Consider the following 144179-nt stretch of genomic DNA (forward strand, 5'->3'; position numbering starts at 1 on the left):
AACATGCTCTTCGGAGGTCATTTTAACCTCCGCCCCCACCCCCCACAACGGGTGGGAGAGGGTCTGGAAGGGGGGGATGGGTAAAAAAATTTAAAAATCGGGAAACCTGACCCCAACCCGCCACCAACGCGCCTGCTTCTGGTTTAACCGTAGTGGGTTTGGGGGGAGGCCGAGTAACCCACTCTGGAGAGGCGGGTCCGACATTATAATATGTTAATGAGGTTCCCAGGACTTGGGAAACCCGGAAGCTGAAACTGGATCCAACAGGGTAAGTACTTTCCCAGCACTGCTTGTGGACCAGGAGGAGCAGGAGTGCCTCACCCCCTCCCCCACCCCCCTCTGACCCCCTCAAATAAATCTTCTGCCTCGATCGGATGACTCCTCCCCCTCCAAACCCGCGATCCCGAGCCTGTCGCCCCTCCTTCCCGATTGCTGGTCCGACCCCTCCCCCTCCCCACCCCCCCCAACCAACTCGCGATCTTTCCCGGTTGCCAGGGACCGCCCCCAACGGTCCCTAGCTGCGGTTTTCTACCGTAGGCTTTCCCACCCTGCAGCCGGCTAGACTGTCAATCTAGCCGGCTGCCAGACGGGAAAGGGTGTAAAAAAATGATGATGAGGTCTTGCCGTTAAATTCGGCAGGACTTCCACCTTCCAGGGATTTCGGGAATCCCCCCCACAAAACACACTCCCCCGCTCCCTCCCCGCCTCCCCGTAAATATCGGGGCCATCGTTACCCAATTGGATTAATCTTGACTGTTAGTGGAACAGCCTTTTTTCCCCATCTCCCATGTCTTCATAACTAATAAATGAATTTTCAAAGAATATTAAAAAAACACAAATGCCCCTATGATTTTTCTCCGGGTTTGCTCACAGCAGTTTCCTGGAGATTCATTTTCAATTCCTGGAGACTCCAGGGCAATCCTGGAGGGTTGGTGACCCTAATTGTACCATCCACAGGATACATTGCAGCAACTCGCTAAGGCTTCTTCGACAGCACCTCCCAAACCCGCGACCTCTACCACCTAGAAGGACAAGGGCAGCAGGAACATGGGAACAACACCACCTGCACGTTCCCCTCCAAGTCACACACCATCCCGACTTGGAAATATATCGCCGTTCCTTCATCGTCGCTGGGTCAAAATCCTGGAACTCCCTACCTAACAGCACTGTGGGAGAACCTTCACCACACGGACTGCAGCGGTTCAAGAAGGCGGCTCACCACCACCTTCTCAAGGGCAATTAGGGATGGGCAATAAATGCCGGCCTCGCCAGCGACGCCCATATCCCATGAACGAATAAATAAAAAAAACTGACCGCCCCCCCCCAACCCGCCTCCAAATATGTAGTAAAATAAAGTTTAAAAAAAATCAAAAAACATAGCACTGACAGTCAAAGTAAAAAAAAAGAGGGTGGCAACAGGATGGTGAAGGGTAGGTTTCTTAATCCTTCGAAGTTTAAATTTTACTATTGTATATGTGTGGATAAGGGCAGGTGGGAGTGACAAGCGGGAGAATTGCTCCAGATGGACTGACAGTATTTGCAGTTCGTTTGTAGTCTGTTGGAAAACTGTGAAGACAAAATTCTGATCAGATCTCCCCACGGGCAGAATTGTATTGGGGCAGGCCGTAAATCCATCAATCTCAAAGGAAGGATATTGTCTCAGAGTGCAGGGGCGGGGGTCGTTATCATAGTTGAAGTCGGCCGCTAGCATTTCAAAATAATTTTTATTCATCCTCAGGGTGTGGGCGAGGCTGGCAAGGCCGGCATTTATCGCCCATCCCTTGGTGGCCTGATAAAGGCGATTGTGGGCCTTCTTGTACTCCTAGTAGGGGTTTGATACAACTGAGAAATTTGCCATGCCACTTCAGAGGGCAGTTAATAGTTAACCACCTCTTTTGAAGACTTGAGTCACATGTAGGACAATAAGGAGAAATAAGGAAAAATGTGCCGGGTTATGGGGAAAGGAGGGAGGAGTGGGACGAATTGGGTATCTCTTTCAAAGATCCGGTATAGTCTCAATGGGCCAAATGGCCTCCTTCTGTGCTGTACGATTCCATGATAGATTCCAGTATCTTCCTCATAAATGATGCATTGTTTCCCAGACAAATGAGCAACTTATCTAAGGTGCAATCAGACATTGACAATGGACTTACAATTGAGTCATTCAGAATACAGGGAACTCCTGTTCATTACATCGATGGAGCATCCTATGATAAATAGAGCAAGTTTCCATACTTACCAGATGTTGTGCAATTTCCTGCCCGCATCCCCTCAAGTTTACATAAAAGTCCTGGAGGCAAATGCTGGCTTTCTGAGCACATCTGAGCAATAACAAATCACTTGCCCTAGCCATTAGCAATTTAAATCAGTGGAGCAACTAATCTAGGGGGCAGGAGATGCAGTCTGCTTCTTTTATTAAAAATAATGGGACAATATCCCAAACTTGTATCAGGGATATAATTTGTAATAAAATAACCTCATCTCACGATAGATAGAAAGTGCAGAATAGATAAAAGGTGCAGATATTGAGGTGTTATGTGATTTGTCAACTTCTTAGTAGGAAGTACTCACGGGGGCAATGTTAACTGGACCCCCCAGCCGTCAGGAAACTGATGGAATCGGATGCAATGTTGGTTTTAAACCCCGCCTGATTTTATTCTCCATTGAAGTCATCGGAGAGCAATATCGGGGCAGGGTGTAAAACCAGCGTTCCACCCGATCCCATGGGTTTCCCGCCCGGTGAGTTAGGGTTAAAATTACCCCCTGTGCCCATAGCACTGACACCTGCTGCTGCATAACAGAACCCAGTATTGGCTCCAAGCTCTAGAATTCCCTCCATAAACCTCTCTGTCTCTCTACCTCTCTCTCCTCCTTTGACCACGCTCCTGTGACCAAGCTTCCTGTCCTAACATCTCCTCACGTGGCTCGGTGTCAAATTTTGTTTGATAATCGCTCCTGTGAAGCACCTTGGGACGTTTCACTACGTTAAAGATGCTATATAAATGCAAATTGTTGTTAAAAGACATGGAGATAGGAACATAGGAATATTGGAACAGGAGTAGGCCATTCAGCCCCTCGTGCCTGCTCCGCCATTTGATAACAGCATGGCTGATCTGTGATCTAACTCCATATCCTTTGGCCCATATCCCTTAATACCTTTAAATGGATTAAATAAGCATGCTGCATTTTTAAAAAAAATGAGCTGCATTCTAGCTCTAAATTTGAATCTTTTAAGAAGCCAGTTTTATCTGAGCTTATATTCTGCCTACATCAGTCATTCCCACTCGTGATTAAATTGTGTTTGAATGTTGCAGCTCCTCCATTCTTAAATCAATGTAAAACCAACTGCCCTAATCCTAATTTATTGTAAGACAATGTCCAATTAAATCATGGCCTTAATTAAATTAAGGCTGTGCGCTGGACATATTTTACCTGCAGTGTTCTTTTTGTGGTCGATGTTAATTGTCACATGTCCTTGCCTTAAGATTTAGTTAAACATTTAACATTTTGTTTTGACTGTTGGTGAATTTTGTTCCCAAATCTATGAAATATTTGTGTGTCAAAAGTCATTGGGATAGAAATTCTGCTGATTTCTATTTTTAGTGTACTGGTTAGCTCATTTGTGTAAAAATTCTTTTACCCACTTTCAAACATACAGTGAAACCTGTAGATTTGGACACCGGCATTTCGCAGGTGTCCTTATTTTCAAAATGGGCATTGCACGTACTGTAAAGATTTTCCCAACAATCTTGAAGAACCAGCTGAGATTATGATCAGCACCTAATCAGCTACAACAATGCTAAGAACCTAAGAATGGAAGCAGATATAACAACAAAACTGATGTGCCAAGTACAGTGTGCCCGTCTTCTAGGTCTGTGTGTGATCGGGTCCATACACATCTTCTGAGTCCGCGTGTGGTCGGGCGTGCGCGCATCTTCTGGCATGCGTCGTTAACAAGATTGCTTTTGGAAATAGGGACAGCGGCTGCAGGAGTGATTCAAACCTCGATGCTGGCATGGACCAAAAGTAATCCAGTAACAATCCATCGGTCGTTCACTATCTTCAGACTCAGCTCCAGAACGTTCTTTGAACATTTTAAAGAGTCACGTCAGGCTGAGTGCCGTGTTTTAAGTTGTAAAAGGTGCATTGAAGGCTGTCCGTAGTTTGTAATTTGTGAGTGTCCGTGGTTTCAGAGTGCCTCTTGTATATTTTACCATGTAAGCTATTTGGGTCTCTCAATAACTGTCCGTTTTTGGTAGGTGTCCGTTTTTTGGGAGTGTCCAGTTCATACAGGTTTCACTGTAATCCTAAACTATATTATTTTAAACAGAATAAAATGCTTTGCAGAGCGATCATGTCTCTGCGTTTAAGAAAAGACAATCAAATAGCAGCGAGCTAGAATTAATCTGCAATCACGAAGATACCAAAAGATACGTTGCATGTTGGCTGCTGTTTGAGAATTAGCAAGATTTTGAAGCAAATAACACTCACAGGAATATTACATTAGCACAGTGCAAAAATAGCACCAAGTGGAATTTTAACCCTTCAAGTTTACATATAGTTGGAGTAAAAAGAAAACCGCAAAGGTTGCAAATCTGAATGAAAAGACAAACAAGAGGCTGGAAATAGACAGCGGTTTGCTCAGCACCTGAAAAGAGAGATAGACATCTTGGGTATAAACCATCTTCAGAACGCCAATTTCCTTCAAGATGTTGTTTGCCTTGCTGTCATTTCCTGTTGTTTACATATCACCGATGCAGTTAACATAAGAACATAAGAATATAAGAAATAGGAGCAGGAGTAGGCCAATCGGCCCCTCGAGCCTGCTCCGCCATTCAATAAGATCATGGCTGATCTGATCCTAACCTCAAATCTAAATTCATGTCCAATTTCCTGCCTGCTCCCTGTAACCCCTAATTCCCTTTACTTCTAGGAAACTGTCTATTTCTGTTTTAAATTTATTTAATGATGTAGCTTCCACAGCTTCCTGGGGCAGCAAATTCCACAGACCTACTACCCTCTGAGTGAAGAAGTTTCTCCTCATCTCAGTTTTGAAAGAGCAGCCCCTTATTCTAAGATTATGCCCCCTCGTTCTAGTTTCACCCATCCTTGGGAACATCCTTACCGCATCCACCCGATCAAGCCCCTTCACAATCTTATATGTTTCAATAAGATCGCCTCTCATTCTTCTGAACTCCAATGAGTAGAGTCCCAATCTACTCAACCTCTCCTCATATGTCCGCCCCCTCATCCCCGGGATTAACCGAGTGAACCTTCTTTGTACTGCACAGTTAACCTGTGCAGCCTTGGGACAAGCATTCAAAGCTTGAATACATGTCCCATTAAAATAATATCCCATTAAAGGATGTTTGTACTGATGCTGAAGCCATCGGAACTCACAACTACAAGTGACCGCAACACATTCGCTTCCAGTCTGTAAAATGTAGACATCCCCATAATGCAGGTAAATGAGTTTTAGAGCCTGGTGAGGGAGCTAGCAACAATGTGCAACAATGGGCCAATTAGGCCTCCTTTCACCTCAAAATAATTGATAAATGTTACGAAGCATCTTTTAGCCTCGTCAGGATTTTCGTTTAATTCTAGTTAGCTGGTATTTGATGGTGCTTTTAAACATGATGCTTCTACAAAGCGTTATCTTTTTGTTTTGCGTAGTACATTTCAACAGTCAGTGCTCAGCAGAATCACCAAAACTGGCAAGGTGATGTATGTGATATAATAATGTGTAGCATAATGAGTTGCTGAGGGCAGCACCCATCCATTTGGGTTCTGTAGCTACTTTTGGCGTTGAGAACTGGGACTGAGTCCAACTGCACAGATGTGTCGGATTGAAAGTCTTTTGATGGCTGTTAAGCATGCTGGGTGAAAAAAAAAAATCTAAATGGCCTCCACTTCCTAGTACATAAGGGCACAGCACAATTTGTACTCAAGTACAGGGCAATGGGTATTCATTCGTCGATTGGAATCACATCATGTGGTTTGAAGAGTCACGCTGATAGTGGTGTGAGAATCTGAGCCAAGGTATAAAGTTTGTTTGATCAGGTCAAGTGAAACCCAAGGTTGTGGGTGGATGTTTTTTTTTCTTGTGATATATTGTGGACCTGGATGATTAGCATAACGATCCATATTTTTTATGCCCCATCGAGGGAAGTATAATAATGGTATTCATTTTTAACCTGGAATTTGTTCAGAAAGAATATGAACGTTTTGTGCAACTGTGCTTGCTTTTATGTTTATCAAGGGGAAAATTGGAAGGCTTAGGCAAGACGTGGGTTGGAAGGAGTGGAGTGGGTATTACAGAAAGGCTATAAAGTATGGGGGATGTTATGGGAGTGGGGAGTGAGTGCTTTTGCTGGACTGATTATCAGAGCACAACCAACTTTGAGAGAACTCTTAACAATGTGCTTTATTTTATCAGCACACCTTGAATATTTTCTTACTTGTGGCCAAATACAAACATAGAATTTAACTCACTCGTGCACTTGATTTTGATCACTGAAGCTGTTTGGATTCCAGTGGTAGAAACACTTGACACGGTCTAGGTTCCTTCCTTGTTTGGTGCGCTGGGTCTCATCTCTGGCATGGTGGCACATCTGCCTGCCACAGAGATACGCCCAACCCTGGAAGATCTTCCAGCCGGAGGGGTCATTCCCGTATTAAAAAAGGTTTTTAAACTGACCTTTTTGGCTTGTGTAATCCATTGCTGTGAGTGATTGCACAGGCTCAGTCAATCATAAAAATTGCTAGGCTTCCACCTTTGCCATCACAATGCTAGAACATCAGGGACTAACAGCTGTCCCTGTTGTCCAGCATTGCAAAGATACAAGTTCAGGGAAATATGTAAGCACACAGGAAGAGGAGTCGGCCATTCAGCCCCTCAAGCCTGTTCTGCCATTCAATTATACAGGTCATGGCTGATCTGTATCTTAACTCCATCTACCCGCCTTGGTTCTATATCCCTTAACACCCATACCTAACAAAAATCTACCAATCTCAATTTTGCAATTATCAATTGACCCCCAGCCTCAACAGTTTTTTGGGGGGAAGAGAGTTCCAGATTTCCACTAGCCTTTGTGTGAAGAAGTATAGCATTTTCCTAATTTGCATCTGGTTATAATACGTCCACCAATATACTGGGCAACCATATTGTACGTCACTGGGTGCAGGGAGTGGGAAATGAGGAGGATCAATACAGGAGGTGGGGGCATGGTGAGGGGTATCTCTAAACAACTTTCCAAGGTGGGGGGACGAGCGGGGGAAGAGGGCAGCGTGTGAGAAATAGATAATCGAGTCCCGATGGAGTAGTTGAGACGAATAGCATAGATGCCTTTAAGGGGAAGCTAGATAAGTACATGAGGGAGAAAGGAATAGAAGGATATGCAGATAGGCTGAGACAAAGTAGGGTGGGAGGGGAGTCAAGTGGAGCATAAACACCGGCATGGACGAATTGGGCTGAATGGCCTGTTTCTGTGCTGTAAATTCTATGTAATTTCTATGTAATAGGATCATGATTGGAAAATGACCTCCTGCCTGAAACAAGCATGGGCTCCGAGATGCCCCTCTCTGGGCTTTTTCCAAAAAGGCCGCGGCCGGAGTTCCCGCTCAAACGGAGCGGTAAAGTGACCCGATGCCAGTGTCAGGTAGCTACCACCACGGCAATGCCAGGTGGAGGCACTTAAAAATCAGCCCACCCTCGCGTTATAGTCCAGTTGCACAAGGAAACACTAGTGTGTCAACCCCATGAATCAGGATACATATAAACCATCGTGCACATGAAAGAGAGAGGTGTAATGATACCTTAATGCTCGAGAATGATTTTATAGTTTGATTTTCTGAGCATTGGCCCATGGTGAAGTACGTGGCACGCCCTGAATCCAGATCGGAAAGTTGCAGGTGCATCACACAAAGGAAGGGTTCGCCAATTCTTTTTATGAAGCTTTTAATACTTAGATACTGAAGTATTGTGATTTCCTCTGCAGGTGCACAATGTTTGTTAATGTTTGGTCTTGTAAGATTAATGAAATAGGCTACAGCACGGCCTCAGCTCTGCCCCCGCCTCAGCACATCTGCTGCTGAAACCCTCATCCATGCCCTTGTTACCTTCAGACTCGACTATTCCAATGCTCTCCCGGACGGCCTCCCATCTTCCACCCTCTATAAACTTGAGCTCATCCAAAACTCTGCTGTCCATATCCTAACTCGCACCAAGTCCCATTCACCCATCACCCCCTGTGCTCGTTGACCTACATTGGCTCCCAGTCTACGATGGCCTCAATTTTAAAATTCTCATCCTTATTTTCAAATCCCTCCATGGCCTCGCCCCTCCCTATTCCTGTAACCTCCTCCAGACCTACAACCCTCCGAGATCTCTGCGCTCCTCCAATTCTTGCCTCTTGTGCATCCCCGATTTTAATCGCTCCACCATTGACGGCTGTGCCTTCATCTGCCTAGGCCCTAAGCTCTGGAATTCCCTCTCTAAACCTCTCCGCCTCTCTCTCCTCCTTTAAGACACTCCTTAAAACCTACCTCTTTGACCAAGCTTTTGGTCACCTGTGTTAATACCTTCTAATGTGGACTCGGTATCAAATTTTGTCTGATATCGCTCCTGTGAAGCGCTTTGCGACGTTTTACTACGTTAAAGGCGGTATATAAATGCAAGTTGCTGTTGTTGTTGATGCTGCAACTAAGACTCACAAAGCTATTGCTGTAACCCTGAGACTGGGTCTTATATTATTTGTTCTATTTTTATGGATGGTTCTGAGGCTGGAGTCAAGGGACGATCTATAATCCATCATTTTGCAGAGAGGCCCCAGTAGCTATTTATATTGGGATACAACGAAAAGAGGCAGGCGGTCATTCTCGTTCCTCCCTTTCTAGTAATCCAGCTCTATCACTCAGACCGCTATTGGCAGTGGAAGCACTGATACTGTGAATGTGAGAAGGAAAAAAGAAAGACTTGCATTTATATAGCGTCTTTCACGCACTTAGGCTGAACCAAAGTGTTTTACAGCCCGTGAAGCACTGTTTGAAGTGTAATCACTGTTGTAATGTAGGAAACGCGGCAGCCAATTTGCTCACAGCAAGGTCCCACAAACAGCACTGAGATAATGACCAGATCGTCTGTCTTAGTGATGTTGGTTGAGGGATAAATATTGGCCCAGGACACTGGGGGGATCTCCTCCTGCACTTCTTCGAAATAGTGCCGTGGGATCTTTTACGTCCACCTGAGAGGGCAGAAGGGGCCTAAATGTACTACCAAAATCATGGGGTGGGGGGCGTAATCTTAACCCCCAAGAATGGATGGGTTGGAGGCATGTGGGAAGTTAAAATAATAACTTTTTGGAGCGGGACTGCATCCCGGCTCCAACTCGCCCACTTCTGGATTTAACCCAGGCAGGTTTGTCTGCGTGGGCACAGCAGACACCAGGAAGTCACGCCCCCACTTAAAGCCGGCAGGCCAATACTTAAAGGGGCAGTGTACCTCATTGAAATACTTGAGGTACTTAATAATTTTTGTATTGGAAAATTAAAATGAATTTTACCTTTCCTGTTCGGGTTTCCCATCGCTTGAGATTCATGTTAGGGAAAGCAGGTGGGAAGGGTCGGATCCACGAGGTGAGTGCCTTTATTGCACTGCTGGTGGGCCTGGAGGAGCAGGAGTGCTTCATCCAGGCCCAACAAGCCGGCGCGGACACGATGGGCCGAAGGGCCTCTATCCGTGCTGTATAACTCTATGACTCTAAGCTAACCTGGCTGACAGGAACCACTGCAATCGGTCACCCCTGCCACCACATCCCCCCCACCCATGGTAGACCCCCACTTATCTCTGACTCTTCACCTGACCTCCAGCGTCCTTTGATTTCCAGGTCCCCGCCCTCCGCTCTCCTCCCCGGCCCTGCGATCTTCTCCGCGGCCCATCTGATGTCTTCCCCAGCCCATGATCCCTCCCTCCCTCCTTCCCTCCGATCCCCGGCTGTGGCCTGCTACAGCTGGCCTTCTCATCCGACAACCAGACAGCCTGTCAATCAGGCTGGCTATCGGGCATGAAACCCTGAAGTGAAATTTGTTGACTTCATTTGTGACCCGCCAACTTACCTTCCAGGTTTCGCACCCGAAAATCATCCCCCCCCCCAGCTCTCTTCCTGGCTCGAAGTCAAAATTCTGCTCATGGAATCATAAGAACATGGGAACAGGAGTAGGCCATTCAGCCCCTCAAGCCTGTTCTGCCAATCAATTAGATCATGGCTGATCTGTATCTTAATTCCATCTACCCGTCTTGGTTCCATAACCCTTAATAACCCTTGCCTAACAAAAATCCATCAATCTCAGTTTGAAATTTTCAATTGACCCCCAGCCTCACCAGCTTTTTGGGGGAGAGAGTTCCAGATTTCCACTACCCTTTGTGTGAAGAAGTGCTTCCTGACATCACCCCTGAACGGCCTAGCTCCAATTTTAAGGTTACTCCCCCTTGTTCTGGACTCCCCCCACCAGAGGAAATAGTTTCTCTCTATCTAACCTATCAAATCCTTTAATCATCTTAAACACTTCAATTAGATCACCCCTTAATCTTTTATATTCAAGGGAATACAAGCCTCATCTATGCAACCTGTCCTCATAATTTAACCCTTTCAGTGAATTTTATAGCACAAAGGGAGGTCGTTTGGCCCATTGAGCCCGTGCTAGCCCCTGAAAGAGCTAGCCACTCGACCCCACTCCCATGCCTTTCCCCACGCCTTTTAAAATTTTTCTTTGCAATATAATAATCTGCTTCGGTTTCAAGATCTATTACGGATTCTGTATCCACCACTGATGGGGCAATTTACATCTTAAAAACTCCTCACGTTAAAAAAAATGTTTCTTAACCTTTCCTTTTATTCTTTTGGTGATGATCTTAAATTCATGCCCTCCAGTTAGTGTCTCACTGATCAGTGGAAATAGTTTTTCCTCAGTTACCTTATCAAAACCCCACATAATTTTGAACGTCTCTCTCAGATCCCCTCTTAATCATTTCTGAAAATAGCCCGAGTTCTTATTGCGTTACCTCAGGACGAAAGCCTTTCATTTCTGCTACCATCGTAGCAAACCTCTTGTGTACCCTTTCTAAGGCCTTAACATCCTTCCAAAATTAGGGCACCCAAAACTGGACACAACGGGGGGGATTTTAACCCTGCCGTGACGGGCGGGAGAGGGTCAGGGGGTGGAGGGGAGGTAGTTAAATCAGTAAATATGTGAAACCCGACCCCAACCTGCCACGGTCGCGTCTACTTCCGATTTAACCGGCAGGTTTGGAGGCTCCTGAGTAACCCGCTCTGGAGAGGCGGGTCCATCATTATAATATGTTAATGAGGCTCCGTTCCTCAGCTATTCGGAGACATTTGAATTTAACGGCTGCGGGCCGGGTATCCCAGGGCTCGGGAAACTCGGCAATTAAAGGGAAGCGGGAGCAGCCGGATCCAGCTGGTAAGTGCTTTTCCAGCACTGCTTGTGGGCCAGGAGGAGCAGGATGCATCCCCACCCGACCCCTCAAGCAAATCTTCTGCCGCGATCTGCCGACCCCCCCGATGATCTGCCGACCCCCCCCCCACAATCTGCCAACCCCCCCCCATGATCTGCCGACCCCCCAATGATCTGCCGACCCCCCCGTGATCTGCCGACCCCCCAATGATCTGCCGACCCCCCCCACAATCTGCTGACCCCCCCATGATCCGCTGACCCCCCCCACGATCTGCCGAACCCCCACGATCCGCTGACCTCCCCACGATCTGCCGACCCCCCCACAATCTGCCAACCCCCCCCCCACGATCTGCCGACCCCCCCCACGATCCGCTGACCCCCCCCACGATCTGCCGACCCCCCCCACGATCTGCCGACCCCTCCACGATCTGCCTACTCCCCCATGATCTGCCAAACCCCCCACGATCTGCCGACCTCCCCATGATCTGCCGACCCTCCCACGATCTGCCGACCTCCCCACGATCCCCTGACCCCACCATGATCTGCCGACCCCCCCACGATCTGCCGACCCCCCCACGATCCGCCGACCCCCCCACGATCTGCCAACTCCCCCAGGATCTGCCGACCTCCCCACGATCCGCTGACCCCACCACGATCCGCCGACCCCCCCACGATCCGCCGACCTCCCCACGATCCGCCGACCCCCCCACGATCTGCCGACCCCCCTACGATCCGCCGACCCCCCCACGAACCGCCGACCCCCCCACGATCTGCTGAACCCCCCCACAATCTGCCGACTCCCCCGCGATCCGCCGACCCCCCCGCGACCCGCCGACCCCCCACGACCCGCCGATCCCCCCGCGATCCGCCGACCCCCCCGCGATCCGCCGACCCCACCACGATCTGCCGACCTCCCCACGATCCGCTGACCCCACCATGATCTGCCGACCCCCCCACGATCTGCCGAACCCCCACGATCTGCCGAACCCCCACGATCTGCCGACCCCCCCCCCACGATCTGCCGACCCCCCCCCACGATCTGCCGAACCCCCACGATCTGCCGACCCCCCCACGATCTGCCGACCCCCCCCCCCACGATCTGCCGACCCCCCCCCACGATCTGCCGAACCCCCACGATCTGCCGACCCCTCCCCCGCACCAAGCCCCCGATCTTTTCTCGATTGTCAAGGACCGTCTCCAAGGGTCCCTGGCTGCGGCCTTGTACCACAGGCTTTCCTGCCCGGCAGTCAGCCAGCCTCTCAATCTAGCCGGCCGCTGGGCGGGAAACGCAGTAAAAAAAATGAAAATGAGGTCCTGTTGTTAAACTCGGCAGCACCTCCGCGTTCCCGACATTTCTGGGATATCCCGGCCGCAAACAAGCTCCTCTGCCTTCTCCCATTAAATATCGGGGCCAATATATCTTTTGTACAATATGCCCCTGTTTATAAAACATAATCTCACATGGATTTTTTTTAACACTTGATCAACTTGTTCTTCCACTTTCAAAGATTTGTGTATCTGAAGCCTTACATCTCGCCTTCAACCCCTTTTAAAGTTTTACTGTTTCGTCTATTTTTCCTCTCTAAGTGTATTACCTCACATTATTCTGCTTTAAATTGTACCCAATCTCAATCTGCCCAATCTACTAACCTATCAATGTCCTCCTGAAACCTCTTGCAGCCCTCTCCATAGTTAACCATGTTCCGTGAGGGGGTAATTTTAATCTAACTCTCTGGGCAGGAATCCCATGGGATCGGGTGGAACGCTAGTTTTACACCCTGTCCAATATTGCTCTCCATTGACTTCAATGGAGAGTAGAATGGGACGGGGTGTAAAACCAGCGTTGCACCCGATCCCATCAGCTTCCCAACGGGCAGGTTAGGTTAAAGTTGCCCCCACTATTTCTGTGCTGTCTGCAAATTTTGACATTGTGTCTCTAACACCCAAGTCCAAATCGTTATATATACTCAGAAAAAAACAATGACCTTAACACTGACCCCTGGGAACACCATTATCGACATCCCTCCAGTTCAAAAAAAATCCATTAACGCCTTATGTACTTTAGCCAAGTTCTTATCAATGTTACCACATTTTCTCTAATACTGTGAGCTTTCATTTATTTATTTGTTCACGGGATGTGGGCGTCGCTGGCAAGGCCGGCATTTATTGCCCATCCCTAGTGAGATTTTTACAACTGAGTGGCTTGCTCGGCCATTTCAGAGGGCAATTAAGAATCAACCACATTGCTGTGGGTCTGGAGTCACATATAGGCCAGACTGGGTAAGGACAGCAGGTTTCCTTCCCTAAAGGACATTAGTGAACCAGATGGGTTTTTACAACAATCCGGTAGTTTCATGGCTATCATTACTGATACTAGTATTTTAATTCCAGATTTTTATTTAATTAATTGAATTTAAATTCGCCAGCCGCCATGGCAGGATTTGAACTTGTGACTCTGGATTTTAGTCCAGGCCTCTGGATTACTAGCCCAGTAACATAACCACTACACTACCGTACCCTACAAGTCTTTATGGTACCTTATCAAACACCTTTTGAAAATCCGTAAACGCAACCTCCACTGCAGTCCCTTTAATCAATAAACGCAGTTATTTCCTGAAAAAACTCTATTGAATGCATCAGACATGACTTGCCTTTTATAAATCCGTGCTGGCTTTCCTTAATTGACACATGTCTTTCAAGGGAGTACTAATTTTATCCCATTTTGCGGCCTCTAGAAGCTTACCCACTACAAATGTTAGGTCAGCTGGTCCATCATTATCCCATTTCCACCATTCGCCTTTCTTGAACACAACTGTTATATTAGTGAACCTCTAGCCTTTTGGCACAACACATCTCCAAGGAGATTTGAAAGATTGTGATCTGAGCCTCTGCTATTTCCTCTGCAGGTTACATGCTATCAATGCCCTGTGCCTCTTTCACTTTGTGCCAGCCATGTCTCAGTGGGTAGCACTCACACGTTTTGAGCCCATAATCCAGGCTGACATTCCAGTGCAGTGCTGAGGGAGTGCTGCACTGTCAGAGGTACTTTCTTTCAAATGAGATCTTAAACCGAGGCCCTGCCTGCTCTCTCAGGTGAAGATCCCATGGCACTAACTTGAAAAAGAGCAGACGAGTTCTTCCCGGTGCCCTGGCCAATATTTATCACTCAATCAACATAATTAAAACAGATTATCTGGTTATTATCGCATTGCTGTCTGTGGGACCTTGCTGTGTGCAAATTGGCTGCCACATTTCCTACATTACAACAGTTACTACACTTCAATGGCTGAAAAACCTTTTGGGATGTCCTGAGGTCGTGAAAGGTGCTATATAAATGCAAGTCCTATCTTTCACTTTGAGTTTTGCCAACTCTTGCAAGGCCATTCCCTTACCCGTATATATCCTAGTTAATTGCTGCATGTCCCCCTTTTTGTACCCTTTCTTTTCCACTTTCTTTCACCCTCCATTCTTTCACCCATCGTCAGAAGATTGCCTTTTGTGTTTCCAATTGGTCTTACTCTTTCGTTAACTATTCTTTTCCTTTTTATGTATTTATGGAATCCTTTACTATTCTCCTTTATGTTCTCGTTCAGACTTTCTTTTCATACCTGCTTAGCCTTTCCAATCTTCCTCGCTCCCCATCTATATTTCCTGGGCTCAACTCGATTTTCTTTTTGTGTAGTTGGCCCTAGATGCCAATTAAAATTCTGTAATTGTTAGGGATTTCCCAGGGCGGGGTGCCACTGCTGCTGTCTTGCCAGGTCGGCTGTTTCTCACTGAGTGAGGCTCAGCATTCTGACTCAAGTGTAGCTGATTTGTTTCATGTGCAGCCCAAGGTACAGAGGTGGCAGGTGACAGGTGCACTATCACATCAGTGCACCCGAATAAGGTGTGAGCAGTTGGGCTGGGAGTAAGAGTAGTTGTAGACTGGATGTTAGGCCGTCCTTCTTTTCCCGGAGAGTAGCGACCTCTGGAATACATTGCTGGCTGGTGTGGTGGGTGCGGACGCTCTGCGCGCCTTCAAGAAGGAGCTGGACTGGTTACTCACTGGGAGATCGCACCATATAAGAACATAAGAACATAAGAAACAGGAGCAGGAGTAGGCCAATCGGCCCCTCGAGCCTGCTCCGCCATTCAATAAGATCATGGCTGATCTGATCCTAACCTCAAATCAAAATTCATGTCCAATTTCCTGCCCGCTCCCCGTAACCCCTAATTCCCTTTACTTCTAGGAAACTGTCGATTTCTGTTTTAAATTTATTTAATGATGTAGCTTCCACAGCTTCCTGGGGCAGCAAATTCCACAGACCTACTACCCTCTGAGTGAAGAAGTTTCTCCTCATCTCAGTTTTGAAAGAGCAGCCCCTTATTCTAAGATTATGCCCCCTAGTTCTAGTTTCACCCATCCTTGGGAACATCCTTACCACATCGACCCGATCAAGCCCCTTCACAATCTTATATGTTTCAATAAGATCGCCTCTCATTCTTCTGAACTCCAATGAGTAGAGTCCCAATCTACTCAACCTCTCCTCATATGTCCACCCCCATCATCCCCGGGATTAACCGAGTGAACCTTCTTTGTACTGCCTCGAGAGCAAGTATGTCTTTTCTTAAGTATGGAGACCAAAACTGTATGCAGTATTCCAGGTGCGGTCTCACCAATACCTTATATAACTGCAGCAATACCTCCCTGTTTTTATATTCTATCCCCCGAGCAATAAAAGCCAACATTCCGTTGGCCTTCTTGATCACCTGCTGCACCTGCATACTAACTTTTTGATTTTCTTGCACTAGGCCCCCCAGATCCCTTTGTACTGCAGTACTTTCCAGTTTCTCGCCATATAGAAGGTAAGTGTCCATGTAGATAATACTTGGTCCATCTGATCTCCTGGACTGGTTTTGATTGCCCGAGGGGGTCGGAGAGGAATTTTCCAGAGTACTTTTTCCCTTGTTGGCCCTGGGTTTTTTTCTCTGTGATTTTGCCTCTCCCAGGAGATTACATGGCAGCGGGGGGGGGGGGGTGGGGAGGGACCGGGCCGGAGTGGGGGTGGGGTGGGAAGTGTTTAGTCATGTTAGTCCAGCAATCATGGTGGGCGGGGCAGACTTGATAGACCAGCTGGTCTTTTCCATCAATTTCATATGCTCGTATGTTCGTACACTAGGCCAAGATAGTCAATAAGAAATCCGATAAGGAATTCAGGAAAAACTTCTTTACTCAGAGAGTGGTTAGAATGTGGAACTCACTACCACAAGGAGTAAATGAGGCGAAAAGCATAGATGCATTTAAGGAGAAGCTAGATAAGTAAAGGGGGGAGAAAGGAATATGTTGATAGGGTGAGACGAAGTAAGGTGGGAGGAGGCTCGTGTGGAGCATAAACACCAGAATAGACCTTTAGGGCCGAATGGCCTGTTTCGGTGCTGTAAATACTATGTAATTAAGGAGCAGAAGAAAGGCTAAGTATTTAAGAATTCTAATTCCCTCCTGAAATACGAGGATATATTTTATTCCTACTTTGTAAAATAAAAACATTCAATTGACAAATTGGTACTTTTTCCCGTAATTATTGTTATATTGGAAGTAGGAACTGCAGGGTCTATATTTAACCCTGGATTCAGTGGGTTTCGTCCAACATAAACTTCCAGATGAAACCAAAGGAAGAGCTGACTTTTTTTATATCCTTAATGACAAGGAATATGGCCAGAACGTATCTTATCAAAGGAGCTGCGTTTATTTACATGGTGTAGCTGTCCAGCAAGGATGTTGAAAACATTGAGTGATTTTGTTCCTAATTCAGCCTATTTATGTCACAAATAATAACTGCCCCAGGGCCAGTATGCTGTTAGTGCACTAGGTTGTCCAGGGGGAAAAGTAGGAAGTGGAACAAAAATGGAGAATTGCATTTAAGTCAATCGTTTTTTCATGACTGTCAGTGATTTGTAAAGAGCACAAGGTACTGCAGGGCTGTGGCCTTTATTTGCTTTTCGTAAGTTCGAGGCTGTATTACTGTTTTGGGCCTCTCTGCGGAGCTGAGCCCCGTTCTGTTTCAGCCAGTCACAGAGATTGATTAAAGTGTGGAAGTGTGTGTAAACAGAACTGCAGGAATTATATGAAAGATGGACGACAAATCAGGTCACCTGTCTTCCCGCGTTGGATGTGATTAATCTTCTGGAGGTGTAGCTGGATTTAATTGGAGATTCCTGCCCTGGTGCAGATGGATTTTATAAGGGCCTGTGACTACTAGATGGATCGGGCTTTTCACACATTAGGGGCTGTTCCTAGGCCATTTTTTGACCTTCAAGCTCATTCTCAACCGTCATGTTTCCTTATGTGATTTAATTATGTCCCTCAGCTCACTAGCTTTTAGTAGATGTGCAGTTCCCTGCCAACAAGCACAACTTGCATTTATACTGCACTCCTCTCACAGAAGAGAGTCTCCGAGTGCTTCGCTAGGCAAGAAAATGCCAAGCAGAAGAAAATTTGCATTTATACAGTGGGAGGTACAGTTTCCACTTTGGGCACAATCGGGAAATTGCGTCCAAAATGCATTTAGGATACAGTTCAAGTTTCCGCTAAAATGAATTTGCATCATCACAAAGGTAAAATCGTCCATGAACCAGTGTAACCAGGCAGCGTAATAGAACAGAATCATTTCTTTTTTTTTCTTTGCATTAAAAAGTATTCCTTGATGTAATTTTTTTTTATTCGTTCATGGGATGTGGGCGTCGCTGGCGAGGCCGGCATTTATTGCCCATCCCTAATTGCCCTTGAGAAGGTGGTGGTGAGCTGCCTTCTTGAACCGCTGCAGTCCGTGTGGTGACGGTTCTCCCACAGTGCTGTTAGGAAGGGAGTTCCAGGATTTTGACCCAGCGACGATGAAGGAACGGCGATATATTTCCAAGTCAGGATGGTGTGTGACTTGGAGGGGAACGTGCAGGTGGTGTTGTTCCCATGTACCTGCTGCTCTTGTCCTTCTAGGTGGTAGAGGTCGCGGGTTTGGGAGGTGCTGTCGAAGAAGCCTTGGCGAGTTGCTGCAGTGCATCCTGTGGATGGTACACACTGCAGCCACTGTGCGCCGGTGGTGAAGGGAGTGAATGTTTAGGGTGGTTGATGGGGTGCCAATCAAGCGGGCTGCTTTATCTTGGATGGTGTCGAGCTTCTTGAGTATTGTTGGAGCTGCACTCATCCAAGCAAGTGGAGAGTATTCCATCACACTCCTGACTTGTGCCTTGTAGATGGTGGAAAGGCTTTGGGGAGTCAGGAGGTGAGTCACTCGCCGCAGAATACCCAGCCTCTGACCTGCTCTCGTAGCCACAGTATTTACGTGGCTGGTCCAGTTAAGTTTCTGGTCAGTGGTGACCCCCAGGATGTTGATGGTGGGGGATTCGGCGATGGTAATGCCGTTGAATGTCAAGGGGAGGTGGTTAGACATCCTTGATGTATTTCGGAGTTGTAACCTGCCGCAATTTTATTAATACAGCTGAAAACGGGTTTATCACCAAAAATGTGAATAACCAGATTTAAAATTGCTGAAAATTACTTAAAAAAAATCTATACCGAACCATTTAATAGTTTCATTGGCGCACACTAGTCAGTTTCTTAGTAAATTAAATATTTTTTCATTTGAAAAAACTTGTAAAAGGTGCCTGGGCGCCTCAGAAACGTAATTTGTAGAGCCTTCCCGAACCAGCACAATCGGTGGAATCTCGCAATGTCGACCTGGGGGCGGGGCCAGTTTTGTGGGTGGAGCCTGATCCGGGCGGATCGAACCTTAAACCAGCATAAAAGATTGCGGAAAACAAGAACGCAAGTGGTTTTGGACGTAACTCACTCACATTTAAAATTGCCTGATCTTTTGCCCTGGTTCGGCCGATTCCGTTCAGATTGTGCTGATATTACTGGCGTAGACAAACAGAGACTTGATCCCGTGCCTCTAGTGTAGAAAAGCACGCCAAGGTGCCTTCACAGAGGTGTAAGGAGAAACTGCATGAGTATCCAAAGAAGGAGCTATTAGGAGGGGTGACTGAAAGCCTAGTCAAAGAGATAGAGCTTAAGAGGGGTCTTAAGAGAAGAGAGGTAGGTGGGAGGTGGAGCTGGAAATAGGGATTCCTGAGCGTGGGGTCTAGGCAGCTGAAGATAGGACGACCAATGGTGAAACAAAGGGAGGGGGGATGCATGAGGCCAGAATCAGAGCAACTGATTGTTCAGGGTTGTGATGGAAAAGGTTATAGACATGAGTGGGGGTGAGGACATGGAGGGATTTAAACACAAGGGTGAGAATTTTAAATCTGAGATGTTGGGGAACCAAGTGAGGACAGGGATGATGGACAAACGGGATAAATGCAAGGTTTTGGATGAGCTGAAATTCACAGAGGGTGGTGGATAGGAGGGACGGCTGAGGAAACATTGGAATAGTTGAATCTAAGAATGTAAGAAATAGGAGCAGGAGTAGGCCAAACGGCCCCTTGAGACTGCTCCGCCATTCAGTAAGATCATGGCTGATCTTCAACCTCAACTCCACTTTCCCACCCTATCCCCATCTCCCTTGATTCCCTTAGAGTTCAAAAATCTATCGATCTCAGTCTTGAGGGTTCAGCGGCAGGTGGGCTGAGGTAATGGGTGTTAATTGTATCCATATAATTTATATCAATTAATGTTAATTGTATTCAGGTGGTGCGTATCAATTGGGGACTCTCTTGTGTCCATTTATATGAAAGCTTATCTGGGGTGTAGAGTGGGTAATGTGGATCTCTGTGAATAAAGGCTTGGAAGCAACTGAAGATCAGGCTCTAGTATTATATCCTTCACCACCAGGCTATCCAGTTTATCACAATGGGGAAGGTTCTGGTCTCCATATTATAAAAATGATATCGAGGCATGGGAAAAGGTGAAAAAAAGATTCACAAGGATGATACCAGAACTGAGAGGATATCCTTAGTAGGAAAGACTGAACAAGCTGGGACTCTTTTCTCTAGAAAAGAGAAGGCTGAGGGGGTGACCTGATAGAGGTCTTTAAGATAATGATAGGGTTTGATAGGGTAGATGTAGAGAAAATGTTTCCACTTGTGGGGGAGTCCAAAACTAGAGGTCATAAATATAAGATAGTCACTAATAAATCCAAAAGGCAATTCAGGAGAAACTTCTTTACCCAGAGAGTGGTCAGAATGTGGAACTCGCTACCACAAGGAGTAGTTGAGCAAATAGCATGGATGCATTTAAGGGGAAGCTAGATAAGCACATGAGGGAGAAAGGTATAGAAGGGAACGCTGATAGGGTTAAATGAAGTAGGGAGGGAGGAGGCTCATGTGGAGCATAAACGTTGGCAGAGACCAGTTAGGTTGAATGGCCTGTTTCTGTGCTGTAGTTTCGATGTAACTCGATGTTGATATGCAGTTCTGCATATTTTCAGAATTGCATGAGTCATTCAGAACACATTTGTTACACCAATACCCAGATGTCTTCCATCATGTGTGAAATTCTTAACAGTGTGGCAATAATCTAACTGCAAGTTTTCACTGAGAAGTTTAACCTAATCCTAAACCCTTCCTTATTGACACTAAAATTCTGTAATGGAGCCCGATTCCACAATATTATTGCTGCCTCTCACCAACATACTTTGTTGTGCCTGTTCTGCTGTTTTATGGCCCTGCTCTCCTCCGTTTATTTACATGGTGTAACTGTCCAGCAAAGATGTTGAAAACATTGAGTAATTTTGTTTCTAATACAGCCTATTTACTTCACAAATAATAACTGCCTCAGGGTAATACATTGTTAGTGCACCAGGTTGTACAGGAGGGAAAGTAGGAAATGGAACAAAAAGGGAGAATTGCATTTAAGTCAATAGATTTTTCATGACTGACGGTGAGCTGTAAAGACCACAAAGTACTGCAGGCCTGTGGCTTTTATTTCCTTTTCGTAAGTTCGAGGCTGCTTTCGAGGTGTCCTCTTCTTCCTCTCACCCCTTCCCCCCTCCCCCCCCCAACTCTCACCCACACCCCCTCTCCCACCGTCAGTCCAGCGCTCAGCTAGTCAGTTCAGACCCTGTCCATGTTTTGTACCCTTCACCTCACCCTCTTCTGTACAGTGCTTCAGAATGACTTTACTGATAGAGAAAGCTGAATTCCTTCCGTACGATTGCATCAGAAATGATCTCAGGCTCTGACTAAATCTCAGAAACTGAAATCCACTGAGATTATCTCCAATTTGGGACATGGATCCAGTAATAACACTGTGGAAACTCTAAGTGGTATGACAAGTCTGCAGTGCCCTGCACAGCAGTCTCTCAATTGATTTAGAACAAGATGTGCTTTTTGTTTGATAAACTGCTTTGTGAGTATTTATAATGACAGCATTTCGACATCCTGGAACAGATTAGATAGGTTCTGAGAAGAAGCCTTAATTCTGACAGTTGATTTGGCCAAATTTACGATAATATGGCATTCGGAACTAGATTGTGTATCCAAGAATTCCAACACGGAAATGGGGAGAAAGAAAACAATTTCAGTGAGCTCGCCAGAATATCCTTAATACTGCTTAACGGACAACCATTTCTTGCATCATCCGATACATGCAACCCTGTGGAACAGAAATGAAAACAATTCAGGAATCATTTATGCATTTAACTGCCTTATATACTTTGTCAGGACTACTTTTATAGAAAGGACACAGGCCTGCAAATTCCAAGGGCCCCGCTCTGCTGGTGTGAAGCTGGGCACTCCGTCCCAAGTTCATTTGTGACTATTGGCGTAGAGGAGACCTTCTTTTCAACCCCACATCTAACTGGGGTTTTAACAGTCCTGTGCATTATCTTCCTCCATCTCTCCTCAAATATGCCTTCACCTTTACAGATCCTTCTCTGTAAACATCAACACACCGCTCCCATTCAAACCATGCGAAAGCAACTTCTGAACCTTGTAAGGGACGGCTCGCACAACTATTAGTGTAACCGTAATTATAATGATATTAAGGGGAACTGATAGAGAGAAACTATTTCTGCTGGTTGGGGAGTCTAGTACTGGGGGACACAGCCTAAAAATTAGAGCCAGGACTTTCAGGAGTGACATTAGGAAACACTTCTACACACAAAGGGTGATAGAAGTTTGGAACTCTCTTCCGCAAACGGCTGTTGATGCGAGCTCAATTGTTAATTTTAAATCTGAGATTGATAGATTTTTGTTAGCCAAAGGTATTAAGGGATATGGGGCTAAGGCGGGTATATGGAGTTAGGTCACAGATCAGCCATGAACTCATTGAATGGCGGAACAGGCTCGAGGGGCTAAATGGCCTCCTCCTGTTCCTATGCTCCTATGTTTCTATGTGTATGTATGTGCCTAGTGATCCTTACCACTGTATTTCATACCAGTGTGTGGACGGTGCACTCTTAACCCTAATCTAGTGCTCCTCTTCAGCCCTAATTGATGTGTATGTGGTGGCTCGGTTACTGTGTGTCAATCAAGATGAACCCACTCTACTTCTTACGCCACCCTGGCCCCTTCCTGCTTTTTGCCTCGTGGGCACGTAGCCGAGGGTGCAAGGGGGTGGGCACCTCTGTGGCCCCATCCTAAAAGACAGCGCCATCATTTTCTCAATTTGCTCTTGGGATGCGGACGATGGTTCCAGACAGACTGGACAGAGACGCGTCTGAGGTGGTCATGATGGTCCCAGTGGGGATGGTGGAGATATTTGATTCCATTCCAAACGTGGTGATTTTTTTGGAATGTCTCCCTGTTCCTGGCAGCCTGGGAATGGGGCAGATCCAAATTCCAGAGAATCTAAGGAATGCTTTCTCCGGCTCTCTCGCTAACCTCAGTGTTTGCATTTCAGATTCAGATTCAGATAATCCTGAGCCTTAGAGCTTCGCATCTAAAATCCAAATGATCGCCTTCGTAGCTTTAGTACAATAGGATCCATTTTGCTACGCGGTTTCACATCTGTACAGCAGTCTGGGCTGCTAAAGTCAAAAGAAATATTTCCTTTGGGTCCTTTATTGCCTTCATATTCACATTTACCAACAGGTATGAGCAGATGTACAAAGTATACTGAAACCCTTAAATAGTTTCTATACTATTTCACTGTCTGGAAAAATAATGGTCTGTTAATGACGCACACTGTTATTAATGCGCAAATCGATCAGCAAGTTCAGGGGATTAAGGAAAGACCGTGAGTTGCCAATCTCCAGAACGTGCTGGTCGATTCACACCACTCTGCCGTTTGCTTCACACAAACAACATCTCACCCTTAGCCTTCCCGTGATTTTTAAGAATTTGCTGGATTTGCACATTAATTGCCCAATTAAACTCACCGCAGAACGTTAGGGCTGGAACTTAACAGCCTAAACGCCTTTTTAACGAAATGGTAATTGTTCCTGCAACGCCAATCAACCTCTCTGGCCCAGAAAGGGAACAATTGAAACTGCTGAGTCTCATTCCTTCAAGTAGTAAATTGTTGTTCGAGTATTTAAAAATATCAAATGAAAATGTTGTTATCTCTTATTCTTACATTTCCTTTCTGTCTCTTTTTTTTTCTCTCTCTCTCTTAATCCAATCTTTCTTTCCCACTCTTTATTTCTCTTTCTGTACCTGATTTGATTCTAATTCACCCTATTCCCTTCTCTATCATTCCTCTGTTTCTTTCTCAATCTTTAAATCTCGTTTGTTAGGAGATACACTGTTGGTCCTGTAGTTAACTAAGGTCCCAGATGCCCCGTTCCCCTCACTGCACCGTTTATCAACTGACAGAGCAAAAAACAATTTGAGCTGAAGGGGGCGGGAAGATGTCTATCTTATGGGGCACGTCGCGAGATGCCCCACTTCAGGAAAATCCATCTCAATGATTTCTCAGGGAATCAGCAGCAAACAGGTACCACTTTCACCCATACTTATATAAAAAAAACGTTGCATTTTAAAAAATTTTTTACATAAACAAACAGAATGGCCCGAAATTTATGGGGAGGCAGGAAGGGAGTGAGGGAGCACGTTTGCTGGAGATTGAGAGGCCTTCCGGCTGCTGCGAGGGAAAGCCTGCGGTAGAAGGCCGCAGCCAGGGGACCGTTGAGGACCGGCAACCGCGAGGGAGGGAGGGATCGCGGGGCAGAAGGTGGTGGGGGGGGGGGCAGTCGGACCGGCAATCGAGAGGGAGGGAGCGATTGTGGATTGGTCGGCAAATCATGGAGCAGAAGGCTCGGAATCGCGGGTTTGGAGGGGGGGGAAGGTGGGGTTCAGGCCTATCGCGGCAGCGAGGAGCGGCCGGGATCTGCAGGAGGTTTGCTTGAGGGGGGCCGGCGGGGGTGGGGATGCACCCCTGCTCCTCCTGGCCCACAAGCAGTGCCGGATAAAGCACTTTCCTGTTGGATCCGGCTGCTCCCGTCTCCCTTTCGCTGCCGGGTTACCCAAGCCCCTTCAAAGCCTGGCTGGCCAGCGTTAAATTTAAATCAGGCTCTCAGTTTCGTGAATTTTAATTTTTAACCCCCTCCACCCCCCCCCCCGGGGAGGGGGTGGGTTTATTATCGACCCCTATCAACATCGCGACAGGGCGTTAAAGGAGGATGTTGAAGACGGCACCTCTGACAGTGCAGCGCTCCCTCAGTACTGCCACATTTCCGGTGAAGTTACGGTATCAGAGTGGGAACGGCTCTGAGAAAATTCCTGGGCCCTGCAACTATTTGTTTTCACAAGTCAGAGGCATATAAATCAGAAACATTCTTGAAGTGCCAATGCTCGGAACTGCCATCAGCTCCTTTGAAGAAGGCGGTCAGCTTTTGTAGGTTGGCACGTAGGCGTAAACATCGGGAGAGTTTGAATTCTCTCCTGCCCACTCCCTAAAAGTTTGCCTTTCCAACTACTAGAAGGTAGCTCTGTGCAGACATGCGGGCAGGATTGAGCAGGACTTTCTCCCAGGCAGGAGAGGAAAACAACACAAACCAGCAGCGAGAGACAAAACGTGGATTCTGGGATTGTGGAATAAAAAGCAGAGAATATTAGGAACACTCATCAGGTCAGGCAGCGTCTGCGAAGAGAACAGGCCCTTCATCAGAACTGTAAGAGATTACGGATGAGCAGCATTTAAAAAAGAAATAGAAGAAAGGGAAGGGGATAAAAAAAACACAAGCGTCTGCACGCATGAAAGAATCGAGGGGGGGGAGGATCGGCCATCGCGGCAGGGTCAAAGTGGGGGGAGAGGTCGGGGCTGGAGGGAGAGAGAGGTCATTGAGGCAGCGGGGAGCGCTCCTGCTCCTCCTGGCTCGCAGGGAGTGCTGGAAAAAGTGACTTAGCTTGTGGAACTGGCAGCTCCCATCTCCCTTTTCACTGCCGGGTTTCCTGACCCCTGGGAAACCCGCTCAGCAACTGTAATATTTAAATAGGGCTCCTAATTGCACGGTGGGGGGGGAGGCCTATTTAAATATGTTAATGAAGTGCCCCCCTCTTCAAGACAGGACACTCGGACGCCGCCGTAAAATAGGCGATGGCCACGTGCGCGGTGTGTTCCCCGTGCTTAACTCTTTAATCACTCTCCCCCTCCCCGCCCCACAACGACCCTCTCCCGCCCTTTGTGGGGGGGGTAGGGATCGGTTAATATCGAGACCAAAGGGTCCTGACAAAGGGTCAGTGTTTGAAACGTTAACTTGTCTATTTCTCCCCCACGGATACTGACCGACTCGCCATGTGCTTGCAGTTTTTTTTCCCTTTCTTGCGAATGACGTTGTGTCTGCTTTACCCCAAACCTCAGCTGCCAGCCTCAGAGGAGTGGCCGCAATTTAAAATGCACTGTAAATTGCAAAGGAAAGCACACTCCCGCACTGTTAGAATATGTTTAGGAACAATTGATGACATTTCCTAGTGCTTGAGGCTGTAGGAATTAAATGGATGTGTAAGTCATAAGAAACTTCGCGCTAATTAAAGGCTTGCAAATAATCAATCTTACGGAAACTTTTTGTTTTGATCTTGAGAGTAAAATGCCAGAGGTTTGAATTTTGATATCAGTTTATCACTCTATTTTCCCCCTGACTGTCTTGTAATCTCCAGATACCGCAGTGTATTTGCATGTAGGGCAATTACACAACATCTCTCTTAACACATAACCATTTGCTTTGCAGATTTGTTTTCGACCTGTAAGGAATACAGATATGAGGAAACTGTCACTAAAGGTCACACACGATCGCTGTAAATGATGTTGTTCCCCTCCCCTCCCAAAGGGATCGAACTCAAGTTTGTAGCTTGACAAATTCTTTCAGGTTTGATGACAGCAGGGCGATACTTGAAAGCAATACTCCAAGGGAAAAAAGTCATATTATTCAAACAAGAGCACAGGAACAGTGTGGTGACAGTGTTCGTCCCAACACCTGGGACAGTGGCTAAAGAATCAAGAAACACAATGCAGCACGTTGCCTAGCAACTCCAGTTGTGAAGTGCAATTTCGGGGAAGTATCCGAGCTCTGTCAATAAAAGGTGATTTTTTTTTTAAGTTTAAGTTCGAAACTTAATCAGATCAGATCAGCCATAATCTCATTAAATGGCGGAGCAGGCTCGAGGGGCCGAATGGCCTACTCCTGCTCCTATCTCTTATGGTCTCTTAAACAAATCAGACTCCTAGGGGGAGGCTAGAGAAGCACATGAGGGAGAAAGGAATAGAGGGATAAGCTGATAATGTGAGATGAAGAGGGGTGGGAGGAGGCTCGTGTGGAGCATAAACACCGGCATAATATAAGATAATTACCAATAAATCCAATAGGCAAATTCAGGAGAAACTTCTTTACCCAGAGAGTGGTTAGAATGTGGAACTTGCTATCACAAGGAGTGGTTGAGGGGAAGCTAGATAAACACATGAGGGAGAAAGGAATAGAAGGATATGCTGATAGAGTTAAATGAAGAGGGGTGGGAGGATGCTCGTGTGAAGCATAAACACCGGCATGGACCAGTTGGGCCGAATGGCCTGTTTCTGTGCTGCAAGTTGTATCTAATTTTATGTAAAATGCTGTATTACTTTGTCAGAATGTACACCTTGAATTAAGTATATTAAAGTGTCACGGTCACAATTTTTATCTTCTTGAGATTTGTTCTTCATGAATTTTGTAACTGAAAACAATGTTTCAGTTATATCCCTAGGATGCATCCCATCCGGACCAGGTGATTTATCTACTTTAAATACAGCCAGCCTTTCTAGTACCTCCTCTTTATCAATTTTTAGCCCATCCAGTTTCTCAACTATCTCCTCTTTTACTGTGACTCTAGCAGCATCTTCTTCCTTGGTAAAGACAGATGCAAAGTACTCATTTAGTACCTCAGCCATGCCCTCTGCCTCCATGCGTAGATCTTTTTTGGTCCCTAATCGGCCCCACCCCTCCTCTTACTACCTGTTTACTATTTATATGCCTATAGAAAACTTTTGGATTCCCTTTTATGTTCACCGCCAGTCTATTCTCATACTCTCTCTTTGTCCCTCTTATTTCCTTTTTCACTTCTCCTCTGTACTTTCTATATTCAGCCTGATTCTCACTTGTATTATCAACCTGACATCTGTCATATGCCCCGTTTTCTGCTTCATCTTACTCTCTATCTCTTTCATCATCCAGGCTCGGGCTTTAGTTGCCCTACCTTTCCCCCTTGTGGAAACGTACCTGGACTGTCCCCGACCCATCTCCACTTTAAAGGCCGCCCATTATTCAATTGCAGTTTTACCAGCCAATCTTTAATTCCAATTTACCCAGGTCAGATCCGTTCTCAACCCTCCAAAATTGGCCCTACTCCAATTAAGTTTTGATAAGGTAACAGAGAGGGTAGATGAGAGCAACGCGGTTGATGTTGTGTATATGGACTTTCAAAAGGCGTTTGATAAAATGCCACAAAATAGGCTTGTCAGCAAAATTGAAGCCCATGGAATAAAAGAGGTAGTGGCAGCATGGATACAAAATTAGCTAAGTGACAGGAAACAGAGAGTAGTGGTGAACGGTTGTTTTTCGGACTGGAGGGAGGTGTACAGTGGTGTTCCCCAGGGGTCGGTGCTGGGACCACTGATTCTTTTGATATCAATTAATGACTTGGACTTGGGTGTACAGGGCACAATTTCAAAATTTGCAGATGACACAAAACTTGGAAGTGTAGTAAACAGTGAGGAGGATAGTGATAGACTTCAAGAGGATGTAGACAGGCTGGTGGAATGGGCGGACACATGGCAGATGAAATTTAACACAGAGAAGTGCGAAGTGATACATTTTGGCAGGGAGAACGAGGAGAGGCAATACAAACTAAATGGTACAATTTTAAAGAGTGTGCAGGAACAGAGAGACCTGGGGGTGTACATACACAAATCTTTGAAGGTGGTAGGGCAGCTTAAAAAAACACACAGCATCTTGGGCTTTATAAATAGAGGCATAGAGTACAAAAGCGAGGAAGTTATATTGAACCTTTATAAACACTGGTTTGGCCACAACTGGAATATTGTGTCCAATTCTGGGCACCGCACATTAGGAAGGATGTGAAGACCTTAGAGAGGGTGAAGAAAAGATTTACTAGAATGGTTCCAGGGATGAGGGACTTCAGTTACGTGGATAGACTGGAGAAGCTGGGGTTGATCTCCTTAGAGCAGAGAAGGTTGAGAGGAGATTTGATAGAAGTGTTCAAAATCATGAAGGGTTTAGATAAAGTAAATAAAGAGAAACTGTTCCCATTGGCAGAAGGGTCACAAACCAGAGGACACAGATTTAAAGTGATTGGCAAAAGAACGGGAGGCAACGTGAGGAAAAACATTTTTAACGCAGATAGTAGTTATGATCTGGAATGCGCTGCCTGAAAGGGTGGTGGAAGCAGATTCAATCATGACTTTCAAAAAGAAATTAGACAAATACGTGAAGGGAAAAAACTTTCAGGGCTACGGGGAAAGAGCGGGGGAATGGGACTAACTGGATTGCTCTTCCAGAGAGCTGGCATGGGCTCGGTGGGCCGAATTGCCTCATTCTGTCCTGCAGCCATCCTATGATTCTACGATATGCCCTTATGAACACAGCATATTTGGGGCATAAAAAGTGAACAGAATATTCTAGAACTTAGTTTCCAACAGGGCTCAGCTGCACACTCTATCCAGCACTCGCAGAGGTTTGATATCTATCACAGTTTGAAAATGTCTTTGGAGGTTTTGAAACAGCTAAAGGTCCTTCACATTGGTTTTTGGGCACCTCCCTTCGAGCAAAACCCTGCCTTTATCTTTGTCTGGTTCACGTCACTGAGCGTCTGCACTGCATGTGGCAGAAGGGTAACCTCAAAGTTACTTTAGACAACAATGGGCATTGAGGAGTGCTTGCTTTCATTTCACTGAGTAAATGTCAATGTTGGTCAACAGGCAATGAATTATTTTCTTCAGTATCATCGTAAATTCATTTTCAAACTCTTTGCGTCTGCCATCCGCTTCCTGATTGCGCCTGCTGCGCGTTATCAGGAACCGGTCGGCCAAGATTCTCCCATTTCAATGTTTTTTGCCTATTTTGTTGCTAAAGTTTAGCTGAAGCAAACTCCAAGGAAACTCATCACAGGCATTACAGAAACCTTAAACTTACTGACGATCAGGAGGGGGCGATCGGGAGGGAGGGTAGCGGTGACCCATAGGGTGGTTAGCGGTGACCGGGATGGCGAAGGGTGGGTAGTGGTCGCTGGCGATCAGGCAGGGTAGCGACTGGGATTGGGGGGGGTGGTGGGTGGTGTGGCTGGTGGTGGCAATTGGGGAGGCACCAAGGTCACGATAGTGTGTTGGGGGGGGGTGAGGGGTTGATGTCCCGATTGGCTGGGGGGTGGGGGTGAGGGGAGCAGCGGTGGTCGGCAGCAGCCCGCGTGGTTCAAATGTGGATCTGGGAGGAGTATACCTTAAACACTTACATTGCGGGCAAGTACCGGCAGTGGGCCCTTTAAGGACTGCCTGTTAGGCCGCATGTAGTCCTTGTTTTTCCTGAATGCAGCCGGCCCAGTGCCTCAGCGCAACCCAATATTGCAGAGGGGGGCCTCAAACAGGCGTTAGGCCCCTTATTGGAGCATGGAAGGGTGCCTAATGCCTGTTTCACCTAACATAGAGTCATAGAGTCATAGAGTTATACAGCACGGATGGAGGCCCTTCGGCCCATCGTGTCCGCGCCGGCCATCAGCCCTGTCTACTCTAATCCCATATTCCAGCATTGGGTCCGTAGCCTTGTATGCTATGGCATTTCAATTGCTCATCCAAATGCTTCTTGAATGTTGTGAGGGTTCCTGCCTCCACAACCCTTTCAGGCAGTGAGTTCCAGACTCCAACCACCCTCTGGGTGAAAAAGTTCTTTCTCAAATCCCCTCTAAACCTCCCGCCTTTTACCTTGAATCTATGTCCCCTTGTTATAGAACCCTCAACGAAGGGAAAAAGCTCCTTAGTATCCATCCTATCTGTGCCCCTCATAATTTTGTACACCTCAATCATGTCCCCCCTCAGCCTCCTCTGTTCCAAGGAAAACAAACCCAATCTTCCCAGTCTCTCTTCATAGCTGAAGCGCTCCAGCCCTGGTAACATCCTGGTGAATCTCCTCTGCACCCTCTCCAAAGCGATCACATCCTTGCACGTCCAGCGCCATATTGCAGGCTCAGGCACCAACCAATTTCTGGGCCTATGTGTCTTTCACTAAGCTTGAGGGGTAAGGGACACTACGTGATGGGGAACTTATTAAAGGTCAGAATGCGATTATTAACCCTTATCCATTATTTCCCACACACCCGGCATCAAATATAGCCATAGAATAAATTCTATTTTGCATGGAAAGAATTATGAATGTTATTTTACACAAATGCCCAAGATAACTTTATGCGATTGAAACAAAACCTATAAAGCTGTTCCTCTGGTGAACGAGTTTATTTTCAGGTATTTGCGTAAAAGACACCCTCTATGGATTTTTAGTGACGAGTTTAATAACCTTTTGTACCACGACACAGCACAGTATTGTAATGACATGCTAGAAGTCAATTGGGCCCCGAAGTCGCTGACCCTCTATAGTCTAAGGTTCATCAGCCTCATTAACTCTGCAGAAGAGATTTAATCCACAGAAACCAAAGATACTATATTGAATGGCTTTTGCAGCACTAAAGTATAATGTTTTTTGGCACCACTACTAAATTAGCAACTGCCCAGAATTCGATTTAAAAAAGATTTATTTAAATATTAGTGAGGAGTAAATAGCCTGTCCTGGTTAAAGTGGTTTTTGACTCTATCTGAAATGATTAAACTAAAGCTGACTCAGACCTGATGAAGGTACTAAATTCTTCATGCAACATGGATTGTTTCTTTAATTAGGAGGTAGAAAAAGAAGATCTTGCATTTATATAGCGCCTTTCACTAACTCAGGACGTCCCAAAGCGCTTTACAGACCATGAAGCATTTTCGAAGTGTAGCCATTGTTGTAATGTAGGAAACGCGGCAGCCATTTTGTGCACAGCAAGGTCCCGAAAACAGCAATGTGATAGTGACCGGATAATCTGTTTTAGGTGTTGGTTGAGGGGTTAACATTGCTGGGGAAAACTCACCCTCCTCTTCTTTGAAATAATGCCGTGGGATCTTTTACATCCACCTGAGAGGGCAGACAGGGCCTTGGTTTAACGTCTCATCTGAAAGACAGATGAGAATAAGAAGTTTTAATACAGAATTGGTTGTCACTGGGTAAAGCACTTAATGAGAAAATGCCACTCACCCAATAAATCGGTTACTTTCACTGACCACATAAAATCTACAGCACGATGGACTTTATCTCATTTCACCTCCTTTCTTTTCCTCTTCCGCTCATCTCTCACACTTCCTTTCATCTCTTCCCTCTCAGGTATTATGCCCCCGAATCCCTACTTCAACCCATCACTACTCCTCAGCCCATCTTCTCTTCTGCCATCAAACCTGCCTTGAATCCCTCTTGAGCCAGTTCCTGGTTACCTTCGGTGCTGCTCTCGGCATTCTCCGGCAAGCCTATCATGGCATCATCACTGCCTCCTCAAAAGCAGTAACCACGGCCGTCACATCCTCCACTATTGCCCACATTCCCACCCAGAGCAATCATTGGGAGCTAGCCTCATTAATCTCGTTCCTGTCCCACCCCACCCCACCACCACCCCCTGGATTCTGCTGTTGAATCAACAATCACCTCCTCTCTCCGCATTTCCCTCCATATGATCGCTCACTCGCAAACAAGGTCCTGTCAGTGACTGAAACATAGCTTATGGTTTTCTACATTCATTCTCCGGATGTGGGCGTCGCTGGCAAGGCCCATCCCTAGTTGCCCTCAAGAAGGTGGTGGTGAGCCTTCTTCTTGAACCTCTGCAGTCCGTGTGGTGAAGATGCTCCCACAATGTTGTTAGGTCAGGAGTTTTCCAGGATTTTGACTCAGAAATGATGAAAGAGTGGTGTCTAAATCAGGACGATGTGCGATTTGGAGGGGAACTTAGAGGTGATGGCATTCCCATGCATCTGATGCCCTTGTAAGTGGTGGAGAAGTTTTGGGGAGTAAGGAGGTGAGCCATTTGCTGTAGAATGCCCAGCCTCTTACCTGCTCTAGTATCCAGGGCATTTATGTGGCTGGTCCAGTTGAGTTTCTGGTCAACATTGACCTCCAGGACGATGATGGTGGGAGCTCGACGATATTAATGCCATTGAATATCATGGGGTGGTAGTTAGGCTCTGTCTTGTTGGAGATGGTCATTGCTCTGTACTTGCCACTTAACAGCCTAAGCCTGCATGTTGTCCAGGTCTTGCTGCCTGCAGGCATGGACTGTTCCATTATTTGAGAAATTGTGAATGGAGCTGAACACTGCAATCATCAACAAACAGCTCCATTTCTCACCTTATGATAGAGGAAGGTCGTCAAAGCAGCTGAAGATAGCTGGGCCTAGGATGTTGTCCTGAGAAAGTCCTGCAGTGATGTTGAAGGGCTGAGATGATTGGCCTCCAGTAGCTACAACCATCTTCCTTTGTGCTAGGTATGACTCCAGCCACTGGAGAGTTTTCTCCCTGATTCCCATTGACTTCAATTTTACTAGGGCTCCTTGGTGCCACACTCGGTCAAATGCTGCCTTGATGTCAAGGGCAGTCGCTCTCACCTCACCTCTGGAATTCAACTCTTGTGTCCATGTTTGGACCAAGGCTGTAATGAGGTCTGGAGCCAAGTGGTCCTGGCGGAACCCAAATTGAGCATCGGTGAGCAGGTTATTGGCGAGTAAATGCCATTTCATAGCACTGTCGTGACACCTTCCATCACTTTGCTAATGATTGGGAGTAGGCTGATAGAGCGGTAATTGGCCGGATTCGATTTGTCTTGATTTCTGTGGACAGGACCTATTTGGGCAATTTTCCATATTGTAGGTTAGATGCCAGTGTTGTACCTGTACTGGAACAGCTTAGCTAGAAGTGTGGTTAGTTCTGGATCACAGGTCTTCAGCACTACAGACCAGATGTCGTCGGGGACTGTAGCCTTTTTCTATATCTAGTGCACTCAGCTGTTTCTTGATGTCATGTGGAGTGAATCCAATTGGCTGGAGACTGGCATCTATGAGGGTGGGGACTCAGGAGGAGACCGAGGAGAATCATTCACTTGGCACTTCTGGCTGAAGATGGTGTCTTTTGCTCCAACATCATTGAGGATGGGGATGTTCATGGAGCCTCCTTCTCCCGTTAGTCGCTTAATTGTCCACCACCATTCACGACTGGAGGTACCAGGGTTGCAGGGTGGTGACATCTTGCCTTTTACCAGTCTTCTTGCCTGGTTATAATTTCCAACATTTGCTCCGCCCAAACCGCTGCAGTGGCAGCCTGGCCTTCAACACCAAGTCTTGCCTTGGCCTCTCTCTTTGTTCCTCCGGCACCTTTCCCTCCTTCGAGCCTCTCACTTTGTTCAACTCCTCTCGCCTCTTGTTTAAAATTCTCCCTAAGATGTACTCCCTTCTTCCTTCCCTCAGCCTCTGCACCGAGCGACACCTCATCCTCGGCAATTTCATTCACCTCAGCTCTCTTTGCTCTCTCTCTTCCAAAATCACCTGTCCTCTCCAGCCCTCTCTTCTCCAATGAACAATATAAATTCAAGCTGTCATTGTAAGCTATTCTAAAATGTTGTTCTTGACAACCAATATTGAATGAACTTGTAAACAAAGTAAAAGCTTTTTGTATTTAGCCAAAGTGTTAAGGACCAACCTTGAAAACCCTTTACTGTAATTCCTTTTACTAGATCTTTGAAGCTTTTAAAATAGAAACAGGAGTAGGCCATTCAGCCCCTCAGGCCTGTTCTGCCATTCTATTAGATCATACTAATCTGTATCTCAACTCCATTTACCTGCCTTTGCTCCATATCCCTTGATACCCTTACCCGACAAAAATCTATCGATCTCAGTCTTGAATATTTCAATTGATACAGCATCCGCAGTCTTTTTGGGGAGGGAATTTCAGATTTGCACTACCCCTTTTAAATGCTCATAGCTTTTACAAATGCGATATGAGTAATTTCTATGAATATTGGATATCACAAAGTAGAATTAGTTAAATTAAATAATTGCATTGGAACAGTTTTAAAACTACCTGGACAATTAATTTCTGCCCCCATAAGCAGAATTATATTTTTATAAACCATTTGCCACAGTCGCGAGATTACTAGGCCAGTAAATTTCCAGGCAAATTTACACACCAAGAGAAAGTGAAAACTGTATTGCTTTTGAGTGCAATTAATCTAATTGTTAGAAATGTCCATTTTTCATGCATACCTATGAAATTTGCAAGGAATGCGAGAAAACTGCTCTTTATCCTGAATAGGCAGTTATGAGAAAATGCAGCAACATTCTTTTTAACCATCCGAGGTTGTGTGTGTATATGGTGGAGTCTGAACTCTCCTGATTTTAAACATCCAGTCCATAGTATCATAGTGGTATCATAGTGTGATACAGCACAGAAGGAGGCCATTCGGCCCCTTGTGCCTGTGCCGTCTCTTTAGTAGAGCTATCCAATTAGTCCCACTCCCCTGCTCTTACCCCATCACCCTGCAATTTTTTTCCCTTCAAGTATTTATCCAATTCCTTTTTGAAAGTTACTATTGAATCTGCTTCCACCGCCCTTTCAGGCAGCGCATTCCAGATCATAACAACTCGCTGCGTAAAAAAATGTTTCCTCATGTCACCTCTGGTTCTTTTGCCGATCACCTTAAATCTGTGTCCTCTGGTTACTGACCCTTCTGTCACTGGAAACAGTTTCTCCTTATTTACTCTACCAAAACCATTCATGATTTTGAACACTTCTATTAAATCTTCTCTTGACCTTCTCTGCTCTAAGGAGAACAACCCCAGCTTCTCCAGGCTCTCCATGTGACTGAAACCCCACATCAGATACCATTCTAGTAAATCTCCTCTGCACCCTTTCTAAGGTCTTGACATCCTTCCTAAAGTGTGGTGCCCAGAATTGGACACAATACTCCAGCTGAGGCCTAACCAGTGTTTTATAAAGGTTTACCATAACTTCCTTGCTTTTGTACTCTATGCCTCTATTAATAAAGCCCAGGATCCTGTATGTTTTTTTAACAGCCTTCTCAACTTGTCCTGCCACCTTCAAAGATTTGTGTATGTGCACTCCCAGGTCTCTCTGTTCCTGTACCCCTTTTAGAATTGTCTCATTTAGTTTATATTGCCTCTACTCATTCTTCCCAGCAAAATGTATCACTTCACACTTCACTGTGTTAAATTTCATCTGCCATGTGTCCACCCATTTCACCAGTCTGTCTATGTCCTCTTGAAGTCTGTTACTATCCTTCACATTGTTTACTACATTTCCGAGCTTTATGTCATCTGCAAACTTTGAAATTATACCCTGTATACCCAAGTCCAGGTCATTAACAAATATCAATTCTATCATATGCCATCGGAATAAGTGGAGGAATCAACCAAAACTGGAAAAAAAAATAACAGAAAGTTCAAACTGCACAGAGGCAGGAAGATTTTACCTTCCAGATAATGCTCTCTTCCAGCTTTTCTCTTCTGATGTGGAGTTGCTTACCCATTGCTGTCATCCTGAATAGCTGGCCAGCATGACGGACAAGCAGAAAAGCTCCGAGGACTTCTATTGCATCTGTTTTTAGACGTGTAGGGAGCTTTTGTCGGACAGGTTCTATTTTAAACTCAGCAGGACCTTGGTTTGTCAGCAGGCTGATGATGGCTGAGGTTAGCTTGTCTTAGACTCATATTTGTTAGGGGAATTTAAGCAGTGAGGCAGCTGTTGGTGTTATTATTATGTCTCAGTGGCTTTGATCGCCTGACACAATAAAATGCAGATCTCATCTTCTCATAGGATTTCTGTCTTGAGAACTCAAAGCTTGAACCAGAAGTAAGGGGAATTAAAATAATAGCTAAGTCACCCGGTCCGGATGGGATGCATCCTAGGTTGCTGAGGGAACTAAGGGTACAAATTGTGGAGGTACTGGCCATAATCTTCCAAACATCCTTAGATACGGGGGTGGTGCCAGAGGACTGGAGAATTGCAAATGTTATACCATTGTTCAAAAAAAGGTGTAAGGATAAACCCAGCAACTATAGGCCAGTCAGTTTAACCTCAGTGATGGGGAAATTTTCAGAAACAATAATCCGGGTCAGAATTAGCAGTCACTTGGATGAGTGTTGATTGATTAGGGAAAGCCAGCACGGATTTGTTAAAGGCAAATCGGTTTAACTAACCTGATAGAGTTTTTTTGATGAGGTAACAGAGAGGTTTGATGAGGGCAATGCAGTTGATGTGCTATATATGGACTTTCCAAAGGTAAAGTGCCACATAATAGGCTTGTCATCAAGATTGAAGCCCATGGAATAAAGGGGGCAGCGGCAGCATGGATATAAAATTGGCAAAGTAACAGGAAGCAGAGAGTAGTGGTGAACGGTTTTTCGGACTGGAGGAAGGTGTACAGTGGTGTTCCCCAGGGATCGGTACTAGGACCACTGCTTTTTTTTTATATATATCAATGACTTGGACTTGGGTGTACAGGGCACAATTTCAAAATTTGCAGACGACACAAAACTTGGAAGTGTAACGAACAGTGAGGAGGATAGTGATAGACTTCAAGAGGGTATAAACAGACTGGTGGCATGGGCGGACACATGGCAGATGAAATTTAACACAGAAAAATGTGAAGTAATACATTTCGGGAGGAAGAATGGAAAGAGGCAATATAAACTAGAGGGCACAATTCTAAAAGGGGTACAGGAGCAGAGAGACCTGGAGCTTTATGTGCACAAATCTTTGAAGGTGGTAGGACAGGTTGAGAAAGCAGTTAAAAAAGCATATGGGATCCTGGGCTTTATAAATAGAGGCATAGAGTACAAAAGCAAGGAAGTCATGATGAACCTTTATAAAACACTGGTTCAACGAACAACTGGAGTATTGTGTCCAGTTCTGGGCACCGCACTTTAGGAAAGATGTGAAGGCCTTAGAGACGGTGCAGAAAACATTTACTAGAATGATTCCGTTCATGAAGGACTTCAGTTATGTGGATAGACTGGAGAAGCTGGGGTTGTTCTGCTTGGAACAGAGAAGGTTGCGAGGAGATTTGATAGAGGTGTTCAAAATCATGAAGGGTCCAGACAGAGTAGATAGAGAGAAACTGTTCCCATTGGCAGAAGGGTCAAGAACCAGAGGACATAGATTTAAGGTGATTGAAGAAAGAACCAAAGTTGACATGAGGAAAATCTTTTTTACACAGCGAGTGGTTAGGATCTGCCCGAGGGGGTGGTGGAGGCAGATTCAATCATGGCCTTCAAATGGGAACTGGATAAGTACTTGAAAGGAAAAAATTTGCAGGGCTACGGGGACTAGCCGGGGGAGTGGGACCAGCTGATTACTTTTGTATAGAGCCGGCGCGGACTCGATGGGCCAAATGGCCTCCTTCCATGCTGTAACCTTTCTATGATTCTATGATTCTCTCTCATTTTACTTCACCTTTTATTCGGATTATACAATTTCAGGATAAACTTTCTAATCACAAGGAAAATCTTTTCGGAACACTGGAATAGATACTTGGAACAAGAAAAGGATTTCCAGTCCATCAACAGAAGAACCAGGTACAATTTATCATGTTAAAAAACTTACTTATGAACCAACCAATCAGGGACAAACCCCATAAAAATTAAAGGTACTTGTTTATTACTGCCTGTATTACCTTGATCCGATCTTGATTTCTCTTTCTTTCTGAACAGTGAAAGAAAGAGGGAAAATTATTGAAACTGTCAATTAATGGTATAGAAGGACAAGTAGGACACCTGTCGTTTGGGATGTCTTGGACAATGTCAAAAGAAAGAAAGACTTGCATTTATATAGCGTCTTTCACAACCTCAAGATGTCCCAAAGTGCTTTACAGCCAATGAAGCACTTTTGAAATGTAGTCACTGTTGTAATGTAGGAAAAGCAACAGCCAATTTGCACACAGCAAGGTCCCACAAACAGCAATGTGATAATGACCAGGTAACCTGTTTTAGTGATATTGATTGAGGGATAAATATTGAGGAATGTCATATGAATCATAGAATCATAGAATCATAGAAGTTTACAACATGGAAACAGGCTCTTCGGCCCAACATGTCCATGTCGCCCAGTTTACACCACTAAGCTAGTCCCAATTGCCTGTATACCCATCTTACCCATGTAACTGTCCAAATGCTTTTTAAAAGACAAAATTGTATCCGCCTCCACTACTGCCTCTGGCAGCTCGTTCCAGACACTCACCACCCTTTGAGTGAAAAAATTGCCCCTCTGGACCCTTTTGTATCTCTCCCCTCTCACCTTAAATCTATGCCCCCTCGTTATAGACTCCCCTACCTTTGGGAAAAGATTTTGACTATCTACCTTATCTATGCCCCTCATTATTTTATAGACTTCTATAAGATCACCCCTAAACCTCCTACTCTCCAGGGAAAAAAGTCTCAGACTATCCAACCTCTCCCTATAAGTTAAACCATCAAGTCCCGGTAGCATCCTAGTAAATCTTTTCTGCACTCTTTCTAATTTAATAATATCCTTTCTATAATAGGGTGACCAGAACTGTACGCAATATTCCAAGTGTGGCCTTACTAATGTCTTGTACAACTTCAACAAGACATCCCAACTCCTGTATTCAATGTTCTGACCAATGAAACCAAGCATGCTGAATGCCTTCTTCACCACCCTATCCACCTGTGACTCCACTTTCAAGGAGCTTTGAACCTGTACTCCTAGATCTCTTTGTTCTATAACTCTCCCCAACGCCCTACCATTAACGGAGTAGGTCCTGGCCCGATTCGATCTACCAAAATGCATCACCTCACATTTATCTAAATTAAACTCCATCTGCCATTCATCGGCCCACTGGCCCAATTTATCAAGATCCCATTGCAATCCTAGATAACCTTCTTCACTGTCCACAATGCCACCAATCTTGGTGTCATCTGCAAACTTACTAACCATGCCTCCTAAATTCTCATCCAAATCATTAATATAAATAACAAATAACAGCGGACCCAGCACCGATCCCTGAGGCACACCGCTGGTCACAGGCCTCCAGTTTGAAAAACAACCCTCTACAACCACCCTCTGTCTTCTGTCGTCAAGCCAATTTTGTATCCAATTGGCTACCTCACCTTGGATCCCGTGAGATTTAACCTTATGTAACAACCTACCATGCGGTACCTTGTCAAAGGCTTTGCTAATGTCCATGTAGCCCACGTCTACTGCACAGCCCTCATCTATCTTCTTGGTTACCCATTCAAAAAACTCAATCAAATTCGTGAGACATGATTTCCCACTCACAAAACCATGCTGACTGTTCCTAATCAGTCCCTGCCTCTCCAAATGCCTGTAGATCCTGTCTCTCAGAATACCCTCTAACAACTTACCCGCTACAGATGTCAGGCTTACCGGTCTGTAGTTCCCAGGCTTTTCCCTGCCGCCCTTCTTAAACAAAGGCACAACATTTGCTACCCTCCAATCTTCAGGCACCTCACCTGTAGCTGTCGATGATTCAAATATCTCTGCTAGGGGACCCGCAATTTCCTCCCTAACCTCCCATAACGTCCTGGGATACATTTCATCAGGTCCCGGAGATTTATCTACCTTGATGTGCGTTAAGACTTCCAGCACCTCCCTCTCTGTAATATGTACACTCCTCAAGACATCACTATTTATTTCCCCAAGTCCCCTAACATCCATGCCTTTCTCAACTGTAAATACCGATGTGAAATATTCATTCAGGATCTCACCCATCTCTGTGGTTCCGCACATAGATGACCTTGTTGATCCTTAAGAGGCCCTACTCTCTCCCTAATTACTCTTTTGCCCTTTATGTATTTGTAGAAGCTCTTTGGATTCTCCTTTGCCTTATCTGCCAAAGCAATCTCATGTCCCCTTTTTGCCCTCCTGATTTCTCTCTTAACTCTACTCCGGCAATCTCTATACTCTTCAAGGGATCCACTTGATCCCATCTGTCTATGCATGTCATATGCCTCCTTCTTCTTTTTGACTAGAGCCTCAATCACCCGAGTCATCCAAGGTTCCCTACTTCTACCAGCCTTGCCCTTCACTTTATAAGGAATGTGCTTACCCTGAACCCTGGTTAACACACTTTTGAAAGCCTCCCACTTACCAGACGCCCCTTTGCCTGCCAACAGACTCTCCCAATCAACTTCTGAATGTTCCTGTCTCATACCATCAAAATTGGCCTTTCCCCAATTTAGAATTTTAACTTCTGGGCCAGACCTATCATTCTCCATAGCTATCTTAAAACTAATGGAATTATGATCACTGGTCCCAAAGTGATCCCTCACTAACACTTCTGTCACCTGCCCTTCCTTATTTCCCAAGAGGAGGTCAAGTTTTGTGTCCTCTCTAGTCGGGCCATCCACATACTGAATGAGAAATTCCTCCTGAATACATTCAACAAATTTCTCTCCATCCAAGCCCCTAATGCTATGGCTGTCCCAGTCAATGTTGGGAAAGTTAAAGTCCCCTACTATTACCACCCTATTTTTCTTGCAGCTGTCTGTAATCTCCTTACATATTTGCTCCTCAATTTCCCGTTGACTATTTGGGGGTCTGTAGTACAATCCTATCAAAGTGATCTCTCCCTTCTTATTTTTCAGTTCTACCCATATAGACTCAGTGGGCGAACCCTCGGATATATCCCCTCTCACTACTGCCGTGATGTTCTCCCTAATCAAGAACGCAACTCCCCCTCCTCCTCTATCTTTCCTATAGCATCTGTACCCTGGAACATTGAGCTGTCAGCCCTGCCCCTCCCTTAGCCATGTTTCAGTAATAACTATAACATCCCAGTCCCATGTACCCATCCATGCCCTGAGTTCATCTGCTTTGCCCATCAGACTTCTTGCATTGAAATAAATGCAGTTTAATCTAGACTTCCCTTGGTCTTTGCCCTGCTTTCTCAGACCATCTGTCCGGTCATGTTTTGTACACTCTCCCTTACTGCCTTTTGTTTCTGTCACCACTTTACTTCCCACTGACTTCCTGCATCGGTTCCCATCCCCCTGCCACATTAGTTTAAACCCTCCCCAACAGCACTAGCAAACACTCTGCCGAGGACATTGGTTCCAGTCCTGCCCAGATGCAGACCGTCCAATTTGTACTGGTCCCACCTCCCCCAGAACCGGTTCCAATGGCCCAGGAATTTGAATCTCTCCCTCTTGCACCATCTCTCAAGCCACGTATTCATCCTAGCTATCCTGTCATTCCTACTCTGACTTGCCCGTGGCACTGGTAGCAATCCTGAGATTACTACCTTTGAGGTCCTACTCTTTAGTTTAACTCCTAACTCCCTAAATTCAGCTTGTCGGACCTCATCCTGTTTTTTACCTATATCGTTGGTACCTATATGCACCACGACAACTGGCTGTTCACCCTCCCCCTCCAGAATGTCCTGCAGCCGCTCCGAGACATCCCTGACCCTTGCACCAGGGAGGCAACATACCATCCTGGAGTTTCGGTTGCGTCCACAGAAACGCCTGTCTATTCCCCTTACAATCGAGCCCCCTATCACTATAGCTCTGCCACTCTTTTTCCTGCCTTCCTGTGCAGCAGAGCCAGCCACGGTGCCATGAACCTGGCCGCTGTCACCTTCCCCTGGTGAGCCATCTCCCCCAACAGTATCCAAAACGGTATGCCTGTTTTGGAGGGAGATGACCGCAGGGGACCCCTGCACTGCCTTCCTACTCTTCCTCTGTCTGTTAGTCACCCATTCACTATCTCCCTCAGTAATTTTTATCTGTGGTGTGACCAACTCACTGAACGTGCTATCCACGACTTCCTCAGCATCGTGGATGCCCCAAAGTGAGTCCATCCGCAGCTCCAGAGCCGTCAAGCGGTCAAACAATAGCTGCAGCTGGACACACTTCCCGCAGGTGAAGGAACCAGGGATACAGGAAGGATCCATGAATTCCCACATCCCACAAGAGGAACATGACACGGGTCTGGGATCTCCTGCCATGACTTAACCCTTAAGTTAGCTTAACAACAACTACAATGTCAAGAAAAAAAAAGGAAAGAAAAACTACTTACCTGTCACCAGCCAATCACTTACCTGTTGGCTGTGACTTCGTGCCTCCAGCAGCTGCAGTAGCTCGATCCTCCTGCTAGTCAACTTGCTTGCCCTCCTCACAGTGCCTCCTTTTTTTCTGGTTAGAGGAGGAGGGAGGGAAACACAAGTGTAGTGTTTCGGGTTTAACTGCTCCTCGACACCAGTTCTTCTGGTACCCACTGTTCAGTGGAGGTGACTGAGCCGACTTCTCCCAGAATGCCCCTCTGTCTCCTCTGCTGGGGAGAACTCCGCTGCTCTTCTTCGAAATAGTGAGATCTTTTACATCCACCAGAAAGGGCAGATAGGACCTTGATTTAATACCTTATCTGAAAGGTATCACTTCCGACAGTGCAGCACTCCCTCAGTACTGACTGGAGTGTAAGCCTCGACTATGTGCTCAAGTCACTAACGCGGAACGTGAACCTACAACTTTTCGGAATCAGAGGTGAGGGTGCTACCTACTGAGCCACGGCTGACACCTAATGTAGGACACTTAGGAACATAGGAACATAGGAACAGGAGTAGGCCATTCAGCCCCTCGTGCCTGCTCCGCCATTTGATAAGATCATGGCTGATCTGTGATCTAACTCCATATACCTGCCTTTGGCCCATATCCCTTAATACCTTTGGTTGCCAAAAAGCTATCTATCTCAGATTTAAATTTAGCAATTGAGCTAGACACTTGATGGGTACACAAAATTAACTTTCTATTCATAAGGCCCCATTTCACCTTTCTTCTACACCACGTAATTAGGTGTGTGATAAGATGGCCCTAATACATTCGATGAAGTTCATTTACCCACTATTTTAACAATGGCATTAACCCATGTAGTTTTCATGGATTAATGTTTTCATTAAAATAGCAAGCAAAGAAATTTCATACAGCTGCATTTGTTACTGATATTGCACAAAGCAATGTAAGCCCAATGCTTCTTTCTTTTCTATCTACTCTCCACCTCTGGTGCTAAGGAAATTCAGACAGATAAAATATCTTTAGGAAAGATGAGAATCAGTAACAGTGCCCTCTGCTGGCTTGGAGACTGCAAGGACCTCTGAGGTTGAATGGAACCAACAACATTTGTGATAGCATTCAGAACACCAGGAGCATTGGAACAGAAGTAAACCATTCAGCTCCTGTCCTACCATTCAATTAGATCATGGCTGATCTGTATCTTAACTTCATCTTCCCGCCTTGGTTCCATATCCCTTAATACCCTTGACTAACAAAAATCTATCAATCTCAGTTTTGAAATTTTCAATTGACCCCCAGCCTCAACAGCTTTTTGGGGTAGAGAGTTGTTGGAAACAGGGGCAGCCAATTTGCACACAGCAAGGTCCCACAAACAGCAATGTGATAATGACCAGATCATTTGTTTTCTAATGATGTTGGTTGAGGCATAAATATTGGCCAGGACACCGGAGAGAACTCCGCTGCTCTTCTTCGAAATTGTGCCATGGGATCTTTTAAACGTCCATCTGAGAGGGCAGAAAGGACCTCCGCCGTAACATCTCATCCAAAAGACAGCACCTGCAACAGTGCAGCACTCCCTCAGCCTAGATGTTGTGCTCAAGTCCCAGGAGAGGGATTTGAATCAACAACCTTCTGGGCTTAGAGGCTAGAGCGCTACCACTGAGCCATGGCTGACACATGTGAAGAAGCGACAGAGGTTCAAGAATCTCCTGCAAGGAGGTTGGGACTCTTCTCACTCGAGTTGTTTTGAGGTACGTCCCAGCGGCTGGTGCGAGAGCCACAATGGATAGCTAATCGCCTATCCATCTCATCCAGCAGTGCATAAAGTGGGGAAACTGAAGGATCGGAGAAAAGAGCGCATGGAAAAGAAAGCACCAGTGCCTGGGAGCAACTAGAGTTCTAATTCAAATTTATTTTAAGTTTCCTTTTAAATATTATTAATGGGCAGCACCATAGTAATGAAAAAATAATAGTTCCTGGGACTGCAATTGCTTTTATATGTCATTGCACTGTTATTATTATTCATAAAGCAGAAGAGTGTAAGGAGAGTCTTTACTCCCACGCTGCCTCAATGTGAACGTGCATCGTAGGAGGAGGATATTCAGCCCCTCGAGCCTGTTCCGCCATTCAATTAGATCATGGATGATCTGCACCTTAACTCCATCTACCCGCCTTGGTTCTGTAACCCTTAACACCATTACCTAACAAAAATCTGTCAATCTTAGTTTTGGAACTTTCAATTGACCCCCAGCCTCAACAGCTTTTTGAGGATGTGGAGATGCCGGTGATGGACTGGGGTTGACAATTGTAAACAATTTTACAACACCAAGTTATAGTCCAGCAATTTTATTTTAAATTCACAAGCTTTCGGAGATTTTCTCCTTCCTCAGGCAAATGTTTGCCTGAGGAAGGAGAAAATCTCCGAAAGCTTGTGAATTTAAAATAAAATTGCTGGACTATAACTTGGTGTTGTAAAATTGTTTACAATAGCTTTTTGAGGGACAGAGTTCCAGATTTCCACTCCCCTTTGTGTGAAGAAGTGCTTCCTGACATCACCCCTGAACGGCCGAGCTCTAATTTTAAGGTTATGGCCCCTTGTTCTGGACACCCCCACCAAAGGAAATGTTTTCTCTCTATCTACCCTATCAAATCCTTTAATCATCTTAAACATCTCAATTAGATCACCCTTTAATCTTCTATACTCAAGGGAATACAAGCCTAGTCTATGCAACCTGTCCTCATTTAACCCTTTTATTATTATTAAAATTTGGCATACAGTGAGTAAATTTGAGGTGATAATGTACTGGATGAAGAAAAGCATATGAATTGGAGTGTGAATGCAAGATATACAATGACTTGTATAAGTCTAAACATTCACTCCCTCCACCACCGACGCACAGTGGCTGCATCCACAGGATGCACTGCAGCAACTCGCCAAGGCTTCTTCGACAGCACCTCCCAAACCCGCGACCCCTACCACCTAGAAGGACAAGGGCAGCAGGCACATGGGAACAACACCACCGGCACGTTCCCCTCCAAGTCACACACCATTCCAACTTGGAAATATATCGCTGCTCCTTCATCGTCGCTGGGTCAAAATCCTGGAACTCCCTACCTAACAGCGCTGTGGGAGAACCTTCACTACACGGACTGCAGCGGTTCAAGAAGGCAGCTCACCACCACCTTCTCAAGGGCAATTAGGGATGGGCAATAAATGCCAGCATTGCCAGCGACGCCCACATCCCATGAACGAATAAAAAAAAAATTGGGACACTAGTAATAAGGATGTTCATTGTTTGGATGAAATGTTAAACCGAGGTCTTGTCTACCTTTGTAGGTGAAGATTAAAGCTAAATGGGAAGATGAGATCAAATGGGCCAAAAAGAGATTCAACGGAACCTATCTATTGATGCGAAGATTGAAAGATATTTGATAATGGAATCCCTTTTAGTTTCTGGTAAAAGGGTTAATATTTGTGGAACTATGGACAGTGTTAGAGAGATATGTGCAAATGTGTAGCAGGAAGAGTTAGAATGTCAACAGCAAAGGGTTTAATGTCATCTGGTAGCACACTTGTTAACATATTGACATAAAGTTCCTTTGTGCAGTATTTTAACACATTGATAATGATTTATTTTTAAATAGGTTAACAGCTACATTCATATTGTGTGCAAGGAAGCTTCATCCAAACACATTAACCAATGCACTATGACAGGAAATTAAACCCCAAGAAGTTGGCAATGCTGCGTTTATTACCCATCCCCAGTCGCCTTGTAGAATCTTGCATCTTATGCTTTGGTTAAATAAATGGCAAAAGTGCTGCTTCCTCGTAAGATAACTTTGCACTTTGATTAAAAGGGAAGGTAGTTCAAGTGAGAATACTTTTTGCTCAAAGTAATTCTCATTTAATGTAGAAAAATAATGTATGAATGAGATTTATCTTCCACATAGAAATCCTCAAATTAGATGTTCCTACCTATTAGTCTGCCTAAGCAGTCTCACCAAGACAGAATGTCCCCATGGATCCTGAAGATAATCCAAAGAAAATTACTTTGAATTACATAGAATGTACTGCACAGAAACAGGCCATTCGGCCCAACAGGTCCATGCCAGTGTTTATGCTCCACATCAGCCTCCTCCCACCCCTCTTCATCTATCCCTATCAGCATAGCCTTCCATTCCTTTCTCCCTCATATGTTTATCTAGCTTCCCCTTAAATGAATATGTGCTATTCGCCTCAACTACTCTTTGTGGCCATGAGTTCCACATTCTAACCACTCTCTGGGTAAAGTTTCTCCTGAATTCCCTGTTGAATTTATGAGTGACTATCATTTATTTATGGCCCCTAGTTCTGGTCTCCCCCGCAAGTGGAAACACCTTCTCTACGGTCTATCCTATCAAACCCTTTCATAATCTTAATGACCTCTATCAGGTCACCCCTCAGTGTTCTCTTTTCAGCCCTGGCCTGTTCAGTCTTTCCTGATGGTCATAACCTCTTCGTTCTTGAATCATCCTTGCAAATCTTTTTTGCACCTTCTCCAGTGCCAAAATATTGGGCCAACATAAGAGCCTCTCTGGAAGCACAGGACACCAGTAAATCACGTCTCCAGCCGAGAGGGCAGATTTCTATATCAGAAGTAAATTTTTGAGGGATCCTGAAGCTCTGCAGGGACTCTCAGGCTAATCTGAAATTGTTTCCCATCGTGCTATTCCAGGATACTGATATTATCAGAAAGCCGAAGGAGGAAGGGAGGTCAACTCAAGGTCCTCACATAGGCAATCAGATTGATGCTTTTACAATAAAATGTAGGGAAAAATCTCATCGGTATGTTATTTTTTGATTAAAATGGTGGATTACTTTGAACAAAAAGTACTCCCTCGGACTTTCCTTCCCATTAATCATTTGGATAATTTCTGTTGAGGAAGTTATTCTATGAAAAAGAGAACTTTGATGCAACTGGGATTAGAAGTGTTTTTTTCTCATAACTTGCTGTTCTGCACTACTTTGATTTTACAGAAGATTGTACAGACTTGAAATACTGAAGAACGGACAGAGCCTTTATGTAGTATTCTGGCCTCTTGCTCATCGCTCCACGTAGTAAAATGTCCCAAGGCGCTTCACAGGAGCGTTATCAAACAAAATTAGACACCGAGCCACATAAAGAAATATTAGGACAGGTGACCAAAAGCTTGGTCAAACAGGTAGGTTTTAAGGAGTGTCTTAAAGGAGGAGACAGAAGTAGACAGACGGAGAGGTTTAGTGAGGGAATTCCAGAGCTGAAGGCACGGCCGCCTACGGTGGAGCGCTGAAAATCGGGGATGCACAAGAGGCCAGAATTGGAGGAGTAGTGTAGGGCTGGAGGAGGTTACAGAGATAGGGAAAGCCAAGGCTATGAAGCGAGTGCATTACAGTTGAATTAGTTTTAGATTGTTCTCACAAAGAACTGGCACAGACACGATGGGCTGAACAGCCTTCTTCCATGCTAGAAGCTTTTAAGGTTCTATAGGTACAACAGAACACCTTTAAAGCAAAGACACAAAGGCTTATGCTTAGAGAAAAAATGAAGAACAGCCACTTGAAATTTAATGACTTTACAGAGAAGATAATGTCCCAGAATTTACTATCAAATAATGGTGAGGCTAACATTGCTCGCTGTTATCTATCCGCAAATCGCACAGCAACTTCAGACGAGGGCAAATGCGCGGTTAAACACGGAAATCCAGAAGTTTCTGTCCAAGATGCGCCGCTCTGCCGTTAGCTTCACGAAAAAGGCATCTCGCTGTCTGACTCACCATTGAAATGCATTGAGCGGCGTGAAGTTCCTGTATTTGCATGGTAGATACGGACTAAACTCACCACGGAAAGTCAGGGCTTGTCCATTTCAGTCTAAGTACCCTTTTTAATGGTGTGATATGTGTTAATTTCTGCCAAACAACCTATCTGGCACTGAAAATTAACCATTACAGGAGTGGAGTCTCATTCCTTCAGGTTTTAATTGTTGTTGGAGATTATTTTAAAAATTGAAATTAAATTTTTTTTTTTACTTTTTCTTTCTGGCTCTTTTTTCTCTCTCTTAATCCAATCTTTCGTTCCCTCTATTTCTTTTACTGTACCTGATTTGACATTGAATTCACTGTTCTAACTTACACTTCCTGGTTCAGACTCCGCACGGTTCATTTCACAATCCTTCAGTCTGATTGGTTAAGGAGATGCAGAGTTTCTTGCCCTGTCCACACAGGTCCCAGATGCCCTGTAGAGGGCGCCGCGCTGTTTCCATCTCCCACTTACAGCAATTTCCAGTGCAAGGCCTCATGGAAATTAAACGGCCAAGGGCAAATCCAAGTAATGGCAGGGCTTCCGTTCGTTCACCAATTAATATTTGGTACAGACTGCTCAGGGAAACAGTGGTGGCAGATAGTGTTGAAAGATTCAGGAGGGGACTGAATAACTATTTGGCAGAGGAAGTAACCGAGAGAGTGCATGGTATTTTTCAAACTTTGGGATTAGCAAAATGGAGCACAACTCTCTCTTCTGGTCCTGTACGTTCTTATGTTCCTGTGTACCGTGTTTTATCAGTTGTAGCTCAGTGGGTAGCACACTCTTACCTCTGATGTTCGAAGATGGTGGGTTCAGAACCCACTCCAGAGACTCGAGCACAAAATCTAGGCTGATGCTCCCAGTGCAATACTGAGGGGGCGCTGCAGTGACGTTAAACTGAGGTCCTGCCTGCCCTCGCGGTTGGACGTAAAAGATGCCATGGCGCTAGTTGAAGAAAAGCAGGGGGAGTTCTCCCTAGTGTCCTGATCAATGTTTATCCCTCAATCAACTTAACTAAAGGAAGCAGATTAACGGGTCATTTATCTCACTGCTGTTTGTGGGGCCTTTTGCTGTGCCCAAATTGGCTGCTGTGTTTCCTACATTAGGGACACAATTTTAGCCCCGAAGTCCAGGTGCAGGGGAAGGGGGGGCAATCGCGGATTTGCGGAGCGGGAAGGAATCCCAGCTCCAACCCGTTGAAAAAAGCACACGACCCAGACTGACCTGGGTACGCTGGAGCTTCGGGAAGCAGGAAGTCTCGTCAGTAATTAAAGCCGGCGGGCCAATATTTAAAGCAGGAATTATAGTAGTTAAACTAGTTGAAATGGTGAGTTTTATGTTTATTGATGCAGGGAAACGATTTCAACTCTGCCTCAATGTGTTTCCCGTGCTGTGTGAAACATGGCATGGAAACCGAGGCAGGTTGCAGCCGGCAGCCATTGGGACATTGAAATCCCTGTTTGACAGATGGGGATAAAAGGTGAGTTATTGCAGCAGGGCACTCAGTTCTCTCAGACAAACGTTTGGCTGGGAGATCTTTGTGTTTAGACCGAGAATTCTTGGCTCACACTCAGAATTGTTCTGTTTACATATATTTATCTACTTTTTGGACCCCCCTCAAACTGACACCATCAGGATGGGGGAGCGATGGCTGCATTCACCACTACATCTGAGGAGGAGGCACATCGCCATCCTCGCCAGGCACGGCTTGCAGTTCCGCCACTTGCAGCTCCACAACACAGTGCTGCGCCACTGGGACCTGCACAAAAGCACAGAGGGCAACAACAGAGGGAGAGACGTTGCAGGAGGCATTACCCTCGTGAGGGGGTCTACAGACTGAGGATCAGCTTCCTGGACCTCTTTGCGGAGCGGTGCCTACAAAGACTCAGAGTGAGTCGCCAAATGGTCGCAGACATTTGCCGCTCCTTCATGCAGTGCTGCTCCCAGTTAGGCCTAGTGGCGTCGCATTGCCTGTGCCAGTTAAAGTGACCACTGCCCTCAACTTCTTCACCTCCGGGTCCTTCCAGGGCGCCACTGGTGACATCGCCGGGGTCTCTCAGTCGTCTGCACACAAGTGCATAAGGCAGATCACCGATGGTTTGTTTTGCAGGGCGTCCGACTACATCAACTTCCCCATCGATGACCTCAGCCAGACGGAGAGGGCAGTGGGTTTCCATGCTGTGACTGCTTCTCATGGGTACAGGGTGTAATTGATTGCACACATGTAGCAATCCGAGTACCTCCACACGAGCCAGGACTGTTCATCAACAGAAAGGGATATCACTCCATCAACACGCAGCTCATTTGCGACCACCAGAAAAGATTCCTTCACGTGTGCGCCAGATTCCCTGGCAGCTGCCATGATTCTTTCATGTAAGGAGTTGCACAACACCAGGTTATAGTCCAACAGCTTTATTTGAAATCCATGTTGGACTATAACCTGGTGCTGTGCGACTCCTTACATTTGTCCACCCCAGTCCATCACCGGCATCTCCACATCATGATTCTTTCATTCTGAGGGAATCCAATATCCCGGCCCTCTTCCACGCACCAAATAGAGTTAAGGGCTGGCTCCTCGGAGACAAGGGATACCCCCTGCACACATGACTGATGACACCTGTGAAAAACCCCATCAGGGAGGAGCAGCATCAGAACAGCGACAGTCACATCACCACCAAGTCTGTCTTTGAACATGCGATAGGACTGCTGAAGATGCGATTTCAGTGCCTGGATTGATCTGGGAGAGTCCTTCAATACGCACCAGTGAGACTGGGTCGAATTATAGTCGTCTGTCGCATCCTGCACAACGTCACTCAACAGAGAGGGTTACCTGTGGATGAGGCCCCACGCCCTCATGCAGCATCCACATCTGCCATCAACATTGAGGATGAGGAGGACGACAATGGGCAACCCCATGGACAGACCAGCGGCTCACCTGGCTGCTCGTGATGCCAGGGAGTCACTCATACGTGATAAGTTCTCGTAAGGAGATCGGGAAAGTGAGGATAGTCAACTTCCCACACCACCTGGAACGAGTGCCACCAACACCAGCCTCACCTCACCCCACCCCTCAGCTCAAAACATACCCACAACCACACATACACCCACTGTAAACGCACCCACTGGGTGGCATCAAGGCTCACCGTTCATGATCAAGCACATGAAAGGACGTTTTCACCAAAGGGACTCAAGAACGGACAAGACGTGGCAGTGGTGGTGGTAATTATAAGATTTAATGTGCATGGAACAAAAACCAAATATAAATAAAAAACATGACACTCTGTCAAACACCCTTGTGCACACCCTTTGTGCTCACAAAACCTTAGCCTTTCACTTCCTACTACTTCTGCGTGGTGCATCCCCTGTGGTTGTAGCAGGGGTAGTGGCAGGTTGCTCTTGTCCATGCCCTGACTGCTTAGATGCTTTCAGCCTACTCCCTCTGGGTTTTGGAGCCCATGAGGGCCTCTCCAAAGGCTGCTCCACCTACACCTGTGCAGGGGCTGACTTGGCCACCTGGAGAAGAGGCAGCATTACGGGTACTGATTGAGGGGGACAACCGGTGAGACGTGGGAGTACTTTGAGTGGAGTCCCCACTTCCATGTCCCCTTTTGCCATCATCCCTCTCCTGGGCCAGGCCCACACCACTCCTACCACTCCGCTGGACAACAGTCTGGAGGACATGTGTGATGCCTTGTAAGGCCACTTCGAATGTCTCTGTCTGCCTGTATAAGGCAGCAGAATGTAGTTTGCCCTGAGTCCGCACGGCTGTTGTCAGGGCCTGAATGGACTCATTTGTGAGCCGTGCTTGAAGCTCAATGGAGGCTGCCATGCTCTCCATCGCAGACATTCCCGCACTTTCCTGCGTCACCGATCCACTAATGCTGGAGGTGGACTCCTCCATCCTCACCGCTATAGTGGAGAGTGTGCGTGACACCTGTTCCACTATCTCGTAAATGTGCTGCTGTCCCTCAATCATTCTCCTTTTAAAGGTTGACCCCGGGGTCCAGCATCTGCGTCTAGCTGAGCAGAGCCTGGAGAGGAGTGCTCCCACCGACACGGACTCTCCACAGCTGCCCCTGCCACCAGTGCCTGCTCGCGCTCTCTTGTATGCGGTGACTCACCAGGTGCCAACCCAACTAATTGACTGCTAGGACCCACTGAGGTGTGAGTATCTGCGCTGGTGGATGGCTCACTAAGATGTGACGGTGCACCCTCAGAGGCCGGGAGCTCCTCTGAGGAATCACCCTCTGCCATCACTGCGGTCGTTGAAAGGCCTGTGAGAGAACAGAAGGCAATATTAAGATTCATCATAGATGTGTCATGTTGCGATGAGCATACTGAGGTGTTCAACATGCCAGTCATTGTTAATGTCAATTCATGTTGTGTGTGATGAATGTTAAAGTTGTGTCACCAGACATTTGTGGGGTGCCAGTCTCGGCATCCCCGACGGACAGGCACTCGAGGGTGCGACTGATCTCCAACGCCTCCTCCTCCGCCTCTGTGAGGACCACTATTTGTTGTGGCCCCCCTCCAGTCCTCGCCCTCTCACGTGCATTCTGAGCTCCCTTCTCCTAGAAGGGGAGAAAGGACAGACGTGTGAGTGAGTGATGGTGAAGTGGCCAACCAATGAATGCATTGCTTTGGGTGAGGCTGACCGTGAAAGAGATGCATCAGAGGGTGAGTATGAGACAGAGACATCACATTGGATGAGGATTGGGGTGAGTGGCAGTGGTGGGGTGACTAATGGGGAGGTGAGGAAGTGCTCAGAAAGTGAAGGTAAGTTGAAGATGAGCCTTAAGTGAGTGTGTGGAGTGATGTGATGGAGTGGGCTTCGCAGGGCAGAATGTGAGGTGGTGGTAGGGGGGTTAAGTGCATCACGGAATACCGGAGAATCAGTGAGCGTACTCACTTTTTCTGGCCTGGTTAGGACATTGAAGTGCTTCCTGCACTGTATCCAGGCGCGGGAGATGTTGCTGCTGGTGATCTCTGCCACCTCGAGCCGGGCCTTCTTGATGGCAGAGGCAGGGCACTTCTTCCTGTCCGCCGGGTAGAATATTTCCCTCCCCCTCCTCACCCCAGCCAGCAGCACCTCAAGTGAGGCATCACTAAACTTTGGGGCAGGCTTGCTCCTCGCCTGCTCCGTTGTCTTCAGAATTCCTCGTTTCTCCAACAAAAGCCACTGCAACAATGGCCCTTTAAATACAAACACTCCAGCTGACAGCAGGTCATGCGGGCACGCAGTCCGTCCGCTGCGCGGCTTTCAGATGGCAAACACGGAAGCCCTCGATTAGGTTGCGATCGCGTGGGGAAAGTTAGGGATTTTCTTTCGGGTGTCCCGCACGCCGACATATTAAAATCCCGCCCTCCAACAGTGACTGTAAAGTCCTGAGGTCATGAAAGTGCTGTATAAATGCACATCTTTCTTCTTTATTACCTACCTCTTTTATTTTTAGCCAGTATTTAATTATTCACATTGACCTCGTTTTGCTCTTCCAATGCCGGTACCCAGTGACTTTTGTAGACAAGGGCTCCATCACGGCTTCTTACCCACTTTGTGGCCACGATAGACATGCAGGGATACTTTTAACGCACTTGCTACATTTACTCTTGTGTTCAACTGCTTTGGTTGTACTGATGTACAATGCAACCATTGCAGACATGTTCAGAGCGCTGGTAATTAATTAGTCTCTTGTGCTTGTGCTAGCAGAATAAACAATGTGCCCTGAACTGAGCTGATAAGGTCACTGTGAGACTTTGGCTTGTTGGCCCTTATTGAAAAGGGTATCTAAATGTCATAGAAATAGTGTTTCAATCGGAATGCATGTTGCACAGCAATATTTCTCTTGTAGGCCTTTTTTCGCAGACCACATTCAGCATTTCCTGTCAGGACTGAAAGTATTCCCTGTGAAACTGTCCCTGTCCATCTGTAAGAGCACTGGGGTCGATATCCTGACAAATATATCTCAAGCAACCAGACGAATTCTTAACTCATGCGCCTAAATTCCTCACTAAGGAACCGGCTCGGTTTTACCGTCTAGCCCATGTCTAGGAGTGAACGATGCCTCAATTTGGCTCACCAAATTGTCTGACATCACCCATTGAATTTCAATCACAGGTTCACCTTCCCAGCCCTCAATTAGGATATCGACAAACTACTGAGTGAATGTATTAACCCATTGTTGCCAAATCATCAAAGAATAAATCATGCACTAACAACCATTTATTGACTTTAAAATCTTGATTGTCACTTAAACATTGAATTATACAACAATCAATAGATATAAATAGTTATAGCTAGCTTAGCAACCTAGCAATGTGAATTTTTTTACTCACAGGGTTGTTATGGAATGCGCTAGCAGAGCGAGTGGTGGAAGCAGAATCCATAATTGCTTTTAAAAGGCAAGTGGATTAACATTTCAAAGAGTATGAGGAAAGAGCAGTGAAATGGGGGTAGGTGGAGAGCTCTTGACAAATGCTGGTACAGGCATGATGGACTGTAAAGGGTCCACCTGTGCTGTAAAATTTGATGATTTTGTGGTTCCGAAATTGGTTGCAATCTTGCCTCTGAGTCAGAAGGATTGTGGGTTCAAATTCTATACCAGTACTTGAGCACGTCAGGTATGAGGCCCTCAGACTGAGACAGTGAACTGAGGCCAAGTTCCGTGACACTATTCAAAGAAGAGTATGGAATCCTGACTAACATTTCTCCCTCAACCAGCATCGCTAAAATCAGATTAACTGATGGTTGTTTGTGGGATTTTACTGCACGTGAAGTGGCTTTTGTATTTGCCTACATGAGAACAGTCATCCCACTTCAAAGTAATGAATTGCATTTGAACGACTTTTAGGCGTTTTAGATTTTAAATTTGTCATGCAGGCCTAAAGCTGGTATTACAGAATGGACACCCGTTATAGAAGGAGTCCTGTCATTGTAAGGTCCAGCAAATCCATGGAAATGAAAATCGTGAGAGATGTATTACGGGCGGCTGATCTGATATCTCCCATTTTAAACTATCGCCCAAAATGACCCTCAATAAATTTTTAGTATAATATATATTTGCTTATATGTATTCATATTTATAGCTGGGACCTGAAATTCCTGGGGCTGGGTGCAGGCATCTCCATGGCAAATTCATGCAGGCTGGAATTTGGGGTGGGGCTCCTCTTCTGCCAGGGCTCTGCCCCCGTCCTTTTTTTTTAACAATGTCAAATTCTGCTGCAAGTGGGAGTGGGCACTTCTTGCATCTTTCCCTCTCCGTGTGACTTTTACCAGAAGCTGGAGTATCAACTTGCATGGATCCTTTCATTGTAATGTGAGAACAAAATCAATTTGGGATTCAATGCAATTGGAAAAGTGTCACCATAAACTGATCTGAGCGAGGCTGACTATGGGGAAAATTTGACTGTGTTGTTAGCTGTGGCTCTGTTGGTAGCATTCTCACTGATGAGTTAGATAGGTCATGGGTTCAAGTCCCACTCTAGAGACTTGAAGACAATATCAAAGCTGACATGTCAGTGCATTACTGAGGGAGTACTGCACTGTTGGAGGTGCTGTCTTTCAGATGAGGCATTAAACTGAGACCCTCAAGTGGATGTAAAAGATCTCATGGCACTATTTCAAAGAAGAACAGGGGAGTTCTCCCTGGTGTCTGGCCCAATATTTATCCCTCAACCAACGTCACAAAAAAAACAGATGATCTGATCATTATCGCATTGCTGTTTGTGGGACCTTGCGGTGTGTAAATTTGCTGCTGTGTTTCCTACAACAGTGACTGTACTTCATTGGTTGTAAAGTGCTTTGGGATGTCCTGAGGTCATGAAAAGTGCTATATAAATGCAAATCTTTCTTTACTTGCCTCATCTTCCACTAGTTTACACCTCGTGATAGCCAATCCATACAGCTTCATTGTTACCAGCTACTAGCCAGTCTGGATGAACCACGTTGTCAAATATGTAGAGAAAATCAGAGGACATCCTGAGCAACAATCAAAGGGCAACATTTACGATGGGACTAAATGAGAGAAATTGAACAGCGAAGATAATTTTAGAATCAGATTGATGCAACGGAGGAATGCACGCACAAGTCGGTTGGCAATTAGCTTTGTTCCCACGTGATGCAAAATAAAAGTAAATGTACCAGGAAAAGAAGGAGGGACCGGGTATAAGTTATCAAACAAAAATGAGTTGTTATCTTCAGTAAGGAAAGCGTTGAGTGGCATGGCTTGTGTATCTGGAGAAGTCAGTCGGTGTGCAAGAATTTATAAGCTAGCAGCGTCCTGCTGAAGGCAACAATAATAAATTGCACTTTTCTTCCCCTTTATCACTCAGTGCTGGATTATCAGGAAGCCTAACAACAGTGTAAACTAAGAACAATCTGAACTAGTTTCGAGGTTAAGTTCCTGCGGAGGTGTTGTTGAAATGAAACTACTACAAATGAAATCTAAGCTGAGAGGCATAATTATTTCGAATAATATTAGTGTTCAGAAGATAAACTTACATTTGTATTCCTGATCTGCATTAGACAGTAAAGCAGAATCTGGAAGAAGTAGTTTTGTTTTTCTTGTTCAAGAAATGTAAAACACAAAACAATAATTATCTGAATGTAGAGGGTGACATTGCCAATTACTGTAAAGCATTGAAAAACTGAAAGTACATTCGGGATAAATCAATCCGTTATAAGGTTTACTGTAAGAACATAAGAGCATAAGAAATAGGAGCAGGAGTAGGCCAATCGGCCCCTCGAGCCTGCTCCGCCGTTCAATAGGATCATGGCTGATCTGATCCTAACCTCAAATCTAAATTCATGTCCAATTTCCTGCCCGCTCCCCGTAACCCCTAATTCCCTTTACTTCTAGGAAACTGTCGATTTCTGTTTTAAATTTATTTAATGATGTAGCTTCCACAGCTTCCTGGGGCAGCAAATTCCACAGACCTACTACCCTCTGAGTGAAGAAGTTTCTCCTCATCTCAGTTTTGAAAGAGCAGCCCCTTATTCTAAGATTACGCCCCCTAGTTCTAGTTTCACCCATCCTTGGGAACATCCTTACCACATCCACCCGATCAAGCCCCTTCACAATCTTATATGTTTCAATAAGATCGCCTCTCATTCTTCTGAACTCCAATGAATAGAGTCCCAATCTACTCAACCTCTCCTCATATGTCCACCCCCTCATCCCCGGGATTAACCGAGTGAACTTTCTTTGTACTGCCTCGAGAGCAAGTATGTCTTTTCTTAAGTATGGAGACCAAAACTGTATGCAGTATTCCAGGTGCGGTCTCACCAATACCTTATGTAACTGCAGCAATACCTCCCTGTTTTTATATTCTATCCCCCTAGCAATAAAAGCCAACATTCCATTGGCCTTCTTGATCACCTGCATACTAACTTTTTGATCTTCTTGTACGAGGACCCCCAGATCCCTTTGTACTACAGTACTTTCCAGTTTCTTGCCTTTAAGATAATAACTTGCTCTCCGATTTTTCCTGCCAAAGTGCATAACCTCACATTTTCCAATATTGTATTGCATCTGCCAAATCTCCGCCCACTCACCCAGCCTGTCTATATCCCCTTGCAGGTTTTTTATGTCCTCCTCACTCTCTACTTTCCCTCCCATTAACCTGAAAATAAAGGTACTAATCTCCCAGTGGCACTCAGTAATTACTTATATTAACACTATTAATAAAATACTAGACTAATTAAATAGGCCACGACTGTGTAGTATCTCAGTCTTGAATCCAGTCAACTCTTACAAGCCTTTTACTGAAAAATAGCACTATGCAAAACTTAATGGTTAACGTGGAACTAAATGACTTAATATGTGTAACATTAATTGTGAGAAGAAATGATTGTGCAATTGTACCTTGAAAATAACAGGGACCTTCACTCTCATGAGACTGAAGTCTTCATTATCTCAAGGGTCAAGCATCCTGTGTGTGTCTGAACCCGAGTTTGGGTTTGAATTGAAATTTGGAGCTCAGACTTGGAATCCAGAATCTACAAATTCTAACCTGATATTCAGGACTTCTGATTAATAACTCTGAAAATCTACAGAACTGTTCAATTCACGATCTAAATCTACCTATTAAAAATCTACATCTGTGTGCACTTCCTGCCTGCATAACTTGACTCCCTGTTGTCGTGTTTTTGTCACACTTTCGGGACGAACTTTTCCTCATTATTAATCCCTATGTCCACATTTATAGTGGGTTTTGTCTATGTTAACTGGTCACCCTGTGATTGCACAATCTGGCCATCTGGTTCCCACAAAGTACTCTAAATGCTTTCTGAAGAACTTTTTCATCTGCCGTTTTTTTCTTCAGTAATTGACATTTCTATGTCCAAGATAAGAACGTAAACAAAATAAAATATTCCACAATAACATGATTATATTTATCTCTTGAAGTCTCTTGAGTATCTTTTAACACTCTCATTAAAATTTTTGCTTTAAAGACCTTAGCCTCTCTTGACAATCTGGGCTTGCAGTTGACGGGCTAGAAATTGGTTCAGGCCCATTTTCAGGCCTGAAATAGGTGACATGGTCAAAGCACACGTCTGGAGCTGGCTCCAAAAGCTCATCCAAAATTGGGCCTAGGGCCTCATCAGCATAATTCCAGCCAGCTGCAGGCACCAATCGGGTTCCAGAGGCAGCTCATTGCTTGGATCCCCACAAACCTGGGCCAGCTGAAACAGCAGCAGCTGTCCGCAGGTAGGTCCTGGGGGGGGGGGGGAGGGGGGAGGGGGGGGGCGACAGAACATGAGGCGAGTGAGCACAGGCCAACAGTGACCCTCAGGAGTAGCTGTGGAGTCAGAAGGAACTCTCCTGCTCTCCTTGCTCCACATTAAATGAAAAAGAAGAAACATTGGCCTATAAATTCAACTGTGCAGTGCCCGTTTTTTTGGGCGCTAACTGGTCTACTAAACCCCCAATATGGCGGGCGGGAAGCGTGCGAGCATTTCCAGCCAGAAGTGCGCTACCTGGGAAAGGGGAAAAGAAGCCGTCCTTTGCATACGCCTGAAACATGTGTTACTCCCTTTGCCTGTGCAAATAAGGGTGCCTGACACCTGTTTGAGGGCAACACTTCAAGATTGGAATGACCAGCAGAGGCTGCACTTAGGGAAACCAGACCACAGGATCACTTGCAACCTACAAGGTAAGTTTTTTTTACATATACTTACCTGAATGTGGAGCAGGTGGGCACCTGCCCAAGCCCCCATTTAACCCCACTGAATCACCAGCACTCTGGAGTGGGACTATGAACCCACAGCTTCACTGGAGTAGAGGCAAGAATGCTAGCAACTGAACCGGAGCTGACACCTATAAACAGAGAGAGAATTAACTAAAACTTTCACATATCTGAATCGTTAAGTATTTGAAGCCTGAAGGGATTCTAAAATTGATGTTTTTCAGAACGATTTGCAATAAGGAATAAGTCATTACTCATTCTTGCGACCTGCTGATGAACATGTTGAGTTTCAATATGTAGAGTGTTCCAGTGTTTTAGTATTAATTTTTAAATATTAATAAATCTTTCAACAGATAATACACTGAACAGTGGGGCAGTACCTACATATGCCAAAGTTGTATTCTAAGTTTGCATTAATGAGTGACCCCTTATTGCTCGACTCATGGAAGAGAGGATTTCATTGTTCTTTGCAGGCAGTAGCTTGGTGTGTGAGCAGACACATAGGGCTTCCTCGTCTCCTGGATCTTTTTATATTTATTCATTGGCTTTTCGCTGAAAAGGTCACTTCCGCTCCTAGCAAAGAAAAATGTCCAAATCAAATAAATAAGTGATGTATTTCATGGGAGTGATAAAGAGAAGAATAATTCAAGGGTAATTTGCAGTCTGCTCAGCACACTATCTGAAAATAATGTTTAGGAACAGGGGTTTGATTTTTTTTTAAAAAAACTGTGGGATTTGAGTCTGTGAACACTTAACACGTTTGCCTAAAATGCTATTTTAGTTGTGACTTTAAGCTATTTATTTAAAATGGATTAATGCCACCACTAAAATTGCAGAGAGAAATATTCTATTCCATGGCGGAATTTCAAGGTTCTGCTATTCGCTTTAACCCTTTGAAAATTGTTAGAAAAGAATTACGCAGCTTATCCTGAGAATACTAATAAAAACACACAGATTTTATAAGGCTGTGCGGGTAAGTTTGACTTTGGATGACAGTGTGAAACAGGTGCTATCTATTCAGCTGCCTGATTTCCCAATTTTCACTTCTGCTGAAGGTTAAATCGATAGTGCCTGCTTTACACTAATCACCCAAAGACGATATTGCCCCCCTGTGTGTTCTTAGTAATTTGGCTGCTCTGCTCCATTCAAAAGCAATGAGACTGATTTTCCTTTCCGCTGCACCTGCGAATGCCCAGTTCCTGGAGCAAAGCAGAGCGAAGAAAGGACAGAGATTCATTACAGCATCTTAGACATTGCGTGGGATTCGCAGTGTTGCCCCCGGAGGACAGAATGCTAGTTTAAGGAGCAATGTGAATCATTGTATTCCCATTCAAATGAGATGAGGATACTAAACAGTCCCTCGCACCTCATTTTCCTCACCCATTACTAGGGGGCCATCTATTAGAACAATGCTATTAAGAAGGAGACATTAGGTCCTGACCCAGCCCCACTTAGACCATAGGAACATTAGGAACAGGAGTGGGCCATTAAGCCCCTCTAGCCAATTCCCCCATTCAATTAGAACATGGCTGATCTGTACCTTAACCTTGTTTACCCACCTTTGCTCCATACCAGTGATCCGAGAAGGTAGGCAGCCAGGCAATGGTGGCCAGGAAGGGTATCATAGAATCATAGACTCTTACAGCACAGAAGGAGGCCATTCGGTCCATCATGCCTGTGCCAGCTCTTTGAAAGAGCTGTGCAATTAATCTCACTCCACTACTCTTTCCCCATAGCCATGCAAATTTTTCTTTTTCAAGTATATTGAATAGAATTACATAGAATTTACAGCACAGAAACAGGCCATTGGGCCCATCAGGTCTATGCTGGTGTTTATGCTCCACACGAGCCTCCCCCCCACCCCCATCTTATTCATCTCACCCTATCAACAAATTCCAATTCCTTTTTGAAAGTTATTATTGAATCTGCTTCCACCACCCTTTCAGGCAGGGCATTCCAGATCACAGCAACTCACTGCGTAAAAAATAATTCTCCTCATCTCCCCCTCTGGTTCTTTTGCCAATTACCTTAAATCTGGTTACCGATCCTCCTGCCAGTGAAAGCGGTTTCTCCTTACTTACTCTATCAATGCCCTTCTTAAGCTTCAAGAGGGGATCGTGAAGGCATTGTTTGGAAGATACTGGGGAATCTATTCCAATTGTTGATTCATATCAGTTTATGGGGCCCTAATGGACATCACCTTCAGTGTGAATGCAGCCCATCTGTGAAGGAGCAAAGAGTAGTTTTGTCTTTTTTTTGGTCTTCTTTAATGGCAACAAAGTCCCAATAAAGGTTAAGCTGCTGGTGCATGAGACATGTATCTAAATAGTTCTTCTTCACGGTCCAGGATTCCAAGGCATGGAAAAGAATGACTTGATCCAGGAAAAAGCTGTGAGGTAGATTTGCTAACAAAAATGGCCAAATGGTTGGATGGAGAGATGGCTCCAGCCTACACTGATCAGTCACTGAGTGCCTTGGAAGGTGAGTCAGCCTCATAGTGTGCACATTTCTTTTGTCATTGACTTTCACAGGAGGACCAGGATCAAACATTTGGTGATAAGTAAGACTCTTTTGCAGCACTGAACTTGAACGTCCTGATATTAAGCAAGATAGGGTGCATCCAGTTCAGTGTGACCATAGCCACTCAAACTGATTCTTAACAGAACAAACTTGTGTACAAACCAGACTTCAAAACGTAGGCAAGCCGTCAGGGGAAATTAAATATAAAGGTCTGATTTTGCAGTAGGCCAGTGGAAATCGGGCAAAGCCCAATTTCATGGGACGATATCAAGCAACTGCCCTTGAAGGGAAACGCCAGAAGAGCTTTGAGTAGGGTGGAAGGGACTCATTACAACTAGCAAAGTGACTATAAGTATCAAATTAAATTAAGATGGTACGGTCAGGGAAATCAAACAAAACATATCCATGTGGTGTGCACTGAACACTGAAGACATCCCATGAGCCAGCGGATGCTGCATGTTGGTGTCCACGATCACCTGAGTACTGACAATAGCTCAAAGCATAGTTGAACAATCAGATGAATTAGGCTTGCCAATCTAATGCAAGCCCAGCCCAGGAAATCATTCAGTCAGCTCAACTTGCACATCAGGTGAATGGAAATATCGCTAAAGATTTGAAAGAGGGGTACAGTTTCTAGCATTGCATGTGAATGTGAAACGCAGACTCCTCATTGCCGCAAAGCTGCCAGGTGAGGTGTCCCATAAAACAGCACAGCAGCTTAATACAGATCGCTACACCATGCACTTTCCTCCACAATAACTCCATGCAGATTTGGCAAAAAGGCTCCAATATCGGGCTCCCCACTGACGTGCACTCCCTCGAAAGAGGCTGATTCCTCCCACTGACTAGAGATGAAGACAAGGAAGTGCAGTATGTGCACCACCAGAGAGTAAAAGAAACCTTTCCATGCCAAATAGAAAGGCACAGAGTGTATCTCTGACAGGTGGCTGCTAAGAGAAGTCTTGTGCCATTGAATAATTCAGCCTAGGGAGGGCTCTCAATAAATTTCACCGAGTCAGTGCACAAAGGTAATTGTGTTCACATATCGGGTCAAACCTTTGACTTTCTGGCTCTTTATAGATCAACTGCACACAACCCAAACATTTATCTACTGAGCCAATGAGAGACACTAACAGCCGGGAATTTCCTCAAGCGTTCTCCTGATTGGCCACCATAACTTCAACAGAAGATCGGCAGAAACCCTGTTTATGCATCAGTCGGGAGTTTCCTCTGGTCTTCTGCTGAAGTTACAGCGGCCGATCGAGAGGACCTTCCCCAAGGGAGTTACTGACGTAAATCTCTGCACTTGCTATTCCAACTGGTCTCCTAACCAAGTACTAACAAGGTCCGACTCTGCTTAACTTTTAATATCAAATGAGATTGAGTCAATTATGGGGAAGCTACTGGAAACTATCAACAGAGACAGAGTGACTGAATGCTTGGACAAGCATCAGTTGATCAAAGAGAGTCAGCATGGATTGTGAGGGGGAGGATCTAACTGATCTGGTTGAATTTTTTGACGAGATCACAAGCATGGTGGTTCATAGATGTTGTCTATATGCACTTCCAGAAGGCACTTGATAAGGTTCTGCAAAGGAGATTATTAACAAAAATGAGAGTACATGGAATTGGAGGTGACTTTGTGGCATGGGTTGTAATTGGCTGGGAGGTAGGACACAGAGAGTAGGGATAAAGGATTTAGATTCATAGAATCATAGAATCTTCCAGTACAGAAGGAGGCCATTTGGCCCGTCGTGCCTGTGCCGGCACTTTGAAAGAGCTTTCCAATTTAATCTCTCACCCCAGCTTTTTACCCATTACCCTGCAAAGTAATCTTCTTCAAGCAGATTCACAAATCCTTGAAGGTGGCAGGGCAAGTTGTACTCCCTCTACCCAAGTCCAGTTCATTTATGTTTAGTAAGAAAAGCAATGGTCCTAATACAGATCTCTGAGGGACCCCACTTCATACTTCTCTCCAGTCAGAAAAAACATCCGTTCACCACTGCTCTCTGCCTCCTATCCCATAGCCAATTACGTACCCAAGTTACCACCATCCCTTCAATCCCATGTGTATCTATATTCTGAATAAGTCTGTTATGTGGTGCTTTATCAAATGCCTTTTGAAAGTCCATATATACAACATCTACTGCACTACCTTCATCAACCCTCTGATACAACATTAGAGAACTCTATCGGGTTAGTCAGACACAATTTGCCTTTAACAAATCCGTGCTGACTGTCCCTTATTAACCCATGTTTCTCCAAGTGAGAATTAATTTTGTCCTTGACAATGGTCTCTGGTAGTTTTCCCATCACTGACATTAGACTGACTGGCCTGTAGTTACCAGGTTTATCCCTCTCCCCTTTTTTGAATAGGGGTGTAACATTTGCAATCCTCCAGTCCTCTGACACCACTCTCATATCCAAGGAGGATTGAAAGACTGTGGTCAGAGCTTCTGCTATCTCCACCCTTGTTTCGCTCAGCAACCTAGGATGCATCCCACCTGGACCGGGGGACTTGTTAACTTTGAGTGATACCAACCTATTTAGCACCTCCTTTCTATCTATTTTTATCCCATCCAAGATCTCTACTCCCCCCTCCTCTACTGCGACATAAACTTCCTCTTTTGTGAAGACAGATGAAAAGTATTTATTCAGTGCCTCAGTCATGCCCTCTGCCTCCACAAGAAGATTTCTTTCTTTGTCCCAAATTGGCTCCAGTATTTCTTTAACTATCCTTTTACCTTTTTATATGTTTATAAAAGATTTTTGGGTTCCCTTTTATATTACCTGCTAATTTTTGCTCATATTCTTTCTTTGCTCTCCTTTTTCAATTCCCTCTGCACTCTGTATTCTGCTTGGTTTTCTACTGTATTCTGCAGCTGACATTTGTCACAAACCTCCTTTTTCTGTTTTATTTTAACCTCTATTTCCTTTGTCATCCAGGGAGCTCTAACTTTGGATGCCTTATCTTTCACTGAAATTGGCTCTCTTCCAGTTGGGTATTTTCACCTTTGATTTTTCTTTGTCCCTTTCCATAACTACTTTAAACCTAAATTATATTATGATCACTATTACCTAATGTTCCCCCATTGAAACACACTCCACTTGCCCTACTTCATTCCCCCAGAACTAGATCCAGCACTGCTTCCTTCCTTGTTGGGCTAGAAACATACAGATTAAGAAAGTTCTCCTGTACACATTTTAGGAATTTTACACCCTCCTTGCCCTGTATAATGTTTTTTCCCGAGTCTATATTAGGGTAATTGAAGTCCCCTACTATTACTGCTCTATTATTTTTACATTTCTCTGAAATTTGCCTACAGATTTGCTCCTCTATCTCCTCCTCACCAGTTGGGGATGTAACAGCTCCTTTTCTGTTCCTTAACTGTAACCAGATAGAGTCTTTAGTATATCGTCCCTCTGTAGAACGGTAATATTATCCTTGATCGATACTGCCACCTGCCCCCCTACTGTTTTCCTTCCCTATCCCTCCTGAATACATTGTAGCCAGGAATGTTTAATTCCCATTCCCACCCATATTTAAACCAGGTCTCTGTTAGAGCCACTATATCATAATCCCATTGGCAACTTGTGCCTGCAGCTCATCAACCATATTTGTAACACTCCTCACATTAACACACATGCATTCCAACACCATGCTAGTCTGCTTTGCTTTTCTCCTCCACCTAATTCCTGCTCTTTCTACACTATTCTTTATTCTGTTGCTATTTGTCCCTCCTAGTTTTCTATGCACCTTGTCTCTCCTCTCAGCTGCTATGTCCTGTTTCCATTACCCCAGCCAAATTAGTTTAAATCCTCCCCCACAGCACTAATTAATCTCCCCGTGAGGATATTGATCTCTGTTGAGGTGCAAACTGTCCAGCTTGTACAGGTACCTCCTGCCCCAGAACTGGTCCCAATGCCCCAGGAATCTGAAGCCCTCCCTCCTGCACCACTTCTTCAGCCACGCATTCACCTGCACTATCTTCCTGTTTCTAAACTCACTAGCATGTGGCACTGGGAGGAATCCAGAGATGACTACCTTTGAGGTTCTGTTTTTTAGCCTTTTTCCTAGCTCCTGAAACTTTGCCTGTAGGTCCTCTACCCTTTTCCTACCTATGTCATTGATTCCAACATGGACATAAGAACATAAGAACATAAGAAATAGGAGCTGGAGTAGGCTATCCGGCCCCTCAAGCCTGCTCCACCATCCAACAAGATCATGGCTGATCTTCTACCTCAACGCCATTTTCCTGCACTATCCCCATATCCCTTGATGCCTTTAATATCCAGAGATCAATCGATTTCTGTTTTGAACGTACTCAATGACTGAGCCTCCACAGCCCTCTGGGGTAGAGAATTCCAAAGATTCACCACCCTCTGAGTGAAGAAATTTCCCCTCATCTCAGTCCTGAATGGCCTACACTTTATTCTGAGACTGTGACCCCTGGTTCTAGACTCCCCAGCCAGGGGAAACATCCTCTTTGCATCTACCCTGTCGAGCCCTGTAAGAATTTTGTATGTTTCAATGAGATCACCTCTCATTCTTCTAAACTCTAGAGAATATAGGCCTTGTCTACTCAATCTCTACTCATATGACAATCCCGCCATCCCAGGAATCAGTCTGGTGAACCTTCGTTGCACTCCCTCTATGGCAAGTATATCCTTTCTTAAGTAAGGAGACCAAAATTGTACACAATACTCCAGGTGCGGTCCTCACCAAGGGCCTATATAATTGCAGTAAGACATCTTTACTCCTGTACTCAAATCCTCTTGTATTAAAGGCCAATATACCATTTGCCTTCCTAATTGCATGCTGCACCTGCATGTTAGCTTTCAGTGACTGGTGTACAAGGACACCCAGGTCCCTTTGAACATCAACATTTCCCAATCTCTCACCATTTAAAAAATACTCTGTATTTCTGTTTTTCCTACAAAAATGGATAACTTCACATTTTTCCACATTATATTCCATCTGCCATGTTCTTGCCCACTCACTTAGCCTGTCTATATCCCCTTGAAACCTTTTTGCATTCTCCTCATTCCCACCCAGTTTTGTGTCATCAGCAAACTTGGAAATATTACATTTGGTCCCCTCATCCAAATCATTGATATAGATTGTGAATAGCTGGGGCCCAAGCACCGATCCCTGCGGTGCCCCACTAGTCACAGTCTGCCAAACTGAAAAAGACCTGTTTATTGCTACTGTCTGTTTTCTGTCTGTTAACCAATTCTCAATCCATGCCAGTATATTACCCCCAATTCCATGAGCTCTAACTTTGTTCACCAACCTCCTGTGTGGGACCTTATTGAAAGCCTTCTGAAAATCCAAATACACCACATCCACTGGTTCCCCCTTACCTATTCTACTAGTTACATCCTCAAAGAACTCCAATAGGTTTGTCAAACATGATTTCCCTTTCATAAATCCATGTTGACTCTGCCAAATCCTATTATTATTTTCTAAGTGTCCTGTTATCACATCCTTTATAATAGATTCTAGCATTTTCCCTACTACTGATGTCAGGCTAACAGGTCTGTAGTTCCCTGTTTTCTCTCTCCCTCCTTTCTTAAATAGCGGGGTTACATTTGCTACCCTCCAATCTGCAGGAACTGTTCCAGAATCTAAAGAATTTTGGAAGATGACAACCAATGAATCCGCTATCTCGATAGCCACCTCTGGGATGTAGATCATCGGGCCCTTGGGATTTATTGATTTTCAGTCCCATTAATTTCTTTAGTACTATTTTTTTACTAATATTAATTTCTTTCAGTTCCTCATTCTTGCCAGACCCTTGGTTCTCTAGTATTTCTGGGAGGTTTTTTGTGTCTTCTTCCGTGAAGACAGACAGAAAGTATTTGTTTAATTTCTCTGCTGTTTCCTTATTCCCCATTATAAATTCTCCCGTCTCTGTCTGTAAGGGACCCACATTTGCCTTCGCCAGTCTTTTCCTTTTTACATACCTATAGAAGCTTTTACAGTCCGCTGTTACGTTTCTCGCTAGTTTGTTCTCATATTCTTTTTTATCAATTTCTTGGTCCTTCTTTGCTGAATTCTAAAATGCTACCAATCCTCAGGCTTACTACTTTTTCTGGCAACTTTATATGCCTACCGCTTCTGGCTCTTCCTGTTCCCCTCGCAGAATATCCTGCATCCGTTCAGCAATAGCCTTTATCCTGGCACCAGAGAGGCAACACACAATGCGGGACTCCTGTCTGCGATTGTTTTCTGATTGGAGAGATGCGACAAATGTTGATCCCCAGGGATCTGCACTGGGGGTTTAACTTTTCACCAGTTATATTGCTGACTTGGGTGAATGAGTAGGCAGTTGTATATCTGAGTTTTCAGACAATTGGCCATGACAAGTGCCATGAGACAGAGGCTGCTGCTACGACGGTAGTAATTGGACTGCTGTAAATTAGTCCAGCTCAAAATAGCTAACAAATGAGGAAAAGTGTAAGCCATCATCCACCGAGCCTTTCATCTCCACACGACCCAATAAAGTGCCAACTCATCAGCTGCTCAGCATGATCTTCAAAGCAATTGCTTCAGGCTGAACATCTGGATGGGACTACCAGGCAGTCTCCACGGTGCCCATTGCTTTCAACACGTTGGAGTGTTAGCCTCCATGGAAATATCAGAACGCCAGAGGTCACGCACTGTCAGTGAACTGTTTACTGTTTGTCTCCAGCTGTGGTTCATTCGTTTAATTTAGACAGTGTGTAACAACACAACCTTTTATACCTTACTATTAGATCTGCTGTGAATGATCATTTATTGTTATGTACATGTTACACACAAATTAGAAGGTAGCTTTATTTAATTAGACTTTTATCATTTCACCATTGCTGTCACTTCATGGATAGTTTATAGACACTCACAGTACTCTGCGCTCCTCCAATTCTGGCCTCTTGCGCATACCCGATTTCTTTTGCTCCAACATTGGTGGCCGGACCTTCAGTCGTCTAGGCCCTTCACTCTGGAATTTTCTCCCTAAACCTCTCCGCCCCTCTGCCTCTCTCTCCTCCGTTAAGTCGCTCCTTAAAACCTACCTCTTTGATCAAGTTTTTGGTCACCTGTCCTAATATCTCTAAGTGACTCGGTGTCAAACTTTGTCTGATATTGCCCCTGTGAAGCACCTTGGGATGTTTTACTACGTTAAAGGTGATATATAAGTGCAAGATGTTGTTGTTCTTGTACACATATTGATGATCAATAAGGTGAGAGATGCAAGTGCTGGGAAAGACCAAATCACATTTGCACCTTACACCCAGTTCCTGTAGTTAGTCCTTCTAGACCAAGCATGTTGTCAGTTGGTAACGGTAGTCTCTGAAATGCTCTAGCAACATGTTGTGAATTCCAAAATTGGAAAGTATCTCTTATGCTTCACATGTTGATATTTTCATTCTGAACATTTTCAATCCTGGGCTGCTATCAAATTGGAGACAGTTTTTTGGCTGTGAATCAGTGTCAGCTAAGGAAAAGACTGAAATCAATTCACTCTCTCCTTCTAAGATACAGTTTTCTGATTATCATCATAGCATGGATCTTTCTGAGTCCATCCAATGTGAGGGAGCATGGTCGGTCAGTGATTAGCCACTCGAGCCTGGGGTTGAGATCTTTTGCAAGGTTTTGGAGAGGCTGCAGGAGAGACTGCTACTTTCAATTTATAAGTTATCTTTAATGAGGTCTGGAAGTTTTAAGACAAAACTACTCCTATTTACCTATTGAAAGCACTTCATTGGCTGTAGAGCACTTTGGAACATCCTGAGGTCGTGAAAGGCACTGTATAAATGCAAGTCTTTCTTTATCTTAGTTTTATATTGTCTAACTGACAACAGTTGTAACATCACCTTGATTAGTTAAATTTGATGAAACAAAATATAATATTTAAATTCAACAGAATTAGTTAGGCCAATTTTTTTGCAACACGGGTTCAACAGCCAAAGATACTCAGTGAGGAGATATATATGATCTCTTTGATTTAATAATAGATAATAATTTACGACTACAAGAAAAATAAAGGGTCAACACTCAATCCTCCTTTGAAATCACACTGCTGTCTTACTCCAGGAAGGAGACTTACTAATTTGTAAACCTTTGAAATACTACCAGATCTCCATGGCATTGACTATGGTAAGTTGAAAATACCCTGTTTTATAACCACAGAAACATTTTACAATGTACATGTTATTCTGTGGTTAATGTGCAGTCGTGATTAATGTCCCTTTAAGGTAACAATATCTAATTGTAATTAGGTAGATCTTTATGTCGATTGCAGGTTGATTGCTGTTGAAGGAACATAAGAACATAAGAAATAGGAGCAGGACTAGGCCATACGGCCACTCGAGCCTGCTCTGCCGTTCAATCAGATCATGGCTGATCTTCAACCTCAACTCCACTTTCCTGCCCCATCTCCATATCCCTTGATTCCATTAGTGTCTAAAAATCTATCGATCTCAATCTTGAATACACTCAACGACTGAGCATCCACAGCACTCTGGGGTAGAGAATTCCAAAGATTCACAACTCTCTGAGTGAAGAATTTTTTCCTCATCTCAGTCCTAAATGGCCAATCCTTATCTTGAGACAATGACCCTTAGTTCTAGACTCTCCAGCCAGGGGAAACAGCTTCTCAGCATCTACCCTGTCGAGCCCTCGAAGAATTTTATATGTTTCAAAGAGATCACCTCTCATTCTTCTAAACTCCAGAGAGTATAGTCCCATTCTACCCAATCTCTCCTCATAGGATAACCTTCTCATCCCAGGAATCAATCCAGTGAACCTTCGTTGCACCGCCTCTAAGGCAAGTATATCCTTCCTTAGGTAAGGAGGCCAAAACTGTACACAGTACTCCAGGCATGGTCTCACCAGAGCCCTATGTAATTGCAACAAGACCTCCTTACTCTTATACTCCAACCCCATTGCAATAAAGGCTAACATACCATTTGCCTTCCTATTTGTTTGCTATACCTGCATGTTAACTTTCTGTGATCGGAAGTTTGCAGATTGTTCTTGCTTATGAATTTCTGCTGCAGGTCATAAGAAGCCAGCATGAAAAGTCTGCCTTTCAGTTTTGACACTTCGAAGCGTGATGCCTGAACTATATCCGATGGTGACTAATGAAGTATTTCACTTATACAGATTAATGAGAATTAGAAAATCACTAGAAGCAAAACTGGCAAAGGATAGATTTTTATTACCAGATTTTTCTCCAACTTGTTATTATACTATTAAATCTTCTATAAATCAGGATGGTAATCCCCTATAAGATTAGTAGATACAATGCACTTCAGTAAGACGATTTCTCATGGATGAGTCACTGCAGTACGCATTTACTGTCTAGCCCCTCAATATGATGTCCTCGAGCAAGTCATGCTCATCTTAGCAAGAATCACCAGAGACTGGTGCTAAAATCATTTTTACTATATTTGCTAACTCTTCATGTTTCACGTTTTTTTATTAATCAGAGAATCATGCAGCACATCGTGCCTGTGCCAGCTCTTTGAACGAGCTATCCAATTAGTCCCACTCCCCTGCTCTTTCTCTGTAGCCCTGCAAAAAAATGTTTAAAACTTCTTTTCTAAAGTTGGATTTTGGGGAACTCGTTGGTCTGTATAATTGCTGACCTGGTCAGTGTACTTGATTTAGCTTCTAATCTTGAGCTTCCATAGCTGCTTTTGTATCATTGCTCATTAACAGCTAAAGCTGCTTGAGGGGCCGGATGGCCGACTCCTGCTCCTATTTCTTATGTTCTTATGTACTTAAAGCCTTCCCACTTGACTTGATCTATGCGCTGAGTGAGAGTGTGAAAAAGGAGCTAAGCTGCTTAATTTTTAAAAGAAGATATTTGACATAGACTAGATCATCAGCTGCCTTTCACTCGATTTAAGTTGGATCTGAGGTGCGTGGGGGTGAGAAATTCGACCAGGAAAACATTCTGCTGGCTCCATGCCAATCGCCATCACTTAAGAACATAAGAACATAAGAAATAGGAGCAGGAGTAGGGCACACGGCCACTCGAGCCTCCTCCGCCATTCAATCGGATCATGGCTGATCTTCAACCTCAACGCCACTTTCCTGCCCCATTAACCCTTGATTCCCCTAGAGTCCAGAAATCTGTCTATCTCAGCCTTGAATATATTCAACACTCAGCATCCACAGCCCTCTGGGGTAGAGAATTCCAAATATTCACAACCCTCTGAGTGAAGAAATTCCTCCTCATCTCAGCATCTACCCTATCAAGCCCCCTCATAATCTTATATGTTTCAATAGATCACCTCCAGAGAGTATAGGCCCATTCTACTCAACCTCTCTTCATAGGACAACCCTCTCATCCCAGGAATTAATCCAGTGAACCTTTGTTGCACCGTCTCTAAGGCAAGTATATCCTTCCTTAGATAAGGAGACCAAAACTGTACACAGTACTCCAGGTGAGGTCTCATCAAAGCCCTGTACAATTGTAGTAAGACTTCCTTACTTTTATACTCTAATCCCCTTGCAATAAAGGCTAACATGCCATTTGCCTTCCTAATTGCTTGCTGTACTTGCATGCTAACTTGTTGTGTTTCTTGTACGAGGACACCCAAGTCTCTCTGAACACCAACATTTAATAGTTTCTCACCATTTAAAAAATATCCTGTTTTTCTATTCTTCCTACCAAAGTGAATAACCTCACATTTCCTCACATTATACTCCATCTGCCACCTTCTTGCCCACTCACGTAACCTGTCTATATCCCTTTGCAGACTCTTTGTGTCCTCCTCACAGCTTACTTTCCCACCTAACTTTGTATCATCAGCAAACTTGGATACATTACACTCGGTATCTTCATCTAAGTCATTAATGTAGATTGTAAATAGCTGAGGCCCAAGCACTGATCCTTGGAGCACCCCATTAGTTACAGCCTGCCAACCTGAGAATGACCCGTTTATCCCTACTCTCTATTTTCTGTCCGTTAACCAATCCTCTGTCCATGCTAATATGTTACCCCCAACCCCATGAGTCCTTACCTTGTATAACAACCTTTTATGTGGCACCTTATCGAAAACCTTTTGAAAATCCAAATATACGACATCCACTGGTTCTCCTTTATCTACCCTGCTCAATACATCCTCAAAAAATTCTAATAAGTTTGTCAAACACGATTTCCCTTTCATAAAACAATGTTGACTCTGCTTAATCATATTATGATTTTGTAAGTGCCCTGTTACCACTTCCTTAATAATGAATTCCAGCATTTTCCCAACGACTGATGACAGGCTAACTGGCCTGTAGTTCCCTGTTTTCTCTCTTCCTCCTTTCTTGAATAGCAGTGTTACATTTGCTACCTTCCAATCCACTGGGACCGTTCTAAAATCTAGAACATTTTGGAAGATCATAACCAATTCATCCACTATCTCTGCAGCCACCTCTTTTAGAACCTCAGATGTAGGCCATCAGGTCCAGGGGATTTATCAGCTTTTAGTTCCCATTAGTTTCTCAAGTACTTTTTCTCTAGTGATATTAATTACTTTAAGTTCCTCACTCTCATTAGACCCTCATTTCCCCATTATTTCTGGTATGCTTTGTGTCTTCTACTGTGAAGACAGATACGAAATATTTGTTTAACGCATCTGCCATTTCCTGATTTCCCCATTATAATGTCTCCTGTCTCAGCCTCTAGGGGACAACGTTTACTTTTGCTACTCTCTTCCTTTTAACATACTTGGAGAAGCTTGTACAATCCGTTTTTATGTTTCTTGCTAGTTTACTTTCATATTCTATTTTCTCTCTTTTTATCAATTTTTTGGTGGTCCTTTGCTGGTTTCTAAAACTCTCCCAATCCTCAGGCTTACTACTCTTCTTGGCAACATTATAGGCCTCTTCTTTTTTTCTAATACTATCCTTAACTTCTTTGGTTAGCCACGGGTGGATCACCTTTCCTGTGGAGTTTTTATTTCTCAATGGAATGTATATTTGTTAATAATATTGTAATATTTCGCTAAATGTTTGCCATTGCTTTTCAACCATCATACCCATAAATTTGGTTTCCCAATCTACCTTTGCCAACTCACTGGGATTGTCCGACAGAAGTGATGAACAAACATTAATTACCTCTCTCCAAATTACCAGAATGATACCATGGATGTGGGACTTTAGTTACGTGGAGAGACTAGAGAAGCTGGGATGGCTCTCCTTAGAGTGGAGAATGTTAAAGGGAGATTTAATAGAGGCGTTCAAAATCGTGAAGGGTTTTGATAGAGTAAATAAGGAGAAACTGTTCCCACTGGCAGGAGGGTCGGTAACCAGAGGACACAGATTTAAGATAATTGGCAAAAGAGCCAGAGGGGAGATGAGGAGAAATTTTTGTTACACGGTGAGTTGTTGTGATCCAGATGCTATGCCTGAAAGGATGGTTGAAGCAGATTCAATAGTAACTTTCGAGAGGGAATTGAATATCTACTTGCAGGGGAGAAATTTGCTTGGCTATGGGGAAAGAGCAGGGGAGTGAGTCTAATTGGAGAGCTCTTTCAAAGAGCCGACACAGGCACGATGGGCTGAATTACCTCCTTCTGTGCGGTAAGATTCTATGATTGTATGAAACATAGCTGGGTGTAGTCACAGTAAGCAGGTACCTTAGGGCTGCGTCAGTCATTTTCCATCCCACAAAGGCAGGCTCCAAGGACTGAGCTGAATTTAAGTTCTCCCCCCTGTAAAGTTTCCACATTCTTGAAAAATCAGAGTTTCCTTTATTGTGGTAGTAGTTGAACCAGAGCAGCTATTGCTGGCAGAATTGTTCATTTTATTCGGTTAAGGGCGTTATATAAATGCAAGTTGCTGTTGTTGTGTGGTCATTTAAGTTGACTGGAACAAATTAAAAGAACATTTTGCTCACTGGGAATAACAAGAAAACTAAATTCTGAATCAAAATTGTCCTAAATTTGAACGAGATTTGATTATTCATTAACGCTGACTTGGCCATGTTAAAATTGGCCCCATGCCAATGTCGAGAGGTTGATGTCCCTGGTTTAGTAATTTTTTGCTTTCCATTCTGGAGGTTTAACACAGCTTACTCCATTCCACTTTCTCCCTGTTTTAGACATGCGGTTCTTTTGATCTGTACATTTGTCGAGTCTTGTTCTATCTTTCACTGGGTCGCAGGGTTGAGATGCCACATTGTGTTCACAGCTTGGCTTGATGGCACCTCGGACTCATTGGGAGGAACAAAAGTTCAAGTGCCAGTGCGCATTGCTGCTTGAAAACGAAATCAGTAGTGAAGGATTCTTGCAGTCGGAAAGCCTCTTGCTCATTATCAGTTCAAGCTTCGAAAGGGTTGTTTGTTCTTTCTACTCATTCTGTCATCCGTACAATGAGTTACATTTAATATTACCAGACAAACCAGATGAGGAGGATTTTTTTTTACACAGCATGTTGTTACGATCTGGAATGCACTGCCTGAAAGGGTGGTGGAAGCAAATTCAATAATAACTTGCAAAAGGATATGCGTGTGAAAAGGAAAAAAAAATTGAAGGGCTATGGGAAAAGGGCAGGGGGAGTGGGACTAATTGGATAGCTTTTGAGGGGCTTGATCGGGTCGATGCGGTAAGGATGTTCCCAAGGATGGGTGAAACTAGAACTTGGGGGCATAATCTTAGAATAAGGGGCTGCTCTTTCAAAACTGAGATGAGGAGAAACTTCTTCACTCAGAGGGTAGTAGGTCTGTGGAATTTGCTGCCCCAGGAAGCTCTGGAAGCTACATCATTAAATAAATTTAAAACAGAAATAGACAGTTCCCTAGAAGTAAAGGGAATTAGGGGTTACGGGGAGCGGGCAGGAAATTGGACATGAATTTAGATTTGAGGTGAGGATCAGATCAGCCATGATCTTAATGAATGGCAGAGCAGGCTCGAGGGGCCGATTGGCCTACTCCTGCTCCTATTTCTTATGTTCTTATGTTCTCTTTCAAAGAGCAGGCACAGGCACGATGGGCCGAATGGCCTCCTTCTGTGCTATATGATTCTATGATTCTTTCCTGCAGGATGGTCTGGGGTTTTTACTATCCAGTTTAAGTCTAGGAGTGAATGAAGCCAAACCATCTTACACCATCCAGTTAAGATTGAATTGAGTTCACCTTGTTAACCCTCAATTAGGATACCCATACTGAGTGAATGAATTAATCCATTCTTGCCAAAATCATCAAAGAAAATGTCAGACAACTATTTATTGACTACAAAATCACAACTTAAATATTGAGCAATCAATAGATATAGTCAGAGTCGCCTAGCAGTTTTGAATAACAAACAACTGAACAGAGTTACTTGACAAAATGAGGTTGTGAAGTTAATCCAGTATATCACTGTATTAACAGCTGAGTATTAAATTATAGCTGAGCTCACTATCTGAGACTACTACAAATTGGTGAGGTTAAATTAGGGTTAAATTCCTAGTTAGCTGACAAGTTAGACGGCCAGTCTACTGGATAGATTAAAGTCTCGAGGCTGTCGGGAGCAATGTTTCCAGAGCTTATACAACCTTGTCCTTACGAGCAGCATGGTTCAGTCGATCTCCTTCCGCCTCAGGGACACCGGCCTTCACTTCTGGAGAGTTGAGTTGATGAGCCCATTTGGGTGTGGAGTTATCTGTTTCACTTGGATTCTCAGTCCTGGCTGAGCGCACCTTTGTACCAATGGCAATATTGGCAAACTGGTTTAGCTCTCACCTGAGTGAGTCAGCATGGTTGTGAGTTCAAGTCCCATTCCAGGGGCTTGAGCACAAAGTATATCACTGACACGTTAGTGCTGCACTGTCGGTGGAGCTATCTTTTGGATGAGATGTTAAACCGAGGCACTGTCTCTCTTTCAGGTGGATGGAATAGACCCTATGGCACTATTTCGAAGAAGAGCAGGGGAGTCCTCTCCCAGTGTCCTGGCCAATATTTATCCCTCAACCAACAACTTTAAAAAAATGACTTGTTCATTATCACATTGCTGCTTGTGGGATCTTGTTGTGCACAAATTGGTTGCCACGTTTCTTACATTACAACAGTGACGACACTTCAAAAGTACTTCATTGGCTGTAATGCACTTTGAGATGTCCTGAGGTTGTGAAAGGCGCGATATAAATGTAAGTCTGACCTCAGACACACTTAAGTAACACGTTTACCTCTGGCTGTCACTGTACAATTTGACTTCCATAACCTCTGACTCTCTATCCTGAAGATACTTTGTACTTGTAAAGGTACATTTCTACATCTACAAGGTAAAGGTTACTTACAGAAGAGACTAGAGAGAATCTTCTTCTAACTAACAAAGAGATACTACATCTAACAAAGAGAATCAAAGATAGATGAAGAGAGACTGACAGAGGTGTACCAGATGCCTTCTTTCTTTGCCTTAATTTCAAAGAGAAGCTTCTTACTTTCAATTGACCAACCTGAGTGACGCATTCATGTATGAAAGGTTCACCTGTTTTTCTGTCAATCACTTCTAAGACACATGGAGGTTCCTGGAATACCTTTGAGTTAGTGAAGCCTGAACATGCTGAGGATGCGAGACTGCAGATCTCTGTTCTACAAACCCCCTTGCCTATCCATCTTCTATTTCTCAAGGGGTCACGCACAAATGTCAGGGGATGTGACATCATTATGAGTCCCACCAAATGATCTTCCCTGAGTTGGTGCCTCTCATTTCACACAGGTTCCCACACAGGACAAGATAAGGTGTGACTATCATGTCACACCTGGGAGAGTTACTTATAGAATCATACAATCATAGAAGTTTACAACATGGAAACAGGCCCTTCGGCCCAACATGTCCATGTCGCCCAGTTTATACCACTAAGCTAGTCCCAATTTCCTGCACTTGGCCCATATCCCTCTATACCCATCTTACCCATGTAACTGTCCAAATGCTTTTTAAAAGACAAAATTGTACCCGCCTCTACTACTGCCTCTGGCAGCTCGTTCCAGACACTCACCACCCTTTGAGTGAAAAAATTGCCCCTCTGGACCCTTTTGTATCTCTCCCCTCTCACCTTAAATCTATGCCCCCTCGTTATAGACTCCCCAACATTTGGGAAAAGATTTTGACTATCTACCTTATCTATGCCCCTCATTATTTTATAGACTTCGATAAGATCACCCCTCAACCTCCTACTCTCCAGGGAAAAAAGTCTCAGTCTATCCAACCTCTCCCTATAAGTCAAACCATCAAGTCCCGGTAGCATCCCAGTAAATCTTTTCTGCACTCTTTCTAGTTTAATAATATCCTTTCTATAATAGGGTGACCAGAACTGTACACAGTATTCCAAGTGTGGCCTTACTAATGTCTTGTACAACTTCAACAAGACATCCCAACTCCTGTATTCAATGTTCTGACCAATGAAACCAAGCATGCTGAATGCCTTCTTCACCACCCTATCCACCTGTGACTCCACTTTCAAGGAGCTATGAACCTGTACTCCTAGATCTCTTTGTTCTATAACTCTCCCCAATGCCCTACCATTAACGGAGTAGGTCCTGGCCCGATTCGATCTACCAAAATGCATCACCTCACATTTATCTAAATTAAACTCCATCTGCCATTCATCGGCCCACTGGCCCAATTTATCAAGATCCCGTTGCAATCCTCGATAACCTTCTTCACTGTCCACAATGCCACCAATCTTGGTGTCATCTGCAAACTTACTAACCATGCCTCCTAAATTCTCATCCAAATCATTGATATAAATAACAAATAACAGCGGACCCAGCACCGATCCCTGAGGCACACCGCTGGTCACAGGCCTCCAGTTTTAAAAACAACCCTCTACAACCACCCTCTGTCTTCTGTCGTCAAGCCAATTTTGTATCCAATTGGCTACCTCACCTTGGATCCCGTGAGATTTAACCTTATGTAACAACCTACCATGCGGTACCTTGTCAAAGGCTTTGCTAAAGTCCATGTAGACCACGTCTACTGCACAGCCCTCATCTATCTTCTTGGTTACCCCTTCAAAAAACTCAATCAAATTCGTGAGACATGATTTTCCACTCACAAAACCATGCTGACTGTTCCTAATCAGTCCCTGCCTCTCCAAATGCCTGTAGATCCTGTCTCTCAGAATACCCTCTAACAGCTTACCCACTACAGATGTCAGGCTCACCGGTCTGTAGTTCCCAGGCTTTTCCTGCCGCCCTTCTTAAACAAAGGCAGAACATTTGTTACCCTCCAATCTTCAGACACCTCACCTGTAGCGGTGGATGATTCAAATATCTCTGCTAGGGGACCCGCAATTTCCTCCCTAACCTCCCATAACGTCCTGGGATACATTTAATCAGGTCCCGGAGATTTATCTACCTTGATGCGCATTAAGACTTCCAGCACCTCACTCTCTGTAATATTTAAACTCCTCAAGACATCACTATTTATTTCCCCAAGTTCCTTAACATCCATGCCTTTCTCAACCGTAAATACCGATGCGAAATATTCATTTAGGATCTCACCCATCTCTTGTGGTTCCGCACATAGATGACCTTGTTGATCCTTAAGAGGCCCTACTCTCTCCCTAATTACTCTTTTGCCCTTTATGTATTTGTAGAAGCTCTTTGGATTCTCCTTTGCCTTATCTGCCAAATCAATCTCATGTCCCCTTTTTGCCCTCCTGATTTCTCTCTTAACTCTACTCCGGCAATCTCTATACTCTTCAAGGGATCCATTTGATCCCAGCTGCCTATGCATGTCATATGCCTCCTTCTTCTTTTTGACTAGGGCCTCAATCTCCCGAGTCATCCAAGGTTCCCTACTTCTACCAGCCTTGCCCTTCACTTTATAAGGAATGTGCTTACCCTGAACCCTGGTTAACACACTTTTGAAAGCCTCCCACTTACCAGACGCCCCTTTGCCTGCCAACAGACTCTCCCAATCAACTTCTGAAAGTTCCTGTCTAATACCATCAAAATTGGCCTTTCCCCAATTTAGAATTTTAACTTTTGGGCCAGACCTATCCTTCTCCATAGCTATCTTAAAACTAATGGAATTATGATCACTGGTCCCAAAGTGATCCCTCACTAACACTTCTGTTACCTGCCCTTCCTTATTTCCCAAGAGGAGGTCAAGTTTTGCCCCCTCTCTAGTCGGGCCATCCACATACTGAATGAGAAATTCCTCCTGAATACACTCAACAAATTTCTCCCCATCCAAGCCCCTAATGCTATGGCTGTCCCAGTCAATGTTGGGAAAGTTAAAGTCCCCTACTATCACCACCCTATTTTTCTTGCAGCTGTCTGTAATCTCCTTACATATTTGCTCCTCAATTTCCCGTTGACTATTTGGGGGTCTGTAGTACAATCCTATCAAAGTGATCTCTCCCTTCTTATTTTTCAGTTCTACCCATATAGACTCAGTGGGCGAACCCTCGGATATATCCCCTCTCACTATTGCCGTGATGTTCTCCCTAATCAAGAACGCAACTCCCCCTCCTCTCTTACCTCCTGCTCTATCTTTCCTATAGCATCTGTACCCTGGAACATTGAGCTGCCAGTCCTGCCCCTCCCTTAGCCATGTTTCAGTAATAGCTATAACATCCCAGTCCCATGTACCCATCCATGCCCTGAGTTCATCTGCCTTGCCCATCAGACTTCTTGCATTGAAATAAATGCAGTTTAATCTAGACTTCCCTTGGTCTTTGCCCTGCTTTCTCAGACCATCTGTCCGGTCATGTTTTGTACACTCTCCCTTACTGCCTTTTGTTTCTGTCACCACTTTACTTCCCACTGACTTCCTGCATCGGTTCCCATCCCCCTGCCACATTAGTTTAAACCCTCCCCAACAGCACTAACAAACACTCCCCCGAGGACATTGGTTCCAGTCCTGCCCAGATGCAGACTGTCCAATTTGTACTGGTCCCACCTCCCCCAGAACCGGTTCCAATGGCCCAGGAATTTGAATCCCTCCCTCTTGGACCATCTCTCAAGCCACGTATTCATCCTAGCTATCCTGTCATTCCTACTCTGACTAGCCCGTGGCACTGGTAGCAATCCTGAGATTACTACCTTTGAGGTCCTACTCTTTACTTTAACTCCTAACTCCCTAAATTCAGCTTGTCGGACCTCATCCTGTTTTTTACCTATATCGTTGGTACCTATATGCACCACGACAACTGGCTGTTCACCCTCCACCTCCAGAATGTCCTGCAGCCGCTCCGAGACATCCCTGACCCTTGCACCAGGGAGGCAACATACCATCCTGGAGTCTCGGTTGCATCCGCAGAAACGCCTGTCTATTCCCCTTACAATCGAGCCCCCTATCACTATAGCTCTGCCACTCTTTTTCCTGCCCTCCTGTGCAGCAGAGCCAGCCACGGTGCCATGAACCTGGCCGCTGTCACCTTCCCCTGGTGAGCCATCTCCCCCAACAGTATCCAAAACGGTATACCTGTTTTGGAGGGAGATGACCGCAGGGGACCCCTGCCCTGCCTTCCTACTCTTCCTCTGTCTGTTGGTCACCCATTCACTATCTCCCTCAGTAATTTTTATCTGTGGTGTGACCAACTCACTGAACGTGCTATCCACGACTTCCTCAGCATCGCGGATGTCCCAAAGTGAGTCCATCCGCAGCTCCAGAGCCGTCAAGCGGTCAAACAGTAGCTGCAGCTGGACACACTTCCCGCAGGTGAAGGAATCAGGGATACAGGAAGGAGCCCTGAATTCCCACATCCCACAAGTGGAACATGACACGGCGCTGGGATCTCCTGCCATGACTTAACCCTTAAGTTAGCTTGACAACAACTACAATGTCAAGAGAAAAAAAAGGAAAGAAAAACTACTTACCAGTCACCAGCCAATCACTTACCTGTTGGCTGTGACTTCGTGCCTCCAGCAGCTGCAGTTGCTCGATCCTCCTCCTCGTCAACTTGCTTGCCCTCCTCACAGGGACCTTGATTCACTGAACCTACTCACCAATCAGCAGCCTCCCCTGCGCCGCGTCCCTTTTTCACTGGTGACGTCACCTCTGGAACTCCGCCGCTGGTCCCAGTTTATCCCCCTCCGATCTCCCTTAGCTCAGCTCTCCCGCTCTCGGGCCCTCCTTTATCCCCCTCCGACCTCGCTCAGCTCACCTCTCCCGCTCTCGGGCCCTCCTTTATCCCCCTCCGATCTCCCTTAGCTCAGCTCTCCCGCTCTCGGGCCCTCCTTTATCCCCCTCCGATCTCCCTTAGCTCAGCTCTCCCGCTCTCGGGCCCTCCTTTATCCCCCTCCGATCTCCCTTAGCTCAGCTCTCCCGCTCTCGGGCCCTCCTTTATCCCCCCTCCGACCTCGCTCAGCTCAGCTCTCCCGCTCTCGGGCCCTCCTTTATCCCCCTCCGACCTCGCTCAGCTCACCTCTCCCGCTCTCGGGCCCTCCTTTATCCCCCTCCGATCTCCCTTAGCTCAGCTCTCCCGCTCTCGGGCCCTCCTTTATCCCCCTCCGATCTCCCTTAGCTCAGCTCTCCCGCTCTCGGGCCCTCCTTTATCCCCCTCCGATCTCCCTTAGCTCAGCTCTCCCGCTCTCGGGCCCTCCTTTATCCCCCTCCGATCTCCCTTAGCTCAGCTCTCCCGCTCTCGGGCCCTCCTTTATCCCCCTCCCTCCGATCTCACTCAGCTCACCTCTCCCGCTCTCGGGCCCTCCTTTATCCCCCCTCCGACCTCGCTGAGCTCAGCTCTCCCGCTCTCGGGCCCTCCTTTATCCCCCTCCGATCTCCCTTAGCTCAGCTCTCCCGCTCTCGGGCCCTCCTTTATCCGCCTCCGACCTCGCTCAGCTCAGCTCTCCCGCTCTCGGGCCCTCCTTTATCCGCCTCCGATCTCGCTGAGCTCAGCTCTCCCGCTCTCGGGCCCTCCTTTATCCCCCTCCCTCCGATCTCGCTGAGCTCAGCTCTCCCGCTCTCGGGCCCTCCTTTATCCCCCTCCCTCCGACCTCGCTGAGCTCAGCTCTCCCGCTCTCGGGCCCTCCTTTATCCCCCTCCCTCCGACCTCGCTGAGCTCAGCTCTCCCGCTCTCGGGCCTTCCTTTATCCGCCTCCGATCTCGCTGAGCTCAGCTCTCCCGCCCTCGGGCCCTCCTTTATCCCCCTCCGATCTCGCTGAGCTCAGCTCTCCCGCTCTCGGGCCCTCCTTTATCCCCCTCCGATCTCGCTGAGCTCAGCTCTCCCGCTCTCGGGCCCTCCATTATCCGCCTCCGACTTTCTGACATTAGCAAGGAGTGTCTTGATTTTAACCCCCTCCATCCAGTGTAAACGGGTCAGGAGTGGCCAGATTATGGCGTCGGGTCACTTGCAGCCCCATTTACGCTGGCGTTCTGGCCTCCATAGAATCATAGAAGTTACAACATGGAAACAGGCCCTTCAGCCCAACATGTCCATGTCGCCCAGTTTATACCACTAAGCTAGTCCCAATTTCCTGCACTTGGCCCATATCCCTCTATACCCATCTTACCCATGTAACTGTCCAAATGCTTTTTAAAAGACAAAATTGTACCCGCCTCTACTACTGCCTCTGGCAGCTCGTTCCAGACACTCACCACCCTTTGAGTGAAAAAATTGCCCCTCTGGACCCTTTTGTATCTCTCCCCTCTCACCTTAAATCTGTGCCCCCTCGTTATAGACTCCCCTACCTTTGGGAAAAGATTTTGACTATCGACCTTATCTATGCCCCTCATTATTTTATAGCCATCTATAAGATCACCCCTTAACCTCCTACTCTCCAGGGAAAAAAGTCCCAGTCTGTCTAACCTCTTGGGTAGAGCCCTGAGATGAGCAGGCAAAGCACCCGGCCTGGGTTCCAGGGTTCGAGGGGAGGGGGTTGGGATTAGGCCTCTTGCAAAATGCAAATCAGGGTCCTATGACACGCATAGGACCTCACTTGGAATCTCAAGGTACAAAATTAAAGGGATTGCTGGAGCAGAATTTCTCCTGGGCCCACAAAAAATAATTCATTCGCTGCTGCCGACTAATCCAGGGCCCTCCCTGGGATGTTCTCCCCATTCCAACCCCCCCCCCCCCCCCCTCAACAGTCCAACTCTCGGCCTGGTCAGCGTGGAAGCCGGCCTATTTTTTTAGCCCACAGCCGTTACCCCCTCGACGCTGCAACTTGCGGGCAGCGTGTAAATGAGGCCTAAGGCTCACAATGGCTTGGGCCTCACGCCAGCAAAGAAGTATGCTCAGCCCACCCACCCCAGTCTCCACCTGCTGATTCAAATGAATTACATCTATGAAACAGAGGAGGAGGAGAGAGAGGCAGAGACAAGTCTTTTCCTCATTCGAGTTCAATTTTGAAAGCAAACAAAAGCCTTTTCAGGTGTCAGCCGTGGCTCAGTTGGGTAACAGTCTTGCCTCTGAGTCAGTAGGTTGTGGGTTCAAGTCCCACTCCAAGAACTTCAGCATGAATTCTATGTCGGAGGTGGTGTCTTTTGTATGAGACGTTAAACCGAGGCTCCGTCTGTTAAGTTTATAAAAGTGCTAAGTGAATGTAAAAGATCCCATGGCATTATTTTGAAGAAGAGCAAGGGAGTTCTCCCCGGTGTCCTGGGGCCAATATTTATCCCTCAACCAACAGCACAAAAAACAGTCGTTATCACATTGCTGTTTGATGGATCTTGCTGTGAGCAAATTGGCTGCCGCATTTCTTACATTACAACAGTGACTACACTTCAAAAGTACTTCATTGGCTGTAAGGAGCTTTGGGGTCGTGAAAGGCACTATATAAATTCAAGTCTTTCTTTCTTTGAGGGAAACAAATAAAAGGGAGGATAGGAGGGGGAGGGAAGGTTTGTGAGGGGGCCTCCAAGTATGCATCCTTGTGGGGGCGAGTGGGAGTGGGGGAAGTGGATAAAAAGTTACGGGTGAGGTGAGTGTCAACAGAGCAAGGGGAGGGGACAAAACAAGAGTTGAATGAGTGGTTCAAAGGGAAAGAGGTAAGGGTAGTGATGAGGGTGATGGGTGTTAGTAAGGGGAATTGGATTTCAGAAAAGTAAAGGGGTAGGGGATGTGAAATGAGCGAGGGAGTGTGTGGTGTGGGTGATTCACAAATAATTGGGAGTGGGGTTGGGATGGGATAGGGTCCACTGAGGCCCAGTATGCATTTGTTGGTGGCTCCTTTCGACGTCACACCACCCATATCACCCACCACCTCTGAGCTGAAAGGAAAGAGAAGAAAAGCATAAAGAAGAGTTAAGGGGAGAGAAGAGAGACAGAAAGACAAAAGCAGAAGAGGGAAGACAGAGAGAAACAGCAACTTGCAGGTAAAAGAGTGACCATATTCTACGACTTGCGGTGTGCAATGCTATGGGAGATTGACAAGTTATAACTATATTTGATAGTTGCCCCTGTGAGCTTTCATTGATATTAGTCATTTTTATTGTAATTTTCTTTGAGAACGGGGACTCCTGGAGTAATATTTAATACCTTGCTGCTAATACCCTGAATGTAGAAACTGGTCTCATCTGTGTTGCATCCAAATGAAACATCAGAGACAAAATATAGAGGAATATAGCTATCTATGGATCAAGTTGTACTGAGCTATTTCATTTCTGCCTAGCAGAACACCTCTGATGAGGTACAGCACTCGTTTCCAAGTAATCTGCTGCAAGGTAATTGAAAGTTCACAAACACTGCTAGAATCTCTACTATTATTTTTGTGTCATGCTTAACCAATACTAATACCTGCATCACAAAAGTAAAATAAACTGGGCTGCCTGCAGGGTTCGTAGAAGCGATTTTCCAGTAGTGATTTCAGGAATACAAAGATGTCAATCTGTATTGCTTTGTTTCCTGTGGAGCAGTTTATTGACATCATCGTAGCTCACAGTAACTGAGCAGCTCCCTGTTGCATGAGGAGACCAAAATGGCAGGTCTACATTTAAGACGCCACTGAAAACCTACCTCTTTGCCCAAGATTTTGGTCACCTCTCCCAACATCTCCTTATGTCAAGTGTCAAATTTTGTCCGATAACATTCCTGCGAAGAGCCTTGAGCCGTTTTACTGAGTTAAAGGCGCTGTGTAAAAGCAAGTTGTTGTTGTTATTTGTTCAATGATACGTGCGGCACGGAAGGGTTCATCAAACCTGCTGCCATTCAAGGTCCTCAGAAGCCAGTGGTGCGATCAGCCTGTGGTGAAGTAGGTAACCCTGGGCTCTAAGCAATCAACCGGACAGGTTACTCTGGCTGAAGAATACATCTTTGCTTGTCGAAGAGGAAAAGAATCACCACAGCTTCCAGGGTAGCAAGCATTCCCAAGCAAAAGGATCTGGGCTGGCATCACTCATAAGCTGCACAGTCACAGGATGAAAACTTTTCCCGTTGAAGGATTGTTCCCTCAGGGCTTTTTGGTGACACCCTGTGTACTTGGGGATTGCTGCCACTCAATAACATTTGAGTACTCACTGCCTCTGTTCTGGTGGGTCCGTGGGAAAAGGACCTGAAATCTGAGAATGGCCCTGGGGCAGTGTATCGGATGAGTGCCTTCCCGTCCTGCTTCCCCCGACAAACTGCCTCTGTCCTGCCTGAATTCACGCAGGTTTGGCAAGAAATATCCAGGCTCAGCCTGCCCAGACCCGGAGTCTGGAGAATAATCATTCTCTGCTGCATCCTGCAGAACTTCACTCTGCAAAGAAACCTTCCCATGGAGGACGTAGGAAACACATGCCAACCATCAGTCTTTCAAACTAACGGTCAGGGTTTTAATCCACGTGTCAGCATTTCATAGGACAAATCGGATTTTTTTTTGTCACCTGGATATGAACCAATCAAATAGTTTGGAAAGGCACAAATGGAGGCTGTCAGGGCCAAACAAGTCAACTGGAGGTCAAAGTTAAAGGCTGTTCTGACCAATTTTCCCTCACTGGTTAGGACAATCTGGTCTCTCCCAAAGGTGAGGAGCCTTTCCAAGTAGCTGCCAATTTATACACCTGATGTCTTCAGCAGCAGCAATTGGCCTCAAATTCACTTTAGGATGTACCTATTTATAGCAATTAGACTTTCTGGCCTTAGAGGGACAGGCTAACTCCAGCTCAGCAGAAGACAGGCCTTCCTCAAGGCAGTCCCTATACGTCTATTAGGAACAAGCCATCACAACATAAATATTATAAACTAATACATTATTTGGTACATGTTGCAATGTTCTTATTTTAATAAAACAACGCATTCTCTGACTTAACATGGATAATGCCACCACAGATCCACTGTTGATATAAATTAACTGGAATGTACAAAATATTAAAAATCATACATGATTAAATATTCATAATTCAGAACACTTGGATTGAAATAAAGTAAATGACTGATCTTGGTGTATTTGCTTAGCACTTCCACAAATTTTATTGTTATTCATCCTGGGGGTATGGGCGTCGCTTTCAAGGCCAGCATTTATTGCCCATCTCTGGTTGCCCTTGAGAAGGCGGTGGCGGTGAGCCGCCTTCTTGAACCACTACTGTCCATGGGGTGAAGGTCCTCCAACAGTGTTGTTAGGTAGGGAGTTCCAGAATTTTGACCCAGCGACGATGATATATCTCAGTGCGTGACTTGGAGGGGAACTTGGAGGTGATGGTGTTTCCTATGCACCTGTTGCCCTTGCCCTTGTCCTTCTAGGTGAAATAGTGAAAGAAGGGCTATAAACAAGAATGTCATGGTCCTCACTTCCTTTCTCGGCAGGCTGACTGTTGTAGTTCCACTAACAACCACGTGTTATGGTTTTATACCGGTACCTCCATTAATGGTATTCACTTGCCGATCTAACTCAAGTAATCCATCAACATGAATCTTTTATAGTGTCCAACCAAGCAATGGTTCTAGGGAGGGTAATTATTTCCTTTAGTAAAACTCTTGTTAAAACTCTGTAATATATTTGGATTTTCAAAAGGCCTTCGATAAAGTACCGCATAGTAGACTCATGACTAAAGTTAGAGCATGTGGAGTCAGGGGAGAAGTAAGAGAATGGATAGCAAGCTGGCTACAAAACAGAAACAGAGTAGGGGTTAAAGGTAGTTACTCAGATTGGCAAAAGGTGGGAAGTGGTGTTCCACAAGGATCAGTGCTAGGACCACTGTTGTTCACCATTTACATAAACGATCTGGACTCAAAAATCAGAAGTACAATTTCAAAATTTTCGGACGACGCCAAATTGGGGGGGGGGGGGTATAGTTAAACTTGGAGTATGGACGTGCAATTGGCAAATGAATTTCAATATAGATAAGTGTGAGATACTATATCAAATTACATCGAAACTATATCACAGAAACAGGCCATTCGGCCCAACTGGCCTGTGCCAGCGTTTATGCTCCACATGAGCCTCCTCCCTTCCTACTTCATCTAAACCAATCTGGATACCCTCCTTTCTCCCCCATATGCTTATCTAGCTTCCCCTTTAATGCATCTATGCTATTTGCCTCAATTACTCCTTGTGGTTGCACAATCCACAGTCTTACCATTCTTTGGGTAAAGAAGTTTCCCCTGAATTCTCTATTGGATTTATTAGTGACTATTGTATATTTATGACCTCTAGTTTTGGACTCCCCACAAGTGGGAACATTTTCTCTACGTCTACCCTATCAAACCCTTTCATTATCTTAAAGACCGCTATCAGGTCACCCCTCAGCCTTCCCTTTTCTAGAGAAAAGAGCCCTAGCTTATTCAGCCTTTCCTGATAAGAATATCCTCTCAGTTCTGGTATCATCTTTGTAAATCTTTTTTGCATCCTCTCCAATGCCTCTATACCCTTCCTATAATATGGAGACCAGAACTGTGCACAATAGTCCAAGTGTGGTCTAACTTAGGTTCTATACAAGTTTAACATAAGTTCTTTGCTTTTCAATTCTATCCCTCTAGAAATGAACCCGAGAGCTTGATTTGCCTTTTTTTATGGCCTTATTAACCCGTGTCACTACTTTTAGTGATACATTTTGGTAGGAAGAATAAGGGGGCCACAAACTGCTTGGCTAATAAGAGTCCAAATGGGGTAGTGGAGCAGAGGGATCTGGGGGTACAGATACACAAATCACTAAAAGTAGCGACGCAAGTTAATAAGGCCATAAAAAAAAGTAAACCAAGCACTGGGGTTGATTTCTAGAGGGATAGAATTGCAAAGCAGAGATGTCGTGTTAAACTTGTGTTTGCTGCATCACCGTGTTGTAAGGGTTTAGTTCTCTGCTGTTTTTTCATTGTTTTATATGCTCTCTATGCATCACTCATGAATTTAGCCCAACAGCATTTTATAGAAGTTTACAACATGGAAACAAGCCCTTCGGCCCAACATGTCCATGTCGCCCAGTTTATACCACTAAGCTAGTCCCAATTGCCTGCACTTGGCCCATATCCCTCTATACCCATCTTACCCATGTAACTGTCCAAATACTTTTTAAAAGACAAAATTGTACCCGCCTCTACTACTGCCTCTGGCAGCTCGTTCCAGACACTCACCACCCTTTGAGTGAAAAAATTGCCCCTCTGGACCCTTTTGTATCTCTCCCCTCTCACTTTAAATCTATGCCCCCTCGTTATAGACTCCCCTATTATATATTATTTATATTATTATAAATAATAATATTCATCTTCACAGAAGTGTAAAGAGATGCATTTTGGAAGAATGAGGAGAGGCAATATAAACTAAATGGTACAATTTTAAAGGTGGGGTGTGGGAACAGAGAGACCTGGGGGTTCACACACACAAATCATTCAAAGTGGCAGGGCAGATTGAGAAGGCTGTTAAAAAGGCATATGGCATCCTGGGCTTTAGAAATAGTGATATAGAATACAAAAGCAAGGTAGTTATGCTAAATCTTTATAAGACACTGGCTAGGCCTCAGCTGGAGTATTGTGTCCAATTCTGGGCACTGCATTCTAGGAAGGGTGTCAAGGCCTTGGATAGAGTACAGAGCAGATTTACTAGAATGAATCCAGGGATGAGGGACTTCAGTTATGTGGAGGGACTGGAGGAGCTGGGGTTGTTCTCCTTAGAGCAGAGAAGGTTAAGGGGAGATTTAATAGAGGTGTTCAAAAGTATGAAGGGTTTTGATAGAGTAAATTAGGAGAAACCGTTTCTACTGGCAGGAAGGTCAGTAACCAAAAGACACAGATTTAAGATAATTGGCAAAAGAACCTGAGGCAGGTATCCTCGTCATTTCCTACAGCGATTCTTCTAACTTAAGGATGGAAGTCTAGAAATCAATGGAAATAAATTGAGGGGCAGATAAGGAGAAATTACTTCACACAGCGAGTTGCTATAATCTGGAATTCACCGCCTGAAAGGGTGATGGAAGCAGATTCAATAGTAACTTTCAAAAAACTTTCCAGGGTGCAGAAGAGATTTACTAGAATGATTCCAGAGATGAGGGACTTTAGTTATGTGGATAGACTGGAGAAGCTGGGTTTGTTCTCCTTGGAACAGAGAAGGTTGCGAGGAGATTTGATAGAGGTATTCAAAATCATGAAGGGTCTAGACAGAGTAGATAGAGAGAAACTGTTCCCATTGGCGGAAGGGTCAAGAACCAGAGGACATAGATTTAAGGTGATTGGCAAAAGAACCAAAGGTGACATGAGGAAAAACTTTTTTACACAGCGAGTGGTTAGGATCTGGAATGTACTGCCCGAGGGATTGGTGGAGGCAGATTCAATCATGGCCTTCAAAAGGGAACTGGATAAGTACTTGAAATGAAAAAAATTGCAGGGCTATGGGGAAAGGGCGGGGGAGTGGGACTAGCTGGATTGCTCTTGCATAGAGCCGGCGTGGACTCGATGGGCCAAATGGCCTCCTTCCGTGCTGTAACCTTTCTATGATTCTATATATGTTGATAAGGTGAGATGAAGTAAGGTGGGAGGAGGCTCAAGTGGAGCATAAACACTGTAATAGACCTTTTGGGTTGAATGGCTTGTTTCTTTGCTGTAAATCCTATGTAATACACTTAAAACTTTGCAGGGCTATGATGAAAGAGCAATTGAGTGGGACTAATTGGGTAGCTCTTTCAAAGAGCCAGCACAGGCATGATGGACCATATGCCCTCCTTTTATGCTGTATGATTCGATAATCTTTTTTACCAGTTTTGTCAGTTGTGCATTATGGTTTGTAATTTCAACTTCAAACGCCTGTATTAAATAAGATACAATGTTTTTTCTACATTTGATCCTAGGTATTTAGCAGGACAATTCTGACCATGTTAAGCTATATTATAAAGCTTTATTCTTTTCATTTAGTACTGGATCAATATCTAATGTTATGCCATTGTGATGATCATTATATAGAGCATTGACCTTAAGAAAGAATGATTTCAGCAAGGTAATTTTACTTGTGGAATTAGTTTGTGAAAGTAATAACACAATTCTTTGCAAATGGTTTCAAGATAATTGAACGAGTTTTATAGTCAATTTCGTTAGCAGCAATGATACAGATCTATCTTCCATAATCTAAATGGTAATGTGCTAGCAACAGCCATGGTAATGCTTGTACATAAACAATGATAGCATTTATAGTTCTGTGTTCATGGTAGAGCTGGTCGTTGTCAGCGTACATGTGGAAGCTGGTGCTGTTACTGCGGATGATATAACCCAAGCAGATGAAGAAGAGGACAAGGAAATCCCACTGAGCTGGACAATGAAGGAGAGGTGTTGAAGGAGGGTTGTGTGCTCGAGTGCGTCAAAGGCTGCAGCGAGGTCGAGAAGGATTTGTTGGACGTAACTGTTTTTTTTTGTTCTTTTACTTTCTGTACTGAAACTGAAACTATTTATCTATATCTAGCTTTAATATCCTAAAAATCTCACGTCTGTGCATACTTCCTGTCTGTGCAACTGACTTCCTGTTGTTACCTTGCGCTCCCACTGTTTGGGTCAGTTTCTCCCATTGTAAATTCTTATGCCTGTATTTATAATGGGTTGGGCCTATTTAAACGCATCATTGTGATTGTGAATTCTGGCCAATAGCCTCTCATAAATTGCTCAAAATGATTTCTGAAAATGTTTTTCTTACCATTTTTTATAGTAAGCGAAATTTCGAATGTTCAAAATAAGGGATCAAACGCAATAAAAAACCTCAAAAATCACATATTTCGGTATAATGTGAATACATTTATCCATTGAATTGTCTTTTGTTTCTTTTTATGCACTTTGTTAAAGTTTTGATTTGAAGGCCTCAACTTTTCTCAAAGAACCTAGAGCTTGGACTTGGACCTGATATTTTTGCTCAGGGCTGTGACTCTGAGCTGAATTGGGATTCTGCACCTTTAGCATCTTGAGGAGTGCTCCTGATTTCTCAGGATGTATCAGTGCCATTCAGTCAGCTGTACTTATTTTATTTTAGCTTCTAGCACTTTCTGTTCAGTAGCATTGCTTCAACTAATTTTTGAAAAACAAGAGGACGAATTTCAAAAGCCTTATGCCACCATTGGAAAAGTGTGGTGTAATATATGTTAAAATGCCATCATTGAGTTAAACGTATCTCTCATGGAGTTCAATTCACAGGACGACGGGGTTGGGAAATATAGATTAGCATTCAGATGCAGTATCAGAACCGGTGTGCTTCAGCCAATGAAAGTTATTTTGGATATTGTTCACACCTATTCTGGTTGACAAATTACTCTCCCATCTCCAACCACCCTCTCATTTCTAAAGTTCTTTGTACATGTTGACACCTTTTGAATCTGTGCCTGTCTTTTCCTCAACTCCATGTTCGAATCTCTCTAATTAGATTTCTGCTCGTGCCACAGCACTGAAATGGCCCTTGTCAAAGTCACAAATGACATCCTGTGTGACTGTGACCATGTGGCACTATCCCTTCTCATCCTTCTCTCTCTCTCTCTCTCTCTCTCTCTCGCACACCACCCTCCTTCAACGCCTCTCCTTCATTGTCCAGCTCAGAGGGACGTTCTTGCCCTCTTCTTCTTCATCTACATGCTGCCCCTCGGTTATGTCATCCGCAGACTCAGCGCCAGTTTTCACATGTACGCTGACAACGCCCAGCTCTACCTCTCCAGCACTTCTTTCGATGCCTCGAAAGCAAACAAAGCCTCTTTGAAGGAAACAGATGGGAAGGGAGAATAGGAGGGAGAGGGGAGGTTAGGAGTGAAACTGGTTGAGAGTGAAGGGGCCTTTGGCTTTTGTCTCTCGCTAACTGCCCTTTTGAGGAAAGCCTCATTAAAATATTTTGCAGCTGTTTAAGACTTCAAAGAGCTAAATGTTCATTTTTCAGGTTTGGATATATTTCGAAGAGCACATAAATTAAACAAATGACTTAGTTTGGCAATCTGGCCTTGTTACCCACTTGACTGTAAACCAGGAAATTTCAACTCAACAGTTAGTTACAGGAGACTTGCTTTCCAGTTCTGATTTACTGCAAAATAAAACAGAGCTGCATTATTAAAGGAACGCTTCGGGGGGGGGAATTGTCGCAGTCTTTTTTGAGTTGGCACTAAAAAAAAATAGTGTTTTTATGTTTCTAGATTTTTAAAGCTTATTTTCTGGCATAAAGTATTTAATATTTTTGGATTATTTTTCTATTTGTCTTTTTCAGTTTCAGTTTATTCTGATTTCTTTCTCATTGGTCTGTTGTGCATCCAGCATACTGCAAGTGAAAAGAAAGAAAGAATTGCATTTATAGAACGATTTATCGCATCTCTTTGAGATGGCTCAAAGCAATTCGCATAATACAAGAACTCGCATTTATATTGGACTTTTAATGTAAAGAAATATCCTTCACAAAGCAGGCATAAAGAAACTTATGCTGAGCCAGTGAGGGAAAGATCAGGAGTAACCAAAAACTCTTGTCGAAGAGATGGGATTTGAGCATGTTCTTAAAGGTGGAGAAAGAGGGAGATGGCGAGGCAAAGAGTTTAAGGAGACCATTCCGGAGAGTAACACCAAGGTGGCTTAAGTTTCTGCTACTAATGGCGAGGCAATGCAAGAGGAGGATGTACAGAAGGCTGGAGTTAGGGGAATAGAGCATTCGGGAGAGGATTATAGAGATGGAGGAGGTCGCAGAGCCAGGTTGAGGTTTGACAATGGAAGAATTTGTAGATAAGGCTAAGGGTTTTAAATTTAATTGCATTGGGGAATGGAGACCATTGTAAATCAGTGAGGAGGGGTTGATGGTTGAGTAGGACCAAATGTTGAACAGGATACATACAAAAGAGCATTAGAATAGAAGAGTCTGGAGATGCCAAAGGTGTTCGATAGCATTTCAGTGGCAAAGATATTGTTTTGTGTGGATATATATATTTATAGATTATGAAATAAATAAGTTAGATGGATAATATTCAGCTTAAAGAGTTATCAGGCTTTTAAAACACAAGCTTTTCATCACAGCAGGGGGTGTTGTAAGAGAAGGAGATTGTTGCTATAACAGCATACATCAAAGCCAATGGCCCTCTCATCCTTATCTGGTAATCTGTTGATGTGGAGATGCCGGTGATGGACTGGGGTTGACAAATGTAAGGAATCTTACAACACCAGGTTATAGTCCAACCGTTTTATTTAAAAATCACAAGCTTTCGGAGGCTTTCTCCTTCGTCAGGTGAGCGTGTGTCTCACTCACCTGACGAAGGAGAAAGCCTCCGAAAGCTTGTGATTTTTAAATAAAACAGTTGGACTATAACCTGGTGTTGTAAGATTCCTTACATTTGGTAATCTGTTCAAAGAGCTGAGAATCGTAAAACAACAGAGTGTTGCATCCAGCATATGATATACTAAAAAAGCAAATGGTATATGAAACGGATTCGAAACCACTGAAGCAACTAGAATTGGAAACATTAAGAATGTTTGTGTATAGACCAGGTTGAAGAATCACTGGAAAATCAGGTTCTTCCTGTAGGAGTGCAGAGGTGCAGCCCCAGGAGGGTGACCCTGTCTCCATGGGAGGGGCACCTGATGTCCTTGGTCAGGATAACTACATGCTTGCTCCCCCACCATCCAATCCGCCAGCGCCCTTGTTCGTGCCACACGGCCAGCTGGGCCAGGCTACCCTGGCTCGCAACGAGATGTTGCATTTTGCAGCCGGGCCCTCAAGGCCCAGAGCTTCTCAAGGTCGCTCACCATGCCCATCTGAAGTGCCCTCCATGGAAACTCAGAAGCCTTCCATCTCCCAACGCATAGCTACTGGGGAAAGACTTTATAGGAGGACTAGGATAGGCAAACAAGCACGCAAGACAGGCACTAAGGGGTTGCACAAGGATGATTCTTAATTTTTCCTGTTTAATGATGGAATAGGGTGGCTGGATTGATTTTTTTTTCCTGGATTTGGTGTTGGTGTTAATATTTGTTGTGAAATAATACAATTTTAAAGGGGTTGCAAGAATAGAGTCCTGGAGGTGGCAAGACAAGTTGAGGAGGCTGTTAAAAAAGCATATGTGATCCTGGGCTTTATAAAACGAGCCATGGAGTAAGGAAGGAAGTTAGGTCAACCTTTATAAATCACTAGTTAGGCCTCAGCTGGAGTATTGTGTCCAATTCTGGACATCACACTTTAGGAAGGATACCAAGGCCTTAGAGAGGGTGCAGAGGAGATTCACTAGAATGGTACCAGGGATGAGGGACTTCAGTTATGTGGAGAGACTGGAAAAGCTGGAGTTGTTCTCCTTTGGGCAGGGAAGGTTAAAGGGAGATTTAATAGAGGTGTTCAAAATCATGAAGGGTTTTGATAGAGTAAATTAGGAGAAACTGTTTCCACTGGCAGAAGGGCCGGTAACCAGAGGACACAGATTTAAGGTAATAGGCAAAAGAACCAGAGGCGAGATGAAGGGAATTTTTTTACGCAGCGAGTTGTTATGATCTGGAATGCACGGCCTGAACGGGTGGTGGAAGCCGATTCAATTGTAACTTTCAAAAGGGAATTGGATAATTACTTGAAGGAGAAAATATTGCAGGGCTATGGGGAGAGAGCAGAGGATTGGAACTAATTGGATAGCTCTTTCAAAGAGCCGGCACAGACACGATGGGCTGAATGGCCTCCTTCTGTGATTCTATATCATTCTATGATTCTATGATTCTAAGTGAGGGCAAGACCCATCAGGCTGGACTGAAGGAAGGTAACTGGACAGTGGTAGTAAGGATAGTGGTGATAAGGATTGCATGACTTGTTGTTTTGGGGATGGAAGGGATTGTGTTATGTGAGCCGCTCTTGGCTGAGTTGCTCTCCAAGAGCTCTGGCAGCTGGGGCCACTGGTGGTCGATGTTGCTCCTTCTCTTTCTCCTGTTTGTGCTGTTCTTCCTCCTCCTGCGCATCTTGCTGCCCAGATGGTGGAAAGGGCTGGTCCTTCATTATCGTCAGGTTATGCAGCAGGCAGCACACGATCACAAATCTGGATGCACGGTCAAGGCTGCCCTGCAAAGCTCCAACCGAATGGTCCAGGCAGCGAAAGCATTGCTTGTGCATGCCACCGGTCGGTTTGATGACATTTCTGGTGGCAGCGTGGCTCTCGTTGTAGGCCGGCTCTGCAGCTGTGCCCAGGCTCCTGACCAGAGTCATGGGCCATGTCTGAAGGGGCTAGCCCTTGTCGCCCAGTAGGCAGCCTGTGACTTGGCGGCCTGGTTGGAATAAAGGAGGCACAGAGGACTGGCATAGGATGAATGAGTCATGACTGCTGCCAGGAAACCAGGCACAGAACTGCATGATGCACTGCCTGTGGTCGCAAACAAGCTGGACATTGAAGGAGTGGAACCCCTTTCTATTCAGAAAGATGCCAGGCTGGTGAAGGGGAGCATGTAAGGCAATGAGGGTGCAGTCTATGACAACTTGCACCCTGGAGAAGCCTGCAATGTGGTTGTTGGTTTATTTTTTAACTCTATACTCGTTAGGGTACCGAGAGGTACGGACCAACCGAGGCTGAAAACTTTTGTAAATAATTAATTTTATTGACATTAAAATACAACAATTTTACAGATCTTACAGCCTTGGCGAGTAGCACAACTCGAAACTCAGAATGATCAGTTCACCTGCTTCGGGGGGGGCAGAGGGGTTAACTCTTTATTTACAACTTTCTTTGTCACTGCTGCTGGTCCACCTCCCCCTTTTACTTTGAAATGGCTGCTCTTATATTCTTCTTGCTGATGCAAAACTGTGCAGTTTCTCACGGTCTTCCAAGGCGACCAGCCAGGCGGCTCTCTTATCTTTAACCTAGCCCTTATCTCCGCAAAAGTCCATCAAGTCTCAAACAGTAGTTATTAAGCAATAATAATACTATTCAAACTTGGTAGCAATCCAGGGTTTCTAACTCATCCTTTTAATTTTCCTTAAAATCGTTATTAAAAGTCCATATTGAACAGCCAGAAGGCACCTCAGACATTGCTCCTCAATGAAGACCAGGGAGAAGAAGTGCTCCCTCAAGACTCGCTGTGGGTACGGCCTCCTGCACAGTGCCCTCCTCCTCTTCCCGCTTCTCCCAGCTACTCCTGCTCGCTCCTGTCTTCTTGGCTGCTCTCCCTCGTCCTCAAACCCCCAAGGCAGATGTGCCAGACGACCCAGGACTGGAAAAAAAACTGTTTTGAGGGGAGCGCAGTTCTGGATTTAGTTTTAGGGAATGAAGCTGGGCAGGTGGAAGGAGTATCAGTGGGAGATCATTTTGGTGGTAGTGATCATAATTTAGTTAGATTTAGCATCGTTATGGAAAAGGGCAAAGATAGAAGAGGAGCAAAAGTTCTAAATTGAGGAAAGGCCAATTTTACTAAGCTGAGAAGTAATTTAAAGGGGGATAAAAAAGGAGTGGGTGGGGTGACAATATTGGTTAAAGAAACAATTATGGTCGTGAGGAGGGATGATATGTGAGAAGAATCATCAAATGAGGCCATATGGGTTGAGCTAAAGAACAAAAAAAGGGGCAGTCACACTACTGGGAGTGTACTATAGACCCCCAAACAGTCAGAGGGAGATAGCAGAGCAAATATGTAGGTAAATTTCTGAGAAATGCAAAAACAATAGGGCAGTAATAATAGGGGATTTCAACTACCCTAATATTAACTGGGATACAATCAGTGCAAAAGGTATAGAGGGCGCAGAATTCTTAAATTGCATTCAAGAGAACTTTTTTAGCCAGTACGTAGCAAGCCCAACAAGAGAGGGGGGCAGTGCAGTTCTGGATTTAGTTTTAGGGAATGAACACATTACATTACAGGAAAGAGAGGGTACAGAGGAGATTTACAAGGATGTTGCCAGGACTGGAGAATTTTAGCTATGAGGAAAGATTGGATAGGCTGGGGTTGTTTTCTTTGGAACAGAGGAGGCTGAGGGGTGATTTAATTGAGGTGTACAAAATTGTGAGGAGCCTGGATAGAGTGGAGAGGGAGGAGCTATTTCCCTTAGCATAGGGATCAATAACCAGGGGGCATAGATTTAAAGTAATTGGTAGACGGATTAGAGGGGAGCAGAGGAGAAATGTTTTCACCCAGAGGGTGGTGGGGGTCTGGAATTCAGTGCCTGAAAGGGTGGGAGAGACAGAAACCGTCAACTCATTTAAAAAGTACCTGGATGTGCATCTGAAGTGCCGTAACCTACAAGGCTACGGACCAATTGCTGGAAAGTGGGATTAGGCTGGGTGGATCATTTTCGGCCAGTGCAGACACGATGGCCGAATGGCCTCCTTCTGTGCCGTAAATTTTCTATAATTCTATGATTCTATGAAGCTGGGCAGGTGGAAGAAGTATCATTGGGACAGCATTTTGGTGGTAGTGATCATAATTCAGTTAGATTCATGGAAAAGGACAGAGATAGAACAGGAGTTAAAGTTCTAAATTGGGGAAAGGCTAATTTTACTAAGCTGTGAAGTGATTTAGCAAAAGTTGACTGGAAACAGCTACTTGAAGGTAAATCAGTGTCAGAGCAGTGGGAGGCGTTCAAGGGGGAGATTCAAGGGATTCAGAGTAAACATGTGCCCACAAAGAAAAAGAGTGGGACTGCCAAATCTAGAGCCCTCTGGATGACAAGGAGCATACAGGGTAAGATAAGGCAAAAAAAGGGAAGCTCATGTCAGACACCAAGAGCCGAATACTGGAGAAAGCCTAGAGGAATATAGAAAGTGCAGGGGTGAAATTAAAAAGGAAACTAGGAAAAAAAGAGAGGGCATGAAAAAATACTGGCAAGTAAAATCAAGGAAAACCCAAAAATGTTTTATAAATACATAAAGAGCAAGAGGATAACTAAGGAAAGTGTAGGCCTATTAGAGACCAAAAAGTTAACCTATGTGTAGAGGTGGAAGATGTGGTTATGGTTCTTAATGAATACTTTGCGTCTGTCTTCAGAAAAGAGGAGGGTGATGCAGAGATTGTAGTTAAGGAGGAGGAGTGTGAAATATTGGATGGGATAAACATGGTGAGGGAGGAAGTTTTAAGGGGATTTAGCATCTTTGAAAGTAGATAAATCACCAGGGCTGGATGAAATGTATCTCAGGCTGCTAAGAGAAGCAAGGGACGAAATAACGGAGGCTCTGACCATCATTCTCCAATCCTCCCTGGCTACAGGCGTGGTGCCGGAGGATTGGAGGACCGCTAATGTTGTACTGTTGTTTAAAAAGGGAGAAAGAGATAGACCGAGTAATTATAGGCCAGTCAGTCTAACCTCGGTTGTGGGCAAATTATTGGAATCGATTCTGAGGAACAGCATTTAGAAAGGCATGGGTTAATCAAGGACAGTCAGTATGGATTTGTTAAGGGAAGGTCGTGTCTGACTAACTTGATTGAATTTTTTGAGGAAGTAACAAGAAGGGTAGATGAGGGTAACGCGTCTGATGTAGTCTACGTGGATTTTAGCAAAGCTTTTGACAAGGTCCCACATGGCAGACTGGTCAAAAAAGCAAAAGCCCATGGGATCCAAGGGAAAGTGGCAAGTTGGATCCAAAATTAGTTCAGTGGCAGGAAGCAAAGGGTAATGGTTGATGGGTGTTTTTGTGACTGGAAGGCTGTTTCCAGTTGGGTCCCGTAAGGATCACTACTAGGTCCCTTGCTTTTTGTGGTATAGATTAATGATTTGGACTTGAATGTGGGGGGCTTGATCAAGAAGTTTGCAGATGATACAAAAATTGGCCGTGTGGTTGATGGTGAGGAGGAAAGTTGTAGATTGCAGGAAGATACCAATGGACTGGTCAGGTGGGCAGAAAAGTGGCAAATGGAATTCAATCCAGAGAAGTGTGAGGTAATGCATTTGGGGAGGGCAAACAAGACAAGGGAGTACACAATAAATGGGAGGATACTGAGAGGTGTAGAGGGACAAAGGGACCTTGGAGTGCATGTCCACAGATCCCTGAAGGTAGCAGGACAGGTAGATGAGGTGGTTAAAAAGGCATACAGAATACTTTCCTTTATTAGCCAAGGCATAGACTACAAGAGCAGGGAGGTTACGCTAGAACTGTATAAAACATTGGTTAGGCCACAACTTGAGTACTGTGCACAGTTCTGGTCACCATATCACAGGAAAGATGTGATTGCACTAGAGAGGGTACAGAGGAGATTTAGAAGGATGCTGCCAGGACTGGAGAATTTTAGCTATGAGAAAAGATTGGATATGCTGGGGCTGTTTTCTTTGGAATAGAGGAGGCTGAGGGGAGATTTAATTGAGGTGTATAAAATTATAACGGGACTAGATAGAATGGATAGGAAGGACCTATTTCCCTTAGCAGAGGGATCGGTGACCAGGGGGCACAGATTTAAAGTAATTGGTAGAAGGATTAGAGGGGAGCTGAGGAGATATTTTTTCACCCAGAGGGTGGTGGGGGTCTGGAACTCACTGCCTGAAAGGGTGGTAGAGGCAGAAACCCTCAACTCATTTAAAAAGTACGTGGACGTGCACTTGAAGTGCCGTGACCTACAGGGCAACGGACCGAGTGCTGGAAAGTGGGATTAGGCTGGATAGCTCTTTTTCAGCCGGCACGGACACGATGGGCCAAATAACCTCCTTCTGTGCTGTAACTTTCCATGATTCTATGATTCCATGAAGGCAGACAACAGCAGTCCAGCGGCAGCAAAGAATTGTTAACGGAAGTCAGAAATCAGTAGTAGACGACAGAAAATGGGCCAAAAAAAAGCCCAGACATTGATCAGCTGCCTAAAAGAACAAACCAGCAACTAACCTGTATGGAGTGGATAAGCCCTGTAAATCGCGCTGCTGCAGGGTGCTTGCTGTTCCTTGGGTGCAGAACGGGGGCAAAAAGGTCCAATTTTCCGGCGCTGTTTCCTGCATCCCAAGGACATATTTAAGATGTCCGAGCTGATATTGGGTCAGTCCATTTTTCAAGCATCCCTGGCGGCCGCCTAAAACAGGTGTTAGCCCCCCCACCCCCGGTAAATGTTAATGAGGGGGCTTAATGCATGTTTCAGAGTCTCTCTCCTGGATATTGGTTAGTTATGAGGGGACCACGCACTGGGCACGATCCACTTAGAACTAACCACCTGCTCAGGGTTTGGGTTCTTCAGTGGCCTAACCAGTGCTCCTTAAAGGGACTGCTGGACGCCTCCACTAAAAAGGTATGTATTTTCTTTTAAACTTACCTTCATGTGGAGCCAGAGCTGAGCAGGAGCGCTCCTCCTGGCTCTACAGCACTACTGCAGGCCGCTGTCGGCTCGCGCTCGCCTCCCTGTCCCGATCTCCTCCCCCCCCCGCCGCCAGATCCCCCCCACCCTCCCCCACACTGCTGGCCCAGCATTTGCCCGAGGTCCGCTGCTGGCAAGACGGCCGGCCCAAATTAATCCTCTTCAAGCCAGTGGACTGCATCTGGATGCTCAGATTGGTGTCCGCAGCTCATCGATGAGGTTCGAGGCTCAATTTAGGTCAAGCCTTGGGTCCCCGTCTTCTGGCACGCGATCCCAGCGCATCGAGCAATCTGCGCTCACAAACAAGCCAAAACGAATTTCGAGGCCGATTACTCTATTGGTCTCCTGATAGGCCTCCCATACTCCACCCTCCAAAAAACTTCAGTTCATCCACAATTCTGCTGCTCTGATTCTATCCCCAGCAACCTAACCCTAACCCTAACCCTAACCCAGCAAGTCCCAATCACTCACTACCTATGTTCTCAACTGACCTATTTTGGCACCTGGTCCTTCAATGCTTCAAATTTAAAATTACATCGAATTACATACAATTTACAGAACAGAAACAGGCCATTCAGCCCAACTGGTTTTTGATCCACACGAGCCTCCTCCAACCCTACTTCATCTCACCCTATCAGCACATCCTTCTATTCCTTCTATTCCTTTCTCCCTCATGTACTTATCTAGCTTCCCCTTAAATGCACCTATGATATTCGCCTTAACTACTCCATGTGGTAGCAAGTTCCAGATTGTAACCACTCTCTGGCTAAAGAAGTGCCTCCTGAATTCCTTATTGGATTTATTAGTGACTATCTTATGTTTATGACCCCCGGTTTTGGACTCCCCCATAAGTGGAAACACCTTCTTTATGTCCACCTTATCGAACCCCTTCATAATTTTAAAGACCTCTGCCTTCTCTTTTCCAGAGAAAAGAGCCCTAGCCTGTTCAGCATTTCAAATTCTTATCCTTGTGTTTAGATCATAGCGTCATAGAATGATACAGCACAGGTGGAGGCCATTTGGCCCATCATGACTGTGCCAGCTATTTGAAAGAGCTATCCAATTAGTCCCACTCCCCTGCTCTTGCCCCATTGCCCTGCAAATGTTTCCTTTTTAAGTAGAGATCCAATTCCCCTTTGAAAGATCCATCATGGCCTCAACCCTCGCTATCTCTATAACCTGCTCCAGCCCTACGCCCCCTCAAATTCCTCTAAAACTGGCTTTTTCTGTGTCCTTCTCTCCCTTTGCCCCGAACCAGTGCAGCCATGCCTTCGGCCATCCAGATCGGACTTTCTGGAATTCCGGATCTAGCTCCCTTTGCCACTCTCCCTCTCTTTGCTCCTTAAAATCCAGCTTTTTGACCAATCTTTTGGTTACCCTTCCTGATCTCTCCTTTGACTCTGCGTTTCGTTGTCCTCATTTCTCTGTGGAGCACCGTGGGATGTTTTTCTACATTAAAGCTGCAAGTTGTTGTTTGGTGTATGGAATTCTAGCTAGCAATGCTGTTGGTGCCGGTGGAATCAAAATGAGCTCGTATTTCTTTAAAACCGCCCCAAATATTTTTTTGCAATTTGTTAAACAAGCTCATTTTTCAATTATTAATCGTGAAATTGAATTATGGAAATTGAACGCCATGTATCTGTAAGAACGAGTCTTATTTGTTTCAACTTGCTTATCAGAAGATTGGACTGTGCGCGAATCGATAAGTTGAAAGTTGGTTGACTCATTCTAAAAGGCTTTAATTGAGTTAAAATAGGAGAAATGTTTATGCAATTGTAAAAGATGAAAGTGCGAGTTCTGCTACAGTCACATTAAAACCATAAGTCACCAACTGCCCTGAATCCTAATTCTTGAAAGGCTTTCCATATTTTGCACTTCAAAATATTGCTTGGAACTCTGTGTGGAGCAGCGTAAATAATTTAGAAGTTTATCCCTGTTGGAATCCATGAATATTTTCTGAGGGCAGTCAGGGCCCTTTTAATACGGGTGTCCATTGCGATTCAGTGAACATAGAGGCAGAGAACTCAATGGAACAAAGCTTACCGATAAGATAAATTGCACTGCAAACTGATGGATGAAAAATAATGCCTGAATTTTTAAATAAATAGGTAAAATGCTTTAACATCTTGCAATAAGAGGCTCCGTTGTGTACTTATATTTAAAACAGCGTGCTTTCTTGCGAGCATTAAAACAGTGAACATTTCTACGTTCTAAAAGGGAAAATCATCTTTGTTTCAATTTGACACAATGCTGTGTTGTCTCTCCCGTGGGCTTCAGAAGTGACACTCAAATTAATTCGATTACTTGCTCATTTTGATCAATATGGCTGAAGGAAGCCATTAAGACAATTTGCAACAGATAATTATTTGTGAATTCCCCTGATATGGAAATCCTCAAATTCCTGGGAAATCCTTGAAGGAGGCCAGGGTTGCCAACTTAGATTTGATGTATTCCTCGAGGTCTGAACATGTGACATTCAGTCACATGACCGATCACGTGACATCCGATCGCATGATATCCGATTACATGCCGTCTGCCCTGCAGTTTGCAAATTGCCCCAGTTTTTAATGCAACTTCCCTCCCTCCCACATTGTGGACTGTTGTGCGATGAGGCATGCACTCCTCTGTGCTGAACATGACAACCCTCCTTTGTTGTACTTGTGGCAGAATCACATCAAGTGCCATGTCTTCAAAAGGATTAGTTCAAATGCAGAATTTCCTTTCTTCTGTCATCGGACTTCCAGCAGTTCCGAAGTGATAACTCGCAATGTCACAAGCTAGTTTTCTAATCTGGGCAGAGAACTCACAGGTCACATGCAAGTGAGCTGACATTATAAATCCTTGAATAAAATCTGCCAGGTTGGCGAGCCAGTTCTGTCATATCTGTAGTGGAACCAAAAAAATCAGCCCTTAAATCTACGTGCTTGCCATTGCAAAAACTCTCAGTGCTGTGCTAAGTTCGACCGTCCAAAAGCATGTCCCCATACTTTCAGCTATGCTCTTTCGTGGAAAAGTAAAGCTTTTAATACTGGGCTGCTCAGAAAAAGGAATAGAATGAGTCACCCTAATCTTCCATTAATTCCCTCGGCGTGTAACCATTCAGTCTTGTTGATCCTTCACTGGTTCTCTGTCTTTCAAATCCAGAACTGAATAGCTGTTTCTTCAACATTGAAATTGAGTAAGAATTTGAAGCTTAAAATGTAAATGCAAAATATTCATTTAAATTGCTCTCTCAGTTGTGTGTCATTTGATTGCTGTTTGCTTACTGTAACAATTGCTGATTTTAGTCTTTTCCTTCACATCAGCATGCAGATTAGCATGAAAGAGTGTGAGTCATTTATTTTTATGATTCTTCAGGGATGAGAGAGAGAGAAAAAAAAGTAATTTATTTTTCTGGAGTTTGGACATTATGTTCACCAAAATAACCTTTAAGGATGATAACGTAACATGCCTGGCCTACTCTGACTTCTAAGGTCACTGAAGCAAACACCCCTCCCCTTGCAACAGAGGGAATTAAGTTGAAGAGACATTTTCAACCTGTAGATGCCAATGAAACAGATAAAAGAAACCCACATATAAAGGGAACTGAAAGGTGGCTCGGGGCTAACCTTCTCTGAGCTTGAGCTGACAGAGTGCAGAAAAATGCCAAAGTAGCTTTTCTGAAGATAAATTGAAAATTCTTACTGGGGGATGTTTAATTTCCTGCAGGAATTACAGTCGGATTTCTGTTGCAAAAAGCTGTGACCCGCGTTCTTACTCTGGGATATCAATCGTTCTCTTTGGCGTTGAAATCTTTTCTGTTATTTTTTGCTACTGGGATCTTGCATGATATCGCTCACGGTAAATCAATTATTAAGTTGTTTTATATGGACAGGGGCGTTACGCCATGCAGCACGAGACGCATTATTCCGTTGCTAAGGTGGAGTTGTCTGTACTCAGAGCCCCATGTTGTCGAGCGCAGAAGGCCTGAGGCTTATTCCATGCCCTGTGTGCGTGTCAATGCCGGCTCAAAGCACTTTCTGCACATTGAACCTGCGCACAAACTATTACATAGAATTACAGCGCAGAAACAGGCCATTCGGCCCAACAGGTCCATGCTGTTGTTTATGCTCCACACGAGCCTCCTCCCACCCCTCTTCATCCAATCCCATCAGCCCAACCCTCTATTCCTTTCTCCCTCATGCCTTTATCTAGCTTCCCCTTAAAGGCATCCATGATATTTGCCTCAACTGTTCCACCTGGCCCCGAGTTCCACATTCTAACCACTCACTGGGTAAAGAAGTTTCTCCTGAATCCCCTATTGGATTTATTAGTGACTATCTTATATTTATGGCCTTTAGTTTTTTTGGCTGTGCATTAGACTTACCAAAGCAACACAATCTTTCTGCAGCTGTTTTCATCTTAATAATTGACTGAATGGAGCCAGATGAGAACTAGCATTTCTGACAGTAGAAATGGACCACTGCATCATGCCGTATGTTGCTATTGCCTTGAATACATTGTTCTGAGATACTTTTGAAAATTTGAAAACAAATTACATTGAAATTACAGAGGTAAAACAGGCCTTTCGACCCAACCAGTCCGTGTTGATGTTTCTCCTCCACACAAGCAATAGTCCTAATCCCATGTGCTCACTACGTTCCTATTCCCTTTATTCCCTTTTACATAGAATCATAGAATGATACGGCACAGAAGGAGGCCATTTGGCCCATTTTGCCTGTGCCGGCTCTTTGAAAGAGCTATCCAATTCATCCCAATCCCCTGCTCTTTCCCCATAGCCCTGCAATTTTTTTCCCATTCAAGTACTTACCCAATTCTGGCGATATATGTGTATGGTTTGAAGCTTTGGTGAGTTACTGCGGCGCATCCTCTAGATAGTACACAATGCAGCCACGGTGCACTGAGGGTGGAGGGAGTTTATGAATGAGCATTGCCAATGAGCCTTCAAAATTGTTGTCTTCACTTTTTCTCTAATCAGTCAGAGTCCTGCCCTATAGTTAAACTTCATAGAATCATAGAAAATAGGAGCAAGAGTAGTCCATTCGGCCCTTCTGGCCTGCTGCGCCATTCAAAATGATCATGTACTCAGTACCCTGTTCCCGCTTTTTCCCCATATCCCCAACTTCTAGTTGAAACCCGTTTTCCTCAATTTTCCGATGTTCAGCTATATCTTCCCTCAGTATGTATCTTCAATCCAAAGAAAACACATTTTGTTAGCGCTCTAATTGCTAAGTCAAGTGACCTGTATGCAACTGAGTGTATAAAAAGAATAACTAGACCTGAATTGTAACTGCGTAGGCTGAAGGGTCACTTACTGTAATTCACAATTACTGAAGTTGCTATTTTTTCCTGGCTGAGGTAATACAGATAACAATCAGATCACAGAAGACCAAGGTTTTTCTTTTTCTCAGCTGGCTAATAATTAATCTGCTTTCTTGTTAAGCAGTAGAATCATAGAATCATATAGCACAGAAGGAGGCCATTCAGCTCAGTGTCCCAAGAGATATCCAATTGGTCCCACTCCCCTGCTCTTTCCCCATTGCCCTGCAAATTTTTCCTTTTTAAGCATATATCTGGTATACCTGGTAAAAAAAGATGATAGTGGTTGTTGGAGGCCAATCAATTCAGCCCTAGGACATCGCTGCAGGGGTTCCTCAGGGCGGCGTCCTAGGGCCAACTATCTTCATAGAATCATAGAAAGTTACGGCACAGAAGGAGGCCATTCGGCCCATCGTGTCCGTGCCGGGAGATTTCCACTGTCCCTGCCTACTGTCTAGCGAAACCACAGCCAAGGGAACGGGCTTGGCAGAGTCAGCGGGGAAAGAAGACCCTGTTGAGCTTGACTCTAGTCTGGCACTGTGAAGAGACATGGGAGGTGTAGAATAAGTGGGAGGCCTCGATCGCCGGTGAAATACCACTACTCTTATAGTTTTTTCACTTACCCGCTCCGGGGACAGTGACAGGTGGGGAGTTTGACTGGGGTGTTACACCTGTCACACTGTAACGCAGGTGTCCTAAGGCGAGCTCAAGGAGGACAGAAACCTCCCGTGGAGCAGAAGAGCAAAAGCTCGCTTGGTCTTGATTTTCAGTATGAACACAGACCGTGAAAACGGGGCCTCACGATCCTTCTGACCTTTTGGGTTGTAAGCAGGAGGTGTCAGAAAAGTTACCACAGGGATAACTGCCTTGTGGCGGCCAAGTGTTCTTGGCGATGTCGCTTTTCTTTGACCTTCAGCTGCTTCATCAATGACCTTCCCTTCATCATAAGGTCAGAAGTGAGGCTGTTCGCTGATGATTGCACAGTGTTCAGCTCGAATTGCAATTCCTCAGATAATGAAGTAGTCCGTGCCCACGTGCAACGAGACCTGGACAGCATCCAGATTTGAATTGATAACATTCGTGCCACACAAGTGCCAGGCAATGACCATCTCCAACAAGAGAGAATCTAACTACCTCCCTTTGACGTTTAACAACAATCCAACATCCATGGACGCTAAGCCACATAAGGCAATATTAGGACAGGTGATCAAAAGCTTGGTCAAAGATGTAGGTTTTAAGGAGCATCTTAAAGGAGGAGAGAGAGGTAGACAGGCAGAGGGGTTTAGGGAGGGAATTCCAGAGCTTAGGACCTAGGCAGCTGAAGGCACGGTGGAGTGAAGGAAATCGGGGATGCACATGTGGCCAGAGGAGTTCAGAGATCTTGGAGGGTTATAGGGCTGGAGGAGGTTACAGAGATAGGGAGGGGCGAAGCATGGAGGAATTTGAAAGCAAGGATGAGAATTTGAAAATCGAGGCATTCCTGGACCGGGAGCCAAGTAGGTCAGCGAACACAGGGGTGATGGGAGAACTTGGCTTGGTGCGAGTTAGGATACGGGCAGCAGAGTTTTGGATGAGTTCAAGCTTATGGAGGGTGGAAGATGGGAGGCCGGCCAGGAGAGCATTGGAATAGTCAAGTCTAGAGGTAACAAAGGCATGGATGAGGGTTTCAGCAGCAGATGAGCTGAGGCGCGGCCGAGACGGGCAATTTTACGGAGATGAAAGTAGGTGGTCTTCAATGGCATTACCATTGCCGAGTTCCCCACCATCAATATCTTGGGGTCACTAATCACCAGAAACTCAACTGGACCAGTCACATAAATGCTGTGGCTACGAGAGCAGGTCGGAGGCTCCTGACTCCTTAAAGCCTCTGCACCACTTATAAGGCACAAGTCTGGAGAGTGATGAAGTACTCTCTGCTTGCCTGGATGGGCGCAGCTGCAACAACACTCAAGCAGCTCGACACCATTGAGGACAAAGATGTCCACTTGATTGACATCTTATCCATCTGCCTAAATATCCACCCCCTCCACCAATGGTTATAATTCTTCTAAATACAGAAATTGGAATGTCAAATTTTGCATTGGGCACATTAAAGGCAGGCATTTGGATCATTTACTGGCCTTGAAAGGAGATTCAGTGAAGAATAGGAAAGTAACCCTGAATAAATTATTGAAATGAGACCATTCAATATCAAAATAGTCTTTCTCATTATATGAGAAATATTTAAGAAAAAACATCTTTGATGAATCGGTAATGGTACTTTGTTGAATTATCGTTTAAAGCTGTTTGGTATTTGGCACTGGGTATTACCGTGGGTTAGGCATTCAAACTTCACCTCTGGGTTTTAGGTTCAAATACAGCTAAGATTGACTGAATAAATCTCTTCTGTAAGGGAACTATCTCAAATTAATTTGGCAATCTCAAATCAGTTCCTAATGTGCATGGGTGTGCCTCTCTCTTTCTGTCTCTTTCTCTTTTTCTCTTTCTCTCTCCCCTCTCTCTCTCTTTCTCTTTTTCTCTTTCTCTCTTATTCTCTCTCTTACTGTCTTTCTCCTTCTCTCTCTCTCTCTCTCTCTCTCTCGCTTTTTCCCTCTCTCTTTCTCTCTCTCTTTCTCCCTCTGTAGTACTTTTGCACTAAGCCCATATCTTTGCGGGCAAAGAAATGAACTAGTTTCGCCAGATGCCGTGAGGCTGGCTAATAAAAATCCTTTGAATATACTTCTGTGCATCTTAAACCTTGTCCAGGGCCACCCCTCAATGAAAGAATTCCTGCCTCACCGTCTCCAATACCCAATTAGCACATCGGGCATTTCTTGTGGAAGCTAGGGTTGCCAACTCTGGTTGGACATAGTCCTGGAGGTTTTATCACATGACCTCTCTCCTCCAACTGCTCCGCCCCCACACTCCCACCATTGGTTGCCCATCACGTCCATCCTCGAGCAGCATCGCCTTCTCACGGCCTATTGAAAAGCCGATAGACTCTTCGTTACCCGATTGGATGATTCTTGACTTTCAGTCAAACAGCCTTTTTTCTCCATCTCCAATATTTTTATAACCAATAGTGTTCAAAGGAAATGAAAAAAAAACACACAATTGTTTTAGTGCCTCTATGATTTTTCTCCCGGTCGTTGCTCACAGCAGGAGATTAGTTTTTAATTCCTGGAGACTCTAGGACAATCCTGGAGGGTGGCCAACCCTGGTGGAAGCCATTATGGGGCCCACAAATAACAGCTGCTGGTGAAAGCCTGCCCAATGACGTAAGTGCTCTAACAGCGCGTCGTGCATTGTGAGCACTCTCTAAGTATGTTAATAAGCTGACCTCACATTATTCAGGGTGTCTATTGACACCATTGTGTCAGCCAATGAGTTGGAGGTGGGGCAGGACTTACAGCAGGAGTCACAGCAAACAGTCTAGTTTACAGCAAACAAAGTCTATTTACTCAGCAAACAGAGTCTGTTTAAACAGCGCACTACAGCAAACAGTCTACAGAGTCTATTTAAAAACAGTCTCTGCGAAATGCATTAAACAGACCAAAACGACAGCAACTTCTCCCAATAAAAGCAGGATTATTTCTCCAGCAAAATGCAGTGAGTGGAGGATCATTACATAATAAAAATTATGCACGTAAAATCAATCCCAGTCACTTACTGCAGTGCGGTCTCCAGGCGTGATTGACGGGGGAATTACCCAATCATCTCCATTCTGGCCGGGAATAGTGGTGTCACTATATGCAGCCCACGTTATTGGGGTGAGGTCATCTATGCAAGGCACAGGTGCTCAGAGCTCTTAAAGAGCAACGGGCCTGCACCAGGCCGCATTATCGACTCTTACTGCTACTTGTTGATTCCAGTAAAGATTCCTAATAAGTCTCACACCTTTCCCATCAATTCTACTTCTTTGCAAGACATTTATTAATCTTCTATGCTTCACCCCGTCAATTGCTTTCTCATAATCTATGAAGCATAGATATACTTCTCGCTCCATTTCTACAGCCTGCTCAAACCAAATATTGCTCTGTGCATTCCATTCCTGCATCTAAGACTGGTCCTTGATTAATTCCTAGTCCAGCTTTTATTTTTTTATTCTTTCTGGTATGATTTTTAACAGCACTTTCACTTTCTGGTTCATGAGATTGACTATTCTATATTCTTCGCATTTATGACCTTTGATTTTATTGGCGAATGTTCCAAATAGGCATGGCCAAACCATGAGTCGGATGCCTGAGCTGGAGATCATCCTACAGAACTGGGTCATTTTCTGTACACTAGTCTCGCCCATATTCTTCAGCACTTCTGTTACAAAACTATCTCCTCCACCTGACTTACCTCTCTTCATATATTTTCGTGTTGCTCAACCTCTGATGTTGTGATCTTTAGTCGCTTTTTTTTGCCGATCATACTTTGCTTTTCTTCGGACCTTAGCTAGGTCAAAGCTCAATAGGTTCTATGCACCTAAGTGGTGCACTCTCTCAGTACCGCACTGAGGTGTCAGCCTGGATTGTGTGCTTATATCCCTGGAAGGGGGCGGGGGGAGTACTTGACCCCACACTCAGAGGCGAGAGTGCTACCACTGAGCCATGGCTGACACCTTAAGTCACAAGCGCCTGCCAATATATTAAGTTCAATATATTGTATTATTGTATCCAGTACAATATATTCAGTTCACCATTGGAAACAATGGACTCTGGAGTGGACCAGGGCCCTGAAGTGAGGAAACGAAAGCTAAGTGACACTGGAGGCACCAGTTTAATCAGACTTGTGATTTTCTACTACATGGCAGGACAGCCAAAGCCAGCATTGTTGAGAGGCTGTGCTATTAATTCTTCCAACCGCACAGGTCATGGCTGCTAAATTAACTGTCCTTAGTGATATATTAAGCTTTCAAGATGTGTGACAGCTTTCGTCCCTCACACTTTCGAAATCTGAAAGCAGTCATTTCCGTTCCTCTACAAGTCACACGGCAAGTGGATGGCACTGACTTTAATTCAGTGTAATGACTGACATGTAATATTTAATGTTTCAAACCAACAGTAACCTCAGGTGTTTTATTAGAAACATGTTAGAGGTCAGGAATGTTAAATCTATGCCAGCTAGTGACTTGAATACATAAGAAAATACACGAGGAACATTTCAGCTGGGGATGCTCAAACTGCCTTGCATTTTCTGCTAAAGCATTGTAAGTGGATATGAAGCATTGTGACCCACACTCAAGTGGATGCATTTTCTGCGAGCTGATTCAGCTGAATGCCAATCCCCCCCAAATATTTCATCTGGAAAAGAGAAGGCTGGGAGGTGAACTGATAGAGGTCTTTAAAATTATGAAGGGGTTCAATAAGGTAGATGTCGGGACGGTGTTTCCACTAATGGGGGAGTGCAAAACCAGGGATCATAAATGTAAAATAGTCACTAACAAATCTAACAAGGAATTCAGGAGAAACTTCTTTACCCAGAGAGTGGTGAGAATGTGGAACTTGCTACCACATGGAATAGTTGAGGCGAATAGCACAGATGGATTTAACGGAATAAGTACATGAGGGAGAAAGGAATAGAAGGATATGCTGATAGGGTTTGATGAAGTAAGGTGGAAGGAGGCTCATGTGGAGCATACATGCCATCACAGACCGGTTGGGCCGAATGGCCTGTTTCTGTGCTGTAAATTCTATGTAATACAGGCTTCGTTATTTTATGGACCAGCTATAAGCAAACAAATCACATCAAGCACCTGGAGGTAGATTGAGTCCAAAGCCACTCTTTTACGAGGCTCTGCCCAGCAGGACGGACCTTCACTGGTGCGGTGCACAGTTGGCAAAATCGGACGTGCTATCTCATGCACCAATTGGTGGTGTGCCACATTTTGCAAGTTGAGATTTTTTTATGGGGGGTGCGGAGGTTAAAAAGAAGGCAGCACTACAGGCATGTGCAACCCACATTTTAAGTAATTAAATTATTCAGCTGAAGTCTCACACTCATTGTCATGACATTGAGAGAGGCTCCACCTCCCAGCATGCACTTCACCATAAAAAGACATGCTTTTCTGCTCAAGAGGCCTGGTTAGTTTTGGCTTACTTCTTAAAGCAAGGCTGATGATGTTTAAGTTAGCATTGCAATGCAAAGGTCAATTTTGCAAGGACTCACGCTGTCTGTGGGGCCTTGCACAGAGCCAGTGCATATTGGAAAACTGTAGGTGGCCATTTTCTGATATGTACTGGTTGCATGCGAGGCCTGGCAACATTTGCCCTGTAGATTTTGTTTGCTGTTGGATATTAACCTACTTCTGCATTGATCATTGTGCAAATTTTCTTCTCCTGCCTAATGATGCCTTTTTGCTAATGCCTTGAATTTGCTAACAAGACTTCTGTGAAGGCATTATCAATTGCCGCTGCGTTACAACTTGCAGCTAACAAAGTTGGGAGGATGGGAATCCCTTTGAACTGGATGACGTGGGTTAATTTGTGAGGATCAACAACACTTCAGGGGGGATGTCCGCCCCTGTCAAAAACCCACGGACCCATCTTTACAAACCACAACATTCCAACCTGGGCATATCAGAGGAGATTTATATTCATCTGCTCCCTTCACTGCCAAGGTAATGGCCAAAGCAGGCCATGCTTTGTGGGCTCATTTATAGATCACCCCAAAGACTGGGATAGCTCTTCCCATAGTTGGAGAGGTATTAAGTTTCGATAGAACAAGATTTTTTCAGGCTAACAAAAGGGGGACATGAGCTGGTTAAAGCAGTCGGAAGTTTATACTTGTAGAAAGGAAGTGATTGCTTTTCCAGTGGAAAGGAGACACCAACTTTGACATGTTTTTTGCCCCAAAAGAACTCTCTGTTATAATTGTCATAATCCATTTTGCAATAGAGCATTGGCACAAAATACTTATTATAGTCGTGATTCAAACCTACATAATCGAGGCTGTCCGAATTGCAGTCTTACATGTTTAACACCGTGGTAAGCACAGAGACAAGCAGGATACAAATAACAGAAGAAACATAAATGTAGTTTTATTCACCAGGAGATGGAGATGGAGTAGAAATAGCCAAACAAGCTGTACAATGAGGTGATGCCTCGCTCAAAAACTCTTACCAACTGTCAGCTTTTCTAAGAATTGAAAGTGTGACAGGTGGAACCCATGTGGCCATCGGGGCTGCATCCGGAACCTGAGTTAATAAATCAAGAGGAAAGAAGACCACTGTGTAATGTTCAGACCATGGTGTAAATTATCACAAAAATACCCATTATCTCTGAAGCTTTTGCTATACACCAGTCCACAGTGCTGCGTTATTTGAAGGTCCTGAGAAAATGGATGGATGGCTGCTGAGGAACCAGGGCTACTCTTTGTATCCATGGTGTGGTCAGAACTCTAAAAATATCTTTTTAACTGTGTTCTGTTCCTTATTGTGCTGAGATAAGACCAGATGTCGGTAGACATTTTAAATGTCATTGGTATGCTGGCAATTTAGAAGAAAATGCCAAGAAGCTCAGGTTTGACCTGAAGATAAAAACTATCTCAGACAACTCTCATGTATGGATGTAAATGGATGTAAAAGTGTCAAAGTATTTTTTATTATTATTAATTAACGTTTCCTTCATTGACTGCAACTCGATAAACAAATCCTATGTAAACACTCCGCAGTCTTCTGGTCTGAACAGTTAGCAAATTTAGACCTTAGCTGTCTCCCTTATTTTCCCGCCAGAATCTTGCATTTTACTTTACTCCCTTCTGTTTTGGAGCTGTTCTGTTCACCTTTTACCTTTCCAATGGTGTTTCACAGCCTGACTGAAATGGCCCTTTTTACATCACCCATCATTTTCCACTTCCTTCCAGGCTTTTAAGAACATGTTTACCAACAAATAAAGCCATTGTCTTTGGGATCGTAGTTGGTGAACCCGAGCAAAACATACCCTGACCTCATGACCTTTACCCTTTGTTCCTCCCTTTCCTTTGGCAAGACCTACAAAGGTCTTCTCCTGTTATTTATGATGAAAGGCCTCCACCTGAAACAGTGTTCTGTTTTTCTCTTTGATATTCTGACAGCTGCTCTGTGTATTTTCAGTACTTTCTGCGTTTATTTCAGATTTCAAGGATTGGCAGTTTTTTTTATGCCTTGACGTTGTTTATAAAGGGTCATTATCAAGGGTCTAGACAGAGTAGATAGAGAGGAACTGTTCCCATTGGCGGAAGGGTCAAGGACCAGGGGATATAGATTTAAGGTGATTGGCAAAAGAAGCAAAGGTGACATGAGGAAAAACTTTCTTACATAGCGAGTGGTTAGGATCTGGAATGCGCTGCCAGAGGCAGATTCAATCATGGCCTTCAAAAGGGAACTGGATAAGTACTTGAAAGGAAAAAATTTGCAGGGCTACGGGGATAGGGCGGAGGAGTGGGACTGGCTGGATTGCTCTTGCATAGAGCTGGCGCGGACTCGATGGGCCGAATGGCCTCCTTCTGTGCTGTAACCTTTCTATGATTCTATTGATTGTGGATTTAGCAGTGGATTGCATTGGCCCGGAATTTGCTTTGAGCAGCGAATGAACGGTGCTCTCCGCTCATTGGATTTAAACTTACTCACAAATGATCCACGAGATTTAGTGCGGTAACTTCCTCTCATGGTAAGCTGGAAAAAGTACAGCGTCCTCTCCCGGGAATCTGTGAGCTGTGTGAGAGGGGAAAGGATCTCTCTCTCCCACCTCAAGCAATCAGATTGAAGCATCTTTGACAAGCCGAGCAGAGTCAGAACCAGGAAGCGAAAGCTACAACAGTAAATACAATGCAAAATCAGTTAGAGAAAGTGAAATAAAGAGAGGGTAAGAAATATTGAATTAAAAGACAGAGATAAAAGAGACAGAAGGAAAAAGTAAAAAAATAAACATTTTACATTTTTAAAAGAATGTCCAACTACAATCAAAATCTGAAGGAATGAGAGTCTACATTTTTAAACATTGATCTTCAGTGCCCGAGAAGTTGTAACGCAGTCATTAAGAATTTACCACGCCATTAAAAGTTAGTTTAGACCTAAAAGAAATCCCAGCGCATCTTTTTCTGTGTCGATTATTTTGTTTCCGCTCTGGTCTGTTCATTCCAGCCGGCGAGATCTCTTTACCGCAAAGCTTTCGGAGGAGCTGGGAATCTGGTAGAGCAACGTCTAGATTTCTGCGTTTGATTGCGCACGTGCGGTCCCCGGAGGTTGCTCGTCCATTTGCCCTTAAATAACGGAAAGCGCTGTTCGGCTCTTTTTGGAAGTTACTATTGAACCTGCTTCCACCACCCTTTCAGGCCTTGCATTCCAGATCACAACAACTCGATGCGTAACAAAAATTTCTCCTCATCTCCCCCCAGTTCTTTTGCCAATTACCTTTTTCAGTTTACAAAGCAGAGAATAAGTGAAGATTTGCTGTTTCTTTTAGCTACAAATGTCTAGACTAGAGCATAACAAATTACCACAGTATATCAATAATCATAACATTATAGAACACCACATTAATCATGTAATTTTCCTTCCGGAAGCTGTGATTGTTTTTGCACAGTAAGAGGTTTCTGTCCTAATTGTCATAATCCATTTTGCAATAGACTATTGGCACAATATATTTATTATAGTTGTGATTCATGCCTCGATAAATGAAGGTCTCCGAAATGCAGTCTCACCAGTAAGCACAGGAAGAAGCAGAATACAAATAACAAAAGAAACGTAAATGTAATTTTATGTTCCAAGAAAGAAAGACTTGCATTTATATAGCGCCTTTCACAACCTCAGGACGTCCCAGAGTGCTTTACAACCAATGAAGTACTTTTGAAGTGTAGTCACAGTTGTAATATAGGAAATACGGCAGCCAATTTGTGCACAGCAAGGTCCTACAAACAGCAATGACCAGATAATCTGTTTTAGTGATGTTGGTTGAGGGATATAATTGGCCAGGACACTGGGGAGATCTCCCCCTGCTCTTCTTCAAAATAGTGCCAAGGGATCTTTTACATCCACCTGAGAGGGCAGACTGACCCTCGGTTTAACGTCTCTTCTGAAAGATGGCGTCTCCACCAGTGCAGCACTCCCTCAGTACTGCACCGGAGTGTCAGCCGAGATTTTGTGCGCAAGTCTCTGGAGTGGGTCTTGAATCCACAAGCTTCTGATTCAGTGACGAGGGTGTCACTGCTGAGCCACAGCTGGCACTGTGAAAAGGAGATGGAGCAGAAACAGCAAAAACAAGCTGCACAATGAGGTGATGCCTTTGTCCTGAAAAATGTGAGGTGAATAAATGTTATGCCGGATAACAGCAGTGGAGAGAATGAAAGTGCCAGTGTACTGAGCCTGTGTCTCTGATGAAATGCTGAAAAATATTCAAGCAAAATGCTCTCACAAAACGGTTAGAATCCTGTAACAATAAAATAGTAGTTGAAAAGGCCAGCTCTAATAGTGGCCCTCAGCTCTTTATAATCTTCTGAGGCTGAGACTGTATATTTAAAGAGGGAGTATCTCCAGCAGCACTTCATTCTAAAAACCAAACTGTTTAAGAATTATGTTTAACCTGAACACCTCTTTCATTTTATTTATTTGGGACCTTTTTCCGAATATGATGTTTAAACGGGTACTGAAACCAACATCTGGAATGCTGGCATATATTGATCAATTAATTTTAGCTGATATCAACCTTAACACCTTGGTTACTACACTAATATATACCGAAATAAATATTTGAAAGGAAAGAATACAACAAAAGAAAAACAGGGAAAGGGCAAAGAAATGGGATTGGAATAGATTGCTCCAGTTGGAAATAGTGCCATTGGATCTTATACGTCCACCTGAGACGGCAGCCAGGGTCTCGCTTTAATGTCTCATCTGAATGACGACACCTCTGACAGTGCAGCACTCCCTCAGTACTGCACTGGGAGTGTTAGCCTTAATTTTGTGCTCAAGTCTATATATACAATCCATGTATGGGCTCGATTTTCGCACGCCCGAGTGGGTGCGTTCGTGGTGGGGGCGGGGGGTGGGGGGCTGCGAAAATCGGGGATTCCCGGGGCGGGTCCGGAGCCCGGCTCCAACCCGCCCACTCCCGGGTTCCCCACAGACGCGCTGACATGCGCGCGCAGCCCCCGCATGTGGGACTCCCGCTGGCAATTAAAGCCGGCAGGATGCCACTTGACGTAATTAACCAGATACTTCAGGTCGTTTACAGACCTGATTGACCTGATATTTTAGGAGGGTTGGGATTTTCAGATCAATTTGGACTGTTTCCCGTGCTGGGGGAAACACTCCCAGTTGAAATGGACGTGTTGCAGCCATCAGCCTGTGGCAGCTGCAAAGGTCCATTTGACAGGTGGAGGGGGAGAGACCCTCACTCATTGCAGGAGGCCACTTTGTCACTTTGGACAAAGTTTGGCCTCCACCACCCTCCTCCTGACAATAAAATTCACCAACTTGCACACTTACCCCGGTGTCCAGACACATTTACCTACCTTGCGGACCCCCTCAAATGTACATCTTCCGGATGGGGGCCGCCGTAGCTGCAGTCATGACCTCCTCGGAGGGCGAACAGCATCACCAGCCTCGCCGGCCACGCCGTCCACCTCTGACACATGGAGCTCCACAACACAATGCTGTGACACATCCACCTGCACAGCAGGAGGGAGGGCAACGGCAGAGAGAGATGTGTCGCAGAGGGCACTAACCTCACCACAGGGTCTACAGAACGAGGCTCAGCTTCCTGGACCTCTCTGAGCAGCAGTGCACACGGAGGCTCAGAGTCACTCGACACATAGTCGTGGACATCTGCAGCCTCCTTCATGCTGAGCTGCTCCCGGCTGGCCCGAGCACCATCTTCTTACCTGTCGCTGTCAAAGTCACCACTGCCCTCAACAACTTCTCTTCCACATCCTTCCAGGGTGCCACCAGGGACATCGCCGACGTCTCTCAGTTGTCTGCACAAAAGAGCCCTGCAAATACACCTACACCCACTCTGCAGTGACACAATGGGTGGCATCAGGTGTGGGTCTTCATAGTGATCCTCAGGAAAGGGCATTATTGCACAAACCAGACAAGATTAGCAAAGACGTGGCAGTAGTGGTGCCAATATAATATGTAATGTGAGTTGATCAGAAATTAAATATAGTTAAAACCATGACAAACCCTCAAACACCCTTGTGCATCCCCTTCATGCTCACGACACGTTTGCCTTGTGGCTGCAGCACAGGTAGTGGCAGGTTGCATGAGGCTGACTGTGAAAGAGATGCATGAGAGGGTGAGTATGAGATAGAGCCATGAGATTGTATGAGGATTGGGTTGAGTGGTAGTGGTGGGATGAGTACTGGCGAGGTGAGTAGGTGCAGGTAAGATGAGGATGAGGTTTGAGTGGGTGTGAGGAGTGATGTGACAGAGTAGTGTTGGCTGTGCAGAAGGAGATGTGGGGTGGGGGCGGTGATGTGGCAGATGGAGTGTAGGGGAATGAATAAGTGTACTCACTTCGGCTGACCTACTTAGGTCATTGAAGTGCCTCCTGCACTGTATGCAGGTGTGCGATATGTTGGTGGTGCAGGTGACCTCCTCTGCCACCTCGAGCCAGGCCTTCTTGGTGGCAGAGGCAGGCCACTTCCTCCCGCCCGCCGGGGGGGAGATCTCTGTCCTCTCTCTCCTCCTCACCCATCCAATAAGACCTGGAGTGATGCATGATTAAACCTTCCCCCTGGGCTGCTCCATGCTGTAATTTTTCCTGTATTCTGCAGCATCAGTCAGTGGAGGACTGCCCCTTTAAATAGGGCTCCTCCAGCTGACAGCCTATGCTGCGCATGCGCAGTCCGCCCGCTGCGCAGCTTTCCAGCGGGAAACCCGGAAGCAAAGGTAAGTGGATCCAATCAAGCTGCAATTGCGTGCGGAGCACCCCGATTTCACTGGGCGCGTTACCCACGCGCCCAGTCGACCCCCTGCTGCCAACCTGCCGCGCTCCTAATATCGGGCCCTATGTGTCTCTGTAATTCCACACACCTTCAATTCTGTAATACCATGTTCCTTGCATACACAGCTTTCTAAAACAAGCAAACTTACATGCAATCAAATTTCCTGCACTGTTGATATTTCGGCAACAAATTCAGTTCTTCCATTACAGCTGTAAATTGCAAATAAATTAAAAGTGTGATTCTCTATTTAAAGTAGGTTAGAAATTAATAAACACAGCAAAACAAATACAAATGCAATCTATATAATATGAAAGGTCATTGAACCTGAATCGTTAACTCTGTTTCTCTCTCTCCACAGATGCTGAGTGTTTCCAGCATTTTCTGTTTTGTACTTTTATACAACGTTTATGTTGTATCATTCCTGGTCTTGAGATGATCAAGGTCGCTGCCTTGTATAAAAGTTTTCAGTTACAATCAGGCAATTGCTCGGAGTTTTCATACATCTCAGATCATTACTAAAATAGATACATGTGAAGATGACTGAAAAAAATGCTAAACCTCCGAGTTTTTGCCAGAAGCAAAAGACTTTCTTCATCTACACTTCAACACTACATCCATCCGTACGGCCCCCACAAAATACCAATGTTGAACATTCACACTCTGCCTGTGCAGTTCTCTCAACAACAACTTGCATTTATATAGTGCCTTTAACTTAGTAAAACATCCCTAGGCGATTCACAAGAGCGTTATCAGACAAAATATGGCTCCGAGCCACATAAGGAGATATTAGGACAGGTGACCAAAAGCTTGCTCAAAGAGATAGGTTTTAAGGAGCATCTTAAAGGAGGAGAGAGAGATAGAGAGGTTTAGGGAGGGAATTCCAGAGCTTAGGACCTGGATAGCTGAAAGCATGGCCGCCAATGGTGGAGCGATTAAAATCGAGGATGCACAAAAGGCCAGAATTGGAGGAGCGCAGAGATCTCAGAGGGTTGTAAGGCTGGAGAAGGTTACAGAGATAGGGAGGGGTGAGGCCATGGAGGGATTTGAAAACAAGGATGAAAATTTTAAAATCGAGGCGTTCCCGGACCTCGAGCCAACGTAGATCAGTGAGCACAGAGGTGATGGGAGAACGGGACTTGGTGCGAGTTAGGAGACGGGCAGCAGAGTTTTGGATGAGCTGAAGTTTATGGAGGGTGGAAGATGGGAGGCCGGCCAGCCTCCTCCCTGAAAGCATACATCACTTGGAAGTTTGTACCTTGTGTGCTGGAGTTCAAATGCATGTTTATTTAGCTAATAAGGAGAATGCATTACTTGCTGGACAATCTGTGATTTGTCTGTTGATTTCCCATTCTAATTTTTCCAAGGGAAATCCACAGTATTGGGGGAATTAAAGGGAAAGCAGTAGTTGTTTCCTTGATCAATAATCGATCAATTTACATCAAGCCACCATGTTATGTCAGCTGCTCTAGTCAGGCCCCAGTTGGATATGGAGATCTGGGGATAGGGCGGGAAAGTGGAGTTAAGGTAGAAAATCATCCATGATCTTATTGAGTGGCGGAGCAGCTTCGAGGGGCCGTATGGCCTACTCCTGCTCCTATTTCTTATGTTCTTTAGAGAGCTGAGGGGGAGGAAACATAATACGCAATTCTAGGATTTGAAGTGGGGGAAGAAGGGGACGTACACATGCTAAAAAAAGGGCATATTCCCCTCAACCCCCAATGGTTAAACCCCTTGCTCTATTGTAAACAAGCTTTCAAGTATGTGAGATATGCTGTGATAGATCTTTAACAAATAAATATGCGGAGCCTGTTCCAACATCAACAGACCGTGACAGAGCACATATTACTATCCCAAAGCACATTCATCACTCTAACACTTCGTCTAATACCTTAGACTCTTACTGGTATTCAATAGGTCATCTGGCTGGGCATTAGGAAACAGCACAGTCTAAACACATCTCTGGATAATTATGAATCAATTGTAATATATTGTGTAGTTCAAAATTATCTTTTACTGTTTGTGTACCGAAGGGGTTAGTTTGAAAATACTGCCGTCACAGTGCTTGATCCTCATGGGAGATTGACATTTAGAGGATATCGTTCTGAATACACAATGACAGCCAGGAACCTCACCTATCGCCAGTGCCTATCACAAAATTACAGCCAGTGTGCCTGGGATTTTCGATATTCACTGGCAGCAGGTGCCGTTCTCTGCTGCCAAAGTGTGTGCAGAACTTAGGAAGCTCAGGAACAGGAGTAGGTCATTCAGTTCCTTCAGCTTATTTTTTTTTTATTCGTTCATGGGATGTGGGCGTCGCTGGCAAGGCTGGCATTTATTGCCCATCCCTAATTGCCCTTGAGAAGGTGGTGGTGAGCTGCCTTCTTGAACCGCTGCTGTCCGCATGGTGAAGGTTCTCCCACAGTGTTGTTAGGAAGGGAGTTCCAGGATTTTGACCCAGCGACGATGAAGGAACGGCGATATATTTCCAAGTCGGGATGGTGTGTGACTTGGAGGGGAACGTGCAGGTGGTGTTGTTCCCATGTGCCTGCTGCCCTTGTCCTTCTAGGTAATAGAGGTCGCAGGTTTGGGAGGTGCTGTCGAAGAAGCCTTGGCGAGTTGCTGCAGTGCATCCTGTGGATGGTACACACTGCAGCCACAGTGCGCTGGTGGTGAAGGGAGTGAATATTTAGGGTGGTGGAGGGGGTGCCAATCAAGTGGGCTGCTTTGTCCTGGATGGTGTCGAGCTTCTTGAGTGTTGTTGGAGCTGGACACATCCAGGCAAGTGGAAAGTATTCCATCACACTCCTGACTTGTGCCTTGTAGATGGTGGAAAGGCTTTGGGGAGTCAGGAGGTGAGTCACTCGCCGCAGAATACCAAGCATCTGACCTGCTCTTATAGCCACAGTATTTATATGGCTGGTCCAATTAAGTTTCTGATCAATGGTGAGCCCCAGGATGTTGATGGTGGGGGATTCGGTGATGGTAATGCCGTTGAATGTCAAGGGGAGGTGGTTAGACTCTCTCTTGTTGGAGATGGTCATTGCCTGGCACTTGTCTGGTGCGAATGTTACTTGCCACTTATCAGCCCAAGCCTGAATGTTGTCCAGGTCTTGCTGCACGCGGGCACGGACTGCTTCATTATCTGAGGGTTTGCTAATGCAACTGAACACTGTCCAATCATCAGCGAACATCCCCATTTCTGACCTTATGATGGAGGGAAGGTCATTGATGAAGCAGCTGAAGATGATTGAGCTTAGGACACTGCCCTGAGGAACTCCTGCAGCAATATCCTGGGGCTGAGATGATTGGTCTCCAACAACCACTACCATCTTCCTTTGTGCTAGGTATGACTCCAGCCACTGGAGAGTTTTCCCCCTGATTCCCATTGACTTCAATTTTACTAGGGCTCCTTGGTGCCACACTCGGTCAAATGCTGCCTTGATGTCAAGGGCAGTCACTCTCACCTCACCTCTGGAATTCACCTCTTTTGTCCATGTTTGGACCAAGGCTGTAATGAGGCCTGGAGCCGAGTGGTCTGGTGAAACCCAAAGTGCCATTATTCTGCCATTCAATTATATCATGGCTGATCTGTATCTTAACTCCATCTACCCGCCTTGGTTCTGTAACCCTTAATACCCTTGCCTAACAAAAATCTATCAATCTCAGTTTTGACATTTTCAATTGACCCCCAGCCTCAACTGCTTTTTGGGGGAGAGAGTTCCAGATTTCCACTCCCCTTTGTGTGAAGAAGTGCTTCCTGACATCACCCCTGAACGGCCTAGATCTAATTTTAAGGTTATGCCCCCTTGTTCTGGACTCCCCCGCCAAAGGAAATGGTTTCTCTCTATCTACCCAATCAAATCCTTTAATCATCTTAAATACCTTCATTAGATCATCCTTAATCTTTTATATTCAAGAGCTTTCAAGCCTAGTCTATGCAATCTGTCCTCATAATTTAACCTTTTTAGCCCCAGTATCATTCTGGTGAATCTGCGCTGCACCCCCTCCAAGGCCAGTATATCCTTCCTGAGGTGCAGTGCCCAGGACTGAATGCAGTACACCAGATGGGGTCTAACCAGAACTCTGTACAGCTGTAACATAACTTCCACCCTTTTGTATTCCAGCCCCCTTGAGATAAAGGCTAACATTCCATTAACCTCTAAATTATTTTTGGTAACTGTCAACTAGGTTTTAATGGTTTCTGTACATGGACCTTTAAATCTCTCTGCTCCTTCACAGTTCCTAGCTTCTCACCATTTAAAAATTACTCTGATCTATCTTTCTTAGGTCCAAAATGGATGACCTCACACTTCCCCACATTGAACTCCATCTGCCTGCCACAGTTTTGCCCACTCACGTAATCCATCAATGTCTCTTTGCAATTTGCCATTGGAAGTGTACCCTTGTATTGGGCAAAGAAAACGTATCTGAAGTGTGCTTATATTAAAACAACGATACTAAAGGATTGACACGTATTGCATTTAACAGTCCGAACATATTTCAACATTTTTATCCATCATTTATTTTATGATGTTGCTATGAAGTTAAATTTGATTCACAAGGGGTTAAATGCCGAGTTATTCAGGATACTGTTTAGGATCTTTAGCTGAGGTACCAGATGAAGAAGCTATCACAATTGTGTAGTCACCCAATACAATGTCAGCTTGAGACAATGGGGAGCACATTCCAGAGAGATTTGTACCTATAATGTTTCTTACATTACAACAGAGACTACACTTAAAAAAAAGTACTTCATTGGCTGTCCTGAGGTCGTGAAAGGCGCTTTATAAATGCAAGTCTTTCTTTTTATTAGTTTCATTCATTGAGCACTGAAGAGGCCTTGCTTATCAGGCATTGTAGTTACCATGGTTCCCACACCAAAAAGGGGAACGGGTCCGTTCATGGCTCGGTGAGCCAATCCTCAACACAGGGAGCTGGAGAAGGGGCAAAGGCTACGTTTCTGGATTTCTCTCTCCTGGTGTGGCAGAGACAGTGTGCTACGGGTTTTGAGTCTGTAATAGTGAAGGAGACAAAGAAGTTGCACTTTCTAAGTTAATCCCAATCAGATCAATGATCTTAGCTTGTAAAATGAGGGAGGCCCATATCAAAAGACCAAACTTGCATGTAATTTATTAATTTGTTGTTACTAGGAGCAACAGGGAATTGTTTGAAACTGACTGAAAAACTATGGTTGGTTCATTTATCTAATTCGTGTAACAATAGACCATCTGGTTGGCTGACTATTGAACTCATCTCAGTTTAGTGCTGACCAGTTCACCTTCTGAAAGATGGGAGAAACCAGATGTGACATCACAATATACAGGAAACATAATGGGGAGTCTTATTGTAATGGACCCAGAGTTACACTATCATTTAACTAGATATTGGACAGTAAAGAAAGAACTTGTATTTATATAGTGCCTTTCACAACCTCAGGACATCCCAAAGCACTTTACAGCCAATGAAGTACTTTTTAAGTCACTGTTGTAATGTAGAGAAACACAGCAGCCAATTTGCGCACAGCAAGGTCTCACAGACAGCAACGTGATAATGACCAGATAACCCGTTTTAGTAATGTTGGTTGAGGAGCAAATATTGACCAGGACACCAGGGAGAACTTCCATGTTCTTCTTCAAAATAGTATGAAAAAAGGAAGAGAGTAGCAAAAGTAAACGTTGGACCCTTAGAGGCTGAGACAGGAGAAATTATAATGGGGAATCAGGAAATGACAGATGCGTTAAACAAATATTTTGCATCTGTCTTCACAGTAGAAGACACAAAAAGCATACCAGAAATAGTGGGGAACCAAGGGATAAATGAAAGTGAGGAACTTAAAACAATTAATATCACTAGAGAAAAAATACTGGACAAACTAATGGGACTAAAAGCCAACAAATCCTTTGGACCCGAATAAATGGGTCATTCTCAGGTTGGCAGGCTGTAACTAGTGGGGTGCTGCAAGGATTGGTGCTGGGGCCTCAGCTATTTACAATCTATATTAATGACTTAGATAAAGGGACCAAGTGTAATGTGTCCAAGTTTGCTGATGATACAAAGCTGGGTGGGAAAATAAGCTGTGAGGAGGACACAAAGAATCTGCAAAGGGATATAGACAGATTAAGTGAGTGGGCAAGAAGATGGCAGATAGAGTATAATGTGGGGAAATGTGAGGTTCTTCACTTTTGTAGGAAGAATAGAAAAACAGAATATTTTTTAAATGGTGAAGAACTATTAAATGTTGGTGTTCAGAGAGACTTGGGTGTCCTTGCCCAAGAAACACAAAAAGTTGTATGCAGGTACAGCAGGCAATTAGGAAAGCAAATGGCATGTTGGCCTTTATTGCAAAAGGGTTGGAGTACAAGAGTAGGGAAGTCATAGAGTCATAGAGTTATACAGCATGGATAGAGGCCCTTCGGCCCATCGTGTCCGCGGCGGCCATCAGCCCTGTCTACTCTAATCCCATATTCCAGCATTTGGTCCGTAGCCTTGTATGCTATGGCATTTCAAGTGCTCATCCAAATGCTTCTTGAATGTTGTGAGGGTTCCTGCCTCCACAACCCTTTCAGGCAGTGAGTTCCAGACTCCAACCACCCTCTGGGTGAAAAAGTTCTTTCTCAAATCCCCTCTAAACCTCCCGCCTTTTACCTTGAATCAATGTCCCCTTGTTATAGAACCCTCAACGAAGGGAAAAAGCTCCTTAGTATCCATCCTATCTGTGCCCCTCATAATTTTGTACACCTCAATCATGTCCCCCCTCAGCCTCCTCTGCTCCAAGGAAAACAAACCCAATCTTCCCAGTCTCTCTTCATAGCTGAAGCGCTCCAGCCCTGGTAACATCCTGGTGAATCTCCTCTGCACCCTCTCCAAAGCGATCACATCCTTCCTGTAGTGTGGCGACCAGAACTGCACACAGTACTCCAGCTGTGGCCTAACCAGTGTTTTATACAGCTCCATCATAACCTCCTTGCTCTTATATTCTATGCCTCGGCTAATAAAGGCAAGTATCCCATATGCCTTCTTTACCACCTTATCTACCTGTTCCGCCGCCTTCAGGGATCTGTGAACTTGCACACCAAGATCCCTCTGACCCTCTGTCTTGCCTAGGGTCCTCCCATTCATTGTGTATTCCCTTGCCTTGTTCGTCCCTCCAAAGTGCATCACCTCGCACTTTTCCAGGTTAAATTCCATTTGCCACTGTTCAGCCCATCTGACCAACCCATCTATATCGTCCTGCAGACTGAGGCTATCCTCCTCGCTATTTACCACCCTACCAATTTTTGTATCATCAGCGAACTTACTGATCATACCTTTTACATTCATATCCAAGTCATTAATGTAGACCACAAACAGCAAGGGACCCAGCACCGATCCCTGTGGTACCCCACTAGCCACAGGCTTCCAGTCACAAAAACAACCTTCGACCATCACCCTCTGCCTTCTGCCACTAAGCCAGTTTTGTATCCAAAGTGCCAAGGCACCATGGATTCCATGGGCTCGTACCTTCTTGACCAGTCTCCTGTGCGGGACTTTATCGAAGTCTTACTACAGTTGTACAGGGCTTTAGTGAATCCTCACCTGGAGTACTGCGTACAGTTTTGGTCTCCTTATCTAAGGAAGGATATACTTGCCTTAGAAAGGGTGCAACAAAGGTTCACTAGATTAATTCCTGGGATGAGAGGGTTGTCCTTTGAAGAGAGGTTGAGTAGAATGGGCCTATACTCACTGGAGTTTAGAAGAATGAGAGGTGATCTCTTTGAAACATATAAGATTATGAGGGGCCTTCTCAATGTAGATGCTGAGTAGTTGTTTCCCTGGCTAGAGAGGCTAGAACTAGGGGACATAGTGTCAGGATAAAGGGTTAGCCATTTAGGACTGAGATGAGGAGGAATTTCTTCACTCAGAGGGTTGTGAATCTTTGGAATTCTCTACCCCAGAGGGCTGTGGATGCTCAGTCATTGAATATATTCAAGGCTGAGATCGATAGATTTTTGGACTCTAGGGGAATCAAGGGATATGGGGATCAGGTGGGAAAGTGGAGTAGAGGTCGAGGATCAGCCATGATCTGATTGAATGGCTGAGCAGGCTCGAGAGGCCGTATGGCCTACTCCTGCTCCTATTTCTTATAGCACCATTGGACCTTTTACATCGACCTGAGAGGGCAGACAGTGCCTCAGTTTATCGTCTCATCTGAAGGACGGCACCTCTGACCATGCACTCTCTCAGTACTGCACTGGAGTGTCAGCATAGATTTTATATTCAAGTCCCTGGAGTGCAGACTTGATCCCACAACCTTCTGACTCAAAGTTGAGCATGCTACCCACTGAGCCACAGCTGGCACCTTGTATAGTCCTTCTAAAAGTATTCACCTGATCATAGGGGTATGGCATCCACTTATGGGAGCGATTGGTGATGTTAAACTTGGCTGAATATGTACAGCATCCCTGAAATTTGTAACAATTCCACTTTCTACTATTTTAACATAGGTTATAACCCCTTTAAAATATAATGATTACTGCCTGCATTAAGATTGTGGATACAGGAATTTATACCAACACGTTAAGCATTCATCTGCCATTGAATCATAGAATCTTACAGCATGGAAGGAGGCCATTCAGCCCATTGTGCCTGTGCCGACTCTGAAAGAGCTATCCAACTAACCCTACTCCCCCGCTCTTTCCCCATTGCCCTGCAAATGATGCCTTTTCAAGTATTTATCCAATTCCCCTTTGAAAGTTACTATTGAATCTGCTTCCACTACCCTTACAGACAGTGCGTTCCAGATCATAACAACTCGCTGAGTAAAAAAAATTCTCCGCATCTCCCCTCTGGTTCTTTCACCAATTATTTTAAATCTGTGTCCTCTGGTTACCGACCCTCCTGCCAGTGGAAACAGTTTCTCCCTATCTACTCTGTCAAAACCCTTCATAATTTTGAACACCTCCATTAATTCTCCCCATAACCTTCTCTGCTCTAAGGAGACCAATCCCAGCTCCCCCAGTCTCTCCACATAACTGAAGTCCCTCATTTCTGGTTCCATTCTAGTAAATCTCTTTTGTACCCTCTTCAAAACCTTGACATCTTCATATCACCGCCAACATTAGTTTCTAGGATCAAATCTTCTTTGACAATATAAGAAAGTCCACTGTTGATAAGACCAGGATGTGTTCATGTTAGATTTATCTGTGAGCTTTGGATAAGTGTTGGCACTCCAACCTCAGAAGGCTGTGGAAATGACTGCATGCAAAATGTAAGATGACACTTCAATGCAGTACTGGAGTGTAGCATTGTCTGAGCTACTTTCCTTCAGATTAGATATGAAACTGAAGTCTCGGTTGTCTAACTAGGCATCTGCTAATGATCCCATTGCACTAATGATCCCATTGCACTAATGATCCCATTGCACCAATGAAGCAGAGCAATGAGTTCTTTTATCCTGGCCAACACTCTTCTATCAATCAATGCCACCAGAATAATTGGTGCAGAATGACTGTCATGTTTGCCTACATCACAACAGTTGCTGCACACCAAAAATAATGTGTGTGTGAAACATCTTGAGACATTCTGGTGTGTTAAGGTGCTGTCTAAATGCAAATATTATCAATTTTATTTTAAGTTGACATTGTTGGGATGCATGAAACAAGCAATCATGGGCACGGAAACCTTGAGGAAATAACTATTCTAGCTAAACTGTTCTAAAATTACTCTAGAACCTGCTGTTCCAAACTGCAGTGTATTTCAGGGGAAGGGTGAGGCATGTATTAGTACAGCTGGTAGTAACTTCTGGATTTGAATCTTTTGAAGTTGCAATAAATGTTTGATTCATCCAAGATAGGGTGCAGGTAGTGAAGATGTTTCCACTTGTGGGGGAGTCCAAAACTAGGGGTCATAAATATAAGATAGTCACTAATAAATCCAATAAGGAATTCAGGAGAAACTTCTTTACCCAGAGAGTGCTTAGAAGGTGGAACTTGCTGGAGTAGTTGAGTAGATGCATTTAAGGGGAAGTTAGAAAAGTACGTAAGGGAGAAAGAAATAGAAAAATACGCTGATAGGGTTAGATGGAGAGGGATGGGAGGAGGCTCGTGTGGACCAGCATGGACCAGTTGGGCCGAATGGCCTGTTTCTGCCCTGTAAATTCTATGTAAAAGACAGTAGAAATTTAGCAATGCGATGTAACTAAAATACAATGGGTACAACCCAAGGTGATTCTTAACAGGAAATATCCTCAACAAGATAAAGAGATAAAGGCTGGAGCCAGTGGATAAATTGCCCAAATGTACAATAAATTGCTCCTTTCAGACTGCAAAATCAGAATGAGGTTGAGGTCAGACAGTAATCGTTCCCTATGAGAATATATATTGATTCTAAAGAGATTGCACCGTGAAATTGATGCCCTTATACTGTAACCCCTCCTAGGGCACAGCCTGTACCATACCCACTTTGCTATTTGTGATTTGTTAAGAGATCTCATTTTGAAAGATCTATTTTTTGAATTGCAACTTCTATCTCTGAGTACAAAAAAAATAAGAGAACCTCATATAGCTGTTCTGGGAGCAGGATTTTGGATATAATGGATTCTACTCTGCAGCTGAATTTCTAACATTGGTATAACCTTTCAATGAGCAGACAAAATGCAATTTAGCGTGTAACAAAATCAGTCTCTTGCAAAAGACAGCATTAAAGATAAGGTCTAAAAATGTCTTCCAAGTATTTGTCTCCTCTGTTAAATTGAATAATTTGCTATTGGTTCCTTCAGTGGAATATCGTTGCAAAGCAATAAAAGGTCATTTTTCTTAACAAAACTAAAGCCTTAAAACCTACTATTAAAATATTACATTTCAGGATGTGGGGGTTAAATGTACTGAATGTTGTGGATTTTAAGTGGAGAAGCTTAAGGGGAGATTTAATAGAGATGTCCAAAATTATGAAGGGTTTTGTTAGAGTAAATAGGGAGACACTGTTTCCACTGGTAACCAGAGGATGCAGATTTAAGATATTTGCCAGAGGGGAGATGAGGAGAATTTTTTTTTATGCAGCGAGTTGTTATGATCTGGAATGCGCTGCCTGAAAGGGCGATGGAAGCAGATTCAATAGTAACTTTCAAAAGGGAATTGGATACATACTTAAAAAGGAAAAAAATTCAGGGCTATGGGGAAAGAGCAAGGGATTGGGACTAATTGGTAGCTCTTGCAGAGAGCCGGCATAGGCATGATGGGCTGAATGGCCTCCTTCTGTGCAGTATGATTCTATGAAATACTGACTCATACAGAGCAGGATGGTATGTGGTTTGTCCTTTCTTTGCACTGGGTTGGCTGATTTCAGCTGGGGAAGGGGGGTGGGGCAGGGAGTGAGGGAGATACATTTGGCCTACAGGAAAATAATCAGTCATTGCTCTCACCCTGATCGTATCCAGTAACCCCCGGAGGAAAGTGTGTGAGCACAATGGATTGGGATTGACATTGTAACCAGGCTCAGCTATGATCACACAGCATACTGGCACTTATTGCCCAGGCTGATACACAAAGAGCAGCCATTTTGGGTGAGGAACTAGGAGACTCCTGGCTGCCACTGAAACACCTGCCTAAGTCATGATGGGATGGGTGGGGGGGGTGGTGGAGGGGAGAAGGGGGGAGGCGGAAGGTGGGCGAAGGGCGGGGGTGGGGAGAAAGGGGAGGAAATGGAGAGGAAACAAAACAAAAATAAGCCATTTCATAAATTTCTGCAGTTTCGCCCACAAATAAAATAGGTGACCCAGCCACCAGAGCTAGATGAAGTAAACAGAGTTGGAGGAGGCTCATGTGGAGCACAAACACCGGCATAGACCAGTTGGGCCGAATGGCCTGAGCTGTAAATTCGATGTAATTCTGTGTTGTGTTCCAAACACCCATATCGCTGAACTACAGAGTGACGTTGCATACGTCCACCATGACTGATGATATTCCGCCTTCTTTCCCTGTTTGTCAAAAGCCCAATGCTGATAGTCTCCCTCATGTTTTTTTTTGATTTAAAAGGGTCCCAGGTTGAACGCATTATTCAAAGCACCCGATAATAATGACAGTATTTTTTCAATCTACTCTCCACCGTTTTTTTTTTACTGGAAATTCATCCACATTAAAGTCAGCGAGCGCACAGAGAGGGAAGGCCAATTTCACCGGCTGAATGGGGAGAAAAACTTTCATTTTCTCCATGAGCTATTGCGCACGGTTCAGGAGACTAGGCAGCAGATAGTGTCTGCAAACATGCCGCTGAATGTATTATATTCGGGACAGGTTCGAGTTTGCCTTTGAAGGGTGACTGATCTTTTTACTATTACTGTAAACATTGCTTGCTGTATTATTTGCGATAACTGCAATTTACAGACATGTCTTCTGTGTAGGATTGGTTCGGCATGGCAGTTATCTTTCATTTCTGAGGGCACAATTGAACTTAAATCAAAGCCTATTAAAAAAAAAGTACAAAAAGACTTAAATTTATTTAGTTCCTTATTCTACATCTTAGAAACATCTCAGAACACTGACATACGATTAATTGCTTTTGAGAATAGTGACTGTTGAAATGTAAGCAAACACAGCAGTAATCTTATACAGAATTACATAGCGTTTAGGGCACAGAAACAGGCCATTCGGCCCAGCTGGTCCATTCTGGTGCTTTTGCTCCACACGAGCCTCTTCCCTCCCTATTTCATGTAATCCTATCTGCATATGCTTCAATTCCTTTCTCCCACATGTGTTTATCTAGCTTTCCCATAAATTCATCCATGCTATTCACCTCAACCACTCCATGTGGTAGTGAGTTCCACATTCTAACCACTCTCTGGGTAAAGAAGTTTCTCCTGAATTCTTTATATTGGATTTATTAGTGACTACCTTATACTTATGACCCCTAGTTATGGACTCCCTCACAAGTGTAAACATCTCTACATCTACACTATCGAACCCCTTCATAATTTTAAAGACCTCTATTAGGTCCAAAAGCTTGGTCAAAGAGTTATGTTTTAAGGAGCATCTTAAAGGAGGCAGAGGGATAGAGAGGCTGAGAGGTTTAGGGAGGGAATTCCAGAGCTTAGGGCCTACGTGGCTTAAGGCACGGCTGCCAATGGTGGGGCAATTGCAAAAGAGGCCAGAATGGGAGGAACGCAACACCTATGTTTCTCAGCTGCTGACCCTAGGATTGCAAATTAAGAGGCTTGCATGTAACAGAAGAATCTGAGCGCAAGTGTTTTCTGGGGATAGGGCGGGGGAGTGGGACTAGCTGGATTGTTCTTACAGAGAGCCGGCATGGATTCGATGGGCCAAATGGCCTCCTTCCATGCTATAACCATTCTATGATTCTAAGATTCTGCAATCAGGATCAAATGTGCAGATGTGCTGCAAGATCTCAGAGCAGGGATGGGAGAGTCCACTTACATCAACAACAACAGCTTGCATTTATATAGCACCTTTAACATAGTAAAAACGTCCCAAGGAGCTTCACAGGAGTGTTATCAGACAAAATTTGACAATGAGCCACAAAGAGAGATATTAGTACAGGCGACCAAATGCTTGATCAAAGAGGTAGGTTTTAAGGAGCAACCTAAAGGAGGAGAGAGAGTTAGAGAGGCATCTGGTCAGAGTGGGAATACTGTCTCTTTCTGCCTCTGTTAAAGAATTCAAGATTGATGAAGTAGTTTAGAGAAACTAATTGCATCTTTGCGGCCATGCATGACTGTTTAACAAACTGTAGTCGACCAGAGAGCGCATGTTAACTCTAGGGCAATCTTTTTTTTTATTCGTTCGTGGGGTGTGGGCATCGCTGGCAAGGCCAGCATTTATTGCCCATCACTACTTGCTCTTGAGAAGATCGTGAAGAGCCAACTTCTTGAACCACTGCAGTCCGTGTGATGAAGGTTCTCCCAAAGTGCTGTTAGGAAGGGAGTTCCAGGATTTTGACCCAGCGACGATGAAGGAACGGCGATATATTTCCAAGTCGGGATGGTGTGTGACTTGGAGGGGAACGTGCGGGTGGTGTTGTTCCCATGTCCATCTAGGTGGTAGAGGTCACGGGTTTGGGAGGTGCTGTCGAAGAAGCCTTGGCGAGTTGCTGCAGTGCATTCTGTAGATGGTACACACTGCAGCCATGGTACGTTGGTGGTGAAGGGAGTGAATGTTTAGGGTGGTGGATGGGGTGCCAATCAAGCGGAATAGAAGTTTACAACATGGAAACAGGCCCTTCGGCCCAACATGTCCATGTCGCCCAGTTTATACCACTAAGCTAGTCCCAGTTGCCTGCACTTGGCCCATATCCCTCTATACCCATCTTACCCATGTAACTGTCCAAATGCTTTTTAAAAGACAAAATTGTACCCGCCTCTACTATTGCCTCTGGCAGCTCATTCCAGACACTCACCACCCTTTGAGTGATGCTTTGTCCTGGACGGTGTTGAGCTTCTTGAGTGTTGTTGGAGCTGCGCTCATACAGGCAAGTGGAAAGTGTTCCATCACACTCCTGACTTGTGCCTTGTAGATGGTGGAAAGGCTTTGGGGAGTCAGGAGGTGAGTCACTCGCCGCAGAATACCCAGCCTCTGACCTGCTCTTGTAGCCACTGTATTTATGTATCCGGTCCAGTTAAGTTTCTGGTCAATGGTGATCCCCAGGATGTTGATGGTGGGGGATTCGGCGATGGTAATGCCATTGAATGTTATGTGGTTAGACTCTCTCTTGTTGGAGATGGTCATTGCCTGGCACGTGAGTGTTACTTGCCACTTATCAGCTCAAGCCTGCATGTTGTCAAGATCTTGCTGCATGCAGGCAAGGACTGCTTCATTATCTAAAGGGTTGCGAATGGAACTGAACACTGTGCAATCATCAGCAAACATCCCCATTTCTGACTTTATGATGGAGGGAAGGTCATTGATGAAGCAGCTGAAGATGGTTGGGCTTAGGACACTGCCCTGAGGAACTCCTTCAGCAATGTCCTGGGGCTGAGAAGATTGGCCTCCAACAATCACTACCATCTTCCTTTGTGCTTGGTATGACTCCAGCCACTGGAGAGTTTTCCCCCGATTCCCATTGACTTCAATATTACTCGGGCTCCTTGATGCCACACTCGGTCAAATGCTGCCTTGATGTCAAGGGCAGTCACTCTCACCTCACCTCTGGAATTCACCTCTTTTGTCCATATTTGGACCAAGGCTGAAATGTGGTCTGGAGCTGAGTGGTCCTGGCAGAACTCAAACTGAGCATCGGTGAGCAGGTTATTGGTGAGCAAGTGCCGCTTGATAGCACTGTCGACGACACCTTCCATCACTTTGCTGATGATTGAGAGTAGACTGATGGGGCCGTAATTGGCCGGATTGGATTTGTCCTGCTTTTTGTGGACAGGACATACCTGGGCAATTTTCCACATTGTTGGGTAGACGCCAGTGTTGTAGCTGTACTGGAACAGCTTGGCTAGAGGCACAGCTAGTTTTGGGGCACAAATCTTCAGCACTACAGCCGGGATGTTGTCGGGGCCCATAGCCTTTGCTGTATCCAGTGCACTCAGCCGTTTCTTGATATCACATGGAGTGAATCAAATTGGCTGAAGACTGGCTTCTGTGACGGTAGGGATATCGGGAGGAAGCCGAGATGGATCATCCACCCGGCACTTCTGGCTGAAGATGGTTGCAAACACTTCAGCCTTATCTTTTGCACTCACGTGCTGGACCGTTTCATCATTGAGGATGGGGATGTTCACAGAGCCTCCTCCTCCCGTTAGTTGTTTAATTGTCCACCACCATTCACGGCTGGATGTGGCAGGACTGCAGAGCTTTGATCTGATCCATTGGTTGTGGAATCGCTTAGCTCTGTCTATAGCATGTTGCTTCCGCTGTTTAGCATGCATGTAATCCTGTGTTGTAGCTTCACCAGGTTGGCACCTCATTTTTAGGTTCGCCTGGTGCTGCTCCTGGCACTCTTCTACACACCTCATTGAACCAGGGTTGATCCCCTGGCTTGTTGGCAATGGTAGAGTGAGGAATATGCTGGGCCATGAGGTTACAGATTGTGCTGGAATACAAATCTGCTGCTGCTGATGGCCCACAGCGCCTCATGGATGCCCAGTTTTGAGCTGCTAGATCTGTTCTGAATCTATCCCATTGAGCACGGTGGTTGTGCCACACAAAATGTTGGATGGTGTCCTCAGTGCGAAAACGGGACTTCGTCTCCACAAGGACTGGGCGGTGGTCACTCCTACCACTAATGTCATGGACGGATGCATCTACGACAGGTAGATTGGTGAGGACGAGGTCAAGTAGGTTTTTCCCTCGTGTTGGTTCGCTCACCACCATCGTCTGGCAGCTATGTCCTTCAGGACTTGGCCAACTTGGTCAGTCGTGGTGCTACTGAGCCACGCTTGGTGGTGGACATTGAAGTCGTCCACCCAGAGTACATTCTGTGCCCTTGCTACCCTTAGTGCTTCCTCCAAGTGGTGCTGAACATGGAGTAGGACTGATTCATCAGCTGAGGGAGGGCGGTAGGTGGTAACCAGCAGAAGGTTTCCTGGCCCATGTTTGACCTGATGCCATGAGATTTCATGGGGTCCGGAGTCAATGTTGAGGACTCCCAGGGCCACTCCCTCCTGACTGTATATCACTGTATCGCCACCTCTGGTGGGTCTGTCCTGCCAGTGGGACTGGACATACCCAGGGATGGTGATGGAAGAGTCTGGACGTTGGCTGAAAGGTATTATTCTGTGAGTATGGCTATGTCAGGCTGTTGCTTGACTATTCTGTGGGACAGCTCTCCCAATTTTGGCACAAGTCAATCTACTTAGAATTAACATACAGCTCAGAAACTGGCCATTCGGCCCATCTAGTTTGTTCCGGTGTCAATATTCCACATGCAATTGCACGGGGCCCCGCGAGCCAATCAGTGGCCCCAAATGGATCCAGTTCCCGTAAAGACCCATCGCTGGCTGTGTTCCTCAGTCCAGGCAAGCTGTGCTCTCAGCCTAAATTCATTGGCTGCAAAGCGCTTTGGGACTTCCTGAGGTCGTGAAAGGCGCTATATGAATGCAAATCTTTCTTCCTTCCTTCCTTCCTTCCTTCCTTCCTTTCTTTCCAACATACTGGACTACAAGGATCTTCCCCCATCATCGACGAGGTTCTGCAGCCAGAAAGGTACAGTGGTGGCCGCAATGCTTTTGATGGCTGCTGCTCCCGCTCTGAATTCTGCCCTGCAGTGCGGTGAGTCTGGAACTAGCAGGTGTTGCAAAACCGCTTCAAGTAGCAATGGTCCCGCAAAATATAAGGGGTGCGAATCAGGATGGCGATACTACTGAACAATATTTAGGTGGCAGATCTCCTGCAATTGCATGCATCAACTAGAGCTTAGGCACGATGGTGGAGAGCGACACGAGTGGGGGCTACAAGAGCATGCTGCGATCGATTGTTGAAAACTACGTTTATAACTACTAGCTTCTGGGTGTCTTAATTAGTTTCTCTTAACAACTTCATCAATCAGGTATTTCCTGAGCAGGACAAATCCAATCCGGCCAATTACCGCCCCATCAGTCTACTCTCAATCATCAGCAGTGATGGAAGGTGTCGTCGACAGTGCTATCAAGCGGCACTTACTCACCAATAACCTGCTCACCGATGCTCAGTTTGGATTCCATCTGAACCACTTGGCCCCAGACCTCATTAGAGCCATGGTCCAAATATGGACAAAAGAGTTAAATACCAGAGGTGAGGTGAGAGTGGCTGCCCTTGAAAACAAGGCAGCATTTGACCGAATGTGGCACCAAGGAGCCCTTGTAAAACTGAAGTCAATGGGGATCAGGGGGAAAACTCTCTTGTGGCTGGAGTCATACCTAGCACAAAGGAAGATGGTAGTGGTTGTTGGAAGCCAATCATCTCAGCCCCAGGACATTGCTGCAAGAGTTAGAATCATAGAAGTTACAACATGGAAACAGGCCCTTCGGCCCAACATGTCCATGTCGCCCAGTTTATACCACTAAGCTAGTCCCAATTGCCTGCACTTGGCCCATATCCCTCTATACCCATCTTACCCATGTAACTGTCCAAATCCTCAGGGCAGTGTCCTAGGTCAACTATCTTCAGATGCTTCATCATAAGAACATAAGAAATAGAAGCAGGAGTAGTCCATATGGCCCCTCGAGCCTGCTCAGCCATTCAATCAGATCATGGCTGATCTTCAACCTCAATTCCACTTTCCCATCCAATCTCAGCCTTGAATATACTCAACGAGTGAGCATCCACAGCCCTCTGGGGTAGAGAATTCCAAAAATTCAAAACCGTCTGAGTGAAGAAATTTCTCCCTATCTCAGTCCTAAATGGCCGAACTCTTATCCTGAGACTATGCTCCCTAGTTTTAGACTCTCCTGCCAATCAAAACAGCCTCTCAGCATCTACCCTGTCAAGCCCTCTCAGAAACTTATACGTTTCAATGAGATCACCTCTCATTCTTCTAAACTCGAGAGAGTTATAGGCCCATTCTACTCAATCTCTCCTCATAGGACAACCCTTTCAACCCAGGAATAAATCTAGTGAACCTTCGCTGCACCGCCTCTAAGGCAAGTATATCCTTCCTTAGATAATGAGGCCAAAATTGTACACAGTACACCAGGTGTGGTCTCACCAAAGCCCTGTACAATTGCAGCAAAACTTCCAAACCCCTTGCAATCAATGCCAAAAATACCATTTGCCTTCCTAATTGCTTGCTGCACCAGCATGCTAACTTTCTGTGATCATGTACAAGGACACCCAAATCCCTCTGAACACCAACATTAAATAGTTTTTTTTTTAAAATCCTGTTTTTCTACCAAAGTGAATAACTTCACTTTTCCCCACCTTATACTCCATCTGCCACCTTCTTGCCCACTCACTTAACCTGTCTATATCCCTTTGCAGACTCTTTGTGTCCTCCTCACAGCTTACTTTCCCACCTAACTTTGTATCATCAGCATACTTGGATACATTACACTCGGTCCCTTCATCTAAGTCATTAATGTAGATTGTAAATAGTTGAGACCCAAGCACTGATCCTTGCAGCACCTCACTAGTTACAGCCTGCAAACCTGAGAATGACCCGTTTATCCCTACTCTCTGTTTTCTGTCGGTTAACCAATCCTCTATCCATGCTAATATATTACCCCCAACCCCATGAGCCCTTATCTTGTAGAACAGCCTTTTGTGTGACACCTTATCGAATGCCTTTTTGAAAATCCAAATATACCACATCCACTGGTTCCCCTTTATCTACCCTGCTAGTTACATCCTCAAAAAACTCCAATAGATTTGTTGAACAACATTTCCTTTTCATAAAACCATGTTGATTCTGCCTAATCATATTACGATTTTCTAAGTGCCACATTACCAAGTCCTTAATAATAGATTCCAGTATTTTCCCAACTACTGATATCAGGCTAACTGGCCTGTAGTTCCCTGTTTTCTCTCTCCCTCCTTTCTTGAATAGCGGTGTTAGATTTGCTACCTTCCAATCCACTGGGACCATTCTAGAATCTAGGGAATTTTGGAAGATCACAACCAATTCATCCACTGTCTCTGCAGCCACCTCTTTTAGAACTCTAGGATGATGGCCATCAGGTCCAGGGGATTTGTCAGCTTTTAGTCCCATTAATTTCTCCAGTATGTTTCTTTTACTGATATTAATTACTTTAAGTTCCTCACTCTCATTAGACTCTTGGTTCCCCACTATTTCTGGTGTGTTTTTTGTGTCTTCTACTGTGAAGACAGATAAAAAATATTTGTTTAACGCCTATGCCATTTCCTGATCCCCCATTATAATTTCTCCTGTCTCAGCCTCTAAGGGACCCATGTTTACTTGCACTATTCTCTTACTTTTTACATAATTGTAGAAGCCCTTATAATCTGTTTTTATATTTCTTTCTAGTTTACTCTCATATTCTATTTTCCCCCTCTTTATCAATTTTTTGGTCATCCTTTGCTAGTTTCTAAAACTCTCTCATCCTCAGGCTTACTACTCTTCATGGCAACATTATTAGGCTCTTCTTTTAATCTAATACCGTCCTTAACTTCTTTAGTTAGCCACGGATGAATCACTTTTCCCGTAGAGCTTTTATTCCTCAAATGTATGTTCATTGAGAATTTTGAAATATTTCTTTAAATGTTTGCCATTGCTTATCTACCATCATACCTTTTAATCTAATTTCCCAATCAACCTTAGCCAACTCGCCCCTCATAGCTATGTAATTAGCTTTGTTGAAGTTTAAGACTCTAGTTTTAGGCTTAAGTACATCACTCTTGAACTTAATGTGAAATTCTATCATATTATCTCTTCCCCAGAGGATCCCTTACTATGAAATTACTTATTTACCCTGTCTCATTACACAAGACAAGATCTAAAATAGCCTGTTCCCTGGTTGGTTCCACGATGTATTGTTCAAGGAAACTGTCTTGAATGCATTCCATGAACTCGTCCTCCAAACTACTTTTGCCAATTTGGTTTGCCCAGTCTATATGAAGATTAAAGTCCCCCACGATTACTGCATTCCCTTGTTACAAGCTCCTCTTATTTCTTGATTAATACTCTGTCCAACGGTAAAACTACTGTTAAGGGGCCAATAAACCACTCCCACTGGTGTTTTCTGCCCCTTGTTATGTCTTAACTCCACCTGCACTAATTCTACTTCCTGATCTTCTGAGCCAAGATCCTTTCTCACTACTGTCGTTATGTCATCCTTTATTATCAGGGCAACCCTCCCCACACCATTTCCATTTTGTCTGTCTTTTCGAAAAGTCAATTAACTTGGAATATTTAGTTCCCAACCTTGGTCACCTTGCAACTATGTTTCTGTAATGGCTACTAGATCAAACCCAATTTATCTCTATTTGTGCCATTAATTCGTCTATCTTGTTACAGATAAAGCGTCTTTAATTTTAACTTTTTATTATTTCTATTGTCACTCCACTTGAATAAGTTTTGGCTTTCATCCTTTTATCTCTTTCTGAATCAAAGAGTAATCCAATTAGGTAAACGTGACTGTGTTGAAGCTGCTCCGATGCTAAAATTAAAACTCTGTTATGGTCTATGTCAAAGATTCCAGTGAGTAAAACCAAAATAGTCACTAAGTTATGTGGAGAGACTAGAGAAGCTGGGATTGTTCTGTTTAGAGCAATGAAGGTTAAGGGGAGATTTAATAGAGGTATTCAAAATTATGAGGGGCTTTGAAAGAGTAAATAGAGAGAAACTGTTTTCACTGGCAGGAGGGTCGGTAACCAGAGGACACCGATTTAAGGTAATTGACAAAAGAACCAGGGGGGAGATGAGGAAATTTTTTTTTACACGGTGAATTGTTATGATCTGGAATACACTGCCTGAAAGGGTGGTGGAAGCAGATTCAATAATAACTTTCAAAAGGGAATTGGATAAATACTTGAAGGGGAAAATTTTGCAGGACAGGGGAGTGGGACTAGAATTGGATAGCTCCTTCAAAGAGCCGGCACAGGCACGATGGGCTGAACGACCTCCTCCTGTGCCGTATGATTCTATGATTCAAAGTAACTGCTGTGCAAAGTAGCATCAATAACTTACATACTGTGGCAGATAAAGAAGACAAAGGGAAAGCAACGCAAAGTAACTGTGTCAGTTTATAACCCAATTCTTTAAAGCATGCATTCGCTTTCAAAGCTTGGATTATCAGATGGATTTGCTGCAATCAGCTGACTGTGTGGTGACTCTAAAGAGATTGTCTTCACTTGCCACCTCCTGCCTAGTCTCCATCAGTGTGCGTTTGAAATCCCTTCCAGTCAGCTCTTTCCTGATCACCAAGGTCACCCATTCCTGGGCAATCAATTGATCTGTCCTTTATTGGGTAACGTGTTTGGAGCCTTACCTCTCATGCATCTTTCATACGATACAGGAGAAAAAGGATGGGGCTCTTTCATTCTGTTCTCCAAGGGGCTCCCAGTAGATTTGCTTTCAGCCGCACATAAAAAGAAATCTTTGCACAGCTTAATTATCAATTTGTCATCTTGGGAAGGACATTGTCAGACTTTTATTTTCACATATTTCTCTCACAAAGTTGTACATAAGTTGTGTTGTCATATTGAATACACATTGCAATAATGCGAGGTGTCAGAAGTTGGAAGTTACGACGATTAACATTATTTCTGGATAGAAGCTGCGCCTTTTTTTTCGAAACGCACCTGGAATAAGGTAACATATCAAAGCCCGATAGCCCAGTGGGCAAATTCACTGCCTGATGTGGTACTGAGGTGTATATATATATATACACCAGGAAAATCCCAAGATTGATCACTGGTCTGTTGCACAGTTTGCTGATCGCAGCATAGATTAGGGAAGTAGAGCAAAAAATTAGCCTCAGCATCCAGGAGCTAGGAAATGAAAGACAACAGCCAAAGTTCCTGATTCTGATTGCTGCTCAGTGAGAGCATAGGAACAGGAGTAGGCCATTCAGCCCCTCAAGCCTGTTCCACCATTCAACTAGATCAAGGCTGATCTGTATCTTAATATGCACACTAGGATAATGTATTTTATTGATCTAAAGAAAACAAATTTCTTTAAATGAACAACAACAACTACTTGCATTTAAATAGCGCCTTTAACTCTAAAGGAGTGTCACCAAGCAAAGTTTGATGCCCAGCCACAGAAAGAGATAGTAGGATAGGCGATCAAGGCCCCATTATTTATGGGGATGCAGGGAGGGAACGGGCGGGAGAGGGGGGTTTAGCGGCTGTGAAACCCGGAAGTACGGGATTCTCGGAGGACCTGCCAAGTTTGAAGCCAGGACCTGATTAATATTTTTTGAATCCGTTTCCTGGCTGCAGCCAACCAGATTGAGAGGCTATCTGGCTGTCGGGCGGGGAGGCCTGCGGTACCAGGCCACAGCCGGGGAGCGGAGCGGAGGGAGAGATTGTGGGACGGAGGTCGGAGAGTTCGTGGATGAGGGAGCAGATGGAGAGCTCGGCCGGGGTGGGGATGCTGGAGAGCTCGAGGGGGGGCGATGGCAGGGGTTCATCGGCGGTTGGGCCCAATTGGTAGAGGGTCCAATTGTGGGGGTCCAAGCGCGAGAGTCCGATCAGATGATATGATCACGGACGGGGTCCGATCACGTGTCCGATTGAGGAGTATTCCGATCGCTGGGGGGGGTTTCCGATTGGGGGGTCCAATCGCGGGGGGCTTTGATTGAAGTGGGGTGTCTGATCGCTGAGGGGACCCGATCGTGGGGTCCGATCATGGGGATGGGAGATGGTTAGCGCGGGGGCCGGGGGGAAGCACTCCTGTTCCTTCTAGCCCACAAACGGTGCTGGATCCAGCCATTCTCACCTCCCTTCAACTGCAGGGTTTCCCGAGATCTGGGAAACCCGGCCCGTAGGCCTTAAACCTGAAACGCAGATACAATCTTAGGCACGCAGCCTCATTAAAATATTTAAAGGAGGGACGCGCCTTCGGAGAGTGGGTTAGTCACCCGACCTCCAACCCGCCTCTGTTAAAACCCGAAGTGGGTGTGGGTTCGGGTCAGGTTTCCCATTTTAAAATTTTAACCCCCACTCCTCACCCCCCAACCCCACACAGTCCCTCCTGGGGGGTTAAAATTAGCAAAGAGGTAGATTTTAAGGAGCACCTTAAAGGAGGAGAGAGACGTAGAGAGACGGATCGGGTTTAGGGAGGGAATTCCAGAGCTTAGGGCCCAGGCAGCTGAAGGCACGGCCGCCAATGGTGGAGCGATGAAAATTGGGGATGCGCAAGAGGCCAGGATTGGAGGAGCGCAGAGATCTCGGAGGGTTGTAGGACTGGAGGAGGTTACAGAGATAGGGAGGGGTGAGGCCGTGGAGGGATTTGAACACAAGGATGAGAATTTTAAAATTGAGGCGTTGCCAGACCGGGAGCCAATGTAGGTCACCATCTTTGTTTACATCTGTTACATGTATTTCTAATTAGCCATAGGGCGATGGAAATGTTCGGCAATGGAATGATTGCTGGTGT

General features: G+C 44.8%; 1 long non-coding RNA gene across 1 annotated transcript; it reads left to right on the forward strand.

The window, feature by feature from the left end:
• Positions 1-25346: 25346 nt before the first annotated feature.
• On the forward strand, positions 25347-92455 carry LOC137305960 (uncharacterized). The gene is made up of 4 exons (XR_010958796.1): positions 25347-25505; positions 26562-26913; positions 38434-38529; positions 91988-92455. It is a non-coding gene; the product is annotated as an uncharacterized lncRNA (long non-coding RNA).
• Positions 92456-144179: the final 51724 nt, after the last annotated feature.

This window comes from Heptranchias perlo, chromosome 3, assembly GCF_035084215.1.
Source record: "Heptranchias perlo isolate sHepPer1 chromosome 3, sHepPer1.hap1, whole genome shotgun sequence".
Lineage (NCBI taxonomy): Eukaryota > Metazoa > Chordata > Chondrichthyes > Hexanchiformes > Hexanchidae > Heptranchias > Heptranchias perlo.